Here is a 127,177-nt window from a genome sequence, read left to right on the forward strand (position 1 = left end):
ATATCATACTCATACAAGATGATACATCTCTTAAAACCACTGAATACGTTACTCGATACCAATACTTAAAACTTGATTAAATTTATATGGCCATTGATTTTTTTTATCTCTTAAAATAGAAAAGGTCATATTTTCTGCTATTGAATCTTACTAAAACAAAATTAGGTCATCAAATAATATATGTATCTTGTTATGAATATCACTTGAGCTTCTTGGTGAAATACAAGGGTGCATCAATCACTCTTAGAATTTGAGTGCTTTTCACACTTAAAGATTCCTTGAAGTCATTACTTTCTAACCCATTAGACCCGTCATGCACTTGTTAGTAGCATCTTTTGACCTTTCACCGGATTGACAAGTCTTTGGGACCAGCTCAGTTGTTCAAGGTAGGATGGAATATATCCCATTCTATTTAGAATTTGAATGAAAACCAAGGTTAATTTTCATTGCTTATTTGTAATGGAAAGGAACCCAACAAGTTGTAATATGTAAGTGTTTAGATAATGTCCTTGTACAAGGATGTCCAAATGCGTTGAATTCCACGTAGAATATAGTGAATTTTGTGGAGTGCCTTGGATGTCTTTGTATAGGGACATGTGTCACACCCCACCTAACCAGATCTAGTCATACCCGAATACCCATTGGGGTGATACACTACAGGACCTAGGTTCAGTGACAATTCCATACAAATACATGATATAGCATAATCCAAGGACAAGAGTAAATTAAGTTTCAAATATCAATTATAAAATCTGAAATATCAAGTTTACAATCATCCATAACTAAAGTTAAAAGTTAACTAATGTTGATCAAATAAACATAAGAGTTTTGAAAGGAAAGAGTAGTCTGTTTGCAGTGGAATAAATCTAAGGAAGTCTCTAATGGAAAGCGACTCCATAAGAACAATCCTGACACGAGCATGAAGCGTCATACGCTTCCACTTCTTCTCCAATGATACCGTCATGGTAATCTACCGGCAACGGGTCCTCCATGGGAGTGGAGTCCTCATATCCTATAGAAAAGTCTGTCTAAAGAGACATACATAAATAAAGGAATGAGTTCTACATAACTCAGTGAGGTCAACTAAATATTCATGTCATGCATTCGATCACAATTTCCACATCATATTCACAACGTGATAATGTAAGTAATGACATTAATATAAAATATACATGATTATGATGTTATGCTCCTAACTCTATCATGAGGTCTCAATGGTAGACACACATTAAGTGAAACACCAGTCTCCTCTGGGTGGTCTTAGTCACTCCCCCTCAACAAGAGATGTCTATTGGGTTCTCCGCGGCTGTTGGGTAAAGCACACCATTCCGTGGTTGGGAATATAAGTCACCATTGTCTCACTTCACCGTTTGGCATGAGATCTGGCACGTGTCAAGGACAACTCTAGGCCCAATGCATAGTCATACAAACTCGTACTACATATGGTCCGAATATCTCCTCATGACTAGTGCCCTTTTGGTTCCATAACCTTTCCACCTATGAATGGTATCCTCAACGGGAGACATCTGTTGGATACCATTCCTTAACCCAATGGTTGTCCACATATAATGGACATGATGCTCTCCATGTCCTCTTATAGGTTGGTTACCGGTCTTGAGCGCCCAAGAGCCCTTATTTATTATATGCAACCTTCCCATTCTATGATGACATTGGGTCTGGTTGGTGCTCACAGGACTCAACCATTGACATTATGGGTTATCCGGCTTCAATACCCCTACCAGAAAGGTAGTAGTACTTGTAGGGTCATCTAGCCCAACACTTCTAGACTAGACACCTAGTATTCATGTACCTAGATCTAGATGCATCCATATAAAGTCACTAGGGTAATGGACAAACCCACAAACCTAGTCGGTAAGATAGAATATGAGAATCAATCTCAACTAATATCATTCATTCTCATACATTCTAGTTCAATCATTCTCATATCATATCACTAATATAAGAGTCGAAAAGAAAGAATAATAATCATTGACATCTTCTTACCTTTTGTTCGCACAAAGTCACACACAATCATATAATAATAGATATCAAATTAAAACAAGATACCATCAATGAAATTGAATAACAATAATAAAACATACAAGACATGGTTAGTTTATTGCTCACTTTTCAATTTGATTTTTGTTTTTCAAAGTCCCAGTTCTCACACTCAAGAGTCGGTGATTATACTCAAAATATTCCTAATCATATAAGAGAATGGTAAATATTAATTTGGGTTACAAAAAGGGTCCATAAGCATGCTTCCCGAACCCAATCTGTTAATTGGTCTCAAACCCGCCGTTCTAACTTAGTTTAGGCAAAATTCAATATTTCGCCTCCGATTTGAAGTCAAATCGAAATGAGACTTTGCGAACTTCTAATTAACAGTAATAGGGTCCTAAAGGTATCTTCAATTTGACCCAATTCAGTCCCAATCAAAAGACCCCAAATTTGGCTCTCGCGAGTGTCCGCAAGTGTCTCTGAGAGTCAAAATGCGAAATTGTTCGAAACAATTTGCACAAACCTCTTCTAAACTAAAGTGAAACATAAATGTAACTAACTACAAGCATTCAATGCATCTAATATGCTCTATTTACAAAAATCTAACATTTTTTGTGAAGGAAACATCACAAACCTAGGTTTAGAGAAGAGAAGTTGAAGAAAACTCACTTTTCTCAAAGTTGTAGTGACGATCTGGGTCTCCACGCACCTTCGGGTTGATGGAATCCACTCTTCTCCTTGGTTTCTCCTCTTCCCCAAGACTCAGCCCCACTTTAGCATTACAAAATGCGTTTAAAGATGAGTTGAAACATAAAATAGGGTTTTTAAACCCAAATTCTCGAAACTGCCCCGAACTGGGCAATGGGCGGCCGGTCCAGAACAGTCCACTAGTTCAATTGACTGACCCTTAGTTGAGGGGCCAACCAGGGTACGTCAATCCCGATGGTTTTTGGCTTGAAAGAAAGGTCTTTTGATTATGTACGTTTGGGTATATTTACCTCATTGTATGATTCTTCATCGTCGATCTATGGACGTGCCAAAATTGCATTTTTATGCCTTTATAATTGACCTTCTCTCTCCTCTTAAATTCCAAAGGAGATGTTGAGTCATCACCAGGGTCATCCACTAACATTGGGTCCACTTTTGAACCTTCGGGCTCAACTCGAATGGCCCACAACTGCCGCCGACTCGAGGTCTAGGTTCGCGGTCTTGAAACCATGGGTTAAAGGGTTAGAAATCCAAGGGATTTCACATTCCTTCCCCCTTAAAAGAAATTTCATCCTCGAAATTCACGTACTTGAGGCACCAAAGAGGAAAGGATACTTCGCTCCCATTTCATCTTCTTTTTCCCACGAAGCTTCTTCAATCGTGTGATTCTTCCACCGAATCTTCACCGATGGAATGGTTCGATTCCAGAGTTGCTTGTCCTTCCGGTCCAACATCTCGGTGGCCTCTTCTTCACCAACAATATAACACACTCCCAATCTATCACTGGTTTGGACACTTTTCCTCCTTCACCATCTTTCTCTTGGTCTGTTGCTTCTTCACAGCTTTAAAATTTTATCATGAGTTTGAACTTCTCATACCAGGTAAATACTAAATCCTCTTGATGTTTGATTCATTGGGTCGATGCAAGAGTTCCTTTGACAAAGCATAAGGTTCTTCGATATCTGCAAGTTCTCTTGCAGAAGGAATCTCTGATGAAGAAAATGAAGAGCAAGAGTCAATATGTGGTGTATCTTTAGGTGACACTTCTTACCAGCCCATTAACTTAAACACCCATTTGACAACAGATGCATGATTATCTTTCCTTTCCATCAGTATATTTTGAGAACATTGACATGGATGTTTCAGTATAATTTTGAGATTGCAAGATTTTCCTTTGGGTGTGAGGAGGTGGGGGAGATGTTTTAATGATACCCATTCCCCTCCCCCTTTTCTAGGGGAGTAGAGGAAAATTCTATTGTGATGACCATCATTGCTCGAGTCCTATATATTGCTCAGTAGAATTGATGTCCATGTCAAGAAACATTTTGTTATTTCTTATGTGAACTATTGGTGTTTCCGAAGAACCGAGAGTTTGACTTGATGAAAAGGCCACACCCAGCACACAGAGCTCCCGTGTTTAATGTGGTTTGGGGAGGGTTGAATACACAGTCTTATCCTTGTTTATAGAGAGGCTATTGCCAACATGAGCCCATGGCTAAGCATTTTCAGAAAGTGAGCACTTGACTAAGGTGCCAAGCACAACTTTCTATTCGTATTTTTAGATCTTAGAACCATGTCTTGTATATATTTATTACTATTATTATTTTGGTTGGGACATGTCTAGAATTTCGCTTCATTTGAACACCATTGGCACAACATGCTTTTTGTGCTTGTTATGGATGACTTATTCAAGAGTGTCGAAGATGAGGTCTTGTGATATGCTCTTCATTGATTATATTGTTTTGGTGTCTGAGATGAAAATAGGGACCAGACCACCATTTAAACTTAATGTATCGATCGATACGGGAGGATCGATATCCCTTGCTTTTTTTCCCTCCTACAAAAGTGTTATGTCTTGATTGGTGTACCAGCTGATAAAATACGATATAGTCCGATATGTAAACTATAGGTTTTCGGTGAGTATTGATATGTATCAATGTATGTGTCAACCAATACGACTTAATGTAGATTGATTCAAGTACAACTTGATACGTACAACAAAGTTCAACACATACCAATATGTTTGATACCAACTAATGCATGTTAAAATTGCCATTAGAGGCCCATCTGCCCATGTGACCATTGGAATATGAATTTGTTTCAGAGATGATAGATTAGGGAGATTTCATAAATTCACAAAAAATGTAGGTTTTAGAAAAATTTTGTCTACGTTTTAAATCATGGTTCTTTTTATCCCATTTCTTCCTATAAATCAATGCATTTAGATGAAACTAAATTAGTTGGTTCTCCATTTTAGTGTTTACCATATATATATTTTGAGCATTTCCATGGATTTTTTTCTCTTTGATATGTATCTCAGATTGGATACAGTACACCTACTAAAGTCACCTGATCAATAATACCTGATATCAATAGTTTAAATAGTTTAAACCTTGTTTGTGGATCAATAATACATGAAGTTAAAGACGTGGAGATCAACCCTTGAACAAAAGGCTTTATGGTTTGTGGATCAAAGACGAAGTATGTGGTGTATAACATCAATTACACTATGATGCATAATGACACGGTGAAAATTGAGGTAAGAGATGTTGCCAAGTGACTATCATAGATGCCTTAAGTCAAACCATAATTAAAGGTGGTGACATTGGTGATGATGTTTCACAGAAAATTAAAGTGGGATGAATGGATGGGTGCATTCAGGTTATTGTGGAATGACATATTCCTATATAGCACAAAAGAGTTTTATAGAACTGTTGTCCAACCAGTTATGATGTATGGGGAAAAAATGTTGAACAGTTTAGAAGTATCATATACTGAAGCTATGTGTAGTAAAGTTGAGTATGTGAGATGGATGTGCGGAAAAACCTTATAGAATAAAGAAATGAATGTACTGGAGATTATTTTGTTAGTGAGAAGCTCTAGGAATGTCATTTGAGGTGGTTTGGCCATGTTGAACGAAGGCTTGCGATCCACTGTTTCGATCCAGATTGAAGAAGCTAAAAGAGCTAGGGGTAGGCCTAAAATGATCATAGAAGAGAGAGGAATGAGATGCGTAGTATAGGTCTTGCTCCAAGTATGATCTCTGATTGAGCCTACTGGGAAGCTAGGCTCCATATTGTTGGCCCTATTTTGTTGACTTCATGGGATGTACCTCATTCCCCTTACTTTCATTTCCCATTTCTTGCCCGTGTTTGCTCGTTTCTCCTTTTTTATTCTCTATTCCCCTTACCTCCCTTTTGTGTGGACCTAAGTTTTTTCCTACTTTGTTTTGCAAGGATCCTTGTAACTGATCTCTTTTAGTTATGACAAGGCTGAGTTGCTTTTATTGTTGTTCTTTCACCAGCAATAGTGTCACATGCAGTGGCCTAAAGAGAAAATACTTTGCATTTTTTTAAGGTCCCCGGCTCCCCATGATATCTCATGCTATCCAAGTTGCCAAATACGTATTCCCCCATATTGTTTGATCAATTGATACAAAATGGTTTGTAGCTAATATAAATTTTAGAGGTGGAATAGTGAAGCATCAATCTCCATGGGAGATTTTGTTCTCCAATAATGCAAATGAGTCACTTATAGCACTCCCTAGCAATATTAAAAATCATGGATGGAGAAAATTGTATGACTGGGTTCAATTGGTTGATATTTTCTAACCAAAGATAATTTTTGAGTTAGGCGATGTGTTCTCTGTAAAGAAGAGAAGAGAATCCTCCCTCCAAAAATGTATTGATGTTTTCATGTAGGAATGATGTATCTGAACAAGAAAAATATGCCACTTCTACTTTGTAAGGAATCATCATTAGTTCTTGATTTGTAAGAGAAAAATTAGCAGCCTTGGTTTTTTCCCATTATGCAAGTTACTAGTTCCTCTATTGCAAAACCAGCATGAAGCACCATTAACAAATATAAAAGCTAGTGTCAAATCAATTGGGGATTCAATTGCTTCAGTTTGAACCTCCAGTATGAAATTGTTGTCAAAAGTACTGTTTTCAATTGTTTGCTTTTTGTCACATCGGACATTTACATACGGGGAGACATTCACAAATCCTTGACGAACAATAACCTTTTTGTGTACAATGTTCCCATAGTCTGGTGATTCCTCCTTTAAACACCAATTTGAAGAAATGGCTGAGCAAAAAATGGGTGAAAATGGGAGTTCTCGAGAAAGTAGAAACCCAAGAGAGGTGGATCAGAATTAGAAAGAGTATTGTCTTCAGGTATTGTTCCATAGTGATAATTGGGGTGGTAATTGGGCAAAATATGTTTAATTTGAAGAATCATTGGATCTTCAAGATGAAAAAGTACCAGCCAAAACCAAGGTCAAAGAAAATTGCAAGCCGTGGGAGAATAAAATGAAAAGTTATCTGATCATTCACCTTACATGTTGAATAATGCTTTTGTTATGGTATGTTTCTTCCCTATAGTATTTACTTGAATACTTAATGTTGAGCGTACGTCTAAGTAAATCTGAATATGATCACTTTATCCTCTCCTTGCGAATTGCTCTTGCGTTGCAACCTTACTAGTGTTATGTAATATTAAGTGTTTAGATAATGTCCTTGTACAAGGATGTCCAAATGCATTGAATTCCACTTAGAACATAGTGAATTTTTTGGAGTGTCCTAGGTGTCGCTGTAGAGGGACGTGATTCGGGCTATTTGACTGTGAAACTTAGTGTGGACAAGAAATCTTAATGAGTTGCCACTACTAAATTAACAATACAACATTTTCTTAAAGAGAAAATTACATATATATTCCTTGGATTTTAAACTATTAAGTTCAAGGTTTAAAGTATTCCACGATACAATACGATATGAGGTGATATGTATCCATATTGGACACAACAAATACGATACATCTCAACCCGTCTTTCTATTAAATTGCACTAAAATACATTAACTAGTATGATACAGTACTCATATGAGACGATACGTCTCTTAAAATTATTGAACGATACGATACTTGATACCAATACTTAAAAACTTTATTAAGTCTTACCCGCTTTGAATTTTTAATGTTACAAATGTCCCTTAAAATAGAAATGGATATATTTGCTCCTATTGAATCTTCCTATAACAAATAAGGTCATTAGAATATATGTTTGTTTAATCTAGGACTATTTCCCCAACAAGACTCACAATTCTGGGCAGCATCTTCAAATGGTCAATTTTCAGTGAAGTCTACATATGACATACTCTGGAAACAGAGATTGGAGGAATTAAAGCAAAAGGCCTCTTCTTCACGACAAAAATTGTGGCTACAGGTGGAGGATGAAGTTTGGAACTCAATCTGGTCATGTAAGGCTCCCCCAAAAATTAGACAACTGTTATGGAGGGTGTGTGCAAAAGGCCTAGCAACAACCGAAGGCCTTCGGATTAGGAATATTGATGTGGATCTGTGTTGCCCTCGTTGTGGAGCAGCTGTTGAAACAGAGAACCATATTTTCTTGGCTTGTCCTTTCACACGTGCGGTGTGGTTTGCTCTCCCTTGTCATTTGTGGTTCCTCCAGATGAAGATGTTGAAGTCCATAAATGGATACACTCATGGAACTCTTTGAAAAGTTCTATAGGAAGAGATTTCGATCAAGTTTCCAGTTTGGCGGCCTTTCTAATATGGTAGATTTGGCTTTCAAGGAATGACCTCATATTTAGCAAGAAGATCATCTCCCCAATGGAGGCCATTGATGAGCGGTATTACAATTTGGAGATTTCATAGAAGCCAACAAACAACTTGTGAGGGGAATCCAGATACAACAAAGGGAGAAAAGATCGGAGTGGAGGCCTCCTGAGTGTGGCTGGGTGAAATTGAATTCAGACGCTGCTATGAAAGGAAATAAAGGGAAGTGTGGGTTGGGCTTCATTATTAGGGATTCTGAAAGGCAATGTAAGCTGGCGGTCTCTAAACCGGCCCAGGCCCAGACTCCTCTTGAAGCAGAAGCCATGGCATTAATAGATGGAATGCTCTACACACTAGGCGAAGGATATGATTTTGTGATCCTAGAATCTGATTGTGCCGTGTTGATCAAGGCGATTAAGGCACAAGACACTCAGGGCCCATTGAGCAACCTCACGGTCTTGGATGATATTCTCTATCTAAAATCCAAGTTCATTGAATGTAAAGCCCAACATGTTTTTAGGGAGAGTAACACATGTGCTGACGCCCTATCCCGGAAGGCACTATCTTCTTCAAACGAGATAGTTTGGCCTAATTCCACTCCTTAGATCCCTTCTCTTATAGAATTGGACTCCTCGGTTGTAGCTCGCAATGTTCTTCTATAAATGAAGTTCTCTACCAAAAAAAAAAAAAAAAAAGAATATATGTTTGTCCTGTTATGGATATCACTTAAGCCTCTTTATAGGATACAAGGGTGCATCAATCACTCTTTGATACTCTTTTCCTTATAGGATAATTATGCTTTTGACTTATTAAACCACCTCCAAACTTTTTAATATTATATTGGAAACACAAAACATAGCATCTATCATAAACTTGTTATTTTATAGGTGCCACTCAAGATTCTATGTTGAATAAGACTAAGAGTGTCTGCATGTTTATTAGAATAGGAAAAAAAAAAAAAAAAAAAAAAAAAAAGAAAAGAAAAGAAAAAGAGAAGCCTTGGTGGCGATACGTTTTCCATCTGATGGAGTTTGAATGCTTTTCACTCCTAAAGATTCATCAAAGTCATTGCTTTTTCTAACCCATTAGACCCATTATGCACACGTCAGTAGCATTATTTGACATTTCACCAGATTGACAGGTCTTTGGGACAAGCACCATTGTTCAAGTTAGGACATAATATATTCCATTTGATTTAGAATTTGAATGAAACCCAAGGTTAATTTTCATTGCTTATTTATAATGGAAAGGAATCAAACAAGTTGTAATATGTAAGTGTTTAAATAATGTCTTTATACATGGATGTCCAAATACATTAAATTCCACTTAGAACATAGTGAATTCTGTGGACTATCTTGGACGTCCTTGTATAGGGAGGTGATCTTGGCTCTTTGGTTGTGAAACTTAGTGCTTGGCCAAGAAATCTTAACATTGAGCATATCTGTGGAAGCAAAAGAACAAAGTCAAGTCATAACAAATATATTTGTCATGTTATGGATAATTTTTGAGAATATCTGTGTAATATAGTGTACGTGGGTCGCTCGTTGATATCAGCCCCTTTCCTCACTGGGTAATTACACCTATCACTTTGGATACCACATTTCCTATCTTCACATGATTCAAATATTATAATGTAAGCAATTGTCAAAGGAATGAGATCCTTTGCGTCCAACTCTTTGTGTATCCATCCGTCCAACTACTAGATAGACAACATCTAAATGCACAAATAGTTGAACCATTGGATATTTTAAATCATGTTATGGATTTGATGCTCAAACTCTTTGTCCATCTAGCGGCTGGATGAACTAGGCTCACAACAAGCTGGAGGTAGAGGGTCTGTGCCTAGTCAAAACCAATATCTATTACAAATTCGTCATTTTATGGATGCCACTCAAGCTTCTATGTGGAATAAGACTACAAATATCTATATGTAAAAGAAAGCTTTGGTGGGCGATTCTAACGCTTTCTATTTAATGGGACTTGAATAATCAAAGAATGCCTTGCTAGGCCACTCCAAACTCTTTCCATTTAGGGGTTTGAATGGTAAAAGAATGCCTTGGTGGTCATTGTAAACACCTTCCATTTACTGGGGTTTGAATCATCTTCACCCTAACTCATTAGACTCATCGTACACCAATCAGTAGTAGTACACTAGTACCTACCTTTACATCTACAATAGCATTCTCTCCACCTAAGGATATTGTTCACTAATCTGGTCATGTCAATGGATGGCACATGGCCTGTGAGGATATCAACCAGACAGGTGTTGTCCATCCGATGGCCTAAGTGGATGAACGAACAATATCCTTAGGTGGAGAAGATATCGGTTTTTAGATTTATCATCAGATTGACAAGTCATGAGACCAATGTGAGGCCCTATGGTTCAAGGTAGGATGGATATATTGAGAACTTGATGGAAATCCAAGTTTGTTTTTTCATTGCTTATTTGTGATGGTAGGGAACGAATGTAGCAAGTTTTATGAAGCTACTTGTTATAGGAAAACCTAAAAAAAGTTTGGGTTTGTTTTGATGGTAATCTGATAAACATGACTAGTTGAAACACAACATTTGTAATGGAATACAGTTTTTGGGGAAAACTTTATAGATCACAAACAATAGCATCCATCCTAGTGAGGGTGACTCACATCTACAGTATGGGTAAATCAACTCAAGAGTCAAGCCAAATGGATGCACTTTTGGAACTATATGTGGAATACAACGTTAAATTATTAATATCTCCCATTTTTCTTCTTCAAGAAACTCTAAGTCTACAATGTTGAAGTCAAGTCATTATTGAATAAGATACTTGATACCGATACTTAAAACTTGATTAAGTTTATCCGCCCATTGAATTTTTTATGTTACAAATGTCCTTAAAATAGAAAAGGTCATATTTGCAGCTATCGAATCTTCCTATAGAAAAATTAAGTCATCAGAGTATATATGTATCGTGTTATGGGTATCACTTGAGCCTCTTGGTGGAACACGAGGGTGCATCAATAACTGTTTGAGTTTGAGTGCTTTTCACCCTTAAAGATTCTTCGAAGTCATTACTTTCTAACCCATTAGACCCGTTATGCATCAGTTGGTAGCATTTTTTGACCTTTCGCTGGATTGACAAGTCTTTGGAACCAACTCGATTGCTTAAGGTAGGATGAAATATATTCCAGTCTACTTAGAATTTGAATAAACCCAAGGTTAATTTTCATTGCTTATTTGTAATGGAAAGGAACCCAACAAGTTGTAATATGTATTCGTTTAGATAACGTCCTTGTACAAGAATGTTGGAACTTGGAATGCATTGAATTCCGCTTAGAACGTTGTGAATTCTGTGGATTGTCTTGTATGTCCTTGTATAGGGACGTGATCCTGGCTCTCTAGTTGTAAAACTTAGCACTTGGACAAGAAATCTTAACATCTGAGCATATCTATGGAAGTGAAAAAACAAAGTCAAGTCATAACAAATATATTTGTCATATTATGAATGACTTTTGAGCATATTTGTGGAATATAGTATACGTGGGTCACTTGTTGATACCAGCCCCCTTCCTCACGGGATAGTTATACCTATCACTTTTTATACCATCGTTCCATCTTCATAGACTTCCAATATTATAATGGAAGCACTAGTCAAAGGAATGAGATCCTCTGCGGCCAACTCTTTGTGTATCCATCTGTCCAACCGTTACATAGACAACATCTAAACGCACAAGGAGTTGAACCATTGAATATTTTAAACCATGTTATGGATGCAATGCTTTAACTCTTTGGGTATTGTGATGTCGTCCATCTAGCAGCTGGATGGACTGGGCTCACAACAAGCTAGAGGTATAGGATCTATGTGCCTAGTCAAACCAATATCTATTACAAATCCGTCATTTTATGGATGCCACTCAAGCTTCTATGTGGAATAAGACTACAAATATCCATATGTAAAAGAATGCTTTGGTGGGCCATTCTAAATGCCTTCCATTTAATCCGATTTGAGTGGTCAAAGAACGCTTTGCTAGGCCACTCCAAACTCTTTCCATTAATGGGATTTGAATGGTCAAAGAATATTGTGGTGGTCATTGCAAATGCTTTCTATTTAATGGGATTTGAATCGTCTGCACTCTAACTCATTAGACTCGTCGTACACTGGTCAGTAGTAGTACACTAGTGCCTACCTTTACATCTACAGTAAATATTCTTTTTGCTTTTAAGGATATTATTCGCTCCTCTGCTCAGGTCTTTGGATGGATGGCTCATAACCTATGTGGATATCAACCAGCCACGTGTCATCCATCCAAAGGCTTGAGTGGATGGATGAACAATATCCTTGGGCGGAGAAGATCTCGATTTTTAGATTTATCACCAAAATTGACAAGTCATGGGACCAATGCGAGGCCCCATGGTTCAAGGTAGGATGGATATCTATTGAGAATTTGATGGAAATCCAAGTTTTTTTTGCATTGCTTATTTCTAGTGGTAGGGAAAGGAATGTATCTAACCCAGTGAGGTTGACTCACGTCAATAGTATGGGTAAATCACCTCAAGAGTCAAGCCAAATGGATACCCTTTTGGAACTATATGTGGAATACAACGTTAAATTATTAGTACCTCCCATTTTTCTTTCTTCAAGAAACTCTAAGTCTTCAATGTTTTTTTTTTTTTTTTTTGGTATGATCTAAGTCTACAATGTTGAAGTCAAGTCATCATAGATTGTCATTTTATTTGTGGGTATCAATCTTGAGTCTTTACATGGAAAAGGAAGGTAGACATGTTACTGTTTACCAAAAGTGTAGGTATATACGTTACTTTATGAATATATGTTACTTGATAATATCATTTTTTGTGGGGATGATATCATTCATCATACATAGGAACCACCCAAGCTTTTATGTAAAAGCTCAAGTCATTTTTAAGGGAACCACTCAAACCCTCTCTAGGGAACATGACCATTGGAATATGGAATTAGTAGCCTTGGTTTTTTTTTCTCATTATGCGAGTTACTAGTTCCTCTATTGCATAACTGGCATGAAGCTCCATTAACAAATACGAAATCTAGTGTCCAATCAATTGGGGATTCAATTGCTTCTATTTGAACCTTTAGCATGAAATTATTGTCAAAAGTAGTGTTTCCAATTATTTGCTATTGTCGCATTGTTGGATATTTACATTTCCCTTACAGACGGGGATAAAATTCACAAATCCTCGAGGAATAATAAACTTTTTGTGTATGATGTTCCCATAGGCTGTGATTCTTCCTTTAAACACCAATTTGAAGAAATGGCTGAGCAAAAAAGTAGTAAAGATGGAAGTTCTCGAGAAAGTAAATGAGGGAAACCCAAGAGAGGTGGATCAGAATTAGAAAGAGCATTACCTTCATGATTGTAAGAACAAGGTATTGTTCTGTAATTATAATTGAGGTGATCATTGGATGCACTATGTTTAATTTGAATGATCATTGGATCTTCAGGTTAACATCAAGAATGGTAAAGTACCAACCAAGCGAAGGTCATAGAAAACCATAAGTCTGTGGGAGAATAAAATGAAAAGTCATCTGGTCATTAATTTAGTGAGAAAATTCACCTTGCGTGTTGAATAATTCTTTTGTTATGATCTGTTTCTTTCCTGTAGTACTTACTTGAATACTTAAACAGAGTGTAAAGTAAATCTGAATATAATCACTTATCCTCTCCTTGGAAGTCGCTCTTGTGTTGCAACCCTTGTAATCCCACCTTACTAGTGTAATGTAATATTAAGTGTTTAGATAATGTCCTTATACAAGGATGTCTGATTGCATTTGAATCCAGTTAGAACATAGGTGATTCTGTTGAGTATCTTGGATATCGCTAAATAGGGACACGATCCTGGCTCTCTAGCTAATTATGAAACTTAGTGCTTGGACAAGAAATCTTAACGAGTCTTGCTACTACTAACTTAATATTACAATCTTTTCTTAAAGAGCAAATTACATATACCCTTCATGGATTTTAAACTATTAAGTTCAAGGTTTAAATATCCCACGATGCCATATAATATTAGACGATATGTATCCATATTGGACACAACCATATGTCTCTTCATTAAATTGCTCTAAAATACATTAACCAGTACGCTACAATACTTGATATGAGACGATACCTCTCTTAAAACCACCTGACCGATACGATACTCGATACCGATACTTCAAAACTTGATTAAGTTATACCCCCTTTGAATTTTTTATGTTACAAATGTCCTTTAAAATAGGAAAAAAATATTTGGTCCTATTTAATATTCCTATAACAAAATTAGGTCATCAAAATCTATATGTGTCTTATTATGAATATCACTTGAGACTTTTCGGTGGAATACAAGGGTACATCAATCACTCTTTGAGTTTGAATGCTTTTCACCCTTCAAATTCTTTAAAGTCATTACTTTCTAACCCATTAGACTCGTTACACACCAATTAGTAGCATCTTTTGACCTTTCAACGAATTGACAAGCCCTTGGGACTAGCCTGGTAGTTCAAGGTAGGATCGAATATATTTTATTTTATTGAGATTTTGAATGAAGCCCAAGGTTAATTTTCATTGTTTATGTATAAATAGAAAGCGAGTTCTATTATAGAAAACTGAAAAAGAGTTGTTGGTTTTTTTCCCCCTGTTTTTTAGATGAATAAAAGATTTATGTTTTGTAGCGATGGATTGGTAACCTGATAAACAAGATTAGTTGAACCCACCAATTGTAATGGAAAATAGATAAAACGCTTTAGAAAAGTTGACGGGTGACTCACCTCAGGAGTCTGGAGTCGACCCAAATGGGTACCACTTTGGAATTATATGTGGAATACAATATTAAATTACTAATAATATCTGTTGAAGTCAAGTCGTCAGAGTTTGTCACTTTATGGGTTCCAATCTTGAGCCTTAACATGGAATATCTGTTAAATTACTTTATGTTTTTTGCGGGTCAGTGGATCCATGTATGAGCCCTAGCCAGTGCCTTATTTCCGTCTTCTATAAATAGAATATCACTACTGATCATTAATTAAATCCCTTCTCTCTTCCTCAGAGTCTTTAATTCCCCTGCATCCTCCTCCGTGAGTCTGAGATAACAAAATGAGAAGAGAAATGGCAGTAACATTTTTCTTCCTCTCAATGTTGTCTACTACTGCTTTTTCCTATTTAATCTCACCACCCTTAAATCAGTCATGTCTCCCTGATCAGATGTTTGCTTTGCTTCAACTGAAGCATGAGCAACAATCTTGTTTCCATGCTCATCATGATGGTAACCCATTCGAGTCCTGGAATAAGAACAATACCGACTGTTGTTCATGGACGGGAGTCACATGTGACAGTCTCGGTGGTCGTGTGATTGGTCTCGACCTCAATTCTTTTGGTCTTTGCGGTTCTATCCCTTCCACCAGTGCACTCTTCCATCTTACCCACCTCCAATCGCTGATTCTCTTCGACAATTCAATCAGTGGTTCTATTTCATCTGGGTTCAATCGGCTCTCTCATTTAAAAAATCTCAATCTGTCTTGGAACTATCTTGAAGGCTCTATTCCACATGGGTTTGATCGACTCTCTAATTTAACCATTCTCGGCCTTTCTGGGAATGCTTTTAGAGGACAAATCCATGACAGTAGTAGCCTCTTCCACCTTCATAACCTCCAAAAACTCGATCTCAGTGAGAATCAATTTAGTGGTCAAATCCATGCAAATAGCAGCCTCTTCCACCTTCTAGACCTCCAAATGCTTGACCTCTCTAGCAACAAATTTGAAGGTTCCATTCCGCATGGTTTTCATCGACTCTTCAAGTTAACACATCTCGACCTCTCGTGGAATTCCTTTGATGGTCAAATCCCCTCAGATATTTCACGGTTGACGGAGTTGGTTTATCTTGATGTCTCCTACAACAGAGGGTTGAAACTCAGAAATCCCAACCTCAAAACTCTCATTCAAAATCTATCCAATTTGACGGTACTTCATCTCAGTGACGTGAACATGTCGTCAGATAATAATCATGACTGGTCTCAAGTTGTATCCTCCGTGCTCCCTAATCTCGAATGGTTATGGTTGTCCAATTGTTCAATCTCAAAGCCTGTTGATACATCTCTTGTAAACCTACATTCCCTATCAGGACTCAGATTAGACTCCAACAATTTGTCTTCAACAATATCAGATCTCCTAGGGAAACTCCCTTCTTTAAGAGAACTTTCTCTCAGATCCACAGAATTGTACGGTGAGATTCCGAGGAACCTTTTTGACCTACAACCACACTTAGAATTCTTGGATTTATCTGATAACCATCTTCTCTCAGGTTACTTGCCTGAGTTCCCTTATGTAAATTCTCTACGATGGTTATTCCTCGATTCATTACCACCATGTGGAAAGTTGCCCAACTCAATCAGGAATTTGAAGTCATTGGAGGGTGTGAGCTTTTCCAATTGTAGTTTATCTGGACCAATTCCTTCAATCTTATCTTCATTTGAAAATCTAACCAATCTTCGTGTCTTGCAATTTTCATATAATAGTTTGACTGGTCAAATACCTTCATTTTCCAAAGACAAATTACCCAATCTTTATTATCTAGATTTGGATCACAATTTTCTTCAAGGACCAATCCCATCTTCATTTGAAAATCTGACTAAACTTGAAGGTTTGGATCTTTCATACAACAACTTGAGTGGTCAAATTCCTTCATCCTTTAAGGGTGGATTTTCCAATCTTGTGACTCTATCCTTAGGGAACAATTTACTTAAGGGACCCGTCCATTCATCTCTATTCTCTATCCCATCATTGCACTATATAGATTTGTCACACAACCAATTAAATGGTATTCTCGATGATGGTGATCATGATGATGACTTCTCCCACAACTCTGAATTGGTTGGCAAAGTTCCAATCTCATCAGCTTGTAATGGAACCAATCTTGAAGTTCTTGATTTGTCATATAACAAATTAAGTGGTGTGATTCCCAACAAGTGTTTTGGTCATATGATTGGAAATATATCGGTCTTATTTCTAGAGCAGAACAACTTACATGGGCCGATTCCTGGTTCTTTCACCAGAGGATGCAGACTACAAATGTTAAAGCTCAATGGGAATCAACTCCAAGGGAACGTACCAAAATCAATGGTGAACTGCATTGACTTGGAGGAGTTAGATCTGGGGAATAATCAGTTAAGTGGGACTTTCCCCTTCTGGTTGCAAAGCCTACCTGAATTGCGTGTACTGATTTTGAGGTCGAACAAATTCTATGGTCCTATTTCCCCGAAGTCGAAGGTCGGCGATTCTCCTTGCTTCTCAATGCTACAAGTGTTCGACATTTCTGTAAACAACTTTACAGGAAAACTGCCGTTGGATTATATTTCTCAATGGAAGTCAATGTTGGATGCTAATACATCTCAATTGGGTGCCTATCTATCTTTGCAAAATATATCTTCTGGTCATGATATCATCGAAATAATAAGCAAAGGGATAAATTTGGAGATGAAAATGATCTTTAGCACATTTACCACCATAAACCTTTCTCACAACAAGTTTGGAGGAAACATTTCAGCTAGAATTGGGGTACTAAAAGCACTCATGGAGGTCAATTTATCTGCAAATGTCCTTACAGGCCAAATTCCAGCTTCATTTGCTCAATTAATTCGATTGGAGTCATTAGATCTTTCCAAAAATAGTTTGTCAGGAGAAATCCCCCAAAAAATGGCAAGTCTCACATCCCTTTCATTTTTGAGTTTATCAGAAAATAATCTCACAGGAATGATTCCACAAGGACCCCAATTTGGAACTTTTTCACCTGCATCGTACGAAGGAAATGTGGGATTGTGTGGATTTCCATTACCAAAGAGATGTGGACCAGTAATAGAAAGATCATTACCTCCAGTTGCTTTAACACTAGAAAAAGAAGAAGATTATACAATAGGTTTACTTGATTGGAGATTCATGATTGCAGGGTATTGTTCTGGAGTGATAATTGGGGCAGTCATTGGGCATACTATGTTTTGGAGGATCGTTGGGTGCTTCATGTTAACCTCAAGAATGCAAAAGTACAAGCCAAAGCAAAGGCCAATGAAGATAAGAAGCCATGGAAGAGTAAAATGAAAAGCCATCGATCATGTCATTGAGTAAGAAGGTTTATGTTGTATATTCCATAATACTTATGCTAGTAGTATATGTGAAAATTTTCCTTCTCTTTGCTTCTCTTTCCTCTATTATTTATTTGTATGCTTAGGGCTTTTTGGGTATCAATTCTCATTCTCTATTTTTTTAATTTAAAATAAATGAATACAAGAATCCATTTTTGCTAAAAAATGAAAAATAGTTTGGTAAATTTTGTCAATAATAAATTATGAATAAATTTTGGGATGTCATAGTAAAAAATGAGAGTGAAAATAGAGAAAAGAACATCATGTTTGAGAGTGAGAAAAATGAGAAACAGTAGGGTTTTCATAAAAAAATATATATGCTTAGTATACTCTCAATTTGCTTCAGAATTTTTAGTGACATGTGCAAAAATGAATAACCTTTTGACCCAGAACCCATAATAGACTTATGGACTTTTTGTCAGTGTTTTCGTAGGTTGCATTTGCACACTTTAGTAGGGCTTAAACTCTAGGTACTTCACTTTAGTGCCCTCAATTATAGATTACACACTCCCCAATTACAACTTGCACGCTGTTAGTATCTTATCAAAAATTCTATTAATTCATTGAGTGAAAAGACCATATTACTCTCATCAGGGTCAAATGACATGACTACCCCCACTTAAACCATCCCATACCTAATCCTCAGGTCGGTGAAGAGAGAATACACCCACTGAAAACAACACAATCTTTATTCAATCCACATTCCAATGCAACACTATTTTGAAATAAGAAAGGTTACCCAACTCTTCTTCCGACAACCCAAGACCCAATTCATCATTTTCATAAGAAAAATCAAAGGAGAGACTCTGTCGGCAGCGACAATGTTGCGGCGTCACAGGTTCTCCACTTGCGAGACAAATGTGAAGAAAAATGATGGCAACGATTCGTATGAAGATAAGAAAGAGGGAAATAACGAAGGCCATAACCTTATGAGCTTCAGAGCCTTCAAAACCTTAAATAGAAGTTGGAGGGTGCTGCTCTAGTCTGAAAGCAAATTAATTCGTGGATTTGATCCCAGTCATTTCTCAATACTTGAACTTCTCTTTGCCAGAAACTAACCCTAGCCTGGAATTTCTTAACTTTTCCTTAATTCGTGGATTTGGCCACATGAGTGCTTGCTAGTAGGGTAGATTTTCTATAAAACAACTCATTTGAATTTTTAGCCCACACCCAACTATCCATGTGAGATCCCATCCACTCATAATTTCATTCAAGTTCGGCAAACCGTAAAATTATACTGCTGATTTGAAACTTGTAATCCACTTTTGAGTTCTTATCTTTGGATTTATTGCTTTTATAAAGAGAAGAATGAAGAACAAGAAACATCAATTAGAGTTTCTAATCGTGTCGACGCAGACCCAGATTGAAGTTCCCGAGGGATTTTCTGGTAAGGGACGGCGAGTGGAGAGATAGTAGGGGTGTGGTGGTTTCCGGCGAAGGTGGGCAATTTCTAGCGAGGTGTGGGGTATGAGGGTTTCAATGGGGGTGGTTATGTCATTTGACCCTAAAGAGGGTAATATGGTCATTTCATTAATGAGTTAATAGAATCTTGGACAAAATGTTAACAATGTGCAACTGTAATTGTGAGAGCATGCAATCTATAATTTAGGGCGCTAAAGTGTGTTACCTAGAGTTAAAGCCCCACTAAAGTGTACAACCTGTAAAAAACTCTTTTGTCTTTTATAGAATTTGGGGTCTTTCTATTCTTTTAAATAGAAATAGGATTCAAAATGAGTATTAATCACATATATATACACACACACTACTATTATAAAAGTATGAACTCAAGCGACATGGCTACATTTGGTTTTCATCCAATACCCCTCTATATTCACTCAATTAGATCTTTACATTAAGAATAAATGACGTCTATAATGGTCAATTACAATTACAACCATTTAAAATAAATTATTCATTCAAGAAATGATAATTGATGAAATGAACTTCATTAAACACGATGAGATTATTTAATCTCTCCAAAAAAATTACATGGGATTCTGTAATTTTAAGAATCACATGTAAGTTCTTTTCATTTTCCAAATAAATAAACTCAACCACTTACCAATAACAAGGTCAATCCATGAAGCAATGCTCAATTACAATTACAATCATTTAAAATAAATTATTTATTCAAGAAATGTTAATTGATGAAAACAAACTTCATTAAAAATGGTGAGATTTTTTTAATCTCTCCAAAAAAATTACATCGGATCTTACCAATAACAAGGTGAATCTATTAAAGTTCAACCCATGAAGCAATTTATTTAATTACGTTATTATAATATCTCCAAAGAAATTACATGGGATTCAGTGAATTTAAGAAAACATCATAAACACCATACATACTTTTGATTGTTCACTTTGCACAAAAAACCACCCTACATTTACTTGAAAGGTCCTGAAGTGAAAGAAGTTTCAACCAAATAGTGAATGTTTGAGTGCCATTCTGAGAAGTTCTTCACCCCCCAACTACATACATTAGTTGTAAACGTATGTTAATGTCCTGCATTGAAAGTGAAGGCAGAATAAGGAGTGAATTACTTTGAGCAAAATAGTGAATGTTTAAGGGTCATTCTAAGAAGTTTTTCACCCCTGAATCACCTACAATAGTTGTAAAGGTATGTTAATCTTCTCTTTAGCATCCTTATCTATAGATTTTAGAATGGATAGTGGTAAGCCCCATCTATAGACGGACAATTACCTTGATACAAAATTGTCTCTAACAAGATTCCCCTAACCAATTACCCAGAGACCTCATCTAGAATGCATCTACTAAAATGCCCAACCATAAATAGTTTGACATTAACTATTCTTCTGAACAATATCTAAGTAAATACAGGGTTACTCAGTGGCCTCACCATGAAATTAATTGTTGAAAGCTTCTCTTAGTTTTTTCTATTTTAGGTTCCAACAGCTCAACTTATATCTATTTTTCACCCTGAAGCAAATACCTAACATGCAGCCTGTTTCTACTCTTACAAGATCCGTGAACAAACTGCAAGCACATCATTTAACAATCATACATGACCTATTCCCAACTCCAAGCCATGAATCTTCAAAAGATGAATCACATAACTTAATTAAGAATGGCAAAACATTATTCTAGCACTAGTATGCATGAGGAGATACAAAATAGATAATGTGATCGTTTACATCCAAAAGTTTTGTACTGAAATTTAGAATTTATACTGGAAAGTAACATGAATATTATACAGTAGATATTACCAACTGTATTGACACATGCAATGATGTACTGAATGTTTTGAAAGTCTATTGAATGAATCCAGTCTTATGCTTCAACTATGCCAGGGGGGTTGTTTCCACTCTTGCTTTATTGATTATATCTGCCAATTCGGGTTTTTCATGTCACTGTTATTCTGGAAAAAATTCTTGATATTCTAAACCCTCTGTATAAGTTGTTAGAATCTAAACTCTCTGTTAAAGTACGTAAACTCCAAAATGTAATGTAAGTTCTATCTTCTGCAGCTTATCCCTTTGATAATTGGGTTCACCATTTAACTTCTCAAACTTCACGCAAGTTCTTCAATCTTTCTAAATCAGCTCTAAAGGTTTGTTAATCTTCTCCTTAAAATATACATTTCAAATTTTACCTAATTTTTTTCTTATGTCAGTTGTAGGGAGTCCAAGATACTATGCCTATTCTTAATGAATGCTTACAGAAAATAAGTTCGTAACTGTAAACCTATTGGACAATTAAAATTGCAAGATACTTAATCTATAGATTTTGGTTGATTGTCAAAAGACAGAAAAAAGTACATTAGCATACTAAAATGAGATTAAAGAACATGTGAATACTACAAGTTTGACGAGTTTGAATAAAAAAATAGAAGAAGAGGAAAATGAGATTCAACAATCAACTACTCCTAAAATAACAACACATATTAAGTGCACATTTAAGCTAAGTAAATCTACTATTATGAAATCCAAGTAAAACTAAAACTCCACAACACCAAATATCTAACCAGACATCATGCAATTTGGAAGTCAGAATAAACTACACTTTTCTGGAACTATGAACCAGCTGCAAATTTCATGTACTACTAGCAGTCTACTGAGCTTCCTAAATTCCTCCATTGAGAAATAGAGGACCGACAAAAATAAACATAAAGTACACAAAAACCCAAGTTTGCCCAGTTACAATAAAAATGAAACTGAAAGTCCTTTATTCTTATTTTTCCCTTTTTTTTCTATTTTTTTTTTAATATATATATAAATTGAATCCGATGAATCTCCCATTTTGGATTACAAAACCCAACAAATAAATTTACAGAATCCAATAAAAACACAAGAACTAAACAAGTTAAACATAATACCAATCAAAATCTTCATGAGCACTAAAGAAAACCGGACAATCAAGATGTTCAAATTTGCAACTCTAAAACCATAGCCTACATATGAAATGCAAACAAGAAACCCTAAAGAAAAAAAAATTTGAATACGGAAGAAGTAGAAGAACAAGGAAGAACCAGCGCTTGCAATGCCTTTTGAACCAAGATGAAGCCCTCTCGGTTAGAATGTTAAATTTTTCCTGAATAATGTTCAACACACACATATATCAAATGATACAAAACAAAATTCTATATAGAAAAGTGCATGAGGCAAGGTTGGGAGAATGAGGTACTATAGATATAGACATGTAAAACATAGCAAGATTCCAATTAGAAGTTCTAAATACAAAATACAGTTGGAAGACTGAATAAGCCCTATCATGTGGTTAATTGGTAATACCCTCACATAAAAGGGTTCATAACACAATCATAGAAATGATAGTTTCTAGGCTCATAATAAGAGAAAACATCGTCTAGAGCAGCAACAATGCGAAGTCTATGGTGGCATTGTAACAACATTCAATTGGTGAGCGGTAAAATAACATTCATTTAGTCTTTTTTTTTTTTTGTGAAATAACATTCATTTAGTCAATGGTAATAAGTCATAGTGCATGGTAGAATGGTCATGGGTTCGTGTCTGAAACAATAGCTTCATGAAGCTGGTTTCAGGCTGTGTGCAACTATACATTACAACCCTCCCAAGACCAACATTAGTCACAACCTTGTGCACTGAAAACCCCCCTTATTTATGATGGAAGATTAGAAAAATCATACTTAAAACTCAAAAAAAAAAGGATAATAATAGAAAGACCCCAAGCAAAATTGAATTGTAGATTACAACTATGTAGTTGCCTTAACAGGGCAGACCCACTAAGGGGCACGGGCCCCCCCCCCCCCAGATTTTTCATAAATTTTAATAATTCCCTTAATTTTTGGATTTTTTATATTAATTTCCTTTATTTTTCCACTTTTTTCTCTTCTCACATGTGAAATATCTGATGAGCACATTTATGTGTGAAATCTTAGGGCATAAAGCATGCATTTTACACACTTAGAGTGGAGCTACCTTGTGTTTTATGTTGTTTTTGCAGATTTTAGGACTTTTCAAGATTTAAGCAAATATTTGAAGTTTTGGGTATGAATCATGCAATTTTATACGTCAAGAGGTCCATTCAAATTCTCAAATGTGAAAATGGGCCTGATCTGGAGCATGATGGACTAGAGATGTGATTATGGGACAATTCAGAAATATTTAAGAGATAAAGAAGGCAAATTTGATCTACGGCTGAGATTATAAATTATCAATCAAATCTACAGAGATAATATTGAGAGAGTCCAAATGGAGAAAAGAGTCCTTGCATACTTCAATATCTTATTTCCTATTTGTGATTTGGTCAAAGAAAGAAAAAGAGGAAAAAGAATTATATTTAGGGAAGGAAGAGGCAAAAATCCCGTTTTTGAATGTCTCTGTCCAGTTTCGATCAAGCCCTTCATCGAACAATCATCCGGTGTCCGATCATGCTGATTTTTGGAGGAGAGCTTCAGGACTTCTTAAATCTCAAATCCAACTATGTAATTGTGCATATGATCTCTCTAAGTCGATCCGATTAGTATGTCAAAACCCTAATTGGTTGAGTCAGATAGGAACCCTGAGTTTGATTCAAATTCTGTCAAGATTCATATCCCATTTAACTCTATAAAAGGAGAGCATACTCCATCAAGGAAGAACGAGTTTTAGAGCTTAGTAGAAGCACCTTTTCTTTTCTCTTCAGTTTATTTTAGGCTTTCTTTAGTTTTCTTTGATTGCTTTCGTGAAATTTTAATTTCTAGAATGAATGTTTAGGTTTAATTTTTCTATGTAATGCAATCTCAAGTTCAAGATCAAATTTCAAGTTTCAAGGTTCGTTTTTCTCTGGGTCTAGCAATTGCAGACCTAGATCATTCTAGATCTAGTTCTGGTTGTTAGGGTTGGTTGAGATTCAAATCGTTTATTCAATTCTTTTTTATTGTTTGAAGTTCAAATATGCCAGTAACATTCTTCAATAATCTTCTCTTCCCCCTCCATTCCCGCTTCGATCTACCCCTCAATATTCTTAATTTAGAATTTACTTTCAACATTTATTTATTGTTCTCTCTTCCCCTGGGTCCTTGATTAGAGATGTCTATAGTCATGCCTCTCTTTGGTTAAGGTTTCCCTTTCCTTTTATTGCTTTGATTATTTCTTTTCTGCAATTTCTTTTTCTCTAATATCCGTTCCCCCGATCAGTGGACTGTAAGCTACGGAAAAGGGTCCATGGTCAAAGTCATTATAATTACACTCCCCTTCCCCAGATCCAGAGCTGACACTCGGATCACTTCCCTTTTATTTTTATTTATTTATTATTCGCATTTTTTTTGCCTTTATTAATTATGCGTTGGTTATGTTTGCTTTATTTTTCATTTCAATTCGATCGCATTAGATGTATGGATTAGGACTGTTTGTTTAGTTTAATTAAGTAATTAACAAATTTTAATCATTGCACTCTCGCATTATCATTAAGAAGTTAATTCTAAAGTGGCATATCTCCTTGAGATCAACCCGTTAGCTACAGGATACCGTGCGTTTGCGGTTATTTTTAATTTCACAAACAAGTTTTTGGCGCCGTTGCCGGGGAGGTATTAGTCCATTTTATTTTTTTCATTCTTAGGTAAATCGAAGTGTTTTAAAAAAAAAAAATTCAAAGATATTACTCTTAACTAGAGTATAAACAAAAACATATAGTAGTCCCCGCTCTACTGCAGAATCCTTAGGATTCGATTGTAGGTGGCTCCGAAGACTATACGGATTCCCTTGCTATCAAACCTATACACCGTTCAGCTATATGGCAACCTTACGGTTTTGGAATCATTGTTTCAATCTTTGTGGTGGGGAAATTCTACTTTCCCTTTTGTTTTTATTATTTTCTTTTTTTCTTTAGTTACTTTATTTTTTAAAAAAATAAAAAATAAAAAAAATCTCATTTGCTCATAAGAGCCTTTAATTGCATTAGGTGGTTTGTGCATGTGTGTCTAGATTCGTGATTCCAAAAATAGAATTGTCCGAGTGTCTACCTTGACCATGGAAGACCTACCTCCACCTCTTCCACCTAAGAGTCTTAGAGTTAAATTTTATCCAACCAGATCTGCACAACCCTCCTATATATGTTTACCTGAAGTGAGGGGTAATAATTTTGAACTTAAGTCCCATTATCTGTCTATGTTACCCTAATTTCATGGGTTACCTGATCAAGATGCATATTTGTTCCTTAGGGAGTTTGAGGAGGTTTGTATCCTTATGAAAGTGCAACAACTCACTGATGATGCCGTAAGACTACGGTTTATTACATTTGCATTAAAGGACCAAGCTAAAAAGTGGCTTTATAGCTTACCTCGGGATAGCATTACCACATGGTAACAATTCACTGTCCGGTTCTTGAATAAATTCTTTCTTTTTTCTAAGATAAATAAAATAAGAAATGTCATTCTTCAATTTCGTCAGAAACCCAATGAGTCATTTGCTAAGGTAATGGAGAGGTTTCAAAGCCTTCTCCAAGAATGCCCTCACTACGGTATAGAATTATGGCATTTATACCAAATAATGTAAGCAATTGTCACATGAATGAGATCCTCTGCACCCAACTCTTTGTGTATCCATCCATCCAACTACTAGATAGACGACATCTAAATGCACAAAGAGTTGAACCATTGGATATTTTAAATCATGTTATGGATTTGATGCTCAAACTCTTTGTCCATCTAGCGGTTGGACGAACTGGGCTCACAACAAGCTGGAGGTAGAGGATCTATGTGCCTAGTCAAAACCAATATCTATTACAAATTCGTCATTTTATGGATGCCACTCAAGCTTCTATGTGGAATAAGACTACAAATATCAATATGTAAAAGAAAGCTTTGGTGGGCCATTCTAACGCTTTCTATTTAATGGGACTTGAATAATCAAAGAATGCCTTGCTAGGCCACTCCAAACTCTTTCCATTTAGGGGTTTGAATGGTAAAAGAATGCCTTGGTGGTCATTGTAAACACCTTCCATTTACTGGGGTTTGAATCATCTTCACCCTAACTCATTAGACTCATCGTACACCAATCAGTAGTAGTACACTAGTACCTACCTTTACATCTACAATAGCATTCTCTCCACCTAAGGATATTGTTCACTAATCTGGTCATGTCAATGGATGGCACATGGCATGTGAGGATATCAACCAGACAGGTGTTGTCCATCCGATGGCCTAAGTGGATGAACGAACAATATCCTTAGGTGGAGAAGATGTCGGTTTTTAGATTTATCATCAGATTGACAAGTCATGAGACCAATGTGAGGCCTTATGGTTCAAGGTAGGATGGATATATTGAGAACTTGATGGAAATCCAAGTTTGTTTTTTCATTGCTTATTTGTGATGGTAGGGAACGAATGTAGCAAGTTTTATGAAGCTACTTGTTATAGGAAAACCTAAAAAAAGTTTGGGTTTGTTTTGATGGTAATCTGATAAACAAGACTAGTTGAAACACAACATTTGTAATGGAATACAGTTTTTGGGGAAAACTTTATAGATCACAAACAATAGCATCCATCCTAGTGAGGGTGACTCACATCTACAGTATGGGTAAATCAACTCAAGAGTCAAGCCAAATGGATGCACTTTTGGAACTATATGTGGAATACAACGTTAAATTATTAATATCTCCCATTTTTCTTTCTTCAAGAAACTCTAAGTCTACAATGTTGAAGTCAAGTCATTACTGAATATGATACTTGATACCGATATTTAAAACTTGATTAAGTTTATCCGCCCATTGAATTTTTTATGTTACAAATGTCCTTAAAATAGAAAAGGTCATATTTGCAGCTATTGAATCTTCCTATAGAAAAATTAGGTCATCAGAGTATATATGTATCGTGTTATGGGTATCACTTGAGCCTCTTGGTGGAAACGAGGGTGCATCAATAATTTTTTTTAGTTTGAGTGCTTTTCACCCTTAAAGATTCTTCGAAGTCATTACTTTCTAACCCATTAGACCCGTTATTCATCAGTTGGTGGCATCTTTTGACCTTTCATTGGATTGACAAGTCTTTGGGACCAACTTGATTGCTTAAGGTAGGATGAAATATATTCCATTCTACTTAGAATTTGAATAAACCCAAGGTTAATTTTCATTGCTTATTTGTAATGGAAAGGAACCCAACAAGTTGTAATATGTATGTGTTTAGATAATGTCCTTGTACAAGAATGTTTGAATGCATTGAATTCCACTTAGAACGTTGTAAATTCTGTGGATGTCTTGTATGTCTGTATAGGGACGTGATCCTGGCTCTCTGGTTGTGAAACTTAGCACTTGGACAAGAAATCTTAACATCTGAGCATATCTATGGAAGTGAAAAAACAAAGCCAAGCCATAACAAATATATTTGTCATGTTATGGATGACTTTTGAGCATAATTGTGGAATATAGTGTATGTGGGTCACTTGTTGATACCAGCCCCTTCCTCACGGGATAGTTATACCTGTCACTTTTTATACCACCATTCCATTTTATAGACTTCCAATATTTTAATTCTCTTTGTGTATCCATCCGTCCAACCGTTACATAGACAACATCTAAACGCACAAGGAGTTGAACGTCGCTGGCCCCCCCGGGGCCCATTTTTTTGCGGCCCAAAGGGTGTTTGGGGGCCCCCTCCCCCCCTTTTGGGGGGGTGGGGGGGCCAGGGAGCCTTTCGCGGGGGGGCCCCCCCCACCCCCCCCCCCCTTGGTCCCCACGTGATGTCCTCGCAAAACGAAAGCGTCGATGTGGCCCGACCGCTGGGGTCGGGAGTCCACCTCCGAAGGCTAAGTCGCTTGATGAACTTAATCACAAACGGCTCTACTAGAAGCACAGAGCTAATGAATGAAGAAACGGGAAAGGTGATCTAGATAGCGTGACGCCGATAGTTTGGATCTATCAGCATGTATCCGAACCCGAGTCTCGTATAGTATTCTTTTTGATCGATTGATCCGTCCCTCACCTTGTATGGTAGTGAGGTTTATATAGAGTGTACCTTCGAATCTCCTTCGTTGGATGCACTCGAGCCTTCTTCGGGTAGTCGTTGGATCTTATCAATAAGATCCGTTGAGCGATAGACTTCTACTAGTTTGGGCTAGTAGAGGACTCCCGAGATAACCGTTAGGTTATGCGATAGTTATCCCTTTGATGATGATTATCCGCAGCCGTCGCTTTGAGTCTCTCGTCATCGTGGTGATTACCCTAATCCATAAGTAAGATTAGGGCACGCTTGCAGCCGAATAATCTTTCTTCTTCAGCAAGCCATCTTCTGATCCGGTTCGCTTCGGGAGCGATTCGGTTTTCTCCGTCTCGACCGGGGTCGAGGGTCGGACCAGGTATGAACCCGGTCGATCATAAACTCTCCATATCACGAGCCCCCTGCACTAAGCCGTTCGGTCGATCCCGAGGGCTTGGTTTTTAACCGGGTTCGTCGTCGTGATGATCTCTGCGTGCTTCATTAAATGTCATATCACATTTAATGCGGTGGTCACTTTTCCTCGAGCGTTGTGAGTGTAAGGCCACATGTCTTCGTTGCGCTTGATCCGTCGTGGCTCACGTCATCCAAGCGACGGTTTCCGAACGCCTATTTCGGATTCGTGAGTTCAAACTTTCAAAACGTCTTTGAATCTTGATCGTTGATTTTGAATCAATCTCGATCGTTCAGATTCCCGAACACTCGTGCGGGAGTTTTAAAAGCGGTTCGTTGTCCTCGTAGGTTTCATTCTTCCTGTCTGGAATTTGAACCTTTGTTGTCCGCTTTCGCGCCTTCCTCGCTCTCAAGCTTCCGTCTCACCGAATCGCAAGTTTACCGGTCTTTTCTTTTTGTAGTTTATCGAAACGAGTAATGGCGGACGATAGGGCTTCTTTAGTACCCCATGTTGGTGATAGCAAGTGATGCTTTTGCTTCTCCCCGCTCCCCGAACAACTGGATAGTGATAACAAAACCCTAACCGTCCTCCGGGCAGGAGTTCGCTGAAGTTTCTCAAAAAGGTTTTGAAAGAAAAACCGAAACTTCCCCTGTCCTTGTCGAGTCTGGATCTTCCAAGATCGTTGATTCTTCTAGGCAACCTCAAACCTCCGGGTCCAATGGTGGGCCTGGCTCTGTTCCTTCCATTTATAATGGAGAAACCCTTCTTTCAGCTGTCCAAGATTTTGACCTTCCTTCCTCATATCAAGTTAGGGCTCCCCACCCCGATGAGAGGGTTGATTCATCCCTTTCGGGTGAATTTTCTCCCGTACATAGATGCACCGGAAAGCGGGGTTCGCTTTCCCTTTTTTAATCCTTTATTCTCCGCAGCTTTGAATCACTGGAACATTTGTCCCGGAATGCTCCTCCCCAATAGCCGGCGTCTCATCGTCGGCTTCTTGGGTTTGTGTTTTGAGCTTGGCATCACGCCATCTCTTTCTCTTTTTGTACATTTTCATGTTCTTTCTATCTCCCCATCCTCCCGGATGGGTCTTTCTTTCCAAACGCAATAAGGCTGAACTTGATTGGAGGGGCAGCATCCTTGTCAAAGGAACTTGCCCTTCTAACCACAAAAGATGGCGCGAACGATACTTTTTCTGTCGAGCGCCTCCATCAGATCTTAACTTCCCGACCACCCGGAGGAGGTTTACTTCTTCGTCCGAAAGTAACCGGGGCCTTCCCTTATCCAAAGAAGACGAGGCGGCCATCGGGAAGATCAAATCCATTCCGTGGTATCAAGAGATACATGGATATGAAATGGAGTATAACTCCATCCTTCAAGATCGGGGCTTGGCTCATTGTGAGCTTCTAACCATCATCCTTTGATTTGACCGAAGTGATATGTCTTGAATTCTCGATTCTTGTCCTTCTTCTTTGCAAGGCCTCCTCCCGTAACGAACCCCGAAAGCCTCGCGGGTGAAGGCCGCTAGGGCCGTTGTGACAGCCGAGCAACGATCGCCCGTGGTCTTGACTCGCAGATCAAGAGGCTTCTCTTCCTCTCCCGACCCTCTTACAGGGGGGTATCGTGAATATCAGCCCGTAGCCGATGCTTCGGGTAAAGGGAAGAAACCAATGGTGGAGAGGGCTAACGTCTCCTCCTCCGTCCGAACCAAGAGGAGGCATGACACAATTGATGCTCCCTCCAACAAAAAATCCAAAGCTTCGACGGATGGTGAGGAAGTCTTCATCCCCCAAAGGGACCCCGAAGATGACCGACAGGGTCACTCGGATCCCGAGAAAGCCGCAGAGTGGAGCTCCCTCGCCTTGCTCCTTCCGATCGCCATGGAGTTTGAAGCCCCGGATGACACCTCCCTTGTTAGTCAATCTACAAGGTAACGGTCTTCTTGCTTACTTATGTTTTCATAATTTCTTATGACTTCTTCTCGATATCTTCCGTCTTCCCAGAATGCCGTGTTGAGCTTTTATCAACACATGGAAGCATTGAGCCGGGTTGGTCGCACCAGCTCCTTGCCGCAAACTTGTGAAGAGAAATTGGCCAAGGCCAATTCTCAAAATAGACCAGCCGACCGCAGCCTACCGTGGAGCTGCAGAAAAAGCATGAGGAAGAAGTGATCTCCCTCAAGGAAACTCTTGAAGCTTCGAGAATTCGTGTCTCCGCTGCCGAGCGAGGCCAGAAGCAAAAGGCAGCTGCCACGTTGTTTGGTGACAGCCTTGAAATCAAAAGTAGGGAGCTCGAAGAACATCTGAAGTTGGCAATCCCTAGCAAGCCCGAGCATATAAAGCCGCACCTTCGGAAGGAGTGCATTCGGAAATACCCGAACAACGTACCTTTCTCCGAATTGCTAGGTTTCTACAACATTCAGCTTATCGCATGGGGCAGAACGACGTTTGGGAGCAGATCCTTGGAACGATCCCCCGACTTCGACACCGCTCCTTTTCGTGAGGTATGCCACCCGCAGGTCTTCGGGAAAGTTGGTATGGATCTCCCAGACCGGGCCGGGCTCGGGGAGTAGATGATCCTTTTCCAGCCGACCCTCAATATGAGGCATATCTAGATGACGAGCCGGCACTTCCAGAGGAGAAATCACAAGCCGAGTCTCAAGTTGTTGTCTGTAGAGGATTCAGCCGATGCCACTCTTGAGGAAGGCTCTTCTCATGGTCCTGAGAAAAGTCATCCCGACCAGGGTCCCTCGGGCAACAATGAAGAAAAGGCTTAGGGAGTTGTTCTTTTGTAAAGATGTACCCTCAATATAATGAATAGACATTTCTTTATTCATGTTGGCCTCAAAATTTCCCCGTCTCCCCGCCGAAGTATTGCCTTGAATATCAAAGTATTAATGATAAAACTTATCACTTAACTTTTCATTCCTCGCCGAATAATGATCTTATAGAAATATTGTGAAGATGCGTTTCGGGAAGATGCGTTAATCTTCCCCACTACTTCATTTATTGCAAAGTCCGCACGTTTCCTTCTCGCGAAGTTCAAACGTTTTCCCGCTTTTGTGTACCATTCACTCGTTTCCAATGAATCGGAAATACATCCATTATTTTAATGGCAAGTGCGACGATTGGAGGTTTCTCTCGCATCGTGCTCGCTTCCACATGTTTCCATGTGGCATCCCTTCGACCGTTGATCTTGCTTTTTGCGGATTTCGAAGCGTCGTTTCGATCCGGGTCGTCGGTTGTCCTTAGCCTTCAACCGTCGTCTTATACCTTAGGCTATTTAAAGCCTTCGTGGGTACTCTCCATCTATCCCGACTTCGCAAGATAGATTTGCTAAAGTGCCAAAGCAACCTTCGTCCTTCGGCCCGCTCCCGTATTCCTCGTACTCCAACGACAGCTCTATCCATTTCCGAACAAGTGAGTTTTTTGATTTCTCATCTCTTTCCCCACTTCCCCCGAAGTAAACCGCACAAGTAGTTATACTTGGGGTTTAGTTTGTTGGTCTGTCGTAAGCTTTAGAAAACTAGGGTTTCCCCATTGTTGCCGCCGCTTATTTCTCAGTACCGATACGGCTGGTTTTTTTTTTGTTGTTTTGCATAGTGGCTCCCAAGATCAACCCGAACTTTATCGGAGCAAAATCTTGCAAGAAAAGGGTTGCGTCGGTGGTGGTTGGGGCCAGCATGGTGGTTTCAGCTAGTGAATCCTCCAAGCGTAAGGCGATCGCCGGCGGTGAATCTTCAAGTCGATTCCCGCAGCTTCGTTGATGCCGTCCCTACGCCTCCTTTGCCCGAAGTGATCGCTCGTCTTTCCCAGAAGATCTTGATCACTCCGCTGCCGATGGTGCCGCCGGCACTCGCCGGTGAGCCCCGCCGGTGAGCTCAGTTGGTGCACCCCCGAAGAAGACTCTTCGGGCATCCGAGGCAACTATGTTGGCGTCTCGATGAAGGTGTGGTCCCAGCAGGTGCTGCTCCTATTTCTAACTCCAGTGCTTGTTTGGCATCCTCCTCCTCTCCTTCCGAGTTGGAGGATTTTGCCACCAGAAGCGCCGTCGGGTGACAAGTGATGAAGCTCAGCCTTTGCTTGGTGTAGTTCATCCTTCTCATCCTTCGCTCGAATTAGTGTCAAACGAGTTTGACAGAGCGTTGGAATGGTGTACCGCTGCTCGAATGACTTCCGAGAGCGCAGCTTCTTTCCAAACTTCCAGATGAAGTCTTTACGAAGTCACCGGTGATGTAAGTCTTTCTTCATTATCCTCTCGATTTTGAAAAATTACTTTTCTCGCTCCTCGCTAACTCGAAAGTTGTTTGCAGGAGTCTTGCTGGTAACTTCCACAACCAAGTGGAAGCAAGCACTAGACTCAGTAGGTTGAGCAATGAAGTTTCTAGGCTTCGGGAAATCTCTCGAAGCTAAAGATGTTGAGATTGCTCGCCTTCGGAATCTAGCTTGGGAGGTGGCAGGAGAAAAGAATTCGATGATTGGTCGTCTTCGGTCGGACTTGGATGATGCCAGGGAGAAGATCCGGCGATCGGAGCGGACAGTTGGAAAGTCGGAGCTAAAGGATCTGAAACATTACCCGAAAGGCAAGCTCGTCGTTCCTTTGCCCGAATCCCTTCCAACCGATGTTCGCAGAGCCTCGTCTTCAAGTATTTACACAAGAAGCCTTTTGTTGATATGCTGAATGCTTATAACTTGCAAAGCGCATCGGGATGGTGAGAACGAAGTATGGGAATCAATATTAAGGAAAGATCCTCATTTTGATACGACTCCCTACAAAGGTTGTTTGCCATCCCGAAGTATTTACCGACCCGGGTATTCCTCCTCCCGACTGGACCAAGGATAAGATTGATCCTCCACCTTCCGATCCGGATATTATGCAATATCCGGAAGATTCTCCTGTTTATTCTCCGCCGGAAGAAGTCAATTATGACGAGCTTGTACCGAATGCGAGTTTGGTCGAGGACCATTCTTCTCCCGGACAAGCCGGACAAAGAGTATGAAATTGCGGAGGATTTTCCGAATATCGAAATATTTTTGTAATCCTCATTTCTTCTCTTCTTTTCCTTGACTCCCCACCAATGGTTGACTCATATGTTTGTTCTAGCAAAGTCGCGTCGATCTTGTATAACTTGTTAACAATACCTGTAATGACTTTCTTCTTTGATCAAAGATTGTATCCAGCTCTTGTAATTATTTTGATACCGGCCTCTTTGGATCTTCTCCAAGAAATAAGAAATTACTTTATCTTGAACTTTGCTAGCCACTTGAATCGCCGTTGCATTAGGTCTTAGTTGTCCGAAACAATGCCTTTACTTAAGGATTTCCGGAGAAATACAATAAGTCCGAGAAGGAACCGATGCCTTACTTGGTTTCCGGAGAATACAATAGTCCGAGAAGGAACTCACTCGGGTTTTAAACCGATGCCTTATACTTAAGGATTTCCGGAGAAATACAATAAGTCCGAGAAGGAACTCACTCGGGTTTTAAACCGATGCCTTATACTTAAGGATTTCCGGAGAAATACAATAAGTCTGAGAAGGAACTCACTCGGGTTTTAAACCGATGCCTTATACTTAAGGATAATTCAAAAATTCAATAAGTCTCGAAGGAACTCACTCGGGTATCAAACCGACGCCTTGCAAAAGGAACTCACTCGGATTTTCATCCGATGCCCCGACTTAAGAAAGTTCGAAAGATTTTCCATAAGCGTTGAAGTGTTGAAGGACCCACACGAATTTTCATCCGATGCCTTATAGTTGGATCTTGTTCTTGAATGTGGTGTATGATGCCCCCCAATCAAAAGATAGTTTGTTGAAAACCAAAAATTGCATTGATTGAGTTGAAAATGATTACATCACGAACAAAATCGAAATCATCCTCAAGGATAAAACTTTTTGAGATGCCTAGCATTCCACGTAACGATCCAACTCTTTCCGGGAATCAATGTTCTTCAGCCTGGTAAGCTCCCGAACCGACCGGTTTCACAACCATATAAGGTCCTTCCCAGAAGGGTCCAACTTTCTTTGGTGACGCGGGTCGGAAGCTAGGGTGTTTCTCAACACCAAATCTCCGGCTAAGTACCGACGATTCTTCACTCGAGTATTATAATGAGACGCTATCCTTCTTTGATAATGTTGAGTTCGTGCTATTGCCTTTGCCCGAACTTCGTCCAACAAATCAAGACTATCAAGCAGTCCTTGTTCATTTGCTTTTTCCTCGAACTCACGATCCCGTAACGTCCCCGCCATTATCTCCACAGGTGCCAATGCTTCGGATCCATATGCCAACCTGAATGGAGTTTCTCCCGTAGGTGTTCGAACCGTAGTTCTATAAGCCCACAATACATTATGTAGTTCTTCGACCCAAGAAGCTTTGTCAGCTTCGAGTCTTCTCTTTATTCCTTCCAAAGAGCGTTCGGTTAGTAACCTCTACCTGGCCATTGCTTTGGGGGTATGCCACCGAGGACATACGATGCTCGATCATATATGTTCCACAAAATTGCTCAAATTGTGGACAATCGAACCGAGTACCATGGTCAAGGACAATTATCTTTGGAATCCCAAAGCGATATATGATTGATTCAAGCACAAATTTCTCCACTTTTTTCTCGCAATTGTCGCCAAGTGCACCGGCTTCTACCCATTTTGTGAAGTAATCAATTGCTACTATCGATATTCCCGTCCGCCCGATGCCTTGGTGAATTTGCCCATGATATCAATTCCCCACATTGCAAAGGGAATGGGATTTAGAATTGAAGTCATAATTTCCGCCGGGCGCTTCGATACCGTAGCATGAATTTGACAAGCTTACTACATCGACGAACGTAGTCCATAGCAGCCTCTTGGATCTTAGGCCAATATAACCCAAGTCTTAGAATTTTGTGGGCCAGGGCTCGCCACCCATGTGAGCGCCACAAATTCCTTCATGAACCTCAGCCAAAGCTGATTTTGCTCCTTCGGGGCCTATACATCTCATAAGGGGTCCAAAGATAAGATCTTTTGTATAGTCTCCCATTCCGAATGACAAATCTAGCTGATCGAATCTTGATCAACCTTGCCTCTACCGGATCCTCGGGTAACTTGTCATCTCTTAGATATTCGATTATTGGATCCATCCAAAGAACGTTCGCTTCAATATAAGAAATTTCTTTCTCATGATAACTTGGAAAAGTTACCTCTTCAATGTAGACCGAAGGGTCTAGATTCTTTTCCTTGGCATTGGCTAGTCGGGATAGCTCATCTCGCCACCGAATTTTCATTCCTCGAAATCCGAGATATCTTCAAATTCCGAAATTGGTTCCGAAATGCCCGCACTATCTCCCGATATTTTTGCAAGCGTGGTTCCTTAATGCCATACTCCCCCCGGACTTGGTTGACTATAAGCCGAGAGTCACTATAAATAGTAACATCTGCAATAGCTAATGCCTTTGACAACCGAAGTCCCGCTATCGTGGCCTCATATTCCGCTTCGTTATTACTTGCATCAAATGCGAATCTCAAAGCATATCGAATAATAAATCCCGCTGGACTTTTTAATAGAATTCCAAATACTGCTCCATCTTTATTACTCGAACCATCCACATATACCTCCCAAGTGGTTGGTATAATGGGATCCTCAATGGTGGGTTCCACCGGTGCAAAGAGTTTCTACTACAAAGTCGGCTAATGCCCGAGCCTTGATTGCAGCTCCGGGCTTAAAACTCACTTGGAACTCACTTAGCTCAACCGACCAGATACCATCCTTCCGCATAAATCAGGTTTGTTAAGAACTTTACTAAGAGGAAAAGTTGTAAATACCTCAATTGGATGAGCTCGAAAATATGGCCTTAGCTTCCCGGCGGCCATCATGAGAGCCGAGCCTCGCTTCTCAATCTGCGAATATCTCGTCTCCGCATCTAGCAACACGTGGCTTACATAGTAAATCGGCCACTCGTTTCTTATCTTTCTCCCGAACAAGTACCGCACCGACCGCCGAAAGGGATGTCGCTAGATATAGCTGTAATATTTCCCCTTCTCCGGTCCGGACAGGATCGGTGGTTGTCCAAGTGCTTCTTTTAATTCCTCGAAAGCTTTCTCGGCACTCTTCACCCACTTTGCTTCCTTACCGCCCTTCAGGTCTTTAAGTGCCTTGAAGAAAGGCAAACATTTTTCTCCGCACTTGGAGATAAATCGATTTAAGGCAAAGAACTCTCCCCGTCAAACATTGTACATCCCGAACGGTTTTGGGAGCCTCCATATCAATCGAGCTTGTATTTTGGCAGGATTTGCCTCAATTCCCCTCTCGTGATACCATGAAACCCAAGAATTTGCCCGAGGAGACTCCAAAGGCACATTTTTCGGGGTTCAACTTCATTTGATGTTTCCTCAGCATCGAGAAAACCTCACCAAATCTGCAATGTGATTTGCTTTTGTAAAGCTTTTCACCAAAGATGTCGTCAACATATGCTTCAACATTCTTTCCTATCAGCTCTTTGAAAATCTTGTTGACGGCCCTCCGATATGTTGCTCCCGCATTCTTCAGGCCAAAAGGCATGACCTTGTAATAATAGCTTTCACGATCAGTCATGAAAGCCGTATACTTCTCATCCTCCTTATTCATAAGGATCCGATTATACCCCGAGTAGGCATCCATGAAACTTAAAGTTTCATATCCCGCAAGAGCATCTATCAAGAGGTCAATCCGAGGCAACGGGTAGCAATCTTTTGGGCAAGCTTTGTTTAGATCCGTGTAGTCCGTACACATCCTCCACTTCCCATTCGCCTTTTTCACCATCACCACGTTGGCCAACCAAGTTGGGCACTCGATTGGTTCTATGAAACCAGAATTCTTAAGTTTTTCAACTTCGCTCCGAACGGCTTCATACTTTTCAATAGAGAAATTTCTTCTTTTCTCGTATCACCGGTTTCGCCTTAGGGTCTATCCGTAGTTTGTGCTCCGCAATGGCCCGATCGATCCCCGGCATGTCCTCAGCAGACCATGCGAATACATCCTTATTCCGTTGAAGAAATAACTTCAACTCATCTTTAAACTCTTCCAAATGCTCGGACCCGACATAAGTAATCTTTTTCTCATCCTCGGTACACAATGACTGGATTTGCTCCAGCTTTCTCCACCGGTTCGGGCCTTTGCATCTCTCGTCTCTTCCCGATCATCTCGAACTTCTATGGGGAGGGCAAGAACCTTCCTCGGACCCTCCTTGTCTTTTAAATAGGCAACATAACACCGCCGAGAGATCTTCCGGTCGAGGAGACTTGACCGATTCCCATATCGTCGGGAATTTTATCTTCAGTGTGCTTTGTCGAAACAATAGCACCTATCTTGGATAAAGATGGTCGCCCGAGAATCATATTATAGGCTGGTAGTTCTCGAACCACCAAAAAATTGATTCGGACAGCTTGTTTCTTTAGGAAAACTTCCAATGGAAAGATCCAACCGAACCGATCCTTCCGCTACCGCAGATGACCCCCGCAAAGCCATATAGGTGTGTAGATGAAGGTTTCATCAAGTCCCGATCCACCTTCAATTTTTGATACACTTCGTAAGAAATTAGGTCACCTGCAGCCCCGTATCAATCAATACTCTATGCACTTCCCGCCGTGCAATCTCTACCTTGATGACTATAGCATCATCATGAGGTAAACAAACATCTCTTTCGTCTTCTTCGCTAAAGGTGATAGAATCTTCACCATTCAGCTTCTTCCGCTTCGCGCCTCTCCGGCTCCAACAAATTTGGATTTGGTTTTTAAACTCCGGAATGATTCGGGCTCTGGACCCCCGAAGATGGTAAGGATCGGTGACCGAGTAGCAGCTTCAATCACCTCCTTGCCTTTTTTGGACTTCGGGCCTCCCTCGATCGTTCCGAACTAACCGAACGATTCCTTTTAGGGGCAGCCGCACGTGGCCCACGTGGCTCCTCCCTTCTCCCGCTAACAAAACGGACAGATGTCCCCGAGATATCAATCTCTCAATATCTCGCCTTCGGATGACGACAATCATTAGTGTAATGACCATAGTCCTTGTGGAATCGGCAATACTTTTCCCGATCCCGCCGCTCTCCGGGTTTCAAAAGAATTTTAGGCGGCCACTTCAAAATATTTTTTCTTTTGAGGATATTCAAAATATCGGCCCGAGGAGCATTCAATGGAGTGTACTCACTTCTACCGGGGGATCTTTGGCGCCAAGGTTGGGATCTTCCAACCCGATCGCGAACATTCTTCCTTGGCTTCTCGCTTCGCTCAGAGCCTTTTGTTCCTTATTGGAGACTTTATTATCTCCTTGGCGCGCATCTAGAATCTCCATGACTTCAGCCCGCTTCTGCATCTCTCGTACCAACTCAAGCATAAGTCGTGGGTATATCCCGTAGTAATAACTCCAGGAGTTTCCGATTTGTGAGTCCCGTGAATAGAGCGGTTCGCTACTTGTTCATCCAAGTTTTCTATCTCCATCGTCACTTTGTTGAATCTTTTCGTAAACTCTCCGATCGATTCGTTCTTTCCTTGTTTGACAAGAAACAAGGTTTCTTCCGTTTTCTTGACCCGTATCCCACTCCCGAATCGCCCTATGAATTGGCGCGCCAATTCGCCAAAGTTTACGATCCTTCCCGAGGGGAGGTTAGAAAACCACTTTTGTGCCGCTCCAGCTAGAGATGAACCGAAACCCCGCATAAAATTTCATCGAATTACCCGAAACCGCCATGGTCTCGTTGGTAATAGCCGATGTGAGCTGTTGGATCTCCTGAGCCATCGAATGTTGAGAAGGTAGGCAAACGGAAGTTATGGGGAAACCGATATCCCGCAATTGGCTCAAGAAAGGAGTCTTCCGAATGACCGAGTAAATATCCTCGCTATTCTTCCCTTAGCCAATTGCCCTAACTTCTCATTGATGTTGGCCAATTCCTGACCAACTGGGTCGGGTGATCTTCAAGAATACGATCACGACCTCGATTAACACGATCATCACGTGCTACTCGATCATCACGAACAGCCCGTCCTTCACGTAACGTTTCTCTCGTCACGAATCGCTCGATCATCACGAACGGTTCTTCTCGATAAAGGTGAGTGAGTTCTTACCCCAAGATCCAACCTTGTATTTGAATCAGTTGTACTCTCTTGCGGTCTCGTCGAACCGATCGCCTCGCCTTGGTTGATCATCAATCCTCCGAAGTCCTCGGTCTCCTTCACGGAAATTCTGATCAACATTCCGGTCTTCAGCCATTCTTTGGTCACGTGGAGCACGTGGCAATGCACGTCTCCCCGAATCGTGTTGATCGTGTTCTTGTGGTAAAACCACTGTCCGGTGAGCACGCGGAGTGCTTGGCTCACCTCCAAGAGTTGAATCTTTACCTGATCCAATTGATCTTGGATTGTATCAGGAGGAGGATTACGCCCTCCCCTGGCCATCATCCACCTCGATAGGATTTTGGCTTTCCCGGGGAATATCTGGATTATTCACCCCGTATCCGAACACCGGAATTGCGTTGTGCAGCGGCTGCAGCGGCTGCCGATCTAGTCACCATGGCTTTTTCAAGTCTTTCCCACAGACGGCGCCAAATGATGCGTCCAAAATCTGCTCAGCCCTTGGATCTCCACGTGATGTCCTGCAAAACGAAAGCGTCAGATGTGGCCCGACCGCTGGGGTCGGGAGTCCACCTCCGAAGGCTAAGTCGGCTTGATGAACTTAATCACAAACGGCTCGCTAGAAGCACAGAGCTAATGAATGAAGAAACGGGAAAGGTGATCTAGATAGCAGGACGCCGATAGTTTGGATCTATCGCATGTATCCGAACCCGAGTCTCGGATAGTATTCTTTTTGATCGATTGATCCGTCCCTCACCTTGTATGGTAGTGAGGTTTATATAGAGTGTACCTTCGAATCTCCTTCGTTGGATGCACTCGAACCTTCTTCGGGTAGTCGTTGGATCTTATCAATAAGATCCGTTGAGCGATAGACTTCTACTAGTTTGGGCTAGTAGAGGACTCCTGAGATAACCGTTAGGTTATGCGATAGTTATCCCTTTGATGATGATTATCCGCAGCCGTCAATTCGAGTCTGCTATCATCAGGGTGATTACCCTAACAAAATAATAAAACCCCCCCCCCCCCCCCCCCTCCCCCCTTTTTTATAAAAAAAACTCATCATCCCCCCCCCCCCGAAGCACGATGCGCTTTTTCCCCCCCCCCCCGGGGGGGGGGGGCCACGGTATGAACCCGGTCAGATCATAAACTCTCCATATCACTAGGCAACTCCAAACTCTTTCCATTTAATGGGATTTGAATGGTTAAAGAATGCTGTGGTGGTCATTGCAAATGCTTTCTATTTAATGGGATTTGAATCGTCTGCACTCTAACTCATTAGACTCGTCGTACCCTGGTCAGTAGTAGTACACTAGTACCTAACTTTACATCTACAGTAAATATTCTTTTTACTTTTAAGGATATTATTCGCTCCTCTGCTCAGGTCTCTGGATGGATGGCTCATAGCCTATGTGGATATCAACCAGCCTCGTGTCATCCATCCAAAGGTTTGAGTGGATGGACGAACAATATCCTTGGGCAAAGAAGATCTCGATTTTTAGATTTATCACAAAAATTGACAAGTCATGGGACCAATGCATGGGACCAATGCGAGGCCCCATGGTTCAAGGTAGGATGGATATCTATTGAGATTTCGATGGAAATCCAAGTTTTTTTTGCATTGCTTATTTCTAATGGTAGGGAACGAATGTAGCAAGTTTTATGAAGCTATTTGTTAGAGGAAAACCTAAAAAGAGTTTAGGTTTGTTCTTATGGTAATCTGATAAACAAGACTAGTTGAAACCAAACAATTATAATGGAAAACATTTTTGGGGGGAAACTTGATAGATCACAAACAATAGTATCTAACCCAGTGAGGTTGACTCACGTCAATAGTATGGGTAAATCACCTCAAGAGTCAAGCCAAATGGATACCCTTTTGGAACTATATGTGGAATACAAGGTTAAATCATTAGTATCTTCCATTTTTCTTTCTTCAAGAAACTCTAAGTCTACAATGTTGAAGTCAAGTCATCATAGATTGTCATTTTATTTGTGGGTATCAATCTTGAGTCTTTACATGGAAAAGGAAGGTAGACATGTTACTGTTTACCAAAAATGTAGGTATATACGTTTCTTTATGAATATATGTTACTTGATAATATCATTTTTTGTGGGGATGATATCATTCATCATACATAGGAACCACCCAAGCTTTTATGTAGAAGCTCAAGTCATTTTTAAGGGAACCACTCAAACCCTCTCTAGGGAACATGACAATTGGAATATGGAATTAGCAGCCTTGGTTTTTTTTTCTCATTATGCGAGTTACTAGTTCCTCTATTGCATAACTGGCATGAAGCTCCATTAACAAATACGAAATCTAGTGTCCAATCAATTGGGGATTCAATTGCTTCTATTTGAACCTTCAACATGAAATTATTGTCAAAAGTAGTGTTTCCAATTATTTGCTATTGTCGCATTGTTGGATATTTACAGACGAGGATAACATTCACAAATCCTTGACAAATAATAACCTTTTTGTGTATGATGTTCCCATAGGCTGGTGATTCTTCCTTTAAACACCAATTTGAAGAAATGGCTGAGCAAAAAAGTAGTAAAGATGGGAGTTCTCGAGAAAGTAAATGAGGGAAACCCATGAGAGGTGGATCAGAATTAGAAAGAGCATTACCTTCATGATTGTAAGGTATTGTTCTGTAATGATAATTGTGGTGATCATTGGACACACTATGTTTAATTTGAATGATCATTGGATCTTCAAGTTAACATCAAGAATAGTAAAGTACCAGCCAAATGAAGGTCATAGAAAATCATAAGTCGTGGGAGAATAAAATGAAAAGTCATCCGGTCATTAATTTAGTGAGAAAATTCACCTTGCGTGTTGAATAATTCTTTTGTTATGATCTGTTTCTTTCCTGTAGTACTTACTTGAATACTTAAACAGAGTGTAAAGTAAATCTGAATATAATCACTTATCCTCTCCTTGGAAGTCGCTCTTGTGTTGCAACCCTTGTAATCCCACCTTACTAGTGTAATGTAATATTAAGTGTTTAGATAATGTCCATATACAAGGATGTCTGATTGCATTTGAATCTAGTTAGAACATAGGTGATTCTGTTGAGTATCTTGGACATCGCTAAATAGGGACATGATCCTGGCTCTCTAGCTAATTGTGAAACTTAGTGCTTGGACAAGAAATCTTAACGAGTCTTGCTACTACTAACTTAATATTACAATCTTTTCTTAAAGAGCAAATTACATATACCCTTCATGGATTTTAAACTATTAAGTTCAAGGTTTAAATATCCCACGATGCCATATAATATTAGACGATATGTATCCATATTGGACACAACCATATGTCTCTTCATTAAATTGCTCTAAAATACATTAACCAGTACGCTACAATACTTGATATGAGACGATACCTCTCTTAAAACCACCTGACCGATACGATACTCGATACCGATACTTCAAAACTTGATTAAGTTATACCCCCTTTGAATTTTTTATGTTACAAATGTCCTTTAAAATAGGAAAAAAATATTTGGTCCTATTTAATATTCCTATAACAAAATTAGGTCATCAAAATCTATATGTGTCTTATTATGAATATCACTTGAGACTTTTCGGTGGAATACAAGGGTACATCAATCACTCTTTGAGTTTGAATGCTTTTCACCCTTCAAATTCTTTAAAGTCATTACTTTCTAACCCATTAGACTCGTTACACACCAATTAGTAGCATCTTTTGACCTTTCAACGAATTGACAAGCCCTTGGGACTAGCCTGGTAGTTCAAGGTAGGATCGAATATATTTTATTTTATTGAGATTTTGAATGAAGCCCAAGGTTAATTTTCATTGTTTATGTATAAATAGAAAGCGAGTTCTATTATAGAAAACTGAAAAAGAGTTGTTGGTTTTTTTCCCCCTGTTTTTTAGATGAATAAAAGATTTATGTTTTGTAGCGATGGATTGGTAACCTGATAAACAAGATTAGTTGAACCCACCAATTGTAATGGAAAATAGATAAAACGCTTTAGAAAAGTTGACGGGTGACTCACCTCAGGAGTCTGGAGTCGACCCAAATGGGTACCACTTTGGAATTATATGTGGAATACAATATTAAATTACTAATAATATCTGTTGAAGTCAAGTCGTCAGAGTTTGTCACTTTATGGGTTCCAATCTTGAGCCTTAACATGGAATATCTGTTAAATTACTTTATGTTTTTTTGCGGGTCAGTGGATCCATGTATGAGCCCTAGCCAGTGCCTTATTTCCGTCTTCTATAAATAGAATATCACTACTGATCATTAATTAAATCCCTTCTCTCTTCCTCAGAGTCTTTAATTCCCCTGCATCCTCCTCCGTGAGTCTGAGATAACAAAATGAGAAGAGAAATGGCAGTAACATTTTTCTTCCTCTCAATGTTGTCTACTACTGCTTTTTCCTATTTAATCTCACCACCCTTAAATCAGTCATGTCTCCCTGATCAGATGTTTGCTTTGCTTCAACTGAAGCATGAGCAACAATCTTGTTTCCATGCTCATCATGATGGTAACCCATTCGAGTCCTGGAATAAGAACAATACCGACTGTTGTTCATGGACGGGAGTCACATGTGACAGTCTCGGTGGTCGTGTGATTGGTCTCGACCTCAATTCTTTTGGTCTTTGCGGTTCTATCCCTTCCACCAGTGCACTCTTCCATCTTACCCACCTCCAATCGCTGATTCTCTTCGACAATTCAATCAGTGGTTCTATTTCATCTGGGTTCAATCGGCTCTCTCATTTAAAAAATCTCAATCTGTCTTGGAACTATCTTGAAGGCTCTATTCCACATGGGTTTGATCGACTCTCTAATTTAACCATTCTCGGCCTTTCGGGAATGCTTTTAGAGGACAAATCCATGACAGTAGTAGCCTCTTCCACCTTCATAACCTCCAAAAACTCGATCTCGGTGAGAATCAATTTAGTGGTCAAATCCATGCAAATAGCAGCCTCTTCCACCTTCTAGACCTCCAAATGCTTGACCTCTCTAGCAACAAATTTGAAGGTTCCATTCCGCATGGTTTTCATCGACTCTTCAAGTTAACACATCTCGACCTCTCGTGGAATTCCTTTGATGGTCAAATCCCCTCAGATATTTCACGGTTGACGGAGTTGGTTTATCTTGATGTCTCCTACAACAGAGGGTTGAAACTCAGAAATCCCAACCTCAAAACTCTCATTCAAAATCTATCCAATTTGACGGTACTTCATCTCAGTGACGTGAACATGTCGTCAGATAATAATCATGACTGGTCTCAAGTTGTATCCTCCGTGCTCCCTAATCTCGAATGGTTATGGTTGTCCAATTGTTCAATCTCAAAGCCTGTTGATACATCTATTGTAAACCTACATTCCCTATCAGGACTCATATTAGACTCCAACAATTTGTCTTCAACAATATCAGATCTCCTAGGGAAACTCCCTTCTTTAAGAGAACTTTCTCTCAGATCCACAGAATTGTACGGTGAGATTCCGAGGAACCTTTTTGACCTACAACCACACTTAGATCTCTTGGATTTATCTGATAACCATCTTCTCTCAGGTTACTTGCCTGAGTTCCCTTATGTAAATTCTCTACGATGGTTATACCTGAGTTCATTACCACCATGTGGAAAGTTGCCCAACTCAATTAGGAATTTGAAGTCATTGGAGAGTGTGAGCTTTTCCAATTGTAGTTTATCTGGACCAATTCCTTCAATCTTATCTTCATTTGAAAATCTAACCAATCTTCGTGTCTTGCATTTTTCATATAATAGTTTGACTGGTCAAATACCTTCATTTTCCAAAGACAAATTTACCAATCTTTATTCTCTTTATTTGAGCAACAATTTTCTTCAAGGACCATTGCCATCTTCATTTGCTAATCTGACTAAACTTGAAAATTTGGATCTATCCTATAACAACTTGAGTGGTCAAATTCCTTCATTTTTCAAGGGTGGATTTTCCAATCTTATGTCTCTATCCTTAGGGAACAATTTACTTGAGGGACCCGTCCATTCATCTCTGTTGTGTATCCCATCATTGGACTATATAGATTTGTCACACAACCAATTAAATGGTATATTGGATGATGGTGATCATGATGATGACTTCTCCCACAACTCTGAACTGGTTGGCAAAATTCCAATCTCATCAGCTTGTAATGGAACCAATCTTGAAGTTCTTGATTTGTCATATAACAAATTAAGTGGTGTGATTCCCAACAAGTGTTTTGGTCATATGATTGGAAACATATCGGTCTTATTTCTAGAGCAGAACAACTTACATGGGCCAATTCCTGGTTCTTTCACCAAAGGATGCAGACTACAAATGTTAAAGCTCAATGGGAATCAACTCCAAGGGAACGTACCAAAATCAATGGCGAATTGCATTGACTTGGAGGAGTTAGATCTTGGGAATAACCAGTTAAGTGGGACTTTCCCCTTCTGGTTGCAAAGCCTCCCTCAATTGCATGTACTAATTTTGAGGTCGAACAAATTCTATGGTCCTATTTTGCCAAAGTTGAAGGCCGGTGATTCTCCTTGCTTTTCAATGCTACAAGTGTTCGACATTTCTGTAAACAACTTTACAGGAAAACTGCCATTGGATTATATTTCTCAATGGAAGTCAATGTTGGATGCTAATGCATCTCGATTGGGTGCCTATCTGTCTTTGCAAAATATATCTTCTTTTCATTATACCATTGAGATAGTAAGCAAAGGGATACGTTTAGAGATGGAAAAGATCTTTAGCACATTTACCATCATAAATCTTTCTCACAATAAGTTTGGAGGAAACATTTCAGCTACAATTGGAGTACTAAAAGCACTCATGCAGCTCAATTTATCTGCAAATGTCCTTACAGGCCAAATTCCAGCTTCATTTTCTCGATTAATTCGATTGGAGTCATTAGATCTTTCCAAAAATTGTTTGTCAGGGGAAATCCCCCAACAAATGGCAAGTCTCACATCCCTTGCATTTTTGAATTTATCTGAAAATAATCTCACTGGAATGATTCCACAAGGTCCCCAATTTGGAACTTTTTCACTTGCATCATATGAAGGAAATGTAGGATTGTGTGGATTTCCATTACCAAAGAGATGTGGACCAGTAATAGAAAGATCATTATCTCCAGTTGCTTTAACACTGGAAAAAGAAGAAGATTATACAATAGGTTTACTTGATTGGAGATTCATGATTGCAGGATATTGTTCTGGAGTGATAATTGGGGTAGTCATTGGGCATACTATGTTTTGGAGGATTGTTGGGTGCTTCATGTTAACCTCAAGAATGCAAAAGTTCAAGCCAAAGCAAAGGCCAATGAAGATAAGAAGCCATGGAAGAATAAAATGAAAAGCCATCGATCATGTCATTGAGTAAGAAGGTTTATATTGTATATTCCATAATACTTATGCTAGTATATGTGAAAATTTTCCTTCTCTTTGCTTCTCTTTCCTCTATTATTTATTTGTATGCTTAGGGCTTTTTGGGTATTAATTCTCATTCTCTATTTTTTAATTTAAAATAAATGAATACAAGAATCCATTTTTGCTAAAAAATGAAAAATAGTTTGGTAAATTTTGTCAAGAATAAATTATGAATAAATTTTGGGATGTCATAGTAAAAAAATGATAGTGAAAATAGAGAAAAGAACATCATGTTTGAGAGTGAGAAAAATGAGAAACAGTAGGGTTTTCATAAAAAAAAATATATGCTTAGTATACTCTCAATTTGCTTCAGAATTTTTAGTGACATGTGCAAAAATGAATAACCTTTTGACCCAGAACCCATAATAGACTTATGGACTTTTTGTTAGTGTTTTTGTAGGTTGCACTTGCACACTTTAGTAGGGCTTAAACTCTAGGTACTTCACTTTAGTGCCCTCAATTATAGATTGCACATTCCCCAATTACAACTTGCACGCTGTTAGTATCTTATCAAAAATTCTATTAATTCATTGAGTGAAAAGACCATATTACTCTCATCAGGGTCAAATGACATGACTACCCCCACTTAAACCATCCCATACCTAATCCTCAGGTCGGTGAAGAGAGAATACACCCACTGAAAACAACACAATCTTTATTCAATCCACATTCCAATGCAACACTATTTTGAAATAAGAAAGGTTACCCAACTCTTCTTCCGACAACCCAAGACCCAATTCATCATTTTCATAAGAAAAATCAAAGGAGAGACTCTGTCGGCAGCGACAATGTTGCGGCGTCACAGGTTCTCCACTTGCGAGACAAATGTGAAGAAAAATGATGGCAACGATTCGTATGAAGATAAGAAAGAGGGGAAATAACGAAGGCCATAACCTTATGAGCTTCGAGCCTTCAAAACCTTAAATAGAAGTTGGAGGGTGCTGCTCTAGTCTGAAAGCAAATTAATTCGTGGATTTGATCCCGAGTCATTTCTCAATACTTGAACTTCTCTTTGCCAAACTAACCCTAGCCCTGGAATTTCTTAACTTTTCCTTAATTCGTGGATTTGGCCACATGAGTGCTTGCTAGTAGGGTAGATTTTCTATAAAACAACTCATTTGAATTTTTAGCCCACACCCAACTATCCATGTGAGATCCCATCCACTCATAATTTCATTCAAGTTCGGCAAACCGTAAAATTATACTGCTGATTTGAAACTTGTAATCCACTTTTGAGTTCTCATCTTTGGATTTATTGCTTTTATAAAGAGAAGAATGAAGAACAAGAAACATCAATTAGAGTTTCTAATCGTGTCGACGCAGACCTGCATTGAAGTTTCCGAGGGATTTTCTGGTAAGGGACGGCGAGTGGAGAGATAGTAGGGGTGTGGTGGTTTCCGGCGAAGGTGGGCAATTTCTAGCGAGGTGTGGGGTATGAGGGTTTCAATGGGGGTGGTTATGTCATTTGACCCTAAAGAGGGTAATATGGTCATTTCATTAATGAGTTAATAGAATCTTGGATAAAATGTTAACAATGTGCAACTGTAATTGTGAGAGCGTGCAATCTATAATTTAGGGCGCTAAAGTGTGTTACCTAGAGTTAAAGCCCCACTAAAGTGTACAACCTGTAAAAAACTCTTTTGTCTTTTATAGAATTTGGGGTCTTTCTATTCTTTTAAATAGAAATAGGATTCAAAATGAGTATTAATCACATATATATACACACACACTACTATTATAAAAGTATGAACTCAAGCGACATGGCTACATTTGGTTTTCATCCAATACCCCTCTATATTCACTCAATTAGATCTTTACATTAAGAATAAATGACGTCTATAATGGTCAATTACAATTACAACCATTTAAAATAAATTATTCATTCAAGAAATGATAATTGATGAAATGAACTTCATTAAACACGATGAGATTATTTAATCTCTCCAAAAAAATTACATGGGATTCTGTAATTTTAAGAATCACATGTAAGTTCTTTTCATTTTCCAAATAAATAAACTCAACCACTTACCAATAACAAGGTCAATCCATGAAGCAATGCTCAATTACAATTACAATCATTTAAAATAAATTATTTATTCAAGAAATGTTAATTGATGAAAACAAACTTCATTAAAAATGGTGAGATTTTTTTAATCTCTCCAAAAAAATTACATCGGATCTTACCAATAACAAGGTGAATCTATTAAAGTTCAACCCATGAAGCAATTTATTTAATTACGTTATTATAATATCTCCAAAGAAATTACATGGGATTCAGTGAATTTAAGAAAACATCATAAACACCATACATACTTTTGATTGTTCACTTTGCACAAAAAACCACCCTACATTTACTTGAAAGGTCCTGAAGTGAAAGAAGTTTCAACCAAATAGTGAATGTTTGAGTGCCATTCTGAGAAGTTCTTCACCCCCTGAACTACATACATTAGTTGTAAACGTATGTTAATGTCCTGCATTGAAAGTGAAGGCAGAATAAGGAGTGAATTACTTTGAGCAAAATAGTGAATGTTTAAGGGTCATTCTAAGAAGTTTTTCACCCCTGAATCACCTACAATAGTTGTAAAGGTATGTTAATCTTCTCTTTAGCATCCTTATCTATAGATTTTAGAATGGATAGTGGTAAGCCCCATCTATAGACGGACAATTACCTTGATACAAAATTGTCTCTAACAAGATTCCCCTAACCAATTACCCAGAGACCTCATCTAGAATGCATCTACTAAAATGCCCAACCATAAATAGTTTGACATTAACTATTCTTCTGAACAATATCTAAGTAAATACAGGGTTACTCAGTGGCCTCACCATGAAATTAATTGTTGAAAGCTTCTCTTAGTTTTTTCTATTTTAGGTTCCAACAGCTCAACTTATATCTATTTTTCACCCTGAAGCAAATACCTAACATGCAGCCTGTTTCTACTCTTACAAGATCCGTGAACAAACTGCAAGCACATCATTTAACAATCATACATGACCTATTCCCAACTCCAAGCCATGAATCTTCAAAAGATGAATCACATAACTTAATTAAGAATGGCAAAACATTATTCTAGCACTAGTATGCATGAGGAGATACAAAATAGATAATGTGATCGTTTACATCCAAAAGTTTTGTACTGAAATTTAGAATTTATACTGGAAAGTAACATGAATATTATACAGTAGATATTACCAACTGTATTGACACATGCAATGATGTACTGAATGTTTTGAAAGTCTATTGAATGAATCCAGTCTTATGCTTCAACTATGCCAGGGGGGTTGTTTCCACTCTTGCTTTATTGATTATATCTGCCAATTCGGGTTTTTCATGTCACTGTTATTCTGGAAAAAATTCTTGATATTCTAAACCCTCTGTATAAGTTGTTAGAATCTAAACTCTCTGTTAAAGTACGTAAACTCCAAAATGTAATGTAAGTTCTATCTTCTGCAGCTTATCCCTTTGATAATTGGGTTCACCATTTAACTTCTCAAACTTCACGCAAGTTCTTCAATCTTTCTAAATCAGCTCTAAAGGTTTGTTAATCTTCTCCTTAAAATATACATTTCAAATTTTACCTAATTTTTTTCTTATGTCAGTTGTAGGGAGTCCAAGATACTATGCCTATTCTTAATGAATGCTTACAGAAAATAAGTTCGTAACTGTAAACCTATTGGACAATTAAAATTGCAAGATACTTAATCTATAGATTTTGGTTGATTGTCAAAAGACAGAAAAAAGTACATTAGCATACTAAAATGAGATTAAAGAACATGTGAATACTACAAGTTTGACGAGTTTGAATAAAAAAATAGAAGAAGAGGAAAATGAGATTCAACAATCAACTACTCCTAAAATAACAACACATATTAAGTGCACATTTAAGCTAAGTAAATCTACTATTATGAAATCCAAGTAAAACTAAAACTCCACAACACCAAATATCTAACCAGACATCATGCAATTTGGAAGTCAGAATAAACTACACTTTTCTGGAACTATGAACCAGCTGCAAATTTCATGTACTACTAGCAGTCTACTGAGCTTCCTAAATTCCTCCATTGAGAAATAGAGGACCGACAAAAATAAACATAAAGTACACAAAAACCCAAGTTTGCCCAGTTACAATAAAAATGAAACTGAAAGTCCTTTATTCTTATTTTTCCCTTTTTTTTCTATTTTTTTTTTAATATATATATAAATTGAATCCGATGAATCTCCCATTTTGGATTACAAAACCCAACAAATAAATTTACAGAATCCAATAAAAACACAAGAACTAAACAAGTTAAACATAATACCAATCAAAATCTTCATGAGCACTAAAGAAAACCGGACAATCAAGATGTTCAAATTTGCAACTCTAAAACCATAGCCTACATATGAAATGCAAACAAGAAACCCTAAAGAAAAAAAAATTTGAATACGGAAGAAGTAGAAGAACAAGGAAGAACCAGCGCTTGCAATGCCTTTTGAACCAAGATGAAGCCCTCTCGGTTAGAATGTTAAATTTTTCCTGAATAATGTTCAACACACACATATATCAAATGATACAAAACAAAATTCTATATAGAAAAGTGCATGAGGCAAGGTTGGGAGAATGAGGTACTATAGATATAGACATGTAAAACATAGCAAGATTCCAATTAGAAGTTCTAAATACAAAATACAGTTGGAAGACTGAATAAGCCCTATCATGTGGTTAATTGGTAATACCCTCACATAAAAGGGTTCATAACACAATCATAGAAATGATAGTTTCTAGGCTCATAATAAGAGAAAACATCGTCTAGAGCAGCAACAATGCGAAGTCTATGGTGGCATTGTAACAACATTCAATTGGTGAGCGGTAAAATAACATTCATTTAGTCTTTTTTTTTTTTTTTGTGAAATAGCATTCATTTAGTCAATGGTAATAAGTCATAGTGCATGGTAGAATGGTCATGGGTTCGTGTCTGAAACAATAGCTTCATGAAGCTGGTTTCAGGCTGTGTGCAACTATACATTACAACCCTCCCAAGACCAACATTAGTCACAACCTTGTGCACTGAAAACCCCCCTTATTTATGATGGAAGATTAGAAAAATCATACTTAAAACTCAAAAAAAAAAGGATAATAATAGAAAGACCCCAAGCAAAATTGAATTGTAGATTACAACTATGTAGTTGCCTTAACAGGGCAGACCCACTAAGGGGCACGCCCCCCCCCCCCCCCCCATTTTTTCATAAATTTTAATAATTCCCTTAATTTTTGGATTTTTTATATTAATTTCCTTTATTTTTCCACTTTTTTCTCTTCTCACATGTGAAATATCTGATGAGCACATTTATGTGTGAAATCTTAGGGCATAAAGCATGCATTTTACACACTTAGAGTGGAGCTACCTTGTGTTTTATGTTGTTTTTGCAGATTTTAGGACTTTTCAAGATTTAAGCAAATATTTGAAGTTTTGGGTATGAATCATGCAATTTTATACGTCAAGAGGTTCATTCAAATTCTCAAATGTGAAAATGGGCCTGATCTGGAGCATGATGGGCTAGAGATGTGATTATGGGACAATTCAAAAATATTTAAGAGATAAAGAAGGCAAATTTGATCTACGGCTGAGATTATAAATTATCAATCAAATCTACAGAGATAATATTGAGAGAGTCCAAATGGAGAAAAGAGTCCTTGCATACTTCAATATCTTATTTCCTATTTGTGATTTGGTCAAAGAAAGAAAAAGAGGAAAAAGAATTATATTTAGGGAAGGAAGAGGCAAAAATCCCGTTTTTGAATGTCTCTGTCCAGTTTCGATCAAGCCCTTCATCGAACAATCATCCGGTGTCCGATCATGCTGATTTTTGGAGGAGAGCTTCAGGACTTCTTAAATCTCAAATCCAACTATGTAATTGTGCATATGATCTCTCTAAGTCGATCCGATTAGTATGTCAAAACCCTAATTGGTTGAGTCAGATAGGAACCCTGAGTTTGATTCAAATTCTGTCAAGATTCATATCCCATTTAACTCTATAAAAGAAGAGCATACTCCATCAAGGAAGAACGGGTTTTAGAGCTTAGTAGAAGCACCTTTTCTTTTCTCTTTAGTTTATTTTAGGCTTTCTTTAGTTTTCTTTGATTGCTTTCGTGAAATTTTAATTTCTAGAATGAATGTTTAGGTTTAATTTTTCTATGTAATGCAATCTCAAGTTCAAGATCAAATTTCAAGTTTCAAGATTCGTTTTTCTCTGGGTCTAGCAATTGCAGACCTAGATCATTCTAGATCTAGTTCTGGTTGTTAGGGTTGGTTGAGATTCAAATCGTTTATTCAATTCTTTTTTATTGTTTGAAGTTCAAATATGCCAGTAACATTCTTCAATAATCTTCTCTTCCCCCTCCATTCCCGCTTCGATCTACCCCTCAATATTCTTAATTTAGAATTTACTTTCAACATTTATTTATTGTTCTCTCTTCCCCTGGGTCCTTGATTAGAGATGTCTATAGTCATGCCTCTCTTTGGTTAAGGTTTCCCTTTCCTTTTATTGCTTTGATTATTTCTTTTCTGCAATTTCTTTTTCTCTAATATCCGTTCCCCCGATCAGTGGACTGTAAGCTACGGAAAAGGGTCCATGGTCAAAGTCATTATAATTACACTCCCCTTCCCGGATCCGAGGCCGACACTCGGATCACTTCCCTTTTATTTTTATTTATTTATTATTCGCATTTTTTTTGCCTTTATTAATTATGCGTTGGTTATGTTTGCTTTATTTTTCATTTCAATTCGATCGCATTAGATGTATGGATTAGGACCGTTTGTTTAGTTTAATTAAGTAATTAACAAATTTTAATCATTGCACTCTCGCATTATCATTAAGAAGTTAATTCTAAAGTGGCATATCTCCTTGAGATCAACCCGTTAGCTACAGGATACCGTGTGTTTGCGGTTATTTTTAATTTCACAAACAAGTTTTTGGCGCCGTTGCCGGGGAGGTATTAGTCCATTTTATTTTTTTCATTCTTAGGTAAATCGAAGTGTTTTAAAAAAAAAAATTCAAAGATATTACTCTTAACTAGAGTATAAACAAAAACATATAGTAGTCCCCGCTCTACTGCAGAATCCTTAGGATTCGATTGTAGGTGGCTCCGAAGACTATACGGATTCCCTTGCTATCAAACCTATACACCGTTCAGCTATATGGCAACCTTACGGTTTTGGAATCATTGTTTCAATCTTTGTGGTGGGGAAATTCTACTTTCCCTTTTGTTTTTATTATTTTCTTTTTTTCTTTAGTTACTTTATTTTTTAAAAAAATAAAAAATAAAAAAAATCTCATTTGCTCATAAGAGCCTTTAATTGCATTAGGTGGTTTGTGCATGTGTGTCTAGATTCGTGATTCCAAAAATAGAATTGTCCGAGTGTCTACCTTGACCATGGAAGACCTACCTCCACCTCTTCCACCTAAGAGTCTTAGAGTTAGATTTTATCCAACCAGATCTGCACAACCCTCCTATATATGTTTACCTGAAGTGAGGGGTAATAATTTTGAACTTAAGTCCCATTATCTGTCTATGTTACCCTAATTTCATGGGTTACCTGATCAAGATGCATATTTGTTCCTTAGGGAGTTTGAGGAGGTTTGTATCCTTATGAAAGTGCAACAACTCACTGATGATGCCGTAAGACTACGGTTTATTACATTTGCATTAAAGGACCAAGCTAAAAAGTGGCTTTATAGCTTACCTCGGGATAGCATTACCACATGGTAACAATTCACTGTCCTGTTCTTGAATAAATTCTTTCTTTTTTCTAAGATAAATAAAATAAGAAATGTCATTCTTCAATTTCGTCAGAAACCCAATGAGTCATTTGCTAAGGTAATGGAGAGGTTTCAAAGCCTTCTCCAAGAATGCCCTCACTACGGTATAGAATTATGGCATTTATACCAAATAATTTATGAGGGTATCGATTATCAAACAAAGCAACTTTTGGAATCAATGAGCCCCACAAGATTTACATCGTTCACTGATAATTGCGAAGCTTGAGAATTTCTTTTAGACCTAGCAGATAGAACTAGAGAATGGGAGTCAACCCAAGAATCTGAAAGGACCAGTAAGGGATATTTTGTTGATAGCCAAGTTCATAAGGATGCACAAATAGATAGTCTTCTGAAAAAGTTAGAGACTTTGGTAGTTAAAACTACACCACCACCACCAAGTCAAGCACATTTTATTGATAAATCTATTGCTATGTATGCATGGTGTCAGTCTCCTACACATGTAATTGAGGAATGCCCTAACTATCTGGAGACCAACATGAAAATGTCAGCGCAATGTTTCCAAACCCGTACAATAACACGTACAATTTCGGGTGGAAGAATCATCCTAACTTTTCATGGTCTCAAGGGCAAAACCAAAATGGATTAAACAATTATTCCACACAAAATCAATTTGGTGCCCCTCAACAACAAAGTGCACAATTTTTTTATAGTCAAAATGTCCAGTTCCCTCAAGCCCCTAAGTTTCAGAATGCCAATTTAGTTAGGCCTGTCAATTCACCTATTGTGCCTCATATGCCTCACATTGCACAAAATCAACCATCACCTGGTTTCAACAGAGGTAACAATCCAGAGTTTTCTCGTCTCTTTTCCTTAGAGAAAAATATGGAAGTGCTTTCCAGCATCTTCATGACTTCTATGCATAATATGGAAAAACAAATTTCCACTCTTGCAAGCGCTTTGTCTGAGCGAGAAAAAGATAAAATGCCTAGCCAACCTGAGCTAAATCCTATGATTCAGATTCAACAAAGACCATCAAATTTACCAAATCAAGTCAACCAAGTTGAATCCTCCCCTTCTTCTTTAGCTTCAATTAATTCTGTGTCTGTATTGAGAACTGGGAAAGGGTATTTAACAGGTGAGTCACATATTAATGAAAAGAGCGAGATTAGTGACCACTATGATAAGGAGAATGTTCAAGTATCTCCTAATAAAAGTTTATCTGAAGAACCCATAGAAGTTGAGGATGAGGCAGTTGCTTTAGTAGTACCTAAGTTTGGTGAACCACTATCAGAAACTATGAGAAAATAGCAAATTTCAAATAAGAGTCCTTATGTTCCTAAGGCTCCTTATCCTAGTCGTCTAGTTAATAAGAAGAAGACTGCAAGTATGGAGAAAATTTTTGATGTCTTCAAAAAGATAGAAGTGAATATCCCTCTTTTGGATGCCATATCCCAGATCTCCGCCTATGCAAAAGTGTTGAAAGATTTATGCACTCATAAAAGAATCACTAGCATTCCCAAAAAGGCGTTCTTGGCAGGTAACGTTAGTTCTATAATTATTTAACCTTTAGCAGCCAAGTTTAAGGATCCAGGGAGCCCTACCATAGCTTGTGTCATAAGCAGTACACACATTAAACATGCTTTACTTGATCTTGGTGCAACTGTGAATCTTTTGCCTTACCATGTTTATAAGCAATTAGGATTAGGAATTGAAAGCAACTAGAACTACTCTTCAGTTGGCAGATAGGTCAATTAAGATTCTCAAAGGGATGGTTGAAGATGTTTTACTGAAAGTCGGAGAATATATTTTTCCAGTTGATTTCATTGTGCTAGATACTAAACTTTTTTCAATCAAAGATGAAATCCCAATAATTCTAGGAAGACCATTTTTGGCTACTAGTAATGCATTAATTAATTGTCGAAATGGTCTCTTACGGTTGTCTTTTGGAAATCGAACTGTGAAATTTAATATGTTTAGGATAGGGAAACAACCACAAATAGAAGAAGAGATCAATATTCTTGAGGAGTCTTTGGATTTTCCTAATGATTTGATTACCAACTTTGAGATTAATTGTGTGAAACCCGGCCCTAACCTTAACCCGAATACTCTTGTGTTTGTAGGTCCGAAGACCCTAAGTAGAAGTGAAAGTCAACTATGGGCTATATCAGTAGAAGACATGGTGTTCGACTCCGAACCCATGGAGATTGACAGTGATGCCCCATACTTGAAGACTTTGATTGATCTAGAAAAGAGACTGCACCTTGATGAAGAGTAGAGTGGTTGATGACCTTGGAGCATGGTTGATATGTTTTGAAGCCATTTTCTCATGCTAGCTAAGTTATAATTTATGTGTTTAAAGTTTCGTTTGATTCCGATAAGAGAAAGGCCCTCAAATCCCTGTTTCAGGCTTTGCTGACAGCCTGGGTCGACTAGGTCAATCAACCCAGCCAATCGACCCAAAGATGCTGAACTTGAGCAGAATCTTCTATTTAGGTTATATTGCTATATATACCATAGTTGTAACAACCCCCGTATTTCTAACCTGAGATCCGTATTTCAGGTCCGAGAACCCGAAGGTCTAGTCGGGTAAATTTGTGGAGTGTCCAGATTGAAGTCCATGATCCATACCCTGAACCCATGGATCTGGATCCCTTGTCTGAAGAGCCTACCTTGCTTGGTAGTTGGTTTTCTGGAAGACAAGTGTTGTTCGGAGATGTCCGGAATGAAGGTAAGATCTCCCCCATCTCTTCTTTAGAGCTAGGTTGTCCTTGGATATCAACCCCCTAGCAAATGCACCCTTGTATGGTAAATTACATGGGGGCAATTGCTAGCAGCGGTCGATCAAACCAAGCGACCGCCCGGTCTGTTTTCGGAGTTTTTGCCCTATTTTTCCCCTTGACTTCTATAAAAGGTAACCCTCGTCCAAGTAACGAATATTTTATTCGTGGTTGCTGATTTTGGAGGTTAGACGGCTGCGGGGAAGTTCCGAAAGTGGATCTGAAGTGCTGGCAGTGACCTGGAGATCAGTCCTTCCTTTTTTTTGGCTTTCTGAAGTGAGGTAATGAATTCACCCTTTATTCTTTACCCTCTTTGTCTATTATTTTATTGTTAACCCATCCCCTCATCATGGTGGTCACCCTCTTTGATTCATCGTAACTCTCTTTCCAATCTACTTGATGAGATTCTTCCGAAAACGAAACCCTGCATTCGTGAAAAGGAGAATCCAGTCAAGGGGAGAGTTCTGGGTAACCCAATGATGGTTTTTGTTAGGATTTCCTTCACCTTTTGGCTTGGGGAGTGTTAGATTCGAGATTTAGGTCATGATCACTCGAAATCCGGATTGAAAACGGGTGATCAGAAGCCTGAGTTTCGGATTGAAACTCTCTGTTTTTGTGGCGGTCGCTCAACTTAAGCGACCGGCCCAAGCAACCGGCCGGTAAACAGTGACCAAATGACTTCTGGTTTTGATCCACCTTGATTCAATTAACTTATATATTATTGTAACACTGTGTCTAGGTATTCTCTGTTTGAAGAGAGAGTCTTGTAATAGTTAACGGATCTCTTTTTACGGACAGTTTACTTATATGCAGGTAAGGACTTTCATTCCTATCTTTATGTATAGACTTGAACATGCTAGTCCAGTGTCTATTAGAACTAGTAGTTCTTTATATATGCTGCTGTAGTCATGTCTTATATATTAACCTTGTTATATTACTGCTGTTTGTTTTGTTTACTTATATACTTTGATGATTATGAATGTTATGTACTGATGATGGTTAGTATGTGGTCCTGATGGATGAGGTATTCCTCTGGGATATCTTAGCTTGGGATATCAGAAGGTTGTGGTATGGGACACATGTCTGCTGATGTCTCCAGCACTGTCATGACTATTGGATGACATTCTTAGGTAGAATCTAGAATTGCATGGTTAGGTACCCCACATGCTACTACCCTTTCGGTATGGGGATTGAAACCGAGTGACCCATGATGACAGTGATGTGACGTTGGTCCACTGTTAGTCATACAAATGGTAGGGTTGCATATGTTAGGGTTGGGCTCATGGACGTCCAAGGAACAGACCGGGTGTCGTGAGGAGTCATGAGAGCATCCGCCCCAATAATATGTGGATGACCATAGGGTTAAGGAGTGGAGTCCAACAACGGTAGCCAGTCCGTGAGGGTTCCCATTCCTAGGTTGCAAAGGATACTGAACCGAGTTGGTTGGTGCCATAGGGGATGTATCTGGACTTCATGTAGACATGTTACCAGTATGACCTTGCATTGGATTAGAAACCCCGACATGCGCCAGTACTCATTACCAATGGTCGTGGTAAGAGAGTGTTGACTTAACCCCAGCCATGGTTTGTGAGCCAGGTGTGGACTTTCCTTTTTTCCCAGGATCCCTACAAAGGTAACCAGTCCTTGCCGGATCAGAGTGATGAGACTTACCCAGAGGAGGGCTGGTGTATATCTTAAAGCATGTCAACTATTAGAGACCTACATAGTTAGAAATCATAGTGTCATTCATACTTTGCATTCATTCATATCATTTATGCATATATGCTTTGTTGGATAATTGATGGGAATTATGATTGTTTCTTACTGAGTTCTTTAGAACTCACTCCTTTATGTTGTATATGTTTATTAGCCTGCACAGAAGAAGGAATTGTACAGGAAGATGGACTGGTTTCCTATGAAGGAACCATCCTGTATGAAGAGGATGTGGCAGCGTCAGTGGGAAATGGAGATAGCCTGTGCGGGAGCTCCTGCGGGTGCATGGAGTGCGCTTATCGCACCTATTGATGGTCAGAGATGGAAGGTGGTTAGACAGTTCGCTCAGCGAATGGAAAAGAACTGGAGGACACCTTATCTTGAGATTCATGAAAAACATTATTTAAACTTAGAAAAGGAAACTGGAAAGAAATTGATATAACTCTTTTGTTTACTTCCGCTGAACTCTTATTCATTTTTATTTAATTATTCTTTCCTTTTATTATTGTTATTGGAGTATTTGGACTCCTGTAATTCTTTAAATTCATTTATTGAACTTTTTTTTCTCTTGATTGTCTATATTTGTATTTATTATTGTTGATAGACTAAAACCGTGGATCCTGTGACGGATCACTCCCACGGGTTGTCGAGCGGGTAACCGAGACCGGCGGGTGGGGTGTGACAATAGTACTTCATAATTTTAGTATCCCTAGCCTCCAAAACACTTAGAGAACGAAGGGAACTCATCTTCAAGCCTCCAAAAGTGTTGAAGAAGATCAAACCTTGCAAAATTGCAAGTTCTCTCTCTTGTTCTTCAATCAAAGGTTAGTATTCACTCTAGTATGTTATTGATTCATTCTTTCTATGATCACTCTCTTCTCTGAACTGAGATTACGATGAAGATGCTGCAACCTTGTAGTCATATCTTCTACAATCTCTTTTCATTCCCTATGCTATGGTCTTCATATTCATTCTCAACATGATTCTTATGATTTCTTCTTAAACTATGATCATATTCTTATTTTGATTTCTTCTAGCATTATAGATGCTTCTCCATGATTATTCATATACTTGATTTACTGTATTCATATACTAGAATGAGATCTCATCATCTCTAATTCATCTCTTTCATCCATAGCTTGTTTTCAATGAAAACCATGATTTTACCAAAATAGAAAGTATGATTCCAAATTAGTAAGTAATGGTTCTGATCGATGTTTGATGTCTAAAATATGCTTTTTAGTCTTAGACTACTATGTTAGATATTCTCTCCAAGTTTCGTAGCATTCCGGATTGTATAGAATAGGTTTCGGATCAAAATTCTGTTTTTGGACTTGCATTTCTCTCTGGACAGATTGCCTGGGTCGACTGAGTCAGTCAACCCAGCCAATCAACCCGAAGTGTGAATGGGATTTCTTCATCAATTTCGATTCGATTAATGCTTATTCTTTTAGGACTACTTCTTAATGATTGTATGATGTTGTTCTAGGGTTTGTTTGCTAACTTTGGATTCATCCTCTTGTCCGTCCAGAATATCTTCAAATCTATTTAAGGTAAGGACAGTTGTTACCATAATTACATAGATTGCATGAATCCTAGTTTCTAATTTGGGAACTACTTAGATTTACTACTGTTATGATAGTTTCTATTATGATATGAATGCTGCAATTACAGTAGGATCTTATTTCCTTATTTACTTTATGTACTTGATCATGTATGAATACTTATTCATGTATGTTGCTTATTCTTTTGATCTTGTCTTTATATACTTTTCTGTTTGATGAGATATCTGTCGTGGATGATATGACTGAATTGGGATTGTGATTGATTAGGTATGATTTGGGATTGGGGAATGTCTTTTTGACATTTCTGTCCTTGGACATTAGTGGAAATAGTATGGGATATTTCCAATGTTGCCCTTTGACGCTTTCTCGGATTATTGGTTGTCATACCTAGGATTTGTCTAGCAGTGTTCGGCTAGGATTCCCTGTTATATCAGACCTGATTCAGAAGGGTATTGAGACCGAGTAACCCGTGGAAGCAATGGGGGTTTATGGGTGCTCAAGATCGGTAACCAATCCGTGAGGGGACATAATCACATTGTGGATACTCGTAAGAGGCCATTTATTGGTAGGGTTGCAAATAGCTAGACTTGGGCTCATGGGCGCTCGAGACCGGTGAGTTATATCTGTGAGAGGACGTGAGAGCTTCCCGTCTACTATTTGTGGATGACCAATAGGGTTAGTAAGTCCGGTGAGTAATATCTGTGACTCTAATGTGAAGGATACTGGAAAGGATCCCGAGAGGGGAAGAATGGATGTATCTGGATCTTAGTTGATATAACCAAGTAGATGACTTGCATTTGGCTAGGCTTTACCCTGACATGCGCCAATACTTGGACCAAATGGTGATGTGAGAGAGAGGTGACCTAAACCCCAATCATGGAATGTCCGAGAGGGATGCCTTAACCAACTAACACCGGCAGACCCAAGATGCCAAGATGGCTGAGGGGGAGTGAATGACCTTCCTAAAGAAGTATGGTGCTATGACTTAAAGCATGTCTGCCTTTAGAGACCAACATACATAGAGTTAGACTCATATATCCATTGTCTGTCTCATATCATACTGCATCATGCTATGTATTTGTTACCATGTTATTTATCTTGTTATGGAATGACTTGCCTTGAGTTCTCTTGAACTCACTCCTTTGTACAAATATCTTTTGTTAGATTATACTACAGGTGTTGATGATTATGAAGCCCAATACGAGGAAGCACAAGCTGAAGAAGCGTACTACACGCAAGGTGCTGGCAACTATGAAGATAACGTTGAAGATCCCTCGTGTGGTCATGCTTCGTACTATGATTAGTCCTACTGTGGAGTGGGAGCGTCTGAACGTGATTGATGAAATCTATGTTTATGAAGACGTTCTTTATAAAGTAGAATAGACTCTAGCTTAGTTTGATTATCTCTTTCTTACTTTCTTATGGAACCAGTTGTAATATTCTTTTGACTTTCGAACTACATTCCGCTGTACTCGTGGAGTGAGATTCCGCCTCACTTTACATTTTGATTATATATATCTATTGGTATCATTTCTGCACTCTGATGATTATCTCGTTACTTTGCTTTGATCTATTCATTAATATTGATAATATTGATTTAGTCTTGTTCTTGATTATATTATTGGGAATGTGGGAGGTTGATTTCCTCGATACTTGATCTTGTGGACTGTGGATCACACACTCAGGTATGCGAGATAGGGTACCGGCTGGGTGGATGTGACAAATTTTGATTATGAATTTCAAGAATGTATGGATATGTTGGATGATGATAGTGAAACTTTTTTTTTCTGAAGTCTTAAATTTTCACACACCTTTAGAGCCTATTAAACCCCTATCCATCTCTATTCCTAACCCCTCAATGATTGAATCTGCCAAGCTAGAATTGAAAGAGTTGCCTTCTAATTTGAAGTATACTTTATTGGGACAAGATAATTCTCTTCCTGTCATTGTTGTCTCTACTTTAACTTCTGACAAAGCAGAAGAGCTCATCACACTGTTGAATGATAATAAAGAAGCACTAGGTTGGTTTATCACAAATATCAAAGGTCTAAGCTCTTCCATTGAACATCATATTCATCTTATGAAGGATGCTAAACCTTATAGAGAACCTCGACGTATGATGAGAATTTTCTGTGACATTGTGAATGTTTTTCTTGAGATCTTTAGAGATGACTTTCTATTCATGGTTTTTCTTATTTGGAGTGCATTCCCCATCATACATTGATATTGAAGATAAGACTAAAGCTTCCCATGATAAGCTCACCTTGACTAAAAGGTATACCCCTCATTTGTCTTCCTTATTTATATTTTCATGCGTGCATTGAGGACATTGCATTACTTAAATGTGTGGGGGGGGGGGGAAATAGCTTCTTTGTATATTTTAATTTTGACTTTTGGTTAGTATACATATTCTTTCTTTGCTATGATGTGTGAAATGAGAGTGATTTTGGTACCCATCGTGAACACATAAAAACCCTACTGAGATGAAGGTAACTTCTATATATGTTGAGATAGGACTTTCCTTAGAAAAATAAAAGGCCCTTAACTTAAGGTGTTGGACCATCTATGGGTTTTGTGGGTCCTTGTTTCTTTGGCTAGGAGTTGAGATCAATTTTTTGTATGGCATGACAAAAGTTTCAAAAAAAAAAAAAAAAAAAAAAAAAAAAAGGATTAGAAAGAAAAAGTTGAATTCCTTGGAACTGGACAGGGCACTCCTACTCAGGAATCGAGGTGACTTGATCGAAACTCTTAGGAATGAGATTATTGAAAAGAACTCTTGCATCATTGTCTATGTGGGCATATGCAAAGCAAAGCTACAAAGTAACTTGGGTTTCTGGTGTTTGCTCCACCATGTCATTCAAACCAACCATAGTGGAGTAAAGTAGAGTTCACTACTCATAAGAAAAAGAGAGATAAATACAAGTGTCATCAATGCCTTGGTAAAATTGTTTGGTAAAAAATACTTCAAAACCATAGTCCTTGGTCCCCTTACTTTATGAGTGGTTTTCCTTAAAGAAGATGTGTACTTGAAAGATATAAGGTGAGTCTTTGATTGAGATATATGCTTAGTCTCAAGAGTCAATATGGGGTAATAAAGTTCAAGTGTGGGGGATCTTAAATCAATGGTGAGAAAAATTGTCAAAGCTGTTGATCCTGTATGAGTACTTACCAATTGTTGGAGTTGGAATTTGCAATGTTTTATTTTGAGCTAAATTGGAATTTTGGATGTATATTCTTGGCAAACATCCACGAGACAAAACTCGTCCTCTAGGGGTAACCTAGTGGTTTAAAGGCTTGTTGCACATACTAAGTGTAACCGTGATTCCTACGAAAGTGAGTTAGGATTTTATTTTGTTGCATTAGTTTCTTATTTGCATTTGTATTTTTTTCCTTTTATTCTTACTTAAGGACAAGTTAGTCTAAGTGTGGGGGAATCTGATGAGCACATTTATGTGTGAAATCTTAGGGCATAAAGCATGCATTTTACACACTTAGAGTGGAGCTACCTTGGGTTTTATGTTACTTTTGCAGATTTTAGGACTTTTCGAGATTTAAGCAAATATTTGAAATTTTGGGTATGAATCATGCAATTTTATACGTCAAGAGGTCCATTCAAATTCTCAAATGCCAAAATGGGCCTGATCTGGAGCATGATGGGCTAGAGATGTGATTATGGGTCAACTCCGAAATATTTAAGAGATAAAGAAGGCAAATTTGAAACATCTCTTTTAAACCTACGTTCCCTATCAGGACTCACGTTAGACTCCAACAATTTATCTTCAACAATACAAGATCTCCTAGGGAAACTCCCTTCTTTAAGAGAACTTTCTCTCAGTTCCACAGAATTGTACGGTGAGATTCCGAGGAACATTTTTCACCTACAACCACACTTAGAACTCTTGGATTTATCTGATAACCATCTTCTCTCAGGTTACTTGCCTGAGTTCCCTTATGTAAATTCTCTACGATGGTTATTACTTAGTTCATTACCACCATGTGGAAAGTTGTCCAACTCATTCAGGAATTTGAAGTTGTTGGAGCATGTGAGTTTTTCCAATTGTAGTTTATCTAGACCAATTCCTTCAATCTTATCTTCATTTGCAAATCTAACCAATCTTTTTAACTTAGATCTTTCATATAATAGTTTGACTGGTCAAATACCTTCATTTTTCAAAGACAAATTTCCCAATCTTCATACGCTAGATTTGGGAAACAATTTTCTTCAAGGACCAATCCCACCTTCATTTGCAAATCTAACCAATCTTGCTTACTTAGGTCTTTCATATAACAACTTGAGTGGTCAAATTTCTTCATTCTTCAAGGGTGGATTTTCCAATCTTGTGAGTCTGTCCTTACATAACAATTTACTTGAGGGCCCCGTCCATTCATCTCTATTCTCTATCCCATCATTGTTGTTTTTAGGTTTGTCACACAACAAATTGAATGGTATTCTTGATGATGTTGATCATGATGATGACTTTTCCCACAATTCTAAACTGGTTGGCAAAATCCCAATCTCATCAACTTGTAATGGAACCAATCTTAAAGTTCTTGATTTGTCATATAACAAATTAAGTGGTGTGATTCCCAAGTGTTTTGGTCACATGATTGGAAATATATCAGTCTTATTTCTAGAGCAGAACAACTTACATGGGCCAATTCCTGCTTCTTTCAACAAAGGATGTAGACTACAAATGTTAAAGCTCAACGGAAATCAACTCCAAGGGGACTTACCGAAATCAATGGCGAAATGTATTGGCTTGGAGCAGTTAGATATTGGGAATAACCACTTAAGTGGGACTTTCCCTTTCTGGTTGCAAAGCCTACCTCAATTGCGTGTACTGATTTTGAGGTCAAACAAATTCTATGGGCCTATTTCACAGAAGTTAAAGGTTCACGATTCTCCTTGCTTTCCAATGCTACAAGTATTTGACATCTCTGTAAATAATTTTACAGGATTACTACCATTGGACTATATTTCTCAATGGAAGTCAATGTTAGTTGGTAATGCATCTCGATTGGGCGCTTATTTGTCTTTGCAAGATGTATCTTCTGGTCATGATATCATCGAAATGATAAGCAAAGGGATAGTTTTGGAGATGGAAATGATCTTTAGCACATTTACTGCCATAAACCTTTCTCACAATAAGTTTGGAGGAAACATTTCAGCTACAATTGGAGTACTAAAAGCACTCATGCAACTCAATTTATCTGCAAATGTCATTACAGGCCAAATTCCAACTTCATTTGCTCAATTAATTCGATTGGAGTCATTAGATCTTTCCAAAAATTGTTTGTCAGGGGAAATCCCCCAACAAATGGCAAGTCTCACATCCCTTGAATTTTTGAATTTATCAGACAATAATCTCACAGGAATGATTCCACAAGGACCCCAATTTGGAACTTTTTCACCTGCATCGTATGAAGGAAATGTAGGATTGTGTGGATTTCCATTACCAAAGAGATGTGGACCAATAATAGAAAGACCATTGCCTCCAGTTGCTTTAACATTGGAAAAAGAAGAAGATTATACAATAGGTTTACTCGATTGGAGATTCATGATTGCAGGATATTGTTCTGGAGAGATAATTGGGGCACTCATTGGGCATACTATGTTTTGGAGGATTGTTGGGTGCTTCAAGTTAACCTCAAGAGTGTAAAGTACAAGCCAAAGCAAAGGCCAATGAAGATCATAAGCCATGGAAGAGTAAAATGAAAAGCCACCGATCATGTCATTGAGTAAGAAGGTTTGTGTTGCATATTCCATAATACTTATGCTAGTATATGTGAAAATTTTCCTTCTCTTTCCTCTATTATTTTTTTGTATACTTAAGGCTTTTTTGTTATCAATTCTCATTCTCTATTTTGTCAATCTAAAATAAATGAATACAAGAATCCATTTTTGCTCAAAAATGAAAAATAGTATGCTAACTTTTGTCAAGAATAAACTGTGGAATTAAAAATAAATTTGGGATGTCATAATGAAAAATGCTAGTAAAAATAGAGAAAAGAACATCATGTTTGAGAGTGGGAAAAATGAGAAATAGTAGGGTTTTCATAAAAAGTATATATGTTTAGTTATACTCTCAATTTGCTTTTGAATTTTAAGAGACATGTGCAAAAATGAATAAAGCTTTTGAGCCAGAATCCATAATAGACAAAAAGTTCATTATGCACTTGTTGTCTAGATTTTTTGTAGGTTGGACACTTTAGAGGGGCTTAGAGTCTGGGTAGTGCCGTCAATTACAAATGGCACACTCTCAAAATTACAAGTTGTACACTGTTAACATCTTATAAAAAATTCTATTAATTCATTGAGTGAAACGATCATATTACCCTCGTTAGGGTCAAAAGACATAACTACCCGCATTTAAACCCTCATACCCAACCCTTATGTGGGTGAAGGGAGAATACACCCACCCGAAACAAAACAATCTTTATTCAACCCACATTCCAACGCAACACTATTTTGTAATGAGAAATGTTACCCAGCTCTTCTTCTGATAACCCAAGACCCAATTCATCATTTTCATAAGCAAAATCTAAGGAGAGACTCTTTTGGCGACGACAGTATTGCAACATCGCAAGTTCCCCACCTGTGAGACAAATGTGAAGAAAAACGATGGTAGCGATTCCTTAGAAGATAAGAAAGAGGGAACCATAACCTTACGAGCTTTGGAGCATTCAAACCCTTTAATAGAAGCTGGAACGCCGCTGCAATCTGAAAGAAAATTAATTCGTGGATTTGATCCCATTCATTTCTCAATACTTGAACTTCTCTTTGCCAGAAACTAACCCTAGTCTAAAATTTCTTAACTTTTGCTTAATTCATGGATTTGACCACATGAGGTGCTTGCGGCATGGTAGGGTAAATTTTCCATAAAACAACTCATTCAAATTTTTAGGCCACATCCAACTATGCGAGTGAGATCCCATCCATTCAAAATTCCATTCAAGTTCAGCAAACTGTAAGATTATACTGCCAATTTGAAACTTATAATCCTCTTTCGAGTTCTTATATTTGGATTTATTGCTTTTATAAAGAGAAGAATGAAGAACAAGAAACACCAATTAGAGTTTCTAATCGTGCAGATGCAAACCCAGATTGAAGTTTTCGAGAGATTTTCTAGCAGGGGACGATGAGCGGAGAGATTTTCCGGTAGGGGTGTGGTGGTTTCTTGTGAAGGTGGGCAATTTCTGATGAGGTATAGGTAGAAGAAGGGCACCCACCTAAGTGTTGGGTATGAGAGGGTTTAAATGGGGTTGGTTATGTCATTTGACTCTAATGAAGGTAATATAGTCATTTCACTCATGAGTTAACAGAATCTTGGATAAAATGTTAACATGTGTAACTTGTAATTTTGGGAGTGTGCAATCTGTAATTTAAGGCGCTAAAGTGAGGTACCCAAAGTTTAAGCCCCACTAAAGTATGCAACCTGTAAAACACTCTTTTGTCCATTATAGAATTTGATGTCTTTCTATTCATTTAAATAGGAATAGGATTCAAAATGAGTACTAATCAAATAAAAAAAATAAGTACATCAAATATAAAAATTAAGAAAATGAGAACAAGAATTGATAAAAAAAAATAATAATAAAAAAAAAAGGCCGTTAATGTTGAGCTTACATTAGAGTTTCAGTAATTTCAATTTTAATTTTTTGAGTTCTCATTTATTTCAATTTCAATTATCGTCCTTTTAAGTAATTTCTATTGATGAACCTATAATTGGGAAATCCTATGATTGCGAGGGGAAAATGAATTGACAAGGTTGGTATCCTATAGATATGTTTAGGGTATTAGGAGGCTGAGAAATTTTTGTCTCATTGCATTACCTTTAAATTTGATTATTCGGCTAGTATTAATTCTACTATAAAATTTAGTATAATATAAAGGTTTAAGATGGTTATAAAAAAGGAGAAAATCTCTTAGATCTTCTAGATAATTTTATAAGAAAGCTAAGATGTTTAGATCATGTTTTAGAAGTATTAAACCTCAAAATAGTATCCTTTACTTATTGAAACCCTACTTTAAATTTCATAAACACACATGCAATTGACGTACGACATAGTTGGATTTTCATTGAATATATTAGTCTGGTGCGCTCAGTGATTTTTGCAAAAGTATCGTTTTTAAATAAATTTCCGAAACTACCCTTCATTAGAACACAAAATTACCCATACACTAGCAAGCTTAAAATTTCAAGGACACCATGAATATAAAAAATGCCTTTTTGTATATAATATTTTAAACAAGGTTTACTTAAGAACTTAATAGGCTGGCTTTACATTTTCAGCCTTGTTCTTTTAAATTTGTTTCTAGATCAGGTAATGTTTTTGCAGATTTTTTTTGCAAGGGAGCTCTCAAGTTCTCCCTAAACACTCTTTTCTTGGGATTTTTATTTGCGGCAGCGGCAACAGCTGCCGACGGTCATGATAGTGCCATGTCATTAGTGCTTGATCGAACAATTGAGAATCAAGTTATTGATTTTTGTTTTTGCATTTTAAGGATTTAACTTTATTAAATTACAAAGAAAGTCCTCCGTACCTTTGTGATGGCAAGAACAAAGCAAAAGTCCGCCGGCGGCAAGGCTCCGAGGAAGCAGCTTGCAACCAAAGCAGCTAGGAAGTTTGCACCAACAACTGGAGGAGTGAAGAAGCCTCATAGGTTCAGGCCAGGAACCATGGCGCTCAGGGAGATCAGAAAGTACCAGAAGAGTACAGAGCTCTTGATCCGAAAGCTTCCATTTCAGAGGGCTTGTTCGTGAGATTTCAAAGCAATGCCGTTTCAGCCTTGCAAGAGGCAGCAGAGGCGTATCTGGTTGGATTATTTGAGGATACAAATCTCTGCGCAATCCATGCTAAGAGAGTAACCATCATGCCTAAGGATATTCAGTTGGAAGGAAGAATTTGAGAATCGAACTCGGGACCTCTTGCACCCAAAGCAAGAATCATACCACTAGACCAAATGCCCTGCTATTGACCATCAGACGACTACGATGCTGGCATCTCCTCTCTACAACTCTCCGTAGTGGGCGCGAGCTAGTTCCTCGTCGACGTTTCGACATAGAGGATGAAGCCTACATGGTAACTTCTAAAGAGATCGACTGTGAGATGACTTCAGTCGATGAGCATGAACCGAAGAGCATGCAGGAAGCTCTTGTGGGGTCAAGCTCAAAGGAATAGTTGAAAGCAATAGAGGAAGAGTTGGAGTCAATGAAAATCATATTTGGGAGTTGGTTGACTTGCCGCCGGGCTAAAAGGCAATTGGGAACAAGTGGGTTCTCAAGATCAAAAGAAAGGCGGATGGATCTATTGAAAGATTCAAGGCTCGTTTAGTGGCTAAGGGCTACACCCAACGAGAGGGCGTTGATTATAAGGAAAGTTTTTCCCCTGTGGTTAGGTTTGCCTCAATCCGCCTTATACTAGCTATTGTTGCCCAGTTCAACTTGGAGCTTTATGAAATGGATGTAAAAACTGCTTTTCTCAATGGAGAACTTGAGGAAGAGATCTATATGGATCAACCTCAAGGCTTTGAAGCAAATGGACTTGAGCGCAAAGTGTGCAAGCTTAAGAAGTCCATATATGGCTTAAAGCAAGCATCTAGACAGTGGAATGTGCGCTTCTACCAAGCTATGATGGAAAATGGTTTTTCCATGCTTGAGGAAGTACACTGTATTTACACCAAGAGATCTGATGGTAATTATGTCATTCTGACACTGTACGTAGATGATATACTTATGGCTAGCAATAGCAAGGAGCTATTGGAAACCATTAAGAAATGGTTGTCCTCCGTATTTGATATGAAGGACATGGGCGAAGCAAGCTATGTGCTTGGTGTCAAGATTGTCAGAAATAGGCAAAAGAGATTACTGGGTTTATCTCAAGAGACCTATATCGACAATGTCTTAACAAAATACCAGATGCACAATTGCAAACCAATTGATACTCCAGTGGAGAAGGGTTTGCATTTGAGCCTTGATATGGGTCCTAAGACTCCAGAGGAGAAAACCAAGATGGAAAGAGTTCCATATTCCAAAGGTGAGGTAGCCTTATGTACGCTATGATGTGTACTAGGCCGGATATTTGTTATGCAGTGGGTTTGGTTAGTCGGTACCAATCAAACCCAGACATAGAGCACTGGAAAGCAATCAAGAGGATATTGAGATATCTCAGAGGATCGAGTAACTACATGCTGTGTTACCAAGGATCGGATTTGCGCTTAGTTGGCTATAGCGATGCTGATTGGGCTGGAGACATTGATGAGCACAAATCAACCTCTGGATATGCTTTCTTGCTAAATGGCAGGCCAATTTCGTGGTGTAGCAAGAAGTAGACTTGTATATCCCTCTCAACCATGGAAGCAGAGATATGGCATGCTCAGCTGCAGTTCAAGAGGTTTTTTGGTTGAGGAGATTTCTTTGACATACTGGAATTGTGATGACATCCAAAGAGGCTGCCCTTGTCTACTGTGATAGTATGATAGCTCTTAGCTATGTCAAGTACCCCAAGTATCATGGGAAGACCAAACATATACAGTTGAGATATCACTTTGTTAGAGACATTACATCAAGGAAGAAAGTTGTACTTAAGCACAGATCTACTAGTCAGATGGTAGCTAACCCTCTAACCAAACCTATAGCCAAGGATGTTTTTATTTCTCATGTAAAATCCTTGGGCCTGCGTAGATTGTGACTTACTTTTGTATTGAGACTTTCTTATTGAGTAATATGAGTTCATTCCAGCATTTCATTTATTCATTTTCTGTGTGATTGTGTTTTTCTAGCATAAAACAAGATATGTCAATAGGCAAGAGAGTGGCTCACTCACACGAGCATTAGCCTCTGGCTCCTTGGAGGCGAGCAGAGATGAGACGGATTGTGAATGACTTTGTGTAGGTCAATTCATAATCATGATGTCGCCTTGATTTGGAATCAAGATGAGTTTCTCTATTGTGAAGAGAATCGACATGAATGTTCCCACTATTCGTGTTGCCTATAGGAGCCAGTGCGAGTATTTTATGTGGCGCTAGGGTGGCGGCAATAAAGAAACTCGGGTTAGGCACAAGAGGTTGCGACTAGACTAAGACCTGTATGGTGTTGAGATGGACATACGTTCTATTGTATATTGGATGCTCCACCATAGCACGTATATCATACTATGTGTGCTTAGCGCTCATTGGAAATGAGAGGATGGATCCTCTCATTGTGTGAGTCCTGGACTTTATGGTCCGTTAGTGTGCTTAGTGACTTTCGACGACATCATGAAATGAAGGATTGATGTGGCTACTTTGGGGTGTTACTTATGGTCATGATAGATTCGACCTAAAGGGGCACTACCGGGAAAGGAGTCAATCCTAAGTGTAGTGATGGTCTGGGGCAAAAGGAAAGGTTTGATTCAACTGCACCCTAAAAGTGTTTGCTGGCGCCAACTGTATGTGTTACAGTAGTGAACATTTTAAGGACAAGAAGGTGATCTCTCAGAGGGATCGAGATACCTTTAGTTTGGTGAGTTTGAATAAACCTAGGACACTGTGTTATACTAATGCTTATTTGATATGTTTCTTTGAGTGATGTGCCATTCTGGCCTTCTGGGAAGGTTTCTAGTTTGGGCTCACGCGTGCAGGTATATCACCGGTCGCACAACCCATTTTGCCAGTATGACTTGTGGATGTTAGTGTTTGGGACACAGGTGGTATATGTATCTGGGATACATAGCAAAGAGATCAATATATTGATCGTGTCGCTAACCAATCAAAAATAAAATCCTATACTAATCTAGCAAGCAGAAAGTACGGGGTCGAACTATGGGGAACTAAAAGGCTAAGTTACTAAGATTGAATTTAACAAAACTAAATTTAAACTAAATCTATTAACTAATGTAAAACGTAACTGTGAATATGTGAAGATCTTTGGGATTTCGAATCCCCAATGCTTTTCCCTAACCGATATAACTCTACACTTCAAAGTAAATTAGGGATGGTCTTCCTAGATATGCCCTATCTTCACAAGACTATCGTCCTTCGCGGAAGCTTGGCACACTTAGTTCGCTGAGTTATAGAACATCTTTGGCCAAACTCAAACACAATCAACTAGAAGATATAGAACAATCAACTTAATGAAATAAGCATGGTCCATCTACATCCCAAAGCAAAGGAACTAGCCACTCATTATTACAAAGTTCATAAGAAAAATAAAGATGAAACATAGGGAGAGAGAGATGTGGTCTTCTTCTTCAGCAATGAGAGAGATGAGAGCCGCATTCGCCATCTTCTTCTTCTCTGTGGTTTGCTTCTCTTTTATGTCTCCCGCACACAATAAATCCCCTCTCTTTACCCGTCGATTTAACCTTTATTCTTTTAAAATTTGGAAAAACTCAAAACTGAAAAGTTGTAGATATTTTCAATATCGTTTCATATCATCTTGAATCATCAAAATCCAAGCTCATACGAGAGAGATATGCCCAAAATACTGAAGGTAGGTCTGTTTACCCGATTTTCAGATTTATTACCAATTTTGTTCCTTAGACCTCCACCTATTTCCAATTTGGCTAAGATCTCACTTTTCATGATTTCTTGAGCAGCAAGATTGAATGCCATGATTTAAAATCCACCAATATCTAATATATTTGCCAACTTTACTCCATATTATCTCTAATATCCAAAATCTCCTTATTCCTGAAAAATATACAAAAATACTCAATTAGATCTCTTTAATTAAATAAGTATGGGGAATTAAATCAAATAAATAATGGTAAATGCATGCTTATCAAATACCCCCACACTTGAGTGTTTGCTAGTCCTCGAGCAAAACAAAAAAAATAAAACTAATACAGAAAATAAAGAAAGAAAAACCTAATTCACTTTCGTAGGATTCATGGTTGCACTTAGCATGTGCAACAAGCCTTTAAACCCCTAGGTTACCCTAGTGGACGAGTTGTGTCTCGTGAGTGTTTGCAGAGAATATACACACAAAATTCATAAGTGCTCTTCTAATTATTCTGGCAGTAGTAAGAGTAGAAAGATAGATTCCAAGACAAAGACACTCCACTAAAGATTGAAGGGAATATAGGCACCCCCACACTTAAGCTCTTTACACCCTCTCTTGAGTCTAGCTCTAGGCAAACAATTCAGTCGAGAAGTCTCTTCTTATCTTCAGTCTACTAGTTCACCCTCAGATAAGACTAAACTAGGTACCAAATAATACCAAGAACTCAAGATCTAAGCAATATTGACCTTTTTAGACATTTCACCTTTATAAGCACATTAATTCACTTCTTTCTTGAATGGTCACAGTTCTAGTCCGTGCAATGTCTTGCCTCTTAAGCTTTCTAGATGGCCTATGTAACGAGTGTTGGGTCAGCCACTCTCAAGCCAGATGGCCTTGAGGGACTAGGTGTAGAATACCCCTCGAACTTACTTACTCAAGCCAACTAGGCTACAGGCCAAGACTGGACCAAAGACACCCCAACTGTTTGATGCGAGGCACGATGTTGGTGACACCGAGACCCGGTTACTAAGAAGGAGGTCTAACCTTTAAACTTCAGCATATTTTTTTCTTTTTATTTTTCATTTTCTTTTTTCACATTATACTTCAATTCACTTCACATTTAAATAGTCTAAAATCGGTCTCAACTTGTCACCATAAACACAAGGCAATACAAGATAACTAGATGGTCAAACCTTTTGGACTACCTGGAATTCCTATTTTCCGATTCAACCTCGGTCTCAAAATGTAAAACCCATTACTATTCTCTCAAGAGGGTGCTCATTACATCAGATGGGATTTCTAAAACACTTAAACTCTCATTTTGTATCTAAACAAGGAATTAAAACATTTATCTTACCAAAGCTAGAAAAAAAAATTGGGCACTTTTTATCTTTGTGACAATGCTCTACCAACTATCAACAAGTCTTATTCGAGTTGACACCCCCCCCCCCACACTTAAATTATGCAATGACCGCAGTGCATGTAAAAAAAATAATAGAAGCAAATAGAGGAAAGAGTGTACCCGATGTTTGAACTCATGATAGAGCACGCAACAGTAAAACCTAACAACAAACAAAGAAAATAAAGGAAAAAGAACAAGAAATAATATCTAAACATATGGGTTGCCTCCCATAAAGCGCTAAGTTTAGAGTCTTCAGCCAGACTCAGTAAGAAGCAGCAAATGGAGGTGGAAGCTCAAATCTAAATGTGAATGGTGAATGCTCTAAAGAAGTGGAAGAGTCCAACAATGTGTTGACTTCCTCAATATTTAGGTTAGATTCCCCAAATGGCAAGTAATGTTGTAGGGGATCATCAATAAGCATGTTTGGAATATAATCAACCACTACCTCATCAATAAAGTTAATTGCAAAGCACTCTTTATCTCTATTTGGGCTTAAAGATACATTCTTTATAGAATCTGGAATTGAGGACTCAAGAGCTTCAGGGAAGGGGGCTTTGGGAGTGTAAGATTCAGGAGTAGGACCCTCTACAATCGGAATGTGCAACCCCTTACAAGGAAATTGATGGGAAATACTCATAGGTGGAGTTTCTTTACTAGGCTTGTGTGCATCAGTGCCAGTCTCATGGGTCACATCAACCTCTTCTCGACTCTCAAGATCAATGGGCAATGGCTTAGGAGTAGGCAAAGGTGCATAATATTCCTTCCCACTGCGTGTCACAACTGAGACTGCTTGGACTTGTTCTTTCCTAGACCCAATTTGATGATCAGGGTTACCTATTGGTTGACTAGGTAACTGACCAACCTCCCTCCTACTGATGGCATCAGCTAGTTGACCAAGTTGAGTTTTCAATTTGTTAATGGACTGAGAATGGGAATGCAACAATTGAGTGCTTTGCTCTAATCCACTAAGTGTTTTTAGTACCTTATCCTCAAATGATGAATTATGTGAGGGTTGTGCAGATGATGGTTGCTCATTCCTATAGGCATTTTGGTGCATATTAAATGGAGGTGGCCTATAAGGTATTTGATTAGAGGGATTGGGCATTGAGTTTCGCTATGAAAAATTGGGGTGATTTTTCCATCCTGGGTTATAGGTATTGGAATATGGATCATTGCCAAATTTAGAGACTCCTTGGGCCAAATGTGTATGCTCCTTAACAAACTCAGGGTATTGTGTAGCCAAATAGCAATCAGTGACATGATGAGATAGGTTAGAACATAAAGCACATGCTTCAATCTGATTAGGTGGAGAGAAACTTGTAGGAAGTGGAGATGGGGTTTGTTGTCCTAATGACAAGAGATGGTCCAATTTCTTTGATAGCAAGTCAACCTTAGTGCTTATCTCAATGGTAGGATTTATCTCATAGAGACCGCTTGTCACACCCCGCCCGCCGGGCCCGGTTAACCGCCCGACAACCCGTGGGTGCGAACCGTCACAGGATCCATGGTTTTAGTCTATCAATAATAATAAATACAAATACATGAATCAAGAGCAAGAATAGTACAATAATCAATAAAAAGGTTACAGGAGTCCAAATACTCAAATAAATATCCAAGAACGAATCAAAGGAAAGAATCAAAAGTAATATCGAGTTCAGCGGAAGCAAAATAAGTAACTAAAAAATATTCTCTCTGGTTTTCTTTTATAAATCTAAAAACTAGTTTTCTAAATCAGCAAGTAGAGGGGTCCTCCAATCTTTCTTCATACGATCATCAAAATCCTAGCAATCTGCCTCTGTCGGCCATCAATGAGTGCTAAAAATGCACACAAGCATCTTCAGGAGGCTTCATGCTCTCCAAGTCCATGTATCACTGTCTGTCTCACACCAGCTTCATACGAGAAGGCTCTTTCATATGAATCATCTCTAACTTTAGACATTGTGCCACCATTTGTACAATTCATATAATATATACAATGAAAGGAATGAGTTCCAACGAACTCAGTAAGGAACAAGCAATTCTCATATATATGTCAATACAATCCATGAATGCATAGATGAAATGATATGGATGGTATGCAGAAATATGAATGCTACTAAGATCTAACTATGCAAGTCTCTAATGGCTGACATGCTTTAAGATATACACCAGCCCTCCTCTGGGTAAGTCTCATCACTCTGATCCGGCAAGGACTGGTTACCTCTGTAGGGATCCCGGGCAAAGGGGTAAGTCCACACTGGCTCGCAAAACCGTGGTGAGGGGTTAAGTCAACACTCTCTTACCACAACCATTGGCAATGAGTACTGGCGCATGTCGGGGTTTCTAATCCAATGCAAGGTCATAATGGTAACATACTATATGGAGTCCAGATACTTCCCCTATGGCACCGACCAACTCGGTTCAGTATCCTTCGCAACCTAGGAGTAAGAATCCTCACGGACTGGCTACCTCTGTTGGACTCCACTCCTTAACCCTATGGTCATCCACATATTATTGGGGCGGATGCTCTCATGACTCCTCACGACACCCGGTCCGTTCCTTGGACGTCCATGAGCCCAACCCTAACATATGCAACCCTACCATTACATGACCAACAGTGGAACACTGAGTCTCCGCACGGACTGGTTACCGCTGTTGGATGAAACATAGTCACGTCACCATTGTCACGGGTCACCCGGCTTCAATTCCCCTGCCGAAAGGGTAATAGCATGTGGGGTACCTAGCCATGCAATTCTAGACTCTCCTAAATATGTCATCCAGTAATCATGATAGTGCTGGAGACATCAGCAGGCATGTGTCCCATTCCACAACCTTCTGATATCCCAAGCTAAGATATCCCAAAGGAATACCCCTTCCATCACAACTACACTACATCACTATTTATCATATCATGAATAGTTGTGCAATATCATAAAAGATGAAGTATATCAAGGAACACCACAAACAGCAAGTATACAATAAGATTCACATGCTTTATACAATTACAGCAAGATACATGATCAAAGAATAGTAAATAGAACAGCTGAATCATCATGTATATGTAATTGCATATAAATAAGAATGCATGTCCTTACCTGTAATTATGTAAAACTCCTCTAACTTGAATTCCAGAAACTATTATAAGACTTCTATTTGAAACAGAGAACACCTAGGCATAGGGTTACAAGAATATATAAGAGTCAAGAGTCAAAACAAATCCAAAATCAAACTTACATAGATACTGGAAATCGGCCGGTCACTTGGGCCGGTCGCTTAGGTTGAGCGACCGCCACTAGTGACTGCCCCAAAAACAGAGAGTTACAGATCCAAAACTTAGGCTTCTGATCATCCGTTTTCAATCAGGATTTCGAGTGATTATGGCCAAAGTCTCGAATCTAACACTCCAAGAGACACTAGGTGAAAAGAAACCTAACAATTATCACAAATGGATTACCCAAAAACTCTCCCCTTGACTGGATCTATCCATTAACAAATGCAGGGATTCGTTTCTGGACAGGATCTCATCAAGAACATTGGAAAGGGAGTACAACAAATCAAATGGGTAACCACTAACAAAAAGGGGATGGGTTCATATCAATTAGAGGTTAAAAAGAAGAGAATTGCAGATGGAGATTCATTACCTTAATCAGAATCACCAAGAATAGAAGAGAAAATGTTTCATATCATTAACAGCACTTCAGACTTGAATCTCGTACGTTTTCACAGCCGCCTAATCGCCCAAAATAGCAATCCCGAACATAATAATGCGTTAATAGGGCGAGGGATGCTATTTATAACGATCAGGGGGCAAAATAGGGCAAAACCCCGAAAACAGACCGGGCGGTCGCTCCAGGCGGTCGCTTGGTTCAATCGACCGCCACTAGCAACCGCCCCCATGTATATTGCTATACAAGGGTGCTTTGCTCATGGGGTTGAAGACCAAGTACAACCTAACCCAAATGAAGACATGGGGGAGATCTTAGTCCGAAAATGAATCTCAATAGGTCAATAATAAAGGGGTTAGGGTTTCATCATAACATATGGCTCATGAAAAGGTTATGATCACGGAAAGAGAGGGAATGATTGTTATCAAGAAAATAACAAGAAATCATAGGAAATCTAGTTTAGGTTAATAGAAACATTACCCATGAGGTTTCCCTCACATTGAAGGTTACAAAAGGTTTCCAGAAAGATCATTCAAGGGTTAGGGTTAAGGTTTCAAGAATCTATTAGCCAGGGTTAAGATCATGATGATGATCATAGATCTCAAAGAATAGAATGAGATCATGGAATAGATGGTTGCAAGGATGCATCATCTTTTTCCTAATCTCAATCAAAAACAAGATCAAAGAAAGAATAATTAGAAATCCTAATTAGGTTAAACATGGATCATGAAGAAAATATAGTGATCAAGTTTAGGTTAACACAAATATCACCCAAGGGAAAGAGAAACAAAGAATCAAGATTCACCCAAGGGAAAGAGAAACAAAGAATGCACAATCTGAAAAAGTGTTGGGGAGTTTTCAATAGATAAAAGAACAATAGGGTTTCATATATGGTTACCTCTCATGAGAGTTGGTTACCTCCCATGAGAGTTACCCATAATTAACTCCCACAAAAACAACCCAAGATAGATAAAGGAACATCTCATTAGTATTTCAAAATAAAGAATGGAATTAGGAAGGGTCTACCAATGAGAGAAAAATAAGGTTCTCAATTAAAATGAAGGGAAAGAAATTCAAATCATACAATTAGGGATTACTAACAAGAATCCGTGTATCCCACGAAAAGACTAGGGAGGATAAAGATTCCTCCTTAGGGCAAAGAATTTACAATCAAGAAAGGTTTTGGAGAGGGTCCAAAGAATTAACAGAAATAAAAGGGTTCCCAATTGGTTACCCTCTCATGAAAGTTACCCAAGAATTTCCCCTCAAAATCTCTCCCTTTTGGTTTCCAATGGTCCAAGGAATAACAAGGATCAACCCCTCAATCATGAGGACACAAGGGAAGGTCATGGTAATAATATGAGACCTTCCCCACAATCATAAAGATAGGTAGAAAATTAGGGAAAGTATCATTAAGAGCTTTGGTGGAATCAAATTCAAGAATCATCGCCATATGGCTTTCAAGAACATAGAGTGAATTGTGGAATTCACTCTAGGGCTAAAAGAATTAAAGAAGAGGTCATTACAGCAGTGTAATACCCTTCTCAAAATCAAAATATCAGAAGTAGAGAAGAAAGAATGAATTAAAGAAGAAACGAATTGAATACTAACCTTTTAGAAGAGGAACCGATGAAGAAATTTGAAGAGATGCTTGAGGATCTTCCTTGACTTTGAAGGAGAGGTTCTAGGGATCTTCCCACGTTCTCCCAAGGCTTAGAAACAGATTGAGAGTGAAACACCTGGAGTTCCCCTTTTAAATAGCACAAAGAGTCCAAGAATTACTAGGGTTTCACCAAACTGACCAAATTGCCCCCGGTGGTTGATTGGTTGCCAAAGAGGAAGTTCAAAGGTCGATCACACGCCATCAAGAGGTTTAGAAACATAATGGGAATAGTTTACCACGAAATTAAAAGAAATAAAGCTATTGAAAACCTTCAAAACAGATATTTACCAAAATGCCACTGCCTGGACAACTTGTTCAAAAATGGGCCTAACTTCAATATTTTTGGATGGGCTTCTTTCAACACATCATACTACTTAACTAGTATGGAGGGATGTCTTCAAACCAGGTCCATAAGGAAACACCATCATCAATATCCATGGGTTTTGGGTCAAACACCATATCCTCTACTGAGATGGCCCACAAAGACATCATCCCTCATTTTGGGACATTGGATCAACCCTAAGGGAAAGGTCTGACATGGCTTCTTAAGATTATCAAAGATAGTAAAACTGAAATCACGGTCAAACTTCAAAGTCAACATTAAACAAACCCTACTTCACCCAAAACATATCGAGTCTTCAAGCTAGATTTGGGCTGGGTGTCACATTGCTCCTCTTTGGTTGCCCAATGGATGGAATCTCAATCCTAGCTGCTGAAGGATGGTGTTGGGAGTTTTCACTAAGGGTCTCAAAAAGTTCCCATGCTTCATTCTCATTCTTGTGCATGAAAGTCCCACCACAAGAAGAATCAACCATTTGCCTATGTCGGTCTCTAAGGCCATCATAAAAACATTGAACCAATTGCCATTTAGGAATAGCATGGTGGGGGCACTTTCTAAGTAATTCTTTTAGTCTTTCCCAAGCCTCATGAAATTGTTCTCCTTCTTGTTGGGAGAAACTCGTTATCGCTCTCCTGATGCTATTGGTACGGCCAATGGGGAAGAACTTTTTAAGGAACTCCTGTTGCATTTCTACCCAAGTGGAAATTTTAACATTGTCCAAAAAATGAAGCCAATGCTTAGCTTTATCTTTAAGGGAGAATGGAAAAAGAAGTAACCTTAAAGCATCAACTGAGAAGTTTTGAATTTTAACCGTGGATGACACCTCTAAAAACTCATCTAAGTGCTTATAAGGTTCTTCATTGGCAAGTCCATAAAAAGATGGTAGCATTTGAATCACACTAGATTTGATCTCATATTGAACCGCCTCTATGTTAGGCAACTTAATACAAGAAACCGGAGTATATATTGTAGGAATGAAATGCTCACTCAAGGGCCTCATTGGAGGTTCATAGTTTGCTATGGTTGTTTGCCTTCTAAGGTTGGCCAAAGTCTCTTCTAACTCTAAGTCAAGTGGAGTCAACTCAGGGTTTAGGGACCACAGAAGAATAAAAAAGAAAACAATAAGCTAAATAAGTAAAATTAAGAGAAAATAACTATAGCAAAAGGGAGAGTTTAGGATTTACCTGAAGCGCAATCCACATGATCTTTCGAACAAAAGTTACACATGTGGGATCTGAGGGATGGGGATTTTTAAAAATTAACCTAAACAACCCAATCTAATGCAAATATTACAATTGAAAAGTCCTAAATACAACTATATCTAAGAAAGAAAAGATAACAACCTAAACTAATTATCGAATCGCTACTCTTGCAGTTACCTACAAAACAATAGAAAAAGAGATTAGTTAAATAAGCAAAGAAAAATTAAAAATTAAAAACACTAAAATTACTCTAAAAATTATGCCTAATTGACAAAAATCAATCCTAGCAACCGTGCTTTGGTTCCCCGACAACGGCGCCAAAATTTGATCGTGTCGCTAACCAATCAAAAATAAAATCCTATACTAATCAGCAAGCAGAAAGTACGGGGTCGAACTATGGGGAACTAAAAGGCTAAGTTACTAAGATTGAATTTAACAAAACTAAATTTAAACTAAATCTATTAATTAATGTAAAACGTTAACTGTGAATATGTGAAGATCTTTGGGATTCCGAATCCCCAATGCTTTTCCCTAACCGATATAACTCTACACTTCAAAGTAAATTAGGGATGGTCTTCCTAGATATGCCCTATCTTCACAAGACTATCGTCCTTCGCGGAAGCTTGGCACGCTTAGTTCGCTGAGTTATAGAACATCTTTGGCCAAACTCAAACACAATCAACTAGAAGATATAGAACAATCAACTTAATGAAATAAGCATGGTCCATCTACATCCCAAAGCAAAGGAACTAGCTACTCATTATTACAAAGTTCATAAGAAAAATAAAGATGAAACATAGGGAGAGAGAGAGAGAGATGTGGTCTTCTTCTTCAGCAATGAGAGAGATGAGAGCCGCATTCGCCATCTTCTTCTTCTCTGTGGTTGGCTTCTCTTTTATGTCTCCCGCACACAATGAATCCCCTCTCTTTATCCGTAGATTTGACCTTTATTCTTTTGGAATTTGGAAAAACTCAAAACTGGAAAGTTGTAGATATTTTCAATATTATTTCATAGCATCTTGAGTCATCGAAATCCAAGCTCATACGAGAGAGATATGCCCAAAATACTGAAGGTAGGTCTGTTTACCCGATTTTCAGATTTATTACCAATTTTGATCCTTAGACCTCCACCTATTTCCAATTTGGCTAAGATCTCACTTTTCATGATTTCTTGAGCAGCAAGATTGAATGCCATGATTTAAAATCCACCAATATCTAATATATTTGCTAACTTTACTCCATATTATCTCTAATATCCAAAATCTCCTTATTCCTGAAAAATACACAAAAATACTCAATTAGATCTCTTTAATTAAATAAGTATGGGGAATTAAATCAAATAAATAATGGTAAATGCATGCTTATCATATATATGTATATCTGGGACACAAGAGGTCTATGTATCTGGGATACATAGCAAAGAGATTGAATGTGTATATCTGGGATATACATGTGTGTCTGGGACACATTGAGAGATTAACACTTGCCCTTGTGCAAGTGGGAGCTGTTGGAATTTATTAATATAATTAATAAATTAGATGCCCAAGGGAAAATCTTGAAACTCACATATTAGGGCGGTTACAGAATATAGGTTATATATTTCTAACTACCGCATCACTTGAAAAAAAGAGATTTCATTCGTACGAGATTTTTTCCATAAAAGAGGCGGCTCTATCTCTCTCTCCCTTTCTCCAAGAATCGCAGGAAGGAGAAACTCATTGGAGGTTTCCTTCATTTGCCTTAGATCATTCTTCCATCTTCTTTCCACACTGCATTTGGGTTGTGGAAATGCTTCCCTTTCCTTGTGATTGCGGAATCATCCCGGTAGAGATTTGGTGGTGGAACGAGAACGTGGATCTAGATTTACTTCCACTGCGTATACTTCATAAAAGGGAAACCGAATCAAGGTAAGGTTCTTTCCCATCAATTAATAGAATTGAACTATTTGGAGTATAACCAACAAGAGCAATCAATCAGAAAGCATTAAATGACACCGAGAGTTCAATTCTGTATGCAAATCGTGCCCATGTGAATCTTTTACTTGGAAACTACAGACGTGCCCTTGAAGATGCAGAAGAAGCAATCAAGCTGTGCCCCATAAATGTCAAGGTTGTAAATAGATCTGTGTTTGTGTTTCATTATATCATGAAGCAATGTCTGTATACTAGTTCTTATAATTTTAAAATTCTGAACAAATTAATGTCTTTATTAGGCACTTTATCGAGCTGCAAAAGCTGCCTTCTCTTTAGTTCTGTTTACAGAGGCAAAATCATTCTGCCAAAGCGGAATAGAGCAGTCCCCAAGTAATGATGAGTTGAAAAGCTGTTGAAGGAAATTGATTTGCAAAAATCTAAATCTGAACAACATAAGGCTGGAGTATCATAGGCTATGGCTACTGCTGCGGTTAGAATTTTTATTTTTTATTTTTTATTATTATACTTTTTGGTGTTGTGTGAGTCTATGGATAGCATAAATTTTAGATATTTATGAATTTTAACCTCACTGAACCCCGCCCCTTGCACCTGAAGAAAATACACTTTACAGGATCTTGTATCTGCCTTTGAGAGTAGAAAACTGAAGGTGGGGAAGGCTCTGTATCAAGAAGTTACTGGAATACAAAAGCCAGTTCTAGATAAAAACAATATCCTTCACTGGCCAGTCCTCCTCCTTTATGCAAAGGTCATGTCGAGTGACTTTGTTGAGGATTTCTGTGAGACAAACATGTTCTCTTCTCATCTTGACATGATTGTTAGAATATTAATTAAGTATTCCACATAAGATGGGTTTTATTGATTGTGTAACACTTTGATTTGGTTTCTTATTGGTTTGATATGGGTAATATACGGTTACTAAAACTCTTATATGGACTGGCTAGTGTGGGCTAATATGGACCGTTAGATCTTGATGGACGATCTAACGGATTTGCCTATATAAAGGATGTTAGGTCCCTCCTCTAACCCTAATCATTATCACATTATTCTCTGCGTTAGTTCAGAGAGGTTATACCATCAAGCCAGTGAATAGGGAGAAATCTAGAAGAAGAGAAGATCTAACATCAAGTTGATCATAGAATCAACTTCTACCTCAAGTTTGTTTCTGGTGGGAGACAAAAGAAGATATTCCGCTGTGCTTCGTCTCCAATGGATCCTAAACAAGGTATTTATCATCATCATCTTTCCCTTGTCGTACTAAGGTGTTTTTAATTGATCTATGTGATCTTGGATAGAAATATTCTTACATGTGGTATCAGAGCTTGTATAGAATCGATTAAAGACCCATAGGATTGTTGAATGATGAATTTAGGGTTCTAGAATGGAACCTAAGAAACTTGTGAATTTTCTCTTGATTTTTTTTCATCGAATCCGTAGGATATTTGGTCAATACATTTTTTTCTAGAAAGGATCTTGCGATTCCGAAACCACCACTGTGTAGATCTCAAAAAAACGAAGAGATCGATATATTATGGGTCACCATCAGACTTTGAACGCACCAGCAATCCCTGCCGGAATCCGGCAACGGTTTTATGATTTTTTAAATTAATGCGATGCTGATGTGGCATTTTGACCGGGTCCACGGGTCAAGTCAATCGGACCCATGACCCGCCAGGGTGACCCGAATCTGAACCCGTCGGGTCAAACGGGTCAACCTGGTTGACCGTAAAAGGTCCGACCGAATGGGTTTACTTGGGTGAACCGGTTTATTCTTTTGACTTGACCAACTCGGTTTTGACTCAGCGAGTCAACTCGCTGATTTCGATTCAATTTAACTCACTGATTCCGATTCGGTTTAATTTCTGATTTCAATTCATTCAATTTCTGATTTCGATTCGTTCAATTTCTGATTTCGATTCGATTTAATTTCTGATTTCGATTCGATTCAATTTCTGATTTCGAATCGGTTCAATTTCTGATTTCGGTTCGGTTTGACCTAATAAGATTCTGATTTTATTGGACCGTTTTTATTTTATGGTTGAACCGGTAAATTAAAAAATGAATAAAAATCAGAATACTATAATTTCTGACCAAACCATAAGGAATTTTGAAGCGTTCTTTTGAGGTTTTATGTTTTGGACCCTTCTGAATGCAATGAAACTATTTTGAAGACATAATTCTACCCCTACATATGTGAAATATGATATATATATATATATATATCATGTGAGCCGATAATTTAGAATGCTATTTATTTAGTATTTTCTTATTTTTGGCTAAACTATAAGGAATTTTAAAGCGTTCTATTGGGGACTTATGTTTTGGACCCTTCCGAACACAATGAAATCATTTTCAGGACCAAATTCCACTTTTATATATATGAAACCTTATATGATATGTTTTTGTTGTGTATGTAAATTCACCGTTGGGTCAAATTTTTAATATGATTCTTTTATCAAATGGCTTTGTATTATGAGCATGTTTTATATGATATTATACAATTGTAAGATATATATATCATGCATGTCTTATAAAATGTTTGATTACTTTTTGGTAATCCTGGAATCTTTTTCATACAATGTATTAGCATGTGTTGTAATTTTATCAGCACTCAAACTTTTTTCCATTAGGTTTAAAAGTACAACTAATATCATGTTGTGGGTAATATAAAGTGTATCATAGTATGAGAGAATTACATGGGCTTGATTGTGGGTGATTGCCAAATTGGCATTTATGGTTAGGTCTATGAATATCAATCATATAAGGTAATGAAATGTCTCTTGGTGTCAATGTGTCTTTATACACCCTAAGGTAGTAATTGCATATTGGCATTAAGAGGGGTGACACATCCAGCATTTGATTGAGAGTTGACTAATCTAAGAATTTTATACACCCAAAGGTGGTAAATTTTCGAAGGTTGGAATGCTCTCATGGTCACTGATGTGTAAGGGATTATCACAATTGTATGTCATGAATTTTGCCCAAAAGTGTTTTCATGATGATATATGTGTACTCTTTAAAGTGATGCACTTATAAGTTATATGTTACCCACGTTGTGATAATAAAGTAATGTACTTATAAGTTACATATTAAAATGCTAATAAAGTGATAGAGTATCACAACTATATATCATGAATGCTGCCCAAAGGTGTTTTCATGATGATATATGTGTGCTCTTTCTATTTATGAACTTATAAGTTACATATTAAATTGCTAATAAAGTGATAGAATATCACAACTGTATGTCATGAATTCTGCCCAATGGTGTTTTCATGATGATATATGTGTACTCTTCTTAGTCACCTTTTCTGTTTATAACAATATGATTGTTATTGAGATTCTTATAAAGTAAAACTTCAAGAAATTGTAGATGATGTGTTGTTTACTATGAAAATAGTAGATAACCACACATTCTTTATTACTGAGAAACTGATGGATATGACTCATAAGAGTATAGAAGACAGAAGTTGATTTACACTTAAGAGGTGAAAAATAATTATGTCTAATTTTATTTCCCATTAAGAAGTCCATCAAGGAACACTTGAAGAATTGTTTACCCACTGAATGCACTGTTTTGAAATTGTTGAATGCAGTAGCACAAAGATACTAAGTCTCATCTAGTGTTGAAATAGTATATTTCTGTAAGAGTTTTTTTATCATAAGGTGTGATTGTTTTGGAGAAGTTAGGAATTATTTCATTAGGATGATTATTTTTCAAGATAAAACTCATGATTCCTAATGTTTCTTTTTATTACCCCTGCTATTATCAATTATGCCCTTTGCATCCTCCACTGAGTTTTAAATTATAAAGACCAATATTTTTTTTTTTCAAGAAGAAACTTTATTCTTATGAGCTTCAATATTCATAAAAATGCTTAGGATAAAGATAAGAGTCCGGTCAGACTAACAATTTGGGACCTATGAAAAACTTCCTTATAAAAGGGAGATGACTATTATTTTTTTGTAAGTAGAAGTTGCATTGAGTATAAGGTCTGGTTAACTAAGTGCGAAAATAAAAGTTATGATTCTTTGGTTTTTGTTTGAAAATCTAATTTTCTCTTGTTCCATTCGGTCCTACTGTCTAGATAGTGGTCTTTATTCAACCACCTTGTGTATAAATTTTTTTTTTTATCATATTTGTTGATGATCACTCATAATATGATTTTTGTACTTAATTAAGAAAGAGTCTGAATCTCTAAGATCTTCAAGAATTTTTAGATTGAAGTTGAGAAATTGTTAGATCTGACCGGGGAGGAGAGTATTATTGCTGATATAAGAATGCTGAACAGCTTAAGGGCCCATTCGCCAAATACTCGGAAGATTCGGATATAGTTGGTCTGTTCACATGCTTGATAGTCCCGAACAAAATGGTGTAACTGAAACGCTTTATCACACCCTTGTGGACATAGTGAGGAGTATGGTAGGAGAACTATTTTGTTTGAATTTTTTTTTATAAGGTGAAGCCCTGATAACAGCCTCTTATATTCTTGATCATGTTCCTTTCCAAATATGTTCATTTTGACTCCCTTTTCCATTGCAGATTATTCATAAATCTAACTTGAACAATTTTAGCGTTTGAGTTGTTTTGCAAATCTAAGGTTTTATAATACAGTATTTCAGAAGTTGGAACCTAAAAGTTTTCATTGCTAATTTATTTCTTACCAAAATCTTGTTTTTACCATCTTTGTCGAGACACCAAAATTATGGATTCTTAGTTTTCTGGAGTTTGATATAGTCAAGAAGGGTAGCTTGTTCCCAAACAATTTGATCTAATTTTAGTGAACATGACTATAACATTGGCATTTTGGTTGACCCAGTTACTAGAAAGTTGTCTTTAATCTTTAATTAGAATTATGATTGGGGGCAACGAGATATATGATATTGTTGATGAAACATAATGATGTTTGGGAAGCTTGTTAAGTTGCCCAAGGGCTATAAACCCATTTATTGTAAGTAAGTGTATAAGACTAATACATATTCCTGAGAAAATATTATAAGGTTTAAAACCAGATTGGCATCTAAAGAATTTACTCAGAAAGAGGAAGTTGTCTAGTGATATTTTCTCACCTATCTCTTCTAAGGACTCTTTCAGAGTTATACCAGATGGATGTGAAAGACTACCTTTCGATTGTAAACTCTTGATAAGGAAGTCTATATCTTTTAGCCTGAAAGTTTTTTTTACAGTTGATGATCTTAATCATCTTGGTGTAGACTCAAGAAGTCTAATTTATGGTTTTAAGTAAGCTTTCAAACAGTGGTACTTAAAATTTGATAATTTTGTGACTTCATTCGATTTTGTTGAGAAACTTGTAGATCAATAAATATATATGGCAAGGTCAGTGGGAGGAATTTTATCTTCCTCATTATTTATGTTGATAATATTTCGCTCATTAGTAGTGATGTTGGCCTACTACATAAAGACCGAGCAATTGTTATTTGAGAATTATGATATAAAAGACCTTGGTAAGACATATTTGTCTTAGGCATTGAGATTTATAGGAATTGTTCATGTTATTTATTGGATCTTTCTCAGAGGGTATATATAATTTATATTTAAAGAAGTTCAGTATGCTAGATTGCAGACTTGAGAATGTTTTGATTCTCAAAGGAGATACACTGAGCTTATTACAGTTGCTCTATAAAGAATACCGAGAGAGAACAATTAAAGAAAATATCTTATCTTGAGATACTTGAAGAGGACAATTGATGATATAATAATCTACAAGCTTGTTCCAGACCTATAGCATTAAGGTATATATATAGATTTTGACCTTGCTAATTGTCCGGATAATAAGAAGTCCACTTTAAGTTGTTTTCCTTGATGGCAGGAGGGATAATATTGTGAAAAGTGTGAAATAAGGTAAAATTACTTATTTCATCATATAGGATGACTTTACTACATGTTATGAAGCAGTTACTAGATTGTTTGACTAAAGAATCTCATCAGATAATTGACAGTTCTATTTAAACATCGTGGATAGACCCATCCAGTTGTCTGTGATCACAATTTAGTTGTGTTGTTTATTAACAACAAGAAATGTGTGATCATAGGGTCTAAATACATGATGGTCGAGTATTTGACCACTAAAGAAAAAGGTGTTTGGTTAAGGAACCTCATTAGACAGTTGACAATTTTTTATTTTGTAGATAGATCTATCCAGTTATACTGTGATAACAGTTGTGTTGTGTTGTTTGTTAACAACAATAAGAGTATCACATGGTCTAAACACATGGAAATTAAGTATTTTACTACTAAAGAAAAAGGTTAAGAAGGTGACACCACAGTAGAGCATATTTGTACAGATAATATGGTTATAGATCCCCTAACTAAGGGTCCCTGCCCAGACGTCTTTGATAGACATGCAGTAACTATGGGTTTAGGAGGATCCTTAGATGCGGTTGTTTAGTGGGAGTTTGTGAATTTTGCTCTATTGTGTAATAAGGTATTCTATCTGTACTTGTCTCTTGTATGCACTGATAATATATTTGAATTTAATAAAGTTCTTTGGTGATATATTAATGTTCACATTATTATCATGTTGCATGTTATGAAAATCTTAAGGTATGTGTTAACCTTAAGCAAAAGCTAAGGCATTCATGTATTAGCCTTGAGGTGTGTCATGTAACACAAAGTTAAAACTCGAGTTATAAAGATGACACAGGTTAGTGGGAACCATAATGTACATATAATCTCCTTTTTGTGGCATTGAGTCATAGGTTCAAACCATAATGTACATACTTTCGTGGCATTGAGTCACAGGTTCATGAGAACCGTAAAGTATATTCTCTCGTGGCATTGAATCAGGTTCATGGGAACCATAAAGTGAGAGATTTGGACTGACAACAGAATGACACATGAGGATTTCTATAAAGTGTCATTAGTTGCCACACTACCATATTGCATCCATTTTCAGTAGAGTTAAAAGTATTTGTGACCATGGATGGTCATGTGTCGCTTAAAAGATGCAGTCGCTGCCATGATTCGGTACTTAAGGCTCTATGTGAAGGGATTTAGTTTTAGGGCTATCCTCAGACCAATATAAAGTTGTGCACATAAAGGTCAAAATGTTTTCAACATGTTTTTTCAAATGTTTTCTTAAAACGAAAGAGATGTTTTATTTTTGCTCGACTATGTCACAATCAATATAGCCCAAGTGGGAGAATGTTAGAATATTAATTAAATATTCCACATAAGATGGGCTTTATCGATTGTGTAACACTTTGATTTGGTTTCTTATTGGTCTGATATGGGTAATATACGATTACTAAAACTCTTATATGGACTGGCTAGTGTGGGCTAATATGGACCGTTAGATCTTGATGGACGATCTAACAGATTTGCCTATATAAAGAATGCTAGGTCCCTCCTCTAACCCTAATCATTATCACAATATTCTCTGCGTTAGTTCAGAGAGGTTATACCATCAAGCCAGTGAATAGGGAGGAGTCTAGAGGAGAAAATCTAACATCAAGTTGATCATAGAATCAACTTCCACCTCAAGTTCGTTTCCGGTGGGAGACAAAAGAAGATATTCTGCTGCGCTTCGTCTCCAATGGATCCTAAACAAGGTATTTTTCCCTTGTAGTACTAAGGTGTTTTTAATCAATCTATGCGATCTTGGATAGAAATATTCTTACAATGATATCCTGTCAAATTTGTCTATTCTGTATCTTTATCATGCATTTTTTGAATTTAGTATTTGATTGCACAAAATCATGTCACATCCTTAGCTTCAAACATGTTTTCAGAAAGTTCTTCTCCATTATCTTGGGATAGGGAACACGCTTACACCCGTGATGCTGGCGTGTGAGTTTGATTAGGTACTTCTTGTGTTTGATAAGCAATTCATACATTCTTTCTCTGAATTTTGTCAGGACTCGATTTGATAAAACTACGGTTTAGTAAACAACCCCCCCCCCCCCCAAAAAAAAAAAAAAAAAAAAAAAAAAAGAAAAAAAGAAAAGGCCCTCAACTACTTGGTTTGAAAATAAGGGGGAATCCATTTTTATCAACTCCCTAGTTAACTTATGCTAGACCATCTAGGTAATTGACATGGATGGTTATTTGTGTTGGTGTCTATCACTTAAAGTTATAATGATGTAAACCCAATTTTAGAGTTAGGTTTTGTATGGATTTTCGCTAAATTAAGGACTGCCCAGTATCTTCCAGCTAAGAAAATTAATATTATAGGATTTGTAGGGTGGGTTTTAGGGTTCCTAAGGGTTATATAGGGGTCTTAGAAGGTTTGGCCAAGCTTAGGGTAAAAGAGGAATTTTTTTATTTTTTAATTTTTTTTTTAACTTAAACCCTTGCTGTAATGTTCATTCTAGATCTGATCTTACCAGGTGGGGTTTGAAAAATAGGGCCTAGGGTTTTGGTTAGGGTAGGGATGGGGCTGTTGGGGTTATTTTGTAATTTCAGACTTAGTACTAATGGGTTTTGGTTTAGGTGGGAGTTTCCTACCTGGGGTGAGACTCTTAGGGAAGTCAACTAGGGTTTGCATTTGGAAGGGGAAGTAGAATAGCTTTAGGAGATGCTAATCCTAAGTGGTATTAGGCGGTGGTTAAGAGTTAATGTTGAACATGGTTTAGGTCTAGAGGTTGAAGATGAATTGCAGAAGATGAAGTGTAGAATTTTATAAGTATTAGGGTTTTAGATTTTAGATGGAATTAAGAGTAGGAATGAGATGAGGGGTGATATGTGATCCAATTAGAAGGGAAAGGGAGGCAAGGGTCGGGATTAGGGACCTAATAGGGGAGGGATTCTATTGCCGCCACAGGGGAGAAGAGACAGAGACGGAGGTCCAAATGGGTTAAGGGGGGTTGTCGCAGGATAGGGAAGGGATAGGGGAGGACCTAGTTGATAGCGCAAGGGGTGGAGGAAGGGTGCAGGAGTGTTGTGGGGATGAGGTAGGCTATTTCTGTCACACTCCACCCAGCCAGATCCGGTCATACCCGAATGCCCATGGGGGTGATACACCGCAAGATCTAGGTTCAGTGACAAATCCATACAAAACATGATATAGTATAATTAAATGGACAAGAATAAATCAAGTTTCTCATCTAAAGTTATCAAAACTGAAAAATGGTTACAATCATCCATTACTTCAAAATAAAAGTATAACATCAGAGTTTTGAAAGAAAAGAGGGTAATTTTCATCACAGCGGAAAACTAAACTAGACTAGTTCTCTAATGGAATCCTACCCAAAAGAATAGTCTTAACACTTGCATGAAGCTCCATGTGCATCCACTTCTTCTTTGGTCACTCCTTCAAGAAGATATATCGGCAACGAATCCTCCATTTGGAAGAAATCCCTCATAACCTGCAGTATAATCTAATAGAAAAATACATATAAAAGAAATGAGTTCAACAGAACTCAGTGAGGTCAACTCAACATCATATCATGCATTCAACCACAAGGTTCCACACCACACATATAACATGAATAATGATAATGTAATTAATAACAATGATATGATATATGAATGATTATGCTCCTAACTCTATCATGAAGTCTCTATGGTAGACACACATTAAGTCATACACCAGTCTTCTTTGGGCGGTCTCATCACTCTTCCCTCACGACATTCAAGCACATCTGTTGGGTTCTCCGCGGTTGTTGGGTAAAGTCCTGCCAAGCCATGGTTGGGGATTAGGTCACCACTCTCTCACATCACCATTGGTATAAGATCTGGCGCGTGTCAAGGATAATCCTATGTCCAATACATAGTCATACGGTCTCGTACTACATGTGGTATAGATACTTCCCCTACGGCACCAACCAACTTGGTTCAGTATCCAATATCTCCCCTCATGCCTAGTGCCCTGTTGGTTCGATACTTTCCCACCTATGAATGGAATCCTCAACGGGAGGCATCTGTTGGATCCCATCCCTTAACCCAGTGGTCATTCACATATAATAGACAGGATGATCTTCATGTCCTCTCACGGGTCATTTCACCGGTCTTAAGCGCCCATGAGCCCTTATCTATTATATGCAACTCTACCTCTCTATGATGATAGTAGGCCTGTTTGGCACATAAGACCCAGCCACTAACATCACGGGTTAATCGGCTTCAATACCCCTGCTGGAAGGGTAGTTGTACTCAAGAAGTCACTTAGCCCAATATTTCTAGACATGCCCTAAATATGTCAACCAGTAATTAGGGAAAGCACCAAGGGCACCATAGGAATGCGTCACATACCGCCTCCTTTGGTATCCTATGGCAGAAATGCCAAAAGGGCATTCTCCATTCCCCAACCACAACTAAGCAATCACAAAACTAGGGTAATGGGCGAACCCACAACCCTAGTAGAAAATACAAGGTAGGGGAAATAATAATATTTCTCCTCTCCCTTCACATACATTCACATTCCATTTCATAACAATAATAGATTTCAAAGCAAGGAGCAACATCATAAGTAATAATAAACATAAATTATAGCAATTCATATTTAACAAAAGACATAAAATAACCACAAGATAATACTAAAGCAATACAAGATATCAATAATGAAAAGTAACTAACATCATTACACATGTAATATAAAGTTAAGTATATTCCTCACCTACCACTTGATTCTTTTCTCCAAATCCAAGAATCCACTCCCACAAATTAGTGATTAAAGATATATTAACCTATTTATGCAAAAGAAATAATTATCACAAATTAGAGCCAATTTGGGTTTCAAAGGATGTCCCAAAATCTTCCCACGAAAATCCAAATCCTTAACACTACTTTACAAATGGTAGTTCTCAACCAAACTAGCGAATGATCTTTAATTCGTCACCAATTCGAAGTCTATAACGAAACAAAATTTTGGGAAAGCTAATTGGTAGCAAAAGGATTCTACGGGTACCTTCAATTTGATCAAATTTGACTCATCTCAAAAAGTCCCAAATTTGGCTATCCTAAATCCTGTGGGTGATCCGAGGAGTCAAATTCCAAAATCTTTTTGCAAGGGGACAAACCATTACTCCCAAACTCAAGGGAAACATTAATACAAGAAAATATGATCATCCAAGATACCAAACATGCTTTCCTTTAAGATATCTCAAAAGGAAAGAAGATAAATTACTCCCAAAACCATGTTTAAGAGAAGGATTAAAGAAAACTAACCTTTCATAATATTTTCGCAAAGATTCGAATCACAGACACCTTCGGAAGAATGGAAATCGCTCCTCTCTTTTGTTTCTCCTCTTCCAAAAGCCTCCGCCTCTTTCTAGCCTCCAAAAATGTGTTTACGGATGAGATAAAACATAAATAGGGCTTAAAAATCCAAAATTCCAATTTTGCCCCTAAATAGAAAATTGGGTGGGGGGTTGGTTCACCCAAACGGCCCAATATTCCGGTCCATGTTTGGACCCCCAAACGAACTCTGATTTCAACGATTTTTGGCTCGTTGGAAAGGTCTTTCGATGAACTTCGATGTGATATCTTATTTGTATCAATCGGATTCTCCATAACCAATCTACAGATGTTTCAAAATCACCATTTTTACACTATCGTGATTATTTTCTCTCTTTACTTAAAGAAGAGTTTTTGAGTCATCACAAGGGTCATCCACCAACATTGGTTCCATTTCCAATCCTTTGGGCTTGACTTGAACTGCTCACAGTTGTCGCCAACTCGACGCCTGGGTTCTCGGTCTTGAAACCATGGGTTAAAGGGGTCAAAATTCGGGGGATTTCACAGCTGCCACATCTTGGCAGCAAATAGGGAGGGAGAATAGAGTTGCACAGGGATAGTGGAGGGTCTGGGAGTGAAGGAGAAGGGGCTGGGATTGTTTTACTTTCTTGGATGCCTAAAGAACATTTGCTGGAAATTCTGAATGGTGCTGAATGTTAAAGAACTTTACTAAAATCGGTCAAGGCCCCCTCATTTGGAACCCCAATGCTCAACTCAATAACTTTTCATTCAATAATCAGACTTAACTTACAAAGAAAGAGCACACCGTAATTTATGGCCCACTAAAAGACTCTTAACACTAAGTGGGATTCCTTTATAGATTATGATCCCACCACATAATCTGAACCATTGAGATAAAATCAAAACATCCAAATTCTTATTTAATTAAAACTCTAATTGTCACAATCTTTTTGTTTGTGGGGGCGGGGGAATAACTACATGTGCTAGAGTTTTAAGGAACTAAGGACTTAACTTTTAACTCAGCTACCCACTTAAAACAAATTTCCTAACCAAATTGGACTCTAGAATTAAACTGGAATTAAATTTCAGCAACTAATTAGGACCGGGGGGGGCCCCCCCCCCCCGGGGGGGGGGGGGGCGGGGGCGCGGCCAGAGCGTAATTAATGCGCACTACGGTGGAGCGAGCCGTCCGGTCTAATCGGACGGCTCGGATGATCCTTCTCATTAAATAATGAAAAAAACCACTTACCTATATACGTTTACCGTGTGAACAGAGTTCCATCTGTTCGGCTCGGTCTGATGCAAACCAACCGGTCCATCCGGGCGGTTCGACCGGGTATAGTATATGTTATTAATGGTGTATTCCATACTACCAGCCTATACGTATATACGGTTGTACAATAACCGTATATACAACCAGTTCAAAATCGTAACAAATATACGAAGCTAAAAACCAACCCGCCCATTTCATTTTCATTTCTGTTTTCGTTGTTGGCTGATCTGAAGTTACAGAGAAATCGCAGGAGAGAAGAAGAAGAAGACCCGTTAGGGTGTTTCGTTTTTGGCTACTCGAAGCTTCCGTAAGAAGCATCGTTAGTTGAGATCGAAGAGGAAGAAGAAGCAGAAGAAGAAGAAGCGGAAGAAGAAGAAGGAGAAGAAGAAGAAGAGCGGAGAAGAAGAAGAACCGCGAGAAGTAGAAGAAGCAAGCGGAGAAGAAGAAGAAGCAGCGAGAAGAAGAAGAAGCAAAGAGAAGCTCCATCTGCGATTTAGAGAAATCGATTTCAGATTCTCGGTATTGTCTCGCCTCGCCTCGCCTCGCCTCGCCTCGTCTCGATTCTTCTTTCAAAAAGGTAATAACCAACTCATAAAACCCTTACCATGGAAATTCCCGATGATGTGGTCGAAACCCCGATTTGGTCGTTGATTAAAGATGAAAAATGCTCTGTAATAACTTGATTTGGTCGGTTTCTTTTAGTATTTGTTGTTTTACCTTTTTGTGGGGTTGTGGAGGGGTTTAATGTTGTTGTTCTTTTAGCCTTCAACTGTAAGTATAGACATTAATGTTTTTCTTGATCAAACAAGGATTCCCGATCAATGCAAGGTAACTGTAAGTTTGTAAGTCAAATAATGACACTAATGTGTGGAATGGATATTGGAACTCCAAATATAGACAACAAATACTAGTCATAATACCAATGATTCAGTAGTCCAGGTGGTGCAGACAATTAGTAGACTGTACAATGAAAAAGAAACATATAAAACCACCTGGAAATAAGGAAGCAATGCCTCTTCTACGATATCACTCCCACCAAATCGACTTGTCTTCTCTCGAGGCATTTTTGACTCATCAAAATCCCGAGCCACATTTGGAGACCGGTCTGTTGATGATCCTTTACCCCCAAAGAAGTTGATGATCCTTTACCCCCAAAGAAGTTGATTAGAAAATCAAGTTGATCTTCATGAAGATGCACTAGCATAGGAAGGAATGCAATGGTTAACCCGGATCGAAAAACCAAAACATAGCCATGCTTCAAAACTTATAATCGGTTCATCGTCTCACGGACAACGAGGTTGGAATCTATATTGTACATCCAAAACTATTGTCATGGTTTTCACTAGGTCATATGGTACTCTATTATTGTTGTAAATGGAATCTAAAATCCAATTACACTAGCACCTTTCTCGTGTACCGCATAAAATTGATGCATTTGGGTAAACTTTTAGAGTGTCTTAATGGTTCTCATTTCAATTGGTAAATCCCGTAGAGAGAATGGTTAGTTTAAATTTTTCGAGCTGCTATTTTGAACGGTGACCTTGTATAATGAAGGGTCACCGGGTGTATCTCGGGTTGTCATTTGTCTCCTTGTTCAAGTGGGTTTAATTGGTGCAATTTGTTTATCTATTTATTGTAAGTCTTGTCTTGAACAAGTTTACCCCTGGGTCAGCTTGTTTGATAGGTGTGGTTAGTGGCACATTTCCTTTCTAAAAGTATGTCAATAACACTTGTGCATGACTAGCATAACAATCTTTTCCTTAGAGACAAGATCTATTGCAAACTTGATGAAGTTTTATGCCGCCAATTAGTTTGAGTTGGTATTATTGATGAAGTTTTATGCCGCCAATTAGTTTGGATTTGCATGTTGAATGTGATTAGCCACAGCAGATCTATCATTTAGTTTTTTATTTTACGGTTTAGGGCTGCATGTTAAATTTGTGTTAAATTTGGTTGGACCCTTTTGTTTATTATTTTACAGCTTTAGGGCTGCATGTTAAATTTGTTATAGTTTACTTTAATTTGTGTTAAATGTTGATTATCCAATATGTTTTTTGATATGTGCAGCAATTAGAGTTGGAGTAGTATATGGGCCGTAAGATGGCAAAGAATCGGAAAGCATGTGCCATCAAAGCGGAAGGCTATGGCAAAGGATAAGGGGAAATCAGTGGTAGAAGCCGATGAAGAAAGGGGCTGGTTCAATGATGATGATCCCCAATGCAATCCCGTAAGATTAAATAAGCAAGCTATAGCTGAAGGAAGGGAAGTGGACATTCCTTCTTTCGAGGTCCGTAGGTCTAGCAGCCAGATTTAGAGAGATCGGTTGGGAAAAAATACTTGAGGTAAATACCAAGTGTTATGAGGACTTGGTGAAAGAGTTTTATAAGAATTTGATTGTCCAAGGAGTTGGGGAAGAGATTGGAGCCATAAGCAAAGTTAAAGGGGTGCAAATAAAGTTTGATATTTGTAAGTTAGCTGAGATTCTACAAATCTCAAATGAAGGTGCAAAAGTATTCTGGGAGCCTAAGAAGAAGTTCGATGACTTGATTAATGTGGATGTGACATATAGGGATATAATGCTGAATTATACGGGTGACACGAGGCATGTGAAGTTGAGGCAGCTGAAACCACTTCCGCACGCCATTGCATACATTGTGCAACACAATGTTGTACCTCGCAGTGGTCACCATGACACCTTAAATTCATTTGAAGCTTATGTCACCTATTGTGTGCATACAGGTAACAAGTTGAACCTACCGTACATCATTATGAAAATGATGCAGTACGCTAGATTGGCACCTAATCGGGCTCTCCCCTATGGCAAACTCACGACACACATTTTTGAGCATTATCATATTCATCTCGGCGGTGGATTCTCAAGTGGGGAAGAAGAAGAAGAAGAAGAAGAAGAAGATGAAGAAGAAAGATGCAAAAATATCTGCCAGTAATTTTCGGTTTGGAATACCATTGGGAGATGTAGGAGCAGAGGGTGCAAATGTAGGAGCACCGGTTGGTGAGGGTGTTGATCAGCCGGATGGAGCTAGATTGTCAAGATTTGAGAGAGAATTTGCTATCCTCAGGGGTGATGTACGGTATATCCGTCGGCGCGTAGATCAAATTGCAAAAGACTTGCAGCTTTCGGATTTATCGGAGCACTCGATGGTTCTTCTGATTCTTTATATAGCTTGCTGAATCTTTAAATAGCTTGCTGAATGATTGAGTTCCTCAAATCATAAAAGGATAAGGTAATGTTATTTGCAAGGAACTTATTAGCAGCCTTCTGCTTATAAAGTTTAATTTAAATAACAGTGTCCATTTGTATGATGTGATTAAGTAGATATGCCTTAGAGCTGAATATGTTTAGTTACTCTTAATTATTTGAAAGAAAATTGCAAATGTCCATCTGCCTAACTGAGACTAGTTTGCAAACCCCAAAGAGAAAGTTAGATTTTACCATGAAGATACATCAAGTAGTTGTAGTGTCTGAGTCCTAGTCAAGGGTAGTTTATGTATTAGTCAAGGGTAGTTTAGCATAACCTCAATGAGGAGTTATTAACGAAGTTATTATGCCTTTCTCGTTATTTGCAAGATAGATCAATTTTTTGAATGCTTTGATGGAATGAGGAATTCTCGAACAAGATTGGCCAACAAAGTGGTATATGGAACTTGACATGTTCTGCTTTTGAGCGCAATAACCTGCCGCATCCAGCCTTGCTTCTGGATCATTGCAAATTCCCACTGGTATGTTCTTGATCAACATTCTAATATCGGTATCCACACTGTCATCTTATGTCCTGAGGTCCCTGTGTTCTTAACATGTGACACTTGATTATTGTTCTGGGGTAACCCATGCGTATTTATTTCTTTATCTATTTTATTATCATATACATGTGCAGATCAGAAGCATGTCGAGACAAACCTAAAGGCAACCGTTAATGGGATTTCTCTTGTACTTTCCTTTCATGATGAAGAGCAAAAGCATGAATGTGATGACAAAAGTTTACACTATCTAAATGCAAAATGTGGAGATGCGCTCTCATATTGCAGTAATTGTTGTGCTCACAAGAATTTATCTATCCACTTTTCCTTATTAAATAATAGTTGCAGGTAATAATTGCAATTTTCTTAATTTCGGATGCTATACTTCCCGGGATCAGCTTTATTGCAATTGACTTCCAGACACCAAAGGACAAAGGAAAAAATTCAAGATGGCAGTCAAAAGGCAGATTCGTCTGGGGCTTCTGGTTCCATCCATTTGGACTTTGGGAATATTTTTCTTTATTTCATTAATTCTTGTAAAGTTCCTATTGGCAATGACTCACTCATCCGTAAGCATGCTTTCTCCCGCCCATAAGTTTTTCTCAAGCAATTAGCAGGAGAGGTCGTTATCCCGGCGTTACTATGTCTTGGCAGGAGGGTCCCCGCATCGGGTCCTTGGATGGCGAAGAAGGGTCAGTCCTTAGCTACTGCCCAGTGTTCAATGAGTCGAAATAAGGTGATGGATTATGGTTCTGAATTTGCATCTCAGAACCACTATGAAGGATGTGGAGAATACACATTCTCATACACGACAAGAGATGATTTTGAGCTCGCATTTTTCCCGCATTTCCATCTTACTTCGTTTCAATCCACCTTAACAATTCTCGCATAAGGATATACATTGCCTTCTTAGTCGATTTTAGATGGTTTAACATTCATGGCTAGTGATAACAAAGTGTTGCTCCATGTGACAATCCAAGGAGAGAAGCGTAACAATTGTCGATCCTTGCTGAATGTGAATCATTCGAAATACCGATTGATGTGGATAAGATAAGGTGGAGGATATAAAATCTTCCTTGCAGACGGAACTTCCGGGCTCCCGTTATAGTTTGAAGTTGAAAGTACAGAAGTTTGAGTTATTATCTCAGTGCAAATATTGGAGGGATTAGTGATGCTAAATTTTGTTTGGTTGGGCCATGGCGAATGTGGACTTTGGGGTTCAATCACGGGAGCTCCATCTAAGGAGCTTCGCTAATCTCTTGTAGCAACTCTACAATTGGCCGTGGTGATGGTGAAGGTGCCAATGTATTATCTCGCTGGTTCTCACTGGTACCGCTGTTGTGCACTTCTGGGACCCCCCGCAGTTTCCAATGTATTACGCCTATAACCATCGAAGCGGTACAATAGGTGCACCAGGTGGTCGTTTGGATTGGTTGAATTCAATAACCTAGTTTTTCAGCTTACCTTCTGATGACACAGAGCAAGAACTCAAACAAGGAATCAGTTGTGGATGATTCACCTTATGAAGTGACTTTTGCCTTTAACTTGGTGGATGCCGCTTGAGTTACGAGCCCTACATAAAAAATTTGGTGACCGGTGAAGAGTCGAGAACCGTATGTGGCATGTCCGTTGGCCGCCGCTTCATTGAATATTTCTAATCAAACTACGCCAAATTCTATAGACAAAGGATTACAAAATAAGGGTGCAAGATCTAGGGCTTCTTCTTTGTGCATTATCTGGATCCAAGAATGCTAAAAGTACCTACGATGGTGGAACATCTTCGCAAGATGGGTTATGTTAAAGTGGCTAGGGAGGCACTTGTAGAAGCAATGTTGAGAACAAACTGTAAGAATGGCCTCTTATGGGAAGTAGAATGTTCTGAATCTCATATTAACTTGGAGACTTGCCATGATACAACATCTGGTCTTCTTCATTTGGTTGCTCAACCGCAGCACCTTTTTGCACCCGATGTGGATGAATCGGCTGTGCATTTGCAGCCTAGGTGGAATGATGTTCAGCAGGCACTTGATAGGGATGATTTGATTTCTGAGACAATAATCTCTGAAGGCAGTGCTGCCTCATCACCTCCTGGAAACCATGCTTCAAGTCTAGACTCAAACTGTGGTTCTGTGGTGGGTCTGATGGATGAGATATGTGAGGATGCATTTCATGTTGACAAGATCAGTTCAAGCACATGTAATACCTGTGGATCCCAATTCTGCTTTTTCCCTTGATGGAGCGCTGGTTGGAGATGATTTACATATGTGTCATGCTGGAGCTTTTTCACATAGTTTATCTTTTAATGAATCAATGTCAGGACGAGGGGTGGGAATCCCTCATGCATCATCCCTACATGGTGAGGGTTTTCCAGAATTTAGAGAAGGCTATTACTTATCCGAATCATGCCCTCCATCATAGTTATCTCGAACCAACCAACCAGTCCTTGCCTCGGAATGCCGGATACAAATCAAGCAAAGGTGGCCCAAGGTGGAAATGGAAGTAGTGGATGGTATCGGATACCTCACCGATAATTTTAGAAAACCATATTTCACATGTAGGTGACCATCCCGAAGAATTCCAGCTCTTAGAAAGTGAGGTTCCATCTACAAGTTCGGGTGGAATCTCCAAGGCAAAGGGAAGACTACTTCTCAAGAATATTGGCATGAGGTGGCGAATGTATGATGGGACTGACTGGGATGACTCAGGGAGGAGTGCACTGCTTACCACAAGCACCATGAATACAAGTGGCAGAGATGCTACTGTTTGTTTAGAGCTTGAATTATGTAAGATGGATCTTCGGTATGATATGTTTCCTGATGGTGAAATATGCATGTCAAAACTTTCTCTTTCGGCCTCAGGATTTTCATCTTCTTGATAGCAAGCAAGAGAGCACCCTGGAAGTTGGTATAGCTCTATGACATTTTATGCTTGAAGTTTAATTTATACTGACACTCTCATTTATAGGATTCAGACATTTGAATAATGCTTATCCTTTTAATGTTGAAGGTTTTAGGAGATTATCATTCAAAGGATCACCCTAGAGAGTCCTCTCGCCAAAGCTTTCAAAGTTGGATTTGGAATCATTCATACCAGATCCTTCTACTCCCGTTGAGGAGTACCGGTATGTTCAGATTTAGATTTTTCGTTTATTCTCTCGCTCTCAACTTAGCTTTTAACCTCTTTGATGCCGGATATATTTAATTTAAAATTTCATCTCGTAAAGTGCAATTTTTGAGGCATTTACCAAATGTTCCGGGTTTTAAGTAATGATAAAAACATGAATATGGGGCTGCAACAGGGACAGGCTGGTCTGGCTTTTTAAAACCCAATCCAGCCCCAAATGCTCTTAGCTAAAAGCCCATTCCAGCCTCGGCCTTGACTCAAGGCCTAAAATTCTTGTCTTTGTTCCCGAACCCGCACGAGCCAAGCAAGCCCAAACTCGCCCGATATTCTTTGATTAGGCCGGTCCGGGACAAAGTTGCCCCGTCCCTATCCCTAGCCTTGGTTCTACTCCTAGCCCTGCCAAATGTAACATAAAAAGTCAATTGTTTGACCGTAGAAGAAAACACAGACGTAAATAACATTAACCGTAAAACAAAATACCATTTTGGCCATGATCCCTTTCACAATCTGTTTGTGAGGTTTAATTTTTTTTTGGGGTCCTTTTGATTTGTCCTTTTATAAAAACGGTATAATAAATACTTTGCATCATTGGAACCTTGGAGGCATCATCTCAATAACTAATATGGTTAAATACATTTTTCAATGCATTATGTCATATAAAAATCAATCTTGGGCGGCTCTTAACTTTGTAGGTTTTCTCTTGAAAGCCTCTACTTCAAATCTTTTGCTTAGATACTTAAATGTTCCTCATTGGGGTAGTTGGCATATGAAAGATAATCTGTTGTGCAATAATGGCTTGAATTGGTATTGGATTCTTGTTTACAGTAATGGCTATTTCGAATTGAACTTGTTTTGTGTTTTGCATCATTAAAACACCTGAAGCATTTTAATTGGAATCTTGATCCTAGAAGGCCCTAGATTAAGAGTAGTGATTTATGACCTTCAACTTTTGGCCTTAATGTGCTAGTGTAATTGGATTTCAGATTCCATTTACAACAATAATAGAGTACCATATGACCTAGTGAAAACCATGACAATAGTTTTGGATGTACAATATAGATTCCAACCTCGTTGTCCAAAGAGATGTGAACCGATTATAAGTTTCTGAAGCATGGCTATGTTTTGGTTTTTCGATCCAGGTTAACCATCGCATTCCTTCCTATGCTAGTGCATCTTCATGAAGATCAACTTGATTTTCTAATCATCTTCTTTGGGGTTAAAGGATCATCAATAGACCAGTCTCCAAATGTGGCTCAGGATTTTGATGAGTCAAAAATGCCTCCAGAGAAGACCAGTCAGTTTGGTGGGAGTGCTATCGTAGAAGAGGCATTGCTTCCTTATTTCCAGGTGGTTTTATATGTTTCTTTTTCATTGTACAGTCTACTAATTGTCTGCACCTACTGCTTGAGAATATTGAATCATTGGTATTATGACTAGTATTTGTTGTCTATATTTGGAGTTCCAATATCCATTCCTCACATTAGTGTCATTATTTGACTTACAAACTTACAGTTTAGGATTGTATTATCCCCATCTTCAAATATCCAAACGGTTATTGTGATTGTTGGCCTTTTTGCCCTTTTCTTGCTATTTCAATTGGTTGAGCTTATTCATCGCATTATCGCATTAAACTTGCCGCTTTGGGTCTGACATTCACAAAGTTTGTTTAATTCAGCGGTAAACCATGATATCTACTATTTGGGTGATAAGTAGGAGCATCACTTATTTTCTCCAATATATTTATTCAAGGATCAACATCGTCAAATGTCGTATTTTTAAAGGGAACCAACCCCTTTCAACCATGCCTTTCCTCCAACAATGACTTCATTATAGTTGTTACACATTGTCTTTTGTTTTCTTGCATTGATCAGGAATCCTTGTTGCCATGCAATATTGTCATCCTTCGTGGTCTGGTATTAAGAAGTAGGAACTAAAAAGCAACCTAATTATCAAATATAGAAGAAATCATTATGTTCAATGCCATAGTGAAACAATTATGATACTTCCAATATGTCTAATTTATAAAATCCAATTTTTGCTAACACATGTTCAGCTACCAAAATAGGGAATCGGCCCGGTGACTATGTTCTTCTTTGATATTGTGGTGAGAATGTTCTTCTCATGTGCAGGCGTTTCTTTAATACGGACACATTCTGTTTCAGACTGACTGGATTTTTCTATTCATTACGTGTACTAACAATTTAGTACTGGTTACCTTGTTTCTCTATGATAGGTGGTGAATCTGATGGTGACACACAGAGGAGAGAAAGTTGAACCTCCATGGAAAACCTTATGTGGTTCAATATTTGTCTTGTGGATATTTGATCAGCACTTGTGTTGCACTCGTGGGCCGATACAACACCACGTTGAATCACCACCCCATGAAAGGCACCACAACTGATTCTTCTATGTGTGCAATTCGTTGTTACCCCTCCGAGTTGATCTAGGATCCATTTTAATATGTTCACTAAACCTTCTCACCGATCGGATTCTTTTCTTTTATATCCCCGGAGTTAATGTAAATAAATTCTCTTACATGGACTTAGATGAAACAACACATTCACATTAGTATTTGACTACATTGTCCGATCGGTTAATTTCTTTGTTAACAAGTGAATTGAATATCTTGCCGCACCGACAGGTTCACGCATTTTTGTTACAATGCAAATAAAGCATACATTCATATGTGAACGGCATTTTCGCCTATTCAAAGTGTTATTTTTTCTTTTGTATGAACGTGAAAATGTGCTAGTTCCCTTTTTATTTTTTCGTAACAGGGAATTTGATACTTTTTGATCTCCGGATGAAATGGGAACCAACCCCATTGGTGTATGTGTTCTCATGAAGAAAGTACTTGGTTCCCTTTTAAAGTTCGTCAACGTATTTTCTCTCCCGTGTTGACAAACGAAGCGGGTTGGTTCCCTTTAAATGTTGAATCGGCCCATTTGCTCTCTCGTGTTCACAGCACGTAAACGGGCTGGTTCCCTTTTAAACGGAATCGGCCCATTTGGTCTCTGTGTTCACAGACGAAACGGGCTGGTTCCCTTTAAAAGGGAATTGGCCCATTTGCTCTCTGTGTTCACAGACGAAACGGGCTGGTTCCCTTTAAAAGGGAATCGGCCCATTTGCTCTCTGTGTTCACAGACGAAACGGGCTGGTTCCCTTTAAAAGGGAATTGGCCCATTTGCTCTCTGTGTTCACAGACGAAACGGGATGGTTCCCTTTAAAAGGGAATCGGCCCATTTGCTCTCTGTGTTCACAGACGAAACGGGCTGGTTCCCTTTTAAAGGGAATCGGCCCATTTGGTCTCTGTGTTCACAGACGAAACGGGCTGGTTCCCTTTAAAAGGGAGTCGGCCCATTTGGTCTCTGTGTTCACAGACGAAACGGGCTGGTTCCCTTTAAAAGGGAATCGGCCCATTTGCTCTCTCGTGTTCATCGACGAAACGGGCTGGTTCCCTTTAAAAGGGAATCGGCCCATTTGGTCTCCGTGTTCATCGGACGAAACGGGCTGGTTCCCTTTAAAAGGGAATCGCCCATTTGCTCTCTCGTGTTCATCGGGCAACGGGCTGGTTCCCTTTAAAAGGGAATCGGCCCATTTGCTCTCGTGTTCACATACGAAACGGGCTGGTTCCCTTTAAAGGGAATCGGCCCATTTGCTCTCTCGTGTTCATCGACGAACGGGCTGGTTCCCTTTAAAAGGGAACTCGGCCCGTTTGCCTCTGTGTTCACATACGAACGGGCTGGTTCCCTTTAAAGGGAATCGGCCCATTTGCCTCGTGTGTTCATCGACGAAACGGGCTGGTTCCCTTTAAAAGGGAATCGCCCATTTGCTCTCTCGTGTTCACAGACGAAACGGGCTGGTTCCCTTTAAAAGGGAACTGCCCATTTGCTCTCTGTGTTCACATACGAAACGGGCTGGTTCCCCTTAAAAGGGAATCGGCCCATTTGCTGTCTGTGTTCATCAGACGAAACGGGCTGGTTCCCTTTAAAAGGGAACTGGCCCGTTTCGCCTCTGTGTTCACATACGAAACGGGCTGGTTCCCCTTAAAAGGGAATCGGCCCATTTGCTCTCTGTGTTCCCAGACGAACGGGCTGGTTCCCTTTAAAAGGGAACCGGCCCGTTTGCTCTCCGTGTTCATCGGGACACGGGCTGGTTCCCTTTAAAAGGGAATCGCCCCATTTGCTCTTGCTCGTGTTCACATACGAAACGGGCTGGTTCCCCTTAAAGGGAATCGGCCCATTTGCTCTCTCGTGTTCCCATACGAACGGGCTGGTTCCCTTTAAAAGGGAATCGGCCCGCTTCGCCTCGTGTTCATCGACACAGGGGCTGGTTCCCTTTAAAAGGGAATCGCCCCATTTGCTCTCTCGTGTTCACATACGAAACGGGCTGGTTCCCCTTAAAAGGGAATCGGCCCATTTGCTCTCCGTGTTCCCGCACGAAACGGGTTGCCGCCGTTTAAAAAGAGAATCATTCCCTTTGGTATGTGTTCACATAACAAAACGGCGGTGAATTGATTTGGGTTCGTAGTCAAATTAATATGTTCCATCACACCCGTTATAGTCACCGAAATTATAAATTGAAGACTTACAAGAATGTTTAAAGCCACGATGTAACACTAATAAAAGGGAATCAATAATTTAAAAAAATTAAACCATATATGGGTTGAATTATGTGTTTCATCACCGCTTAACTCTCATATGGACAATATATATCAACGTATTATATAATTGATTCGGTACAATATCATACATTAGAGGTGAACTTGTTTTGACAACTACTTCCAACCCTTCAAATACATTGTGATAAGTGTTTGACATAGATAGAGTACATTTTTTTGAAATAAAGTACTGAACTACCCATCCAGTTTACTATTGTCCTACCGTATATGTTACAGTAGTGACATTGAACGTACGGGGGTTAAATGTTTCTTGAATAAAGTACATAACAAGAAAGTAAGAATAGCCAAACACATAAGAACAAAATTACAAGATGTTCCAATGTAATTTTGTCCAACAATCTTTTGATTTTGCCGTTGATGATTAAGGGTTCGCCTTGCAGCATCCAAATTCATCGGATTGCGACGTCGGTCGTCAAATTTTGGTGGCAATCTCACCTCATGTCCTCGACTATTCACACTTTCGTAAGACGTTGAAGCTGTAGAATGTACATACGTTGCTGCTTCACTGCCACACATCTGATCTACCCAAATAAAAGAAAATGGATGCTTTACACCATTTGGGCACCTATAAAATCTCCGACCTGGATTTTTTTTTGTATTTGAAGTGAGGAGCAACATCCTCCCTTGCCCGCAATAGCATAATGGAGTGGGTTGCTCCATACTTGTAGATGACCCATCTTCACAATAGCATCCACCCATTCCGCTGTTTCGTATCACTGAACTGCAGCAAAATGAATATTTGAAAACACATTAGTTATTGAGTTTTATATAGACCTATACAAATGTTGCCCCTTTGCGAAGACAATGTATTATTTTAAACGCAGACTTTCAAGTACACATATACGTAGATATTGCGAGTAAACCCAAAGGTGAATTGTTACAGATAGTAAGAAGTCTGAAACCAAATGCAACGGGAGTTGGTTTACATTATTCAAAAAGCATACAGATTCACAACGGAAAGTAAGGGAAGATTGTTTGTACCAAAAGTGGATGTGATTGGCTCTGATATTGGTAGACTCATAATCACAGGTATCAGGAGAAGTGAATTCCAAGTAATTGTTTGAGATAAATTACACAACAACTTGAACCCTCATTGAATGTGATATGCTAGATTGGCCTCTATTGAAGCATTTAATTTTTGGTCCTGCCCTCATTTACCCTGAAATCCACTTCAACTATGTACGAAGAACATAAATACTAAACCAACAAGGGGAAGTTTAAGAACAACCATGACAGGCATGAGTGAACTGGTTTATAATTATTAGTAATTTTATTATTATTATTATTACTATAAAATTCATCCAGAACAAAAACACTTTTTTTACAAATTTTAAACCTACCTGACTTTGGTTCATACTGATTAACTTTGTAATCAATTAAAAAGTAATGGGAATTAAAGAATGCTATGTACAACTATGCTGGTGGTACTTAATAAAACATGCTATTTTACAGCAATTCCCATACACCAGATTCCATTTACTGAACAACACCCAAAATAATTTAGGTTAACATTCCAGAAATTCTCAGATAAACATGTGGATTGATAAGGTAAATCTTACCTGTTAACTGAACAAAATATTCTTAACAAGTGAGACACAGAAGAAGCAGGAAGTAAGAACTGCAAGGAAAGATGGAAGAGTCGAACTGAAACCGTGGAGACTGTTTATTCTTCTTCATAACCTTAACACCAGATACCTGGAACGTTTGCTCTAAAACGTTCCGACCCCTTCTTCATAACCTTAACACCATTCTTCTTCTCCTTGTATATGGTAACCGGGAATATTTCTCTTAGCCTCCTCGTTGTCGCTTCTAGGGCTGAAATCGCAACTTTGGTGAGAGAGAGGATACGATTGAACTTGATAATTCAAATGGAGAAGGAAACATTAAATGAGCTATTTATTTGTTGTAAATATGGGCTAGGCCCATGGCCCATATGAATCCCGAATCAAATTGTTCATGTGTCCACATACCGTGAACTCTATTGAGCCCAAATTTAGTCCAGCCTGCTCTCTTTTACCCTCATCGATCGGCCGACGGTGATTCGATCAATTTGATTGGGTTTCACTAACCATGGTAAGCCACTATTACAATGATGTGAACAAAAAAATGGCGCCAACTGGGAGCCATTACTTGTCAGCTTGTCACCTCGTAAGCAAAATTGCAATTTTTGGTCTTGGTTTCAGATAATGAAAATTTTCTTCTCTCGTCTCGTATAAGCACATTAGTGATTTTCCATTTGCTCTCCGGAATCGATTGAAGCACCGGTTTTGGTTATCTCGGTAAACTTGTATTCGTTGAAGCAAAAAAGAAGTGAATGCAATGGGTGGTTATTCAGGTGTCACTCTGGATTTGGAAGAAAGTTTTACACAACAAAATCGTAGATAGTATCAGCTGCTCTCACGTTTCTCCCACAATATTATTCAAGTACCACTAAAATCTTAACAGAACTCCATTTGAGCCTCTGTTTTGAAGCAGAGCAAGACTGTAACAACTCAGTGGTGGCGTTTACCTCATTCAAATTGCAGTTGGTGAGTCCGATCATTTTGTTTCTGTTATTTGGTATAGAGAGTGGCTTCGTTGTGATATTTGAATAACAAACGCCACTATTTATGCTGCTCATATTTATATTTGTCTTTAATCCACATATTATGAAATGTGACCCATGAAACTTCAAATATCCATTGATTCGTTGGTCCACAACATGCCCAACTTTTTCACTTCGTCTATTCACATGAAATGATTTTGCTGGACAATAATATATGATGTGATTTCTGATACTCTACTATATATATATATATATATATATATATATATATATATATATATATGGCTTGGTTTAAGGATTAAGAAGATTAATTTATTTTCGTAGATAACAGAAGTAGACCAAGTTGATGTTGCATGTATTAGTTTAAACATCACTTCGTTTAGTTAACATTGAACAAAATGATATGGTTTGTTATTTGATTGAATTTTATATATGTGTATCCTATTTTATTGATGTTGAATACACATATACGTTTGCACCTAGTTGTATTTCCGTCCAGATCTTATTCTGACCATTATTGGTATGTTATACTTCCCTGCAAATCTCGTCATGACCAACAATTTATATATATGTTCTGTGGGAATTGTTTGTATGACCATTTTGTACAGTGTTTTAATTCTTTGTATGACCGTAAATAGTATCAGTAGGATTGTTTATACATCTATTTGGATTTTGTGTTCAACATATCTCAGACCGAGTTATTCTACTTTTACTCTTTCTACAACCCAATTTTGTCTACTACTATATCATGGTTAAATGGTTATATTGTAGCTGAGCTACCATTATAAAGGAAATTTCTCATATTAGATAATTTGATATTTATAATTCTCATGCATTTCCATATTTATTGTGCACATTACATATGAAAGCGAATGACTTCTATATTTTCCTGGTTTTGGGTCCATATGTACTGTGTAAGTCGTTGTTATTCAGTTTATTAAATCAATTTGTGATACGATTTTAAATTGCACCGTTGTCTCATCGACTTAATTACTTATCAGTTTTATGCATCGAGAAATTTGTGTTCCCGGATGTTGTCATGTCATATTGTACCTTAAGGCTTCATCTTTGTTGTTTATGAATCTTAAATCTTCGGGCCATTCCTAACTTTTATTAATGTGTACTTGTGGTTTACTATGAAAGTTTCATCAAACAATGGATGACAATGTGACACCTCGATTAGGCATGGAATTTAAATCATTTGATGAAGCGTATGACTGTATAATAAGTATGGGCGCATGAGTGGGTTCAGTGTTCGGAAGAGTTATTTACACAGGAGCACGACAGATAAGAGTGTCATCGTGCAACGCTGTTTCTTGTGTAGTAAAGAAGGATACCGAATAGAAAGAGAGGGGAAAGGGAAACAACATCGTCCTGAAACTAGAACAGGCTGTTTAGCAAGGATGATTGTAAAAAGAGATCATGAAGGACGATTAGTAGTTGACAAATTTGTGGATGAACACAACCATGTTCTTCATTAATTATATAAAGATATATATATTATATATGATATATATATATATGATATATATATATATATATATATATATATATATATATATATATATATATATATATATATATATATATATATATATATATATATATATATATAATATCTATATCTGAGGACATAGGGATGTGGCATTGGGAGTTGGGGAGAGTGGTATCATTTAATAAGAGAGAGAAAGAAGGGGGATGTAACATTTTTTATAAAGCGAGTCATATTAATTGATCCTTGTGCATATCATGTTTGGATTGTACATAATGTACAATAAACAAACAGACAAACATAAGGTTGGTGGAAGTAGAAGGAAGTAAGAAAGGGAAGATAGAGAGCTGCAAGGCAGAAAGAAAAAAAAACGAGAGGAGGAGAGGAGAGGCGGAGAGAAGAGTGAAGGGGAGAATAAGAAAAGCTGCCAGAAAAATTGAGGAAGGAGAGAGAGTTGAGAAAATTGGTATTTGCGTGGGAGCAAAGCAGGTAAGTTGAGAGAATAGTGAGAGAGAGAGAAAAGTGAAGAGAATTAAGGAGGAGAAGACAAACGTGCGAGGAATGAGAGAGAAAGAGGAGAGAAAAGGGGAGATTTCATATTTCGAGCGGTTAGGGGATAGTAAGGGGAAGGGAAAGAGGAAAGAGGAGGAGTAAGAGGAGAGGTAGAGAGGAGAGGTGAAAGACAAAATAGAGAAGTTGCAATGGTAGAAGCAGAATAGGAGAAAGGGAAAAGGGTGAGAGGAGAGGAACAGGAGTGAGTGGAGGAAAATTGGGTGAAAAGAGAAAGACAAGAGAGGAGGAGACCGTGGGGAGGAGAGGGAAAAGAGAGAGAGGAAAGGAGATATAAAATAAGGGGGAAAATATAAAAAAATTCCTGTTGTCTCTGGTTTCGTAATAGCCATTGATTGATCGAGATACGAGGAGAGCCGATTTTTAGGGTCAAGACACACACCCACACACATGGAACAAGTAAGTGATATTGACCAACTATGTGAATGTTAAGTAGGTGATTATGTTTAGTAGGCATGTAATATGCACATGGTAACATTAAATTATATTTTGATTTATTCATTGATGCAATTTATGTTTTGTAAATTGATGATATATGGCACTTTGTGTATTGGATCGCCTATTTCCATGTACATTTTTCATTTCAAGCATCGTCAATTTGATCTCATAGGACACAATTCATGACATTCCATCATTTACATTATAGAAGCATGAATCTTCAGATGAGATTGGATGATGCATGAAATAAAAAATGTACATGGAAATAAACCTGAGCATGGTAAGGCAATTTGAAATTGAATATAAAAAGAGTAAAAAGAATAAAATGTTAAAGGACTTCTATAAGACCCGTTACCTTATGGTACCCAAATGGGAGGGCATAAAGCGGCTTGCTGCAAGTCCTGGTACTTTATGTACCCAAATGGGAGGGGATGAAGCAAGGCTGAAAAGTGAAAAGAAAGAAAGGAAATAAAAGAAATAAAGAAAGGAATAAAATGTAATGGCTTCGTTTAAGTCCGTACTTATGTACCCAAATGGGAGGGCATGAAGCGAGACTGAAAAATGGAAAGATATGATCTAGGCCCATGATGGCCTCCACGTAGAGAACACACGGCCTTGAGCCAAGAAGCTGGTGGCCAACATTGTGTCGTTGAGGCCCCCGATACCAAGCGTGTGATTGATACCACTTGTGTGGTTGAGGCGATGCCACCTGTGTAATTGAGCTGAGCCACTTGTGTAATTGAGGGTTTGATGCCACTTGTGTGGATTGAGATTGATGCCACTTGTGTGGTTTAGGCGGATGGTGCTCTCTCTACGGGTAGCCGGCTTAGGTCTGGTTTAATGAAAAAGGAAAAGGAAAAGGGGAAAAAGGGGCAGGAAAGGATAAAGGGAAAAGGAAAAAGAAGGAAAGATTTGGAATGTATGATGTTATATGATTTTGATGTGATAATTGATGCATAATTAACTGCCTGACTTACTTACATGGTTGTCCTTTATTGCTTACTGGCTGTAAAGCTCATTAGTGTAAATGTTGTGGGTACTAGATTCATAATAAAGGCAAGGTGTTGCCACTTGTCAATGCCTTTAAAGTTGAAGATGTAATCTCATATTCCTTTCGTTATGTTTGATGTTTGTATAACTGGACTGTGCAGATATATATTCTTTTGCAAATGTATGTTCTTGACTAGACATTGTTGAAGGTCAAATGTAGACATAATACCTCCAAGCTTTATGTATATGCTAATAGGTGGGACAGTCAAGTAGGTTGTTTGTTTTGCCGTGAAAATGTTTTGTCTAGCATTTTGTTTTTATGATTATAAAGAGATGGTAATGAAGAGGAGCTCTCACGTGCCCTAGTGGAATGTACATGATGTGCACATTGACAGTCAACAACAACCATAAACAAGGAAGTACAACACCTAGGAGCCCCTCCCCTACCTATGATGATGTGACCCCCTCCTCTTTATCCATTGCTTTTTCATCATCCCTAAGCCTCCCCATACCATCCCATTCAGTTTTTCTAAATCAAATCTTACCCAAAACCCTACCTATATAGATTTTACTATTAAAAACCCTAACAACCCTTAGGATCCTATTTTTGTTTCCTTAACTTTCCCTCAAATTCCCATCTAAATTAGACCAAGCCATATCATTTTTAAGAGCTTCCCACAACTTTATTAGACACCAATACCCATCCCATAATATTTTTTATTTATTTGTTGGAAGATTCTGGGCAAGCCCTTAATTTTGTGGAAAATTATTCTAGAAACCCTGACCCTAGTATTGGGTTACATCAACAGCAAAGAATATTATAACCCTAAACCCTTACTTTTTGAGTTGAGAACTTGAGATCCTGGAAAGTTGGCACCTAGTTGAAACTCTTCACTCGTAGGATACATCAATTCACTTCAGTTCTGAGATTCATTCCCAACGCTTAATGGTACAGCATTGTAGAAAACATAACGCCTCATACATACAAAGTAGAGGCAATGCACTATGTGAAAAGGATATAGAAGGTACCAGAACTGCTTAAGGCCATGCATTCACACTGAATCCTCCACAAGACTTTATCGGATAGATGGTGATGGACTTTAGATGAATACTCGAAGTTGAGAGGCATCTGTCTGCATTTCAAACATATCAATGCGTAACAAAGTAAGTCAAAGTAGTTGGAAAAAGAAAATATAATACTTGTAAAGTTGCTACTGGCCTTAAGATCTCTAAGCTGTTGATGAAGCTAATAAATAATGGGGGAGGCATCTGGGTATAATTAGGTAAGTTGATAGGGTTACCATGTGAAGCAGTCTGATTAGACCAGCATGTACAACTGTAAATGATAGCCTAGTTGCCTAGGGGTAGGTGATAAATGACAGCATAGTTTTCAAGGGACCAGACAATCCTAAGCATTCAAGGTCCTTCCCAAACACTTGGGCAGCACCTAAGCAGTCCATTGGTGGTCTAAAGTGCATTCCAGTATTGCTTTTTTATCAGGCATATAACATGTGGCATAAAAAATCAACATTCAGCCATGTATAATCATAAAACAGTGAGATGGATCCGTCTTTGCAGAATCCTCTAAGGAAGATCTAGCCTAGCTTGGATCCCCCACTCCCCCTCCTTACCCTCCTGTATTTCTCCCTTTAGTGCTAGTTATAATATAGTTTAAATTCACCCAAAAACAGAGTCACAAAAACTCACCATCAAGTAATCATCATAAGAAATTAACAAAGGAATAGAAGACAGCAGAATTGAAGAAACAAGTTGAAGCACCTCCTGGCAGTTTGAAACAATCAAAATAGACAGCAGCTTATTTGTTCTTCAACTTGGTAATTTTCAGGTATAAGCCTTGAACTTCATCTTTCTACTACCATGTTTCTTTACATAAGCTGACAGGAATTTTACAATGCATTCTCAATCAAGTTGGGGCTTTGGTCAGATATTACCTTTGGTTGACAAGTCAACTGAATTTCCTCACAAAGCATATCCAACCCCAGCTTGCTTGGCAATGATATGAAGGAATTTTCAGTGAAACTGATAAATCTCTACATGACAGCAAAGTAGAAACAAAACTTAGTTTAACAACAACTAGTTCGTTGGACATTAAGTGCACAAACTAAAAATCAAACAGAAAATATCTACAAGAAAGTTGCAGACAAACTAAACATCAAACAGGAAATATCTATAAGAAAGTTCAGATTTTAAAAAAACTATCTTTGAGCTTTTATAGTCAAAAATGAACTATATGCATAATTTTCAAGAGAAAATAAAAAATAAAAAACTCGACTTTGATAACCATCTTTTACATTCCCAAAATATACAGAGATTGTGCAAGAGTTAAAAATAATAATAATAAATAAAAAAGTATAAGTCGAGCTTCCAAAATCAAAGTCAAATGTCCATCAGTTTCATGTAAAAACATAATACAGTATCACTGCTGGCTATAGTATTGATACCCATTTTATTCAGAGTAATCCCTTGCATAGTATTGAAAATTTGCGGACACAGTGTATTATTTTCCCCACGAGTTGTGGTTGGCAATTTCAGGGGAGTCAGACTTTGACGAAATAGAGCAAAACATCAGTGAGAGAGTGCTTAGGTCATTCTGCTTCATATTTTGTCTCGGACATGTCAAAACTAGCGAAATATTTGAAATCTTCGCTAGTTTCCAAACTAAGCATTAGGGGGCCCTGACAGAAAATCTAGCGGAAATGGATTCTCTATTTGCGTCAGAATTCCAGTAGGAAGAGCTGTTAAGGGCAACCTGAAAAGAATAAAACCACCCTGTGGATTTATTTGATTGTTGAATAACAAAAGGGTTGAATATAAACAAGGAATAAGGATGGTTATAAGTATTGCACCATATCATATGGTACCGGCATGATATATATATCAGTATCACAAGGTACCAGTACGATATACTGCAATAAGTATCTCTCTTTTTCTCTATTTCCAAAAATATTATACATCCATAAGCATAGCATCCTTATGCATATGCAGGCAATGTACATGTAGCTCTGTTTATAACTATAGTTAGATGAGTAATGTAAAGAGGTGTCAGTGTGAGGCACTCAGCTCCTAATGTTAGCACCCATGAGAGAGAAACAGAGACAGCAAGCGCCAGATGGCACTGGAAATTATAAATAATAAAGAAAAAAAGACAAGGAGAAAAACAATGGGAATCCAATTAGACTGTGTAACCTTGGAAGTATTCCACATTGTTTTGGAGCTCCCACTTCATTCACTATACATAGCAGCAAAAAAAAAAAAAAAACACAACCACTTAAACTACCACTGAGGCACTGACTAACCATAACAGTAAATGGTATATACTACATAGTACAATAGATACTATTCTAACAGCATCACTGCAACAGTACCTTCACATCTTCATATGTTGACATATAACCAAAGGATATCCTAACAGCTCCAGTTGGTTTTCCATGCAAGATATCATTATCATCCCAGCAAACATGCCCAGCCTAGTCAGAAATGGTTACAACAAATGAAAATGATGATGTAAGCATACAGTAACATTAATGCAACAAATCTCCATCTCCAGCAGCACACAGAAAGACAATAACTGAAGTTGGAAAAAGAGTAAGTACCTCAATGTTGGACAGAATATCCAGTATGAGATAATCCAACATATTTTGCGCACGCACCAGGGTTGCAAAAGCATCCTGTCTACAGAAAAATTACAGCCATTGTCAGTTATCCATTAAGGTTATAATGGAAGCCTTTAATTAGTTTCTTCTCTCTAGTTCTCTCAGATTAGCAATTGCCCTTGATGCATCATATATTACAAAAGTTGAAAACCTCTACAAACAAGAAAAAAGTTAGGATAGGTTGCACATTATAGCAAATGGGAACCAGCAATAATGCCACTTGATGCAAAATAAAAACAAGCATCAAAGTCCTCCAATGAGCTTTTCAACAAATACATGCTACCTGCCTACCTCAATGGAAAAAAGAAAGACACAAAACACTATTCATATTATATTTTGACCAGAACTATAGGACCTAAATCAATGGAGTGAACACCTTTAATCCATCACAGTCACTCATAGTCATATTCTATTACAAAATTATGAAACAAGGGGAAAAAGCGGTGGAAAAGCAGCAAAGTTATCTAAAAAAAATATGTTTCCCACTTTCCTTTTTTCAACAGTTTCCACAATTATTTCCTCCTTTCTTTTCTTTCATACCTTCCACTATCTAAGATTTGCACAATACCAAGAGTGGTGAATGGTGGGGTTGTAGCAGCAACTCCCACACTGGCTAATGGAAAAACACAGCAAGTGTAATGCCTCACGGTTTTAAATCAATAATTTCATCTTAGGGACATTTTTGTGATTTTCACATTAGGGGCAGATATGTGCATTCAAAATAAGTGTTGTTGAGACTTGAGGTTATTTTGATAAGTAGACATTTCATGAATTTAGACTGTACTAGTGTAGTTCAGTCCTTTATTTTAAGTATTATTTATAAGCTTAATAAACATGTGAGAATCTAGCCTAGTGGTTGGGATTTCAACTAACGGATTAAGAGGACCAAGGTTCAAGTCTAATGAGAATCAAAGGAATATTAATATTTTTATATGATTTTAATAAATCAAGGAAAAGGGGAAGATTATTAATTGGAAATGAAGTAGAGAAGTTGTGATAAAGTGACCATCCAAAGGGGGGGGAAGTCGTGAGGAAGTAAGATTTAAAAAGGAAAAAAAAAAAAGGAGAATCAGGAAGAAATGCGTAAAAGCAAATGACTAGGAGAAGCGGGAGCGGCAATGGAATTCTGGTTTTGGGTACGAGTTATTCTTATTCATCAAATTCTGGTTTAGGGTAAAAGTTATTCTTATACATCAGATTCTGGTTTAGGGTAAGAGTTATTCTCATTCATCGAATTCTAAATGTAGGCAAAAGTTATTCTCATTCATCAAACTCTGAGACGGAGGCAAGAATTATTGTCATTCATCAAATTTTGTACTAGTTTTCTCTCTTAATCCAAATCATAAACATGTTTTCCCTGACATGATATTTCTTAGATTCTTCTTTGTGGAGCTAGTTTTCTGGTTGGAACAAACTGTGTAATTCAGTTCAAACTTATTCCTAGGGTTATTGGATTTATGAGCTTCTTGATTCCATGATTCTATTAACTATTAACCTGCTTTCCTAGTTCAAGTCTAAGTTAGGTAACCTCGGTTTTCAAGTTCTGTTTTGAATATTTCGACTCAGATTTTCTAGCTCAGGTGTAAGGTATCAGTAATGGTCTAAGGAGACTAAATCTTAGTGTTAGACTCAATTTTAAAAGACACAGCTGTTGAGGAAGACTAGAGCACTAAACTGTTGGTGAGTAGGCAATTTAATAAAAAAATACTGTGCAGGTTGAAAATAAAACTAGTGCTTGAAAGTCAAGAAGTGGATGGATAATCTTTTACCTTTTTTTTTGGTAAAGATGGATAATCTTTTACCAAATCAAGGTAAATGGGATATAATAGGTGCACACTACTGTGGTATGTTTTTGTATAATTACTACCGCTGATTTGTATCAGAATTACAGCTCTCTTGCAAGTTTATTAATGCTGTTTAACATTATTATTACTATTGTTTAATTTAGTTGCCACTGCTGTTTGTACAATAATCAGAATGTTGCATGATTATTTTTGAGTAAATTAGCTGATAGTGCGAATATATTAATAAGGCAATAGAAACAAATAAGAAGTGTGCTACATGATGACATAAAGATAGGTCATAAGCAGTTGGAAGTTGGAACCGATCAGACCCAACACAAACACCTAGACTTAATGTCAGATGTCAACATTTTTTCTCAGTAAGTGCAGTTTGCTACCTATCTTATCTCTGCAAATGACTAAAGCAGACCAAAAAATATGTGAGTGGACTATCAAATCTACTAGGCACTTCAAAACATAGAATTTGGATAATAGATTAGAATAGCAAAACATGGTGAGGAAGGTCAGGGGTTCCCAAAATTTACCCGTAGATGGATTCCATGTAAGGAAGCTAATTTTTCCACCTCACGGTATCCAACCCAAGAGCCATCTGAGCATTTCAAATTGAATGTCACAGTTGGACCCGATTCGCATGAAGATATCTAACAGAAGGAAGAGATCAAACAAACATTAGAAGCTTCTCCAAGGAAATCAAAAGAAATATTCTACAGACAAGGATTATAAGAGATATGCATTAATTGTTATAAGTACAGTATTAAATGTCGTCTCCTAAGGCCATTTTGTCTGGAGACCATTTTGTCCAGACAGATATATTACCAATACATTACCAAAACATTGTATTTTTTTTTAGAAGCAAAACTGAACATACTAAGGAGCAAAATTCCAAAATGACCAAAATCTCAACAAAACAGTACATTGTTTGGACCTAATTTTTTGAAATATTGCATCTTTTTTCATTTTGACATAGCCATTTGTTTTGTCCTGGCTGAAATATCCAAAATTTTGGTGTGATTATACTTGAGAGATGAGAGAAAGCTGGGTTGGTCTTCATTTGTTTGGAAACCCAAGTTGCAACCTCTTCAGCTCATTTTTGGCTGAAAAGTATTTCATGGCAGCATTGCTACAGATGATAAGGTCAGGTGCAAAGGGGCTGTGTTTCCTTCAAGATGTGAGCAATGCACTAAAGAAGAAGAATCATTTGATCATTTATTTGTGTAGTGTGAATTTATAGCTAGTATTTGGAAGGACTTGCAGAGGTTCTGAAGTTTGTTGGCCATCTCACAAGTCACAACAATTTTTCTGGTCTATTCTACTGGTGAAAAAGAAAGGTGAAGAATCTAGCCTTAGGGTCCAAATGGTTGGAACTCGCATTCTTATTTCTTTTCTTTTCTTTTCTTTTTTCCTCTTTTTTCTGCGTTCGAAGATAGACACTTTGAAGTCTGTGTTTCCTGCAGTGGAGCCAGAATTGAGTCTCTATTCTCATCAAATAGTTGGTCACTCTTTATTTCAACGGTAGTTACTAATTGATAGCAGGATTGGGGTCTCGTTCTAAACAATAAGACCAAGGGATTACCTCGAAATCTTTTAGGTGTCACTGCAAGTAAATTGGATTAAACGTAATACAGATAGTAGCTCTTTAGGATCTCCAGGACACGTAGGAGTCCGAAGAGTATTTCAAGATGAAAATGCTATACTTATTCCACGACTCAAATCTTCTTCCTTCCTTTCCCTCCCCCCCGGCGCAGGGAGGAGGGTGGAGTTCAAAACGAACATTTAAGGAGACTTTGAAGCAGTAATAGAAGGGCTGAAAAGACCAAGGGAATTGTGCACTCCAAACTTGTGAGTGGAATGTAACTCCAACCTGGTGGTTTTGCTTGTTAGCGATTGCATCCCGTGGTTTGCAAAGCAGCCACGCTGGTTAGGTATTCTCTGATTCTCAGACTTTATGGAATGGAAGATGTCTCATTGTTTCCAGAAAGAAAATCCAATTGCTAGCTTTATCGTAAATTCTGCTTCCAAAATGAGGTCTTTCCTATTGATGGCATTGCCAAAGGTGGGAATGACTGCTTTACTTGGTTTCTCTTATTGTTAATGTAGCTGGGCTTAACAGCTTTTGTTCATACTGTTTTCTTTTTCTTTCTTTTTATAAAAATGATCTTTTAACGCCCCCCCCCCCCACACAACAAACCCCACAAAAAAAAAAAAAAAAAAAGAAGAAGAAGAAGAAGAAGAGAGGGGCTTGGTGTATAAGATGGATCATGCTAGAAGGCATGAAGCTTTAAGTTACAAGATCCACAAAGGCATTCTGTTTAGTTACACTAAATAAAAAGGTTGGATGTGTCTTCTACAAAATGCTGCATCTAGATAATTTCCAGAAGTTCAAGTTGATTAAATTACAGCATGGACTCCAACATCATAAGATCCCGAATATGGTACTACATCCTCTTTTAATGTGATTAAAGCCCACGTGGAATCATTATGGAGTGACTATGATGGCTGATGGTTGAACTGGTCCCACTAGACAGTCCATCATCAATTTCATGTTGAATTGTGATGGGAGGACAGTGTTCCTCAAGTCAGTAGATGCATCCGGTGAGAAGAAGGATGCAAAATACATTTACAAATTATTGAAACAAGTGGTGAAGGAGGTTGGAGTGGAAAATGTGGTTCAAATTGTGGCGATAATGGCTCCAACTACAAGAAAGTTGGGTTGAAGATGCAGGAGAACTCCAAGTATCTAAACATATAGTATTAATTTTCATTTGTAAATACACATATTTACATTTACATTACACATATACATGTACACTTTATAACTTTGTATTGATGGCTTGATGCCTTGATCGATGGACAGGTATAGGCTATTTTGGACTCCTAGTGCTGCTCACTGCATTGACTTAATGTTGAAGGAAATTGGAAAGGTCAAGCTTGTGAAGAATACCGTGTACCAAGCTCGACATGTTAGCACCTTCATATATAACCACACCTATGCATTAAGGATGATGAGGGACAAGTGTCGGGTGAGTTAGTAAGGCCAGGCATAACCAGATTTGCTACTAATTGGATAGCATAGCTGCAGCTTTGGAGTAGGAAGGCTGGCCTTAGGAGTATGTTTGCATCGGAGAAGTGGTTTAACTGTGAGGGTTCTTCATCGGTGGGAGGAAGGAGAGCACAGATTGACCATCCTCGATGAGACTTTCCCGCACAATGTGAGGATAGTGGTGAAGATGCTTGAGCCTATGGTGAATGTGTTGAGGATGGTAGATCAGCAGAGAAAACCTACTCTACCAAACATATTTGCTGCGGTGGATAGGATGAAGCGAGCAAGTTGCTCGAGTCCACCCACGCGGCAACAAGAAAGTCCTTCAAATCATCAACGGTAGATGGGAGTCTATGTTGCGAAGCATCCACTGCATAAGGCTAGTGAGTTGTTAAGTCTAGTATTTAATTTAATCTTCATTATGTTATCACACTATTAAGCATTAACTATTCCCTTTTATGACATATTTTTTTCTTACACCCCGATACTATTTAAATCCCAAGTACCATTCTAAGGACAATCTTGGGATGAGGCAAGATTGATGGATGCTGTCCAAAGCGTAGTGGAGAAGTTCGAACCGGAAACAAGCAGCTAAACAAGCAATCATCCTTATGGAGGTGAGATAGTGATTTGAATCATTTGATATTCACAGTTCGTAGTTTTATACTAAGTCATTAACCTAGTAACTAGTTATTGTTTTTTCTCTTTATATATTAGATAAAGGCTTTTAAGGATGCCACTAGGAGCTTCGGTCATGCTTTGTGGCCGTATTAGGACAGAACCCGCCCCTCCGGGTAAGTTCATTCATTTATTTCATTATACATTTAATTATTATATTCTATTTTTAATTTAGTTATTTAAGTATTAAAATGACTTGAAGTCTATGTTTGTTGCGGTTGAGTGGTGGATGCAATTTGGACACTGACTCACACCACTGAGTGTGATTGCAAGCAAAGTGCTCTCCCGGACATGTTACCTTGCCATTGGTTGTGAGTGAAATTGGAGCACCTTCGACCTCGTTCACTCGAAGAGGCGCAACCGATTGGGTGTGAAGCGTCTAGAGGACCTTGTCTACCTACACTATAATATGAGGCTGAGAGAGGATCATATTAGGCGGGGATGGATAAAGAGAGCACCAATATCGAGGTTGGCGACATATTTGAGATGGATGATGATGATAACCCGGTAGTTGACTTGATCGGGGATAGTGGAGATGGATTACTTTGGATGAGGAGGGAGGTCTTCCCAATAGTCGGATTGCGAGGAGATGGGGGCTGATGTGGGGGACTTCATGGCCCCGGGGAGGGAGGCCACGTGCGGAGCCCGCCCGTCCCTTCGTGCCACACCCTAGTGCATCCACCCGAGTGAGGATTTGATTTTCCGGTCCGACCCTAAGGATAAGGTGACTCGGGCCTCCAGCGATGACGACGATGGTGGTGATGATGACGATGGCAATGACGATGATGATGGAGGGGATAAGGAGGGTGTGGGACCTCGTGATCAAGATTCAACTGATCCTGGGGACAGACCACCACCACCACCACCACCAGACGTGAGAGTCAAAGGGGGGAGGGGCGACCACCGAGATTCACGGGAGAGGTCGGTTCACCCATGCGACACGGATTTAGACCATACGGAGCTACATCTCGAGGCAAAAATGTTTCCTCTACATATTCGAGGAAGGGGAAGGGGAGACAGCACGGCTGAAGCACAGAGGACACACCATCATATGGGTCCTACCGTCCATCCGATGCCGAGAGCTTGGTGGGATCTATGAGATCGATGAGCATTGATGATGCTGGAGACTCCTCCACCTCCAAAGGATCCGGATGGCATGGGCTGCAGAGTCCTCATATGATCTGCTTTGTGGAGAGTATTGGCTCTCACGAGTCGACTTATGGTTATGGACCATATAGTGTCCCTCCTGGCTATCAGATTCAGAGTCAGGCCAGTCAGCCACGACTCGAGCCTTATGGTTATGGAGCGGCCTATGGAGCTTATGGTGTCCCTCCCACCGTCGATTATCGGAGTCGGCCACTTGGGACCTTATCGGTATCCTTATCTTTCTCCCTAGTCTTGAGAGCCGGGGTGGTCTTTCATTTGTTAGCAGATCTTCCACACTATTCCATAGCCACAAGGCCCACCACCACCGGTTCCTTTGGAGATTCACAACTTCCCACCGTTAGGGGAATCTTATGCATGTGGATGAGGCCACATCCGAGAGATGCGATTCTTGACTATATCCAAAACTATATGGGCGGGGGCAAACATCATGGGAGTTATATTGTCATTTGTATGAAGTGCATGGAAGGAGGGGAGACCTTAAGGCTTGAATAGAATAGACTTGTAAGTAATAACATTCTGCTTCTTCTACCGATTCATGTACTATATACTTGGAATGTTGGATGTTACATTTTCGTAGTTTTTTAGTAAACTAATAGTTTTATAGTGTTTATTATGCTTGAAATAGCTAGTATGCAAAAATCCAAATCAATTTGAGTGCATTTGAGGTTCGAAATTGAGTTTTCAAGAATCAGGAAAAAAGTATCCAGTGTCGGTCAAAATTTCGAGGTTACCTTTTCCAAGGTCGAAATGTTCATATCGATCGAAATTTTTTCCTTGCCACCAAGTAACAGCTCCAATTAGAAGCTTTATCGTCAAGGACAATGGCTGAGCAAAAGGCAGTGATGCAGCCACCAACAGTCAGGGGAGGAAAATGATGCAGATGTATTACATTCGTAGAGGGGATGGGGGTAAGGAGAATGAGAGAAATCTAAGGGGTGGGGGATCATAGGGAGGAAGAGCAGGAGTGGTGGCTAAAGGAGAGGTGGCTGACAGAGGGTAGGGTGCTGGAGGCAAGGGAGGGCAAGGAGGAGGGGGGTGACCGGGGTCATGCATCCAAACATTTCAGCATTCAATTAAACTAGTTAATTCACCTCTTTTTGTACTTAGCCTAGACATTGAGCTTTTGGGCCTGTAAAACACGCCCATGACTCCTAAGACCTTCATATCCCCATATCTCACTAGCAGCCCCTGAAATTGCGCACCATCCATCTCAGAATCCAATCTATCATTCAAACTCCATTCCCTGTTTTCCATTCATAACACCATCCAATGCTGTCCTAAGACCTAACCAGCAGATCAGAGTACAAAGATGAGTACAGCATTCATTCATTAGTAATATATTAGAATTAGAGGACCTGGTCTAGGGAATCAGACGTGTTTTCCATCCTTGTTTCGCGGCTTTCGCCCGAACAAGAAACTTTACACTGTTCTGACTGAAACCTTTTAGAAGCTCAATTTGTCCTTAACTGATATTCATGTAATGATATTGGAAGAACTGGCCCTCATTTAAGTGAGGCTACATCACCCTCCCTCCTCTTCCCCTGGTGTTAAATTTTTTTAGTTCAGTCAAAATAAATCCTAGGCTATCCCTTCCTCTCTTGGGCACCGAGTATTTCATTTTTCACCAGAACTTCATTTGGGAATAGCCTAACCCAGTAAGAGCCCCTTAGTGAATAATAAAATATGATAAAAAACTTGCCCCATCATCACCACCACTTGTAATAAAATTCTGAATCTGAACGACCCTATAATCTTTCAACCCATCAATGCCTTTATTAAATCCAAAGTCCATAATATTTAACCAAAATCAATTGATAATTGTTGGATTCTATTAGGAGTCTAATAAGAGTTTGTATAGGAGTTAAGTTAGAGTTTGTATTCATATAGAATTCTATTCCTTGTAATATTCTACTTTCCACTTAATTATAAATAAAGGGCTTGAGATCATGGATCAATAAGCCATTCTACTACAATCGTTTCTTTCAACATGGCATCAGAGCCTAAGTTCGATTAGTATGTTCTTCTATTTTTTTCTGTGTCTTCAAACCTATAAACCCACAGCAGATTTTTTTTCTCCAAAACCCTTCGCAGTTTTTTCTTGTTCTTCAACAACCTAATTCTGCAACCATCGTTTGGCAGATATTTTTCCCCTTTTCAAACCCATCGCATCGCACCACCGCACTATTTTTCAGTTCCACCTAAAGACCGGAGAAGAAAAAAAGGGAAAGAAGAAGAGAAGAAGAACCACAACCCCTCCTGCTGCTTCTTGCGATTAGGAAAAACAGAATCGCAGCCACAACCTGCTGCTGCTTCTTGAGATTAGGTAAACTGAATCACGGATGGGCTGGACCAAGAAGAAAAGGAAAGAAGAAGAGAAGCCACCATCGCCATCGCCTTCACCTTATGCTGCTGCATCATCTTTAATCGTGTGAACATAAATCTTTGATTTTTCGTGTGTGGAAGAAGATATCGATTGTTATTTGGTTGGTTTTGGGTTCAACTTCTGATTTGGTTCTTTAGTTCATTGTTTGGTTCAATTCTTGGTTCATTGTCCAAAATAGACTAGACGATCCATTTTTTTTTTTTTTTTTTTTTTTGTCTGGTTCTATT

At 38.4% G+C, this 127,177-nt stretch overlaps 3 protein-coding genes, 1 non-coding gene and 3 pseudogenes across 4 annotated transcripts; all 7 read left to right on the forward strand.

Moving 5' to 3' along the window:
- Nucleotides 1-15,383: 15,383 nt before the first annotated feature.
- On the forward strand, nt 15,384-21,983 carry LOC149005975 (uncharacterized). Its single transcript, XM_089136013.1, has 2 exons — nt 15,384-18,388; nt 21,896-21,983. The coding sequence occupies exon 1, from the start codon at nt 15,384-15,386 to the stop codon at nt 18,363-18,365; it is 2,982 nt and encodes a 993-aa protein (XP_088992139.1). The 3' UTR covers nt 18,366-18,388; nt 21,896-21,983.
- Nucleotides 21,984-45,519: 23,536 nt separating this feature from the next.
- LOC149005976 (receptor-like protein 33) lies at nt 45,520-47,625 on the forward strand. Its single transcript, XM_089136014.1, has one exon. It carries the CDS (start codon nt 45,520-45,522, stop codon nt 47,623-47,625), a length of 2,106 nt encoding a protein of 701 aa, XP_088992140.1.
- Nucleotides 47,626-65,510: 17,885 nt separating this feature from the next.
- On the forward strand, nt 65,511-67,176 carry LOC149005977 (receptor like protein 22-like). Its single transcript, XM_089136015.1, has 2 exons — nt 65,511-65,559; nt 65,939-67,176. The coding sequence occupies exons 1-2, from the start codon at nt 65,511-65,513 to the stop codon at nt 67,174-67,176; spliced, it is 1,287 nt and encodes a 428-aa protein (XP_088992141.1).
- A 2,892-nt stretch (nt 67,177-70,068) lies between these two features.
- Nucleotides 70,069-79,625, forward strand: LOC149005978 (histone H3.2-like; annotated as a pseudogene).
- Nucleotides 79,626-81,583: 1,958 nt separating this feature from the next.
- LOC149005979 (small nucleolar RNA R71) lies at nt 81,584-81,690 on the forward strand. The gene has a single exon (XR_016170087.1). It is a non-coding gene; the product is annotated as a small nucleolar RNA R71 (small nucleolar RNA).
- A 379-nt stretch (nt 81,691-82,069) lies between these two features.
- On the forward strand, nt 82,070-91,994 carry LOC149005980 (uncharacterized; annotated as a pseudogene).
- A 6,757-nt stretch (nt 91,995-98,751) lies between these two features.
- Nucleotides 98,752-104,947, forward strand: LOC149005981 (autophagy-related protein 2-like; annotated as a pseudogene).
- The last annotated feature ends 22,230 nt before the right edge of the window (nt 104,948-127,177 follow it).

The sequence above is a fragment of the Hakea prostrata genome, chromosome 9 (assembly GCF_041222555.1).
Source record: "Hakea prostrata isolate BN-2017 chromosome 9, UWA_Hpros_2, whole genome shotgun sequence".
Taxonomy (NCBI): Eukaryota; Viridiplantae; Streptophyta; class Magnoliopsida; order Proteales; family Proteaceae; genus Hakea; species Hakea prostrata.

Coding starts and splice junctions, on each gene's coding strand:
- LOC149005977 (XM_089136015.1), top strand. CDS start 65,511: ATGTGGAAAGTTGTCCAACTCATTCAGGAATTTGAAGTTGTTGGAGCA. Junction 65,560..65,938: donor ATTTGAAGTTGTTGGAGCAT/GTGAGTTTTTCC, acceptor TGTTGTTTTTAG/GTTTGTCACACAACAAATTG.
- LOC149005976 (XM_089136014.1), top strand. CDS start 45,520: ATGTCGTCAGATAATAATCATGACTGGTCTCAAGTTGTATCCTCCGTG.
- LOC149005975 (XM_089136013.1), top strand. CDS start 15,384: ATGGCAGTAACATTTTTCTTCCTCTCAATGTTGTCTACTACTGCTTTT.